The sequence below is a fragment of the Vanessa cardui genome, chromosome 26 (assembly GCF_905220365.1).
Source record: "Vanessa cardui chromosome 26, ilVanCard2.1, whole genome shotgun sequence".
Classification (NCBI taxonomy): Eukaryota; Metazoa; Arthropoda; class Insecta; order Lepidoptera; family Nymphalidae; genus Vanessa; species Vanessa cardui.
In genome coordinates, this window is record NC_061148.1 from 4,889,721 (window position 1) to 5,033,899 (window position 144,179).

At 32.4% G+C, this 144,179-nt stretch overlaps 1 protein-coding gene across 6 annotated transcripts; it reads left to right on the plus strand.

The window, feature by feature from the left end:
* The first annotated feature begins 15,816 nt into the window (after nucleotides 1-15,816).
* Nucleotides 15,817-103,251, plus strand: LOC124540737 (irregular chiasm C-roughest protein-like). 6 transcript variants are annotated; one of them, XM_047118426.1, is made up of 21 exons: nucleotides 15,817-15,945; nucleotides 59,577-59,844; nucleotides 67,340-67,490; nucleotides 75,689-75,769; nucleotides 76,167-76,318; nucleotides 78,103-78,194; nucleotides 78,676-78,784; nucleotides 80,785-80,958; nucleotides 89,131-89,233; nucleotides 90,223-90,356; nucleotides 90,806-90,932; nucleotides 91,387-91,532; nucleotides 92,428-92,581; nucleotides 92,893-93,125; nucleotides 96,533-96,691; nucleotides 97,313-97,407; nucleotides 98,088-98,239; nucleotides 98,945-99,052; nucleotides 99,672-99,761; nucleotides 100,157-100,207; nucleotides 101,770-103,251. In XM_047118426.1, the coding sequence occupies exons 2-21, from the start codon at nucleotides 59,650-59,652 to the stop codon at nucleotides 101,802-101,804; spliced, it is 2,541 nt and encodes an 846-aa protein (XP_046974382.1). In that variant the 5' UTR covers nucleotides 15,817-15,945; nucleotides 59,577-59,649; the 3' UTR covers nucleotides 101,805-103,251. The 6 variants fall into 6 exon arrangements, with proteins under 6 accessions (XP_046974382.1, XP_046974381.1, XP_046974383.1 ...); XM_047118425.1 differs by lacking the exon at nucleotides 15,817-15,945 and adding an exon at nucleotides 49,072-49,167; XM_047118427.1 differs by lacking the exon at nucleotides 15,817-15,945 and adding an exon at nucleotides 49,072-49,167 and having other exon boundaries at nucleotides 90,809-90,932.
* Nucleotides 103,252-144,179: the final 40,928 nt, after the last annotated feature.

Genomic DNA, 144,179 nt, shown 5'->3' on the forward strand with positions numbered 1-144,179 from the left:
AAGGTTAGGAACATATTCCACCACGCTGTTCCAATGCGGGTTGGTGGAATACACAATTTCTATGAAATTTGTCACATGCAGGTTTCCACACGATGTTTTCCTTCATCGCTGAGCACGAGATGAATTATAAAGACAAATTAAGCACATGAATCAGCGGTGCTTGCCTGGGTTTGAACCTGCGATCATTGGTTAAGATGCACGCGTTCTAACCACTGGGCCATCTCGACTCACATATATAACAGTCATTCGCAATTACCTACTTATCAACGTCGAAATAATGATCGTGTCAAGTCTGAATAGTCATTTTGACAGATCGATATATTACCTTTTTTTTTGGTGTGGGATTTTATTTGAGAGGTCACAGATTATTTCGCCCATGAGGAGCGATTTATATACATACGATAAAAACATTTTAAAAATGGAACTGTCAATCGATCTATAAATAGATGAAAAGTCTCAACCCACGCTATAACCTTAAAGATATTTATGTACAATTTTATCCTTATTTTAGATTTTCCCTTGAGCTATTTCAAGAGTCAGAGAAACGACTCGATCGTATTATGACTGAGAATATAGAACAGAAAAAACCTTTCCTTTTTTTTTACCGCGTGTGACAATGATAGTATTTAATAATTGATATATAACTTGTGTATTCTTTATTTACATTTATTACATAGTTTTAATAATAAACTTATATTATTTTATTTATTATTACAGCAACACACCGTTGGTTGTCTGGAAGAGATCGCTATGTAGCGATAAGGTCGCTAAAATTGTACGCCCATACGTTCCATTAAGGCTAAATCTATGTATAATTTATTTTTATTTTTCTGTCTGGTGTACGATAAGAATACAAATAAAAAAATAATAAATATATACTAGGTTGTTCTGCCTAAAATTGTACGAAATATTTATTATATATTTTTTTAAATACTTGATTGCAAAGCATTATTAATAGATCATATAAAGACATGAAACAATCAACAAATGGTGATCAAAGGCGAAAAGTAACAACTGGTTAATTCTACTAATAAAACGTCGAAACGTAGTCATTGCCATTTAGCTGTTGTCCTATTCCACTGGCACAAAGATTGACCTGGGGTATATGTTTATATGCTGTATGCATATATGTTTAAATGTTATATTGCCGAGTTGTCTGACTGCAAGTGACTCATCTATATTCGACTGCAAAACGATGTAAGCTTATTTCGATGAAATTTTTAATGTGAAATAGTGTTTTTTTTTATGTTATAGGTTGGCGGACGAGCATATGGGCCACCTGATGGTAAGTGGTCACCATCGCCCATAGACAATGACGCTGTAAGAAATATTAACTATTCCTTACATCGTCAATGTGCCACCAACCTTGGGAACTAAGATGTTATGTCCCATTGTGCCTGTAGTTACACTGGCTCACTCACCCTTCAAACCGGAACACAACAATACTGAGTACTGTTATTTGTCGGTAGAATAACTGATGAGTGGGTGGTACCTACCCAGACGGGCTTGCACAAAGTCCTACCACCAAGTAAAATTACATTAGTTCAGATAAGAGAGTTTGTCTATAGAGATTTGCTTTAATTTTGTTTACATTTTTTTTCTTATCCAGCCTTAGTACCGCTTTCTAACCGGCCAGCAACTATTTTCCGCTCTCTAAAATTAATTCTAGTTTAAGTAATTGCAATTAAGAATCGAACTCGCATTTTTTTTAAGTATAAAAATTCGTACAAAAATATAAACAATATATAAAACCAATCCTCACAGTTCAGCGATATATTCAAACAGATGTACATAAATAAATAATAAATAAATATGAGACAACATCACATATGTACATTACTCTGATCCCAATGTAAGTAGCTAAAGCACTTGTGTTATGGAAAATCAGAAGTAACGACTGTACCATAGACACAAGACAACATAGAAAGCTAATGATAATTTACATCGACTCCGCCGGGAATCGAACCCGGGACCTCGGAGTGGCGTACCAATAAAAACCGGTGTACACACCACTCGACCACGGAGGTCGACGATGAAATGTATATTATTATTGACAGAATTAATGAAGGTCGCCGACGAATACATGAATATTATGTAACTTGTATATATATTTGTCACAACTAGTAGTTATGACATCTGTTTATTGAATTAAACTTTATTACATAACACTTGACGCATTCGTGTGCGTTTAACGCACACATCGGTGACATTCTTTTTTTTTTAATTTAAAGTCAAAGTCCTCAGCTCGAACGGTACAAATTTGAAAGTAAATTTTAAGATTATTTTTCTTTAGTGCCTATAAGTCCTTTTGATTTTTATAAAATATCAGTGGAAACTTGATTTATTTATGTTGATTTTTTTTATATTACTTTTCTATTGTGCTGTTCGTATTCCGAAAATAAATTTGGCGGAAGAATATTTGATGAGTGGGTGGTACCTTCTTGATATCAGTTTTAATTTACTAAGTCAGTCGTAGGTTGTCGATATAAAAGTGGTTAATATTCCGTAAAAAGTCAATGTCTACGAGCGATCATGACCACTTACCATGAAGTAACTCATCGTGTTGTTGTGTGTTTATATCTTTACACACACACACACAAAGAAACACACAAGTGTTTCTTTTGTGAATAAATGATATAGACTTAAAGCCAATTTCACTAAACTTTTAATAACATAATGAATACCAGATGGAGTTTTCATTAAATTTGAACTGAATCTAATTCCGGCTATAGTCTATTTGTTCTAGTGTTAAAGTTACGGAGAAAATATTTGGGAAAATCACGAGTCACAAAAAACAAAACACTAACGAAAAATCTTAAGAGCCAATCGCAATTCAGCCATTAATCCTGACCATTAATAAAATAAGAAATCATTGTCAAACATTGACTTTTAAATGTTTCAATTCACCCAAACATTCATCTCTTTGACACATACATACGCTGTTTATAAAAAAATATAAATCACAGTTTCAAATAAAGAATTCGTTTTAAGAAATGTTTAAATTTATCGATTCCAATTTCAAACTTTAAGTAAAAATCCCGCCAATAATTTTAACATTACCGGCCAGTATCGAACGCGCAAAAACTTCGAATCTTCGACTTCAGAGAATCGATCATATAAAAACGCATCGAAATTCCATATTCAAAGTTGCCATCTGGCACCCAAACAGTATCGCCGGCGGCCATCTTTAAAAAAGAAAACTGGTCAAAGAATGTACCTCGGTCAGCCGAGTTTTGCACCTGTCACTTCTGCTCCCAACTAGTTCTTAGCGGATGTTTCGAGCATTCACCCAGATGAAACGAGACAGATATATAAGCGTGCCGAACGAGTGAGACGAAAATATAAATATTACTCATACTAGAAAGAGACATGTAGCGTCGCGTGGCGCTAGAGTGGTTCGGACGATAGGTAATCCTGCTTTGCTTGTTTTATTTAATAATCCAGTTATAATAAGAAAGCGTAGTTGAGAGGTTTCTGAAGGAGCTCGTCGTTATTGCCTTGTAATAAGGGTTGTTTTAATCGGTTTGTAAACAATGTAATGATAACCCTAATATGGAGTAAAGTTGAACTGTAAAGTAAACAAGCGTCGGTGCGAATGTTAGTACTTATAGTTAATTTCAATAATTGTGATTGGTGCTTTAGTTGTGATATTTTGATAGCTATTTTTGACGTCATTTGTCAAGATTTTTGGCAGTGATAATTCCATTTCAGATCTAAAACGTAAGGGCTTCTATTGGCGCATTAATTATCTTATATAAAACAATAATTGATTATTACTATTATTGTTGTTTTTAGTAACATTTATATGAAGTATTAAGATTTTCTTAATTTTATCTTAATATTTGAGTCAATATGGCCTACTGCTACATCTTAACCGAAAATTGCATGTTCAATGTACAAAGTATTTTCATATACATACATATAACTAGTAGTCGCCCGCGGCTTCCATCGCGTTTTAAGGGATTGCTTGTCATATGTCGGGAAAATGTGGCCTATGTCCTTCCCTGAAGTTTAAGTTTACTTCAAACCCAATTCGATGATTGGTTTGGTCGTGATAGTGCGACAGACAGACAGACAGAGTTACTTTCAGATTTATAATATTAATATAGTTATTCACTTACCGTATTTAATGGTGGACAAGTTTTATACACATACAGTATAACAAAAGTAAATACTGCATTCCCTACTACTAAATCTAAACGCTAAATCAGAAAGACCGAGGAGAGAATGAGCAGGTGCAATAGTCATACATACACAAAAACACACACACACACACACACACACACACACACACACACACACACACACACACCGGGCTGCTAACTTATCTGTATGGCAATTTTATTAACTGCACCCTGGATTTGACCCTAAGACCTTAGATGCTGTCTAGTTTGTAGATGAATATTCATAATGTTTTATATTATAACAGACTTATGGGTGTTTATAATATATGATATTTAAAAAAAGAACAAAGAACAGTTCTCGAAGATTCTAGAAAGTTCTCGAAGGAGCTGTCAAAGTGTTCGGAAGTCTGTATAAGTTTTCTTTTATGAAAGAATTAGCTTCGAATTTCAAAGATAAAGTGATGCTCGACTTTATAACGCGTGTTTACTGGTTATCTGTATTATAAAATAATAGATAAATAACATTATATTAATGCCTATTTTTTTTTAATTATTCTGGCTAGTAAGGGCTTTAAAATATCGATCATAATAATCATCGCTGGACAACATTAAAAACAGCCTGTAAATTCCCACTGCTGGGCTATAGGCCTCCTCTCCCTTTGAGGAGAAGGTTTGGAACATATTCCACCACACTGTTCCAATGCAGGTTGGTGGAATACACATGTGGCAGAATTTCAATGACATTTGTCACACGCAGGTTTCCTAACGATGTTTTCCTTCACCGCTGAGCACGAGATGAATTATAAAGACAAATTAAGCACATGAATCAGCGGTGCTTGTCTGGGTTTGAACCCGCAATAATCGGTTAAGATGCACGCGTTCTAACCACTGGGCCATCTCGACTCGAATTGTTATTAAAATATAATTGTTTAATCTAAACATTTTTCCCACGACATAAATATTGATTATCATTTTTGCATTCCATATAAAAAAAGCCAATACTTTGAATGTCAAAATTGTTTAATGATTGTATTTCGACTTACAGATCGTGATTGGTCTGAGCCTTATTATTAAAAAAAAAAACAAGCGGCCATTTTACAGTAGTTGTCAAAAAACATTAATTCATAACGTCATTCCCGTTTCAAGTCATGTGCGAAACGAGTGTCGTGTACGTGTTCTTTATGATTTAAAATTTTAAATTTGGAACGTATAAAAAATGATTGACATCTCATTAAGATTTATTATCTGTGGATAAAAGTTGATTGTTATTAAAGTTAAACGTAGCTGTGCTCGATTTTATACGTACATATATTTTATAAATTTAAATTTAGAATGTTATGCGGAACGATCACCAATATTTGGAATAATTTATTATGCGACTCAATTAAGAGTGTAATTATGTGAACGAGTAAGATATGTTTTAAGGTACTTTTGAATCGTGTCTGATTCTATGACATCACGTTCATAGAAGAATAACAATGTTTTGTTTTTATAAAGCAAGTCACAGCACACGCACATCAATTATTCTGTCACACACACACACACACACACACACACACACACACAAACACACACACACACACACACAAATACTGCACACAGATGCAGTTGCGCTCTTTTCTTCATCGTCAAATTGAATTCATTGTTAATTGTGTGTTCTTTATTAATATTAATTAAAAGTTGTTTATGATTTTGTTGATTTTATATACTAGCGACCCGTCCCAGCTTCGCACGGGTGCAGTACAGATGCTAAATATACTACAGAATTTGTTTATTTACGACATCACATTACAAACTTCTAAAATTATCAGTATTTCTGTACTATATTGTTCATGTATTATATACAAAAACCTTCCTCTCGAATCACTCTACCTACTAAAAACCGCATCAAAATCCGTTGCGTAGTTTTAAAGATTTAATCTTACAAGGGGACGTAGGGACAGATAGAGCGACTTTGTTTTATACTATGTAGTGATCATATATTATGGAAGAGCGGGCTCTATAAAACGAAAATGCATTTTTGTTGTGTTTTAAAGAGTCCTAACCAATGATGTTCTAGTAAACAGATATGTCATTAACGCACAAAAAGTGAAGACTAGAAAACGTCCTAATTGGGACCTTTGCCTTTAGTCGTTTTCATCATAATTATGCCAGTAATACGTTATAATACATCATAATTATGTAGTAGTACGTTTTGCGTAATTAAAACATCTAGTTATCACTTTTACTTATTGTTTTTATCAAGCTATCCTTTTTACTTGTAACGAAATGTAAAATAATCGATCCCCGGCGCGGCACCCTTTTTCTTTTGTTTAGTATGGGTATAACATATCTGTTTATTAGAATATAATTGGTCCTAACCTTTAATATGCTATGTATACTATGATGAAAATCAAAATTTTTTATGGGTAAAAAAAGGAAATAAGAATAAAGGCAAAATTCCACCATTTTTTATTAAATATTAATGCGTGATGGTATACATACACGTGTAGCGTACTGTCATTCGTCTTGTGCCGGTTTTCTCACGATGTTTTCATTCGCTACCGAGAACGAGTTGAATTATAAACACAGGCCTTGCCTGGGTTTGAACTCTGAATGTTTCATTCACTTGTTTTTTTTTTTATATTATAGGTTGAACGAGCATATGGGCCACCTGATAGTAAGTGATCACCATCAACCATAGACAATGACGCTGTTAGAAATATTAACTATTCCTTACATCGTCAATGTGCCACCAACCTTGGGAACTATGATGATTATGTCCCCTGTTGTAGTTACACTGGCTCGCTCACCCTTCAAACTGGAACACAACAATACTGAGTACTGTTAGAGTAGAATAACTGATTAGTGGGTTGTACCTACCCAGACGGGCTTGCACAAAGCCTTACCACCGAGTAAAAAGTACTAACAATTGGGCCATCTAGGCAAATTTTTGATGAACAATTATTTGTTTTGTATGATATTCGTATTAGTGATGTTATGTAATCATTTTTAAGAATTAAAATTTGAATAGCTTGAAGTTTGATTGAAATTGTAATTGCTAGTCCGTACGTCTAAGTAGGCACCGCTTTCTATTAATATTTGTTGTGTTCCAATTTAAAGGGAAGGGACAGTGTAACTACAGACACAAGGGACATAAAATCTACTCTCCAACTTGCTGGAGCATTGATAACATGAGTAACTATTGATATAGTCATAGTATAATAATATAATAATAATAATTGGACAACATCACATACATTACTCTGATCCCAATGTAAGTAGCTGAAGCACTTGTGTTATGGAAAATCAGAAGTAACGACGGTAACACAAACACCCAGACCCAAGACAACATAGAAAACTAATGGTAATCTACATTGACTCGGCCGGGAATCGAACCCGGGACCTCAGATTGGCGTACCCATGAAAATCGGTGTACACACCAATCGACCATGGAGATCGTCAAAGTATATAAGATCAGTGATGACCACTTACTAGGCTTATTTGCCAGATGTGTATGATAAATAAAAGCTAACTCGGGAATACAAATGGATACTCACTGTGAATATAATATTTGCGGTTACCTTGGTCTATGTCTCTATATAGAGTTAGCTAGTGTTGTGGAGTAATAGGGTAGATTCCATTGGTGTCTTGATTATTATCAACTGCTCATTCTAGGAAGGATAACTATCCTACATAATAAATTTACAACTAAATTTCAATTTTATCAATGGTGATTCTCTCGTATGCTGTGTTATCATAGAAGTTTTTATCAAAATCATAATAAATGTTCATCTAATGATTGTGCAACTCTGATTCACGTCTATTAGTTATAAGACGTGAATCAGAGTTCAATCCCGGATCAAGCATCGCTGAATTTATGTGCTTAAATGCACATCGTAAAAACATCGTGAGGAAACCTACATGTGGGTGAGAATTGGGCACGTTCAAAAAGGACTTCAAACAGGTTGTTACTATTTTATGACGGTATGTATAAGATCCAATATCTGTGGTATGTGGTGACGGTGACTTGCTTCCGGTCTATTCGTCTCCACCAATCAAAACACATACAAATAACAGACGTCTAGTTCTAACAACTCAATTAATTAGATTACGTCTATTCTTTGTGTCATGTAACGGGCGATGTTGCTATTATTTAATATTTCAAATGATATTGAATCTTATGATATGACAATAGAGTTGAATTTTGATTGATTAATTTTATGATAAGATGTAATACAAACATTATTTACGCATTTGCTTGAGAAGCTAAAGCTATGTTATTATGAAAGAAAGTAGGATGTGAATATAGTTGTGCACCAGAGGCTGCAAACCTTTGGACTTTCTTTTAATGAAAAATATTTCTTTGTTATGAATATTTATGATGATAAATGGATTTAATTGTATTAGATTTATTTATACCGGTAAATACTTATAAAAGCGAAGTAACAGTTCTTGAATGAACGCTGCAATGAGGCTCACTAAATACACTTTGATATTTTTTCCTATCCCTACACTGTTATCTAAAACTTATAAATACACATTATGTACATGAAAATTCAATGAATTACGCTTTTATAGCTTACCATATTAACTCGTTTTAATATATATTTAATTTATAATTCTTCTATACTTTAATTATAAATGTGAAAGTAACTTTTTCTGTCTATCTGTCGCTATCACGACCAAACCAATGGACCGAATTTGATGAAATTTGGCGCGAAGCGAATTTGTTCTCCTAATACGTGATCTCCAACCGCAAAAACGCGAGCGAAGCTGCGGACCACAACTAGTAAACTATAAGGGTAGGGTTTAAACTAAACATTCCAAGTAAACTTTTGTTTAAAAAGGTTTACAAACGCTGTTTTATAGTATTAAAGTTAGAAAAACGCCACCCATCTTCAATCATGTTTTCTTTTGATAGATAGACATGTACGGGAGCTACGATATGTCTAATTTTTTTCATATATCTGAATCTTTGTTTATAAAGAAGTAATGATAAATTGATATTGGACTAAATATATATATGAACACAAATGTCTGTCTGTCTTTTACGTTTTCTCAGATAAATACTGAACCTGATTTTTTTATACACAACAAAGTTTTATTAATCCCTAAAACTCAACGCTGCGGATGATAACTACTTTCATTGTATAAGTAAAATATAGTAAAGTTATATACGCTAAAATTATTACATTTAGTTGCATTGAAATACAGTTACCAATATCAAATATTTATGCCCTAGATTTGGTGACGAAGTGATAGATATTTGAAATAGTTATAAAAAATATTAAAGTTAAGTAACAGCCTGTAAATTTCCCACTGCTGGGATAAGGCCTCATCTTCCATTAAGGACAGGGTTTGGAACACATTCCACCACGCTGTTCTAATGCAGATTGGTGGAATACACACGTGGATGAATCTCTATGAAAATTAGATACATCCGAGCACGAAATGAATTATAAACGTAAATTGAGGGCATGAATATTCAGTGGTGCTTGCCTAGGTTTGAACCTGTAATCATCGGTTAAGATGCACGCGTTCTAACCACTTGGCTAGGTCTTTAAAACTGTATTATAATAGAAAGTATTCAAACCACTGAGCCATCTCAAGCGTCAAAATTAGAGGTGCTAAGTACACTACTAATTTATTTACAGGCGGTTATTTCACTTAGTCGTGACGTCAATTCCTCGTGGGAAGTTTTTAACTTTAAACGTAGAATTTTCATTTCACGTCAATTAGATTTTATTGCTCTGAAATTATAAAGGTCTATGTGGTCTTTAAACATACACTATTTCTTCCGCCAACTAGTAATTTAGTTGCTTGACGAGATCTAGTACTGTGACGAGTCTAAAGGAAAACATTCTAGAGATAAACGCATCGTCAGTAATTGTTTAAGGATTCACGGCTGTCAATAAACTAAAGAAAAAAGATATAAGACGTAATACATTAAGTATATGTGGTTGTATGATTGTATATCAAAAGTCTGAGTCATTATCTGTGTGGAAATTTGCGCTAATCTTGTAAAAAAAGTAAAAGTGAAGTAACAGCCTATAAATTTCTCTCTCCCATTAAACATAGGGTTTGGAACATATTCAACCACGCTGTTCCAATGCGGGTTGGTGGAATGCACATGTGGCAGAATTTTGATGAAATTAGACACATGCAGGTTTCCTCACGATGTTTTCATTCACCGCCGCGTACGAGATGAATTATAAACACAAATTAAGCACTTATATATAGTGGTGCTTGCCTGGGTTTTAACCCGAAATCATCGGTTAAAATGCACGCGTTCTAACCACTGAACTAAATTACTTTTGACGCATTCGTTTTGTTTGTAACAAATATTGATACATGTGATTCAGGTGTATATACTGATTGAACCTGCGGCTTTACATGCACGAAATCAAATCTTTGCACGAAATAACTCAAACTTTAGGTACCTGTATCACACAGACGGCATCCCCATTTCAACTCATCAATTAAAAAAAATATCTTTTCATGGATTCAAAATTAATTTAATCTAAATTATGTGAGCAATTTAAGCGTTTATATGAATTCCTATAGCGGTTTTTTGAAATTCGCTTATGAGCGTGAAATTCTAGACCAAGCGATCATTACATACATCAGTAGCCTATTTCAAACGAAGATTAAACAAATCTTCGTTTGAATCATATTCTATTCGATAATAGCCTTGTTATATTATAAATAAATATCGGACAATATCACATACATTACTCTGATCCCAATATAAGTAGCTGAAGCACTTGTGTGATTATGATATAACGATACATCAAGTATCCGTGCGAAGCCAGGGCGGGTTGCTAGTATATAAAATCGTAGTACAAAATAAAATCGCACAAGACTTCGTCCAGTCGTCCGGAAATATAAGTATTTGTAATGTGTGCATTGCATTGGAATTCAGCAAGGAGGCCCGCTGGGATCTGTTCTATTCAGACTTGGAAATCATGACTATGATTCAAATTTGTATTCTTAATTTGCACGAGGTTATTTTAATACATATACGTTTTTTTCATAGGTGTATGTGCAATTTTTCCACCTAGGTCATCTGATGATTGGTAACCAATGTACATATATATTGGCGCTGTTTGAGCCAATATCAACAAAACTGTTTAATAAGACGTTATGTCCCTTGATGCTCTAGTTACACTGACTCAATCGCTCTACGAACCGGTATAAAACAGTACCAACTATATAAGTAACGTCATACTAAGATTTCATAGTTAATTTATAACTTTTGGTAGTATCCCAAAATATTTTGGTAGTATATCAATCTTTTAATTTTTGCGTGAAAGTATAGGTATAGGTATGTATACATTTAGCTCTCGTTCGCATCTGACGTCATAGTACACAATTTTCACGACATTCTCAGTTTTCCATATACGTCAAAGTTAAAAAAAAAAACAAAATCAAAACATACTTTATTCAAGTAGGCTTTTACATTCACTTTTGAATCGTCTTTTAAAAACTACATTAAGTGAAGTTACCACCGGTTCGGATAGTAGATTCTACCGAGAAGAACCAGCAAGAAACTCAGATTTCCTCTGTTTCAACAGTTAAAAATACACTCATGTTAGTTAAATACATATGTATGTTATATATCCTGGCTGGATGCGCAACAAGTATAAAATATAAATATATATATAGAATAATATGCATTGTTTATCAATTTTTACAAATGAATTGAATTTGACGACCTCCGTGGTCGGCGACCTTCGTGGTCGAATGATGTGTACACCGGTTTTCATGGATACGCCACTCTGAGGTCCCGGGTTCGATTCCCGACAGAGTCGATATAGAAGGTTTATTAGTGTTCTATCTCGTCTTGGTTTTTTGGGTACCTTCTTTACTTCTGATTTTCCATAACATAAGTGCTTTAGTTACTTACATTGGGATCAGAGTAATGTATGTGATGTTGTCCATTATTTATTATTATTTTGAAACGGCAAAGTTATTTTTATTATTTCGAACGCGGTCAGAGTTTATAGCATGTTTAAAATAAAAGTCCTCTTTCGAAATTTCCTATCGAACAGTTCACATCGACTTCCTCGTACTTCATGAATAAAATAAATGAATGGAAAGGTTCCAAACTTCGATTGAGACCGACAAAGGCCGATCTGTTTGCGAGACATGTCGCCAGTTAGGATGCTCCCTCACAAGCTTAGCTATACTATACGAAGCTATATGTTGTATTGATTTAACCGTACTGTGTCTGTCAAACAGCCTCTGGCGTAGATTGTTTCGAATATTTATTCTGTATGTACATATTTAAAGAAGGATGACGAGCGGAAATGGATTGGGGCATTTACTTTGAACTTTAGAAGGGTAGCAAGTTTAAATCCTGACAATAAAATTTTTAGTCTTATTAAAAAGCAAAAAGCATGTTTGAAATAAATTGTGAAATAGTTGGAATAGTAAAGTGTTAATTAGTTTAATTTTAAGTACATTATTACGTCTCCCTCCCCTCTGAGTGACTCCTTGGTTTAATGGCTTTGGTTTGTCTGTCAGAAATTATCAATAACCGACCAAATTCTGGATGTTAGTGTTTATATTCCCATGCCTCGGAAAGCATGTAAAACCATTGGTTATGTGCCTGTACTCTTTAATTTTGCACTATAATATGTCTTGCGTAGTTGGTTGGTTCACCACGATATTGGACGCTGTGGCTAATATTCGTGAACGGGACGACGTCATCATCACAACCCCCTCGTAATTATCAATGTTGAGATCATCTTTACCACTGTAGAAAAGGAGACCCTAAAATATACACATACTAATTAATAATAAAAAATAAATTTAAGTTTGTTCGTATAATCTATATTGATATTATAAATGTAAAAGTGACTCTGTATGTCTGTTTGTCTGTCGCTCTTTCGTGACCAAACCGCTGAACCGAATTTGATGAAATTTGGTATGAAGCAAATTTGAACTCCAAAAAAGCATATAGACTACTTTTTGCCTGACACATGACAATTAACACCTTAAAAATGAGCGAAGCCGCGGCGACTAACAAAATATAAATTCAAGTTTGTCTATAAGAAGCTATATAGCGCTATATTTTGCATGGAACGTAACCTTATCCATCTCTGAGAAATACTTGAATTGCATTCCCATAGATACCGAAATTGCCATAACAATAATTTATTTAAACGCTAAGTTATGTACTCGTACTCTCAGATGCCTTGATAAGATATTTCGCACAACTTTATTGGCTTCTGAATTTGTTCAATCAAGTTTAAACGACAAAAACATTAAAATAGGTTTATTGGTGGTAGGACTTTGTGCTAGTCCGTCTGTATACCACCCACACATTAGATAATATACCGCCAAATAGTACTCAGTATTTTTGTGATCCGGTTTGAAGTGTGAGTGAGCCAGTGTATAACTACAGGCACAAGGAATATAATATCTTATTTCGCAAGATTAGTCGCAAATTGGTGATGTAGAGAATAGTTGATATTTCTTATAGTGCAGTTATGACATTATTTGTAGAGTACTTATAAAAAGTCAGAAATAAAATATTTTACTGCCTTTTTCTTCTTTGTTTGGCAAACGCTTTTCTTTTTTATTACGGTTGGTTCTATTAACGAGCTTTGCTGTTATCAATAAAAATAATTGTAATTTTTTGAAACACATAAATTCATACAATTTTATTCTTTGAATTAATCAATAATGTTTATCGTGAAATTTCAATTAATAAGTAAAAAGTAATTATTATTATTTTATTTGAAAAACATATCGAAATATAAATAAAGGAAATTTAAAAACAAAATAAACTTTATTCAAGTGGGCACATGCACTTTTGAATTGTCATTTAACAATTAAGTGAAGCTACCACCGGTCGGTGTCAGCCAAACCTATACTATACCTATCAAAAAACAATACGAGAATACTTTAAGAAATGTTTCTTACAAATTACCTTTTATACGGTATTATACTGGGCCAATCAAGAGGCTCGTATCGCTTCTTTCTTTTGATTGTTGAAGCGTGTGCCTGTGGCTGACACCGGCTCCAAATATAACAATAACTATAACTGCATTATATAATCGTAAATCGACTTTTAAGTAGTCTAATATTTTTCATTTCATTTTACCTAGGAGGACTCTCAAAAATATGTTAAATATGCAATTATTTTTATTACTTTTTAGTGCATTTTAATTTGTTTTAAAATACTGTTTTGTTTGAAGTCGGATTTTCTTTTTGTTAAAATTTTATTTATATAACTATTGAAGTCAATAGCGCGTATCTCATTCTGACTACTAGTATTTTGCGGTGAGTTTCGAGTTACAAAATACCTCCATAGAACTGTATTTACGAGAAACCTATTCCGATTTATAACCCGTTGCATTCCTAAAAGAAAAGAAAAGAATAACGTCATGTACGAGTATATGGATTGAATTTATTGGATTGAAATTTAAATTGAATTAAAGTATGTACAAAGCTATGTGCACGTGTGGAATTATTAAAAAATATATTATGATCAAAAAACCATTAGTAAAGTAATTAAAGTAACAGCCTGTAAATTTCCCACTGCTGGGATAAGGCCTCCTCTTCCATTAAGGAGAGGGTTTAGAACATATTCTACCATGCTGTTCCAATGCGGGTTGGTGGAATACAATTGTGGCAGAATTTCGATGAAATTAGACATTTGCAGGATGTTTCCCTTTACCGCCGAGTACGAGATGAATTATAAACACAAATTAAGCACACATATATATATATATATATATATATATATATATATATATATATATATATATATATATATGGTTAAGATGCACGCGTTCGGTGGGTTTGTTTACATTTATTCCTTCTTTAATTGAAAAAGCTATACCTATTACATTTTATTTATTTATTTTATAACATTTTACAAATATAATATTTGTAGTATATTAGAAACGACTCATCTTAGCTCTTTGTTGATTTGTTTTTAAGTCAATTCTTTCAAACTTTATCAGTGTTGAAATTTTGTAGAAATATAAACTAACTATTAAATATTAAATAATTACCCAAAAAAATGTATTTTTAGAAATCTTATAATAATTTTATATAAGAGTTTTATTTGTTTATATTTATCTATTACTTGTCCATTTTTATTTATATCATATAACTGAAAAGTGAATAAACTTAACTTTATTACCTTTAAATAATTAATCGTTACAAGATTATTGATGTTTAATATTTCTTGTAAAACAAAATTAATATCAAAATAATAATTTATTCAAGTAGGCTTTTACAGGAAATTTTTGAATTGGCATTTTACAAAACTATATTCAGTGAAGAAAATAAGAAACTCAGTAATTACTCTTTTCCAATATTTAATACAGAAAGGTATGTTAGTTAAATTAATTATGCTTATCCTGCCTGGAAGTCAATAAGTATTAGCTGCACGATTTCTATCAGCTATATTAAATTGTATTTAATAACTTGATTATAATGACAATATAGTTTTGGTTAATATATGTAGGTAGGTTAATAATCAGCATAGGCTTTTAAACAATAATAAAAACATTATATTTTTAAATATGGAAACACATTTGTAAAACATATTTGAAATCAAATTCGAAATTTAAATTTTATGAAAAGTCTTGTGATCATAACGCATTACAGTATGTTGTATTTTGTTATGCTAACTTTTCGCGCCATCACAGATCCAGGAGCTTATCATAGCTGCGTTCGTTGGAGGGTCGGAGCAAGTCATACGTCAGTACGGTATCAAAGAGCATCAACGCAAGTCGCGTCGTTAGTGCAGTGTGAGAACGTGACGTGTTTTGTGTACGGATTTTTATTTTCTCGGATGTGTTCGGATTACGTTTATTTGGTAAGCGTTTTGTTATTGCTTTGATTTTGTTTTTTTTTTTAGGAACGTATTCTATTTTTGAAAATGTTGTTTGTTATTGTTTGTTTTTTTTTTTCGCGAATCTTTGTTGTTCTTTGCTAATATTCTGGGATGTATAAATATAAAGATATTTATATAAATCTGTCACTGAAAATGTTATATATTAGTGTACAACGAATATTTGTTATAAAAGATTTTGAAAAAGAAATATTTATTGAATACTTCTATATACTTTATATATTAGGATTATTTATTAATATACAATATTAAAATATGTTTAATATTAAACATTTAAAATTTACTAAGTTATAATTACTATAGTAACATATTTTTTTATTTCAATAACTTAAAAGACGTATGTTTTTTTAGTGTCATTTACAAATAAAAGATGGCGCCAGTGTCTTTATTATACGTAAATTACAATTTTGATAACAACTCTTCATTTAGTTATGTTTTAGTTTTTAAGGATTTAAAATATTTGTATTAAATATAATACTTGAAACATATATGTAAAGATTCTTAAATGCAATAATATACAAGTATGTAATAATAAAACAAATAAAAATAAAAAGCATGGAAGCCTTATAAGACCACATAATTCCAAGGCTATATCAAACCTTAAACAAACCCATAAAAAAACTATATTAACAAGTAGTTGCAACAAAAAGTTGATTTACCTCGAGATGAGTGTGGGCACAAAACTTTGCAGTTATCTTATTTGAGGACATTGAAAAATCAACCTTATTGTCACACTAATAAAGTCGTCACATGAACTTTGTCAATATATATCAAATTTGTATTATACCAAGTCACTTGCGGTTGGCTTATAGAATGGTTATTCGAAATTGAACCTTATTTACTTGAGTTAAGAGTTATGTAGTGTATTATTTGTCGTTTGTTACCTGCGTATGAATTTCATGGTTTTTTGTATAACAGGTTACGTTTTCCTACGTAATTAGGGCAGGTGTTCGGTATCAAGAGTTTTTTTTTTTATTTATCTCGTTTCTTTTTGATCCCTTGACTTTTTGTCCGAGATTTTGTTTTTACTAAGTAACGTAGTCGAGTAACATTATGTGACAGATCTTAACACTTTCTATCTGAATTATATTTGAAACGATTGATGTGATAAACTTTGGAAGGCTTTTATAAAAGCAAATTATATGCTAAGAGCTAAGCCCAGTGGTTAGAACGCGTGCATCTTAACCGATGATTGCGGGTTCGAATTCAGGCAAGCGCCCTTGAATATTCATGTGCTTAATTTGTCTTTATAATTCATCTCGTGCTCAGCGGTGAAGGAAAACATCGTGAGGAAACCTGCAAGTGACAAATTTCATAGAAATTCTGCCACATGTGTATTCCACCCGCATTGGAACAGCGTGGTGGAATATGTTCCACACCTTTTCCTCAAAGGGAGAAGAGGCCTTTAGCCCAGCAGTGGGAATTTACAGGCTGTTGTTATATGCTATTATTTACTAATGAACACACATATATAGATGAGCCTCAGTTATGCTTAGGGCTGTTTTCGATATAGTATTTTTTTTAATTTGCACTTTCACACGTAAAACATAATATTCAGAAGCGATTTAAACCCTCTTCAATTCTTACGCAATTTTTTTTACAATGAAAAATTTTATAAGATGTTAACACACCTGTTAACAAAGAAGCGTGGGAATAATATTGGTTCAATTCAGGGATGGAATCAAGAAATATGATTGGGTATTTTTTACGATTATGAGTGTCATGGTAAAAAGTTTGGGAAACAGTGCATTCGGCCATTAAAGATTGGCATCATATTAAGGTTTATCTTATTAGCTTTAATTGTAGATATATCACAGTTGGTTTCCATATACATACTCTAAGCCATTACAACTCCCTAGTATACGAGAAATAGTATAGGTGTCGTGAGGCATCAGAGCTTAAGGGTTCAAACGCCGTCTAAGATGTTACAAATTTCTTCAACCCTGAAATAATTTAAATCATTTTAGATATCATAAAGACGTCACACATACACACACACACACACACATATAACGTATGTGTGTGTGCAATACGTCACACGTATATTGCAAGTATCTATGTGTGGTCGCAGTGAATAACAATTTTAAAAAGTCTAACAAATACGTCACACATATATTGTGTGTGTGTGTATGCAATACGTCATACGTATATTGCGTGTTTGTGTGTGTAAAGTCTCAATGTCAAACGTCACGACAAATAATGTTTGTGTCTATCTGCCTTTATTTAACCAGTTTACGAAACATAGAAAAAAGCGATGTTTTAAATAGAGAATCTTAATGAATGTAGTCTAGATCAGATCCGGTTTTATCCATTTTATAAAATACGATTTATGTTCGAAATTTTTTGATACTTTATACAAATTTCGAAATGATTTTCGTAAATTTTATACTAATCTCATTATACCATGACGGATTGAAAATTTGACGGTTGTAAAACGCCCACACGAATGCTAAGTCGCTATCCATTGTGGATGCGCAAAAAATACATACAATTAGACCAACATAGTTTGACCTCCGACTTTTTTATATTATTTGCAGAAAATTTGTTCTCCAAGGATCATTATTACTGGTAATTGATAGTTCTGTATTATTAAGTATTGAAAGCTTGAACATTCATTGATAAGGTTCTATAGCAGTTTTTTTTTTTTTATAATTAGAATGTTTTGATTTCGCTAAAACGCTATATTAAATACAAACTACCCGTTCTGGTTTTTCCATTAAATAAACAAACGCCCAAATTATATTGGATTATGCTAGTGCCATTCGCTGGCATTCGCATAGAATTCCTTACTAAAGTAGATATACAGGACAAATGTATGTGTGTACATTCAGATCTCACATGTTATGTTGTGAGAAGTGAATTACGGATGAAAGATGAAATGATATTTTAATGCGTGTCGTTTAAATATCATAACATTTTCTGAAATATTAATTTGAGGTGAGATTCGAGTTTCGTATAGGAGAACTAATGAGTATCGAATACTATTCGTACCTGTAAAGATCTTCGGTATGCTTCAGCTTCGAAGTGCATACATCGATTGTTTTCAACCAATCAGGGGAAGCTATTTTACACACACAAACGTAAAATTGTCGTCACACTTGTATAGTGAATATGGTTCCACCAATCAGATCGTAAATCATTACAGCATACATTTTATAGTACTGAAATAGTCAATAGTCCAACGATAAAACCAGAATTGTGATAATTATAACGTCATCATTAAAATTTTGCTTGCTCTCTTTCACTCCAACTAGTATACTCAATAGCTATCCCTTTCACGCTAACTGATATCGATTATGGCTATAAATCGAGTGCGGTTCATAATTCTTCATCATATATGACGTTCGATAATTCTGAATAATGATTCTGAGCTAGACATAATTAAATGTAATGTCTGCGGCTTCTGTAAATAGCGAATGCATAAGTCGGCATAAATTTAACTCCTGGTCTAGGAATTCCCTGTAATCTATTATATATTATACTGAAAGTAACTCTTTCTGTTGGTCTGTCTGTCGGTCTTTAACTACCAAAACACTGAACTGAATTTGATGAAATTTAGTGAGAAGCAAATTTCAAGTCTGAAAAAGAAGAAAGGCTATTTCTTTGCCTAACACATGACAACCAAAGCCCTAAAACTCGTACAAAGCAGCGCGCAACTAATAATAGTTAATAAAACATTATTTATAATCTGTTGTAAATTCCTCTTTAATAAAATTTTAACAAAAAGAAAAACCGACTTCAAACAAAACACTATTTTAAAACAAATGAATATGCACGGAAAATTAATAAAAATAATTGCGTATTCAACATATTTTTTAGAGTCTTCCTGAGTTAAATGAAATGAAAAATATTAGACTACTTAAAAGTCGATTAACGATTATATCATGTAGTTATAGTTATTGGTATATTTGGAGCCGGTGTCAGCCATGGTGCCCTTGCCCCAACAATCAAAAGAAAGAAGCGATACGAGCCCCTTAATTGATCCAGTATATTATTGTGTAAAAGGTAATTTGTAAAAAACATATTTGTTAAAGTATTCTCGTATTGTTTTTTGATAGATATACTGTAGGGTTTTATAGGCTGACACCGACTCCAAATATAACAATAATTATAACTACATGATATAATCGTTAATCGACTTTTAAGTAGTCTAATATTTTTCATTTCATTTAACTTAGGAAGACTCTAAAAAATATGTTGAATACGCAATTATTTTTATTACTTTTTCGTGCATATTCATTTGTTTTAAAATAGTGTTTTGTTTGAAGTCGGTTTTTCTTTTTGTTAAAATTTTATTTATTTTTTGATTTTAAGTGAAGCTGATGTTGACTATTTTTTTTAATATGGATAGATTAAGCGTTCCGTTTATATGAGTCAGAAACTACTTCGAGGACAATTTCAAAAGAAACTTGCGAATAAAGCAAAAATAGACTTTCGAAAATGCGGATTTAATACGTCACGCGGCGTAAACTACAAGGATCCCTCGAAAGAACTGTAATCGAACTCAGCAAAAAAACTTTGAAAAAGACCAACTATATTTCGTACATCATATGACATCACGTCACATACACAAAATTTGATTAGATAGTAAGAAATTCTGCCCCATATCGCACCCTAACTGCGAGCCGTATAGGAGTTCCATCACTACATAGTATAAAACAAAGTCGCTTTCTCTGTCCCTATATCTTTAAATGTACGCAACGGATTTTGATGCGTTTTTTTTTAAAAGATAGTGTGATTCAAGGGGAAGGTTTGTGTATATAATACATGAACAATATAGTAAAGAAACACTGATAATTTTAGAAGTTTGCGATGTGATGTCGTATATAAACAAATTCTGTAGTATATTTAGTATCAGTATTGCATCCGTGCGAAGCCGGGGTGGGTAGCTAGTTGATTATAATATTCGACTATGATAATTACATAAACATAACCACATTACGGAAGGTGACTCAAATATCCAAATAACCTATAAATAAAAGATTCGACCGAGTATCGCTAACGTGCTCCTCAGAATTGTTCCGTTCCCTTCCGTTCCGTTACTTTGTCATGGATCCTGTGCTCAGAACCTTACCAAACTTTCACCAAATTACCCTTGTAGTATATATTTTATAATAAAAAAAGAATTATCAAAATTGGTTAACGTGATTTTCAGTTATTCACCTATTTGTCGCGCATATACATAATGCAAATTTAAGACTTATGTCGTTTTCACATGGATACCATCATCGGAAAAAAAAAATAAAAAAATGGGACCCCACGGGAAGCACTACCTTTCAAACAAAAAAAAAATTATCAAAATCGGTCCACCCAGTGAAAAGTTATGAGGTAACAAACATAAAAAAAAAAAAAAAAAAAAAAAAAAAAAAAAAAAAAAAAAAAAAAAAAAATACAGACGAATTGATAACCTCCTCCTTTTGGAAGTCGGTTGAAAATTTTCAGTTATAGATTATATATTACTTTGCAACGGAGTTCTTTAACGCGGCTAAGATCTCGTCTCGTAAAGAAAAGAGTTAAGGCGACACCAGGCGATGTTTCTCTTATATTTTCTTAAATAATGTTATTTAATTCACGTGCGATTTTAACAATAAGTATATATCTTGTTGTTTATTTTATTTCATGGTTTCTGTTATATAATATGTATATACATAACGAAAGCGAATTGGTTCGAACATAGACATCTCTCGTTTTTTTTAATGTTGTTAAAATCCTCGACCTCCGTTGTCGAGTAGTATGTACACCGGTTCATGGGTACTGCGTTCGATTTCCGGCCGAGTCAATGTAAAAAAAGTTCATTACTTTTCTATGTTGTCTTGGGTCTGTGTATTTGTGGTACCGTCGTTATTTCTGATCTTCCATAACACAAATGCTTTAGCTACTTACATTGGGATCAGAGTAATGTATGTGATGTTGTCCTAATATTTATTTTATTTATTATTATATACGTTGTCAGGATTACTCTTGTGTACCTAACCATAAAAACATACGTGGGCGTTTAGTAGTGAAGAATATAAATTTCGAAGCGAATTCGAAAAGAATTTGACGAATATTTTAGAACATATATTCTGTATACCGGATGCAGTAGGATTTGAATAATATGTTAATGCTTTTTTTTTAAAACGGGAAATCCTTTTAGACTTTTTTTATTATCATTGTCAATAGAGTGCAACGACTTTTATCTCAACGAAAAAATTATACGATCAAGTTTTATTTCTGACCAGTCTTAGTATTATAGATGAAATACAAGTTTTTTATATGAAAACCACTTCGTATATATATAGCTGGATGTTTACAAGAAAAATCTATATTTAATCTATATTAATGTTATAAATGTGAAAGTAACTCTATCTGTCTGTCTGTTCCTCTTTCACGATCGAACCGCTAAACCGATTTTGATGAAATTTCGTATGAAGCAAACATGAACTCCAAGAACGGACATAGGCTACTTTTTCTGCCTGGTACATGACAACCAACACCCTAAAACCTGAGCAGAGTCAGGTGTGACTACTAGTATTTTATATGTGAAAGTAACTCTGTCTGTCTGTAGCTCTTTCACGGCTAAACCGCTGAACCGAATTTGATGAAATTTCATATGAAGCAAGTTTGAGCTCCAAGAAAGGTTATAGGCTACTTTTCTTGCCATCACTTATAAAATAACATCCTAAAAAACATCCGAAGTCGCGGACGAATACTACTTATTAATACATATTTGATACTGACACTGTCACTCGGACATGCCAACAATAAATTTATATACATATATGCATACCTGCAATAAATTTATATTATATATGGAATCTTTGATAATAATTTATCTGTGTAAAACAAATGTGTTAACTTTAATATCTAAGTGTGCGTAGCTAACGTCAACGCGTTTAGCTATACTTGTGTGTAATTTTTTTGGCATAATATATTGAGTTTTGTATCTGGTGGTTAAAATGGGATCCTATTATTAAGATTTCGCTGTCTGTCCGTACGTCAGAAATACAGTCTGTCAACAGGCTGTATGTATTTCATGAATTGTGATAGTTACACACGCGAATTTTTTACATATAATGTACTTCTTATGCTGCTGTTACAATACTAAAAACATAATAAAGTAAATATTTAAGTGCCGTTTTATATGAATAATGGTACGGAACCCTTCGTACGCAAATCTGATTCACAATTGGCCGGTTTTTAGTCTCAGCGATTTCAGCTTTTTCAGTCCTAACTAGACGTGTAAATACTCTGCACGGAACAATATAAAAGTTCTAAAACCTCACAATATTCATGGAAGTGAAATAACAGTTTTTATAGAATCCCCGGGGAATATCGCAATTTACTGGAAATATATTCTAGCAATTTTCACTAAATAGCATAAAATATCGATAAATATTACGTTAATTTTGTAATGTTGTTGTCGTAATGACGATATACGCAAGTCGGCAGGCAGGCTGGATGCCGGTGCACTTGGAGAGGCCTATGTCCAGCTGTGGACTGTCCGCTACCTAAAATTAATCATTTTTTTAAATCGTCTTAATTTATTAAATGGCATTCGAGGATCCTTTTTAATTTTTCGCACATTTAAGGCTGCAGCTTTTCAAAATGAGACAATTACCGATTTTTTTATGATCAGCTATCGCCTCTTATTATATTAAAAATTGGCTTTTAATAAAAATACATTTGGTGTAAGATTTTTGTTAGGATTGTATGCAAAATGTATCAGGTTCGAACCGGTTCCAAATCCAGTTGAAACTGGTTTAACCCCAGCGCAACATTCGTCACTTTCCGGATTATCGGAATTTGCAGAATATAATTCCTTATAATTACAAGATATTAATATCGAAGTCTTTTGTATGTTGTTTATTAAAATCTGAATTATATATGTGGTACAAGAATACAAGTGTGTACTGTCGGGGTAAGAATATTTTCGTCACCTTAAGATCTATTTTCGTGTGTTCAGTATGAGCGATAATGCTTTACCGATCGAGAATGACATATTGCGTCGCAATGACTTGATGTTTAGATCCAAAAGGTAGTAAGAGTTTAAAACTTGATAAAGGAATGAATTTGAAAACGGACGAAGGTTTTCTTACTCTGACTGTACAGCGCGTCGATGTTTTTAGCAATCGAGGACATTCTTGATCGTACTGTGTAGCCTGTCGCTAGTTTGCTTTTAATTTATAGGATAACTAGTTTCCGCGGCTTCGGCTACGCATGACGGAGGGGTGGGGGGTGGGGAGAAGTTGTTATTCCCTTTTCTGTACACATGACAACCTGATATGTTTTTTCCAGGAGTAAGAAACTCACATTCGCACAGATAATAATAAGATATGATAATAATGTTCTTTTAATCAAATTTCTTGGTAGTAGGTTTTTATGCTAATACATCTGGGTGGTTATTAATCCAATCCTACCTATCAACTCATTACATATTCTACCACTAAACAACAATATTAAGTATTGTTGGGTTCCAGGGGGGGGGGGGGGGTCTTAAAGGGGTATATATGTTTATATCATGGCAAAGGCTACTGTTTAATAGAGAATATTGTGGAGCAGATATTATACTAATCAAAAATGTGCCCAAATTACCATTTTTACACTTTTCCCTCTGTCCTAATCAGATGAAATTGCAGTTTGATATGATCAAAGAGATCAGATGCAGCATCAATTTACGTTTGAGACACGTGAGTTAAAACAATACAAGTTTTCAAACACCTAATAATATGTTACCAATATCGTATAACCACTGCACCTTTACAGCCTTAAATAATAATAAAGTACGTTTGCTACATAACAAAAGCCTAAACCGAATATGTATGAATAAAAATATATGCGGTACAAATCGTGACCGCGTGGAATGTTAGCTTAGTTAGAATTAAATAAGGTTAATTTATTTCGCTGTTTTTTAGAAGTTCTTTTTGTACTTCTTTATCAGTTTTGTATAAAGGTATTATTTATAATATACTTTCATTATACCTACAAATATTTTCTAAAATATAATTTCGTATTTTTTAAAACGTGTGTATTTGTTTGATTACATAAATCAGTGTTAAAATTTTTAGTGATTAAATTTATTTTTTGTAATTTTGTTTAAAATTACAAAAAATAAATTTAAAAAACTAAAACTTTAAGCCATCTGTATTACTAAAAATATTATTTGCATAAATAATAATAATAGTGAATTGTAAGTCTTCTAAAATCTAGAAATCGTTATATATTATATATTAAATCATATATTATTCGTCATATAGCTACTGATTGCCTCTCATACATACTAATTTGGAAGAAACTTTCGATACTTTGAGTTACATAACTTAAAAAAAATAAAACCTCGTACCTATTGCTATCATACATAGGACACTAATCTACTTAATAATAAGCGCATATGTCTCCTATCATAAGACACTAATATATACTTAATAGAAAAAGCAAGCAAAAAATAAATAAGCGAATGTTCCATAGAAAAGTAATCACATGCAGTTATGCTGCAAGATCGAATCTTAATGTGGGCAAGATACAGTTTGCGAGGATCTTAATGTTATGTCGTACTTTTTTATTAGATCGATTTTACTAGGTCGAATCTTGTGTGATAATGTGAGCAAGAATTTGCGAGGCCCTTGTTTTTTTTTCAAATTTCGGGCGCGAGGCCGCCACTGATCACATGTACACATTTTAACTGACAATTTCATTTGCTTTGTCTCTCACAAACATAAAAGCTTAAGCACCAAGTAATAACATAAGCTATATATACTTTTTAATTCCATTACCTGATGGTAGAACTCCTAAAAGTCGAGTAAAGCATCGGACCACTATTATAATAAATATATTATTATTATTTTATATTTTTATTTAATACGTATATGTTAATACACCCACAGCACACGCATGCACTGATCATTATAATAACATAGTATAAAACAAATTCGCTTACCACTGTCCCTATGTATGCTTAGATCTTTGAAATTACGCAACGGATTTGGATCTAGTTTTTTTTAATAGATAGAGTGATTCGAGAGGGAGGTATTTGTATATAATACATATAGTATATAGTAAACAAACAAGAGAAAATCTGTAGTACATTTAGTCGGTCGATAGTATTAGTATAACATACATGATTATCCTATTTATTTAATACGTTTACGTATATACACACACATACATACATACTCAGTTGAGTGATGCAACTTATAAACAAATTCATTGTCTGAGTCAAGCGTATGAAAACATTTTAATAAATTGTAATTAACAGTTTCCGTATACAACGTATGGTACGCCATTTGACAATAGAGTTAAGCGTTTGACAGGAGGCAGATGATTTATATTCAAATGTTACGGTACTCAAAACGTGACACTTTACGTTTAAAACGCGAAATGCTACCTATATTTATATAAAATTCTAACTAATATTTATTGTTCTTTATTTAAATCTACGACTGCGGATTGCATGATTTTTAAACAACTAATATTATAAACTACGCATAAGTTTGTATAGTACAACACAACTTAGATATAGATTTTACTTGGTGGTAGGGCTTTGTGCTAGCCCGTCTGGGCAGGTACCACCCACTCATCAGTTATTCTACCGTCAAATAACAGTTGGAAGGGTAAGTGAGCCAGTGTAACTACAGGCACAAGGGGCATAACATCTTAGTTCCCAAGGTTGGTGGCTTATTGACGATGTAAGGAATAGTTAATATTTCTTACAGCGTCATTGTCTATGGGTTATGGTGACCCCTTACCATCAGGTGGCCCATATGCTCGTCCGCCAACCTATGTTTATACTTTGATGTTATATAACTGCACCCGTGAGATACCGGGGCGGGTCGCTAGTAAATTTATAAAAGACATGAAGCTTTTACAGAAAACGACATAACATAGGGTACCTAACAATATACTTTGTTACTTAGCACAGTATTTTGTTACATTTTTTCTTTATGAAACCAAAGTTTTTATAAACTAAGTGTTATTAATATTATATAACGCTTGATTGATGGAAACTGGGTCAGTTCGTTTCACGAGCGTCCGTTAAAAATAATCAACTTAATTATCAGAGCTTCGCTAATAGGTATTTAATTACTAATCTTGCGTGAAACTATTTAAAACAATCGTTTAAGCCGTGACGGTTTGAGTTCCGTAGATGAGTTAACAAACACGATTCGAAGCGTTTTTTTATTATATGGCTATTCGTTCCAATAGCCCGTTAAGTGTTAAATTAATATTTATGTAATAAATATATTATTGTAGTAGTTTATTTTTTATACTAGTGGCCTGTCCCGGCTTCGAATGGATACAAGTTTATTTGAAATATTTTTACCTTTTATTTCTGTTGCTTTTTTCAACAGATTCTACAATTTTCGTTATATTTCGACTTATTTACACAAAAACCTTAATAAATGACATTCTTAAACCTTCCTTATGAACCCTTCTACCTATTAGTGAAAACCGTATGATAATCCGTTCAAAAGTTTTGAAGTTTCGCGAACATACAGACAGACAAACGCGCCAAAGGGAATTTGTTTATTAATATATAGTGGTAATTACCTAAATGAAACGGCAATAGCTCAAAGGACGCCGGTTAAAGATATGAAATACCAGGATCAATTCCATTTTAGTATTGTAACTACAAGTTTCGATAAAATCGCCGGACAAACTATTACAGTTTATTAAAATTTATCAAAGTTATATTGAAGGATCTATTAAAGATGGAACCCATTTATTTAGAGAGGGTACAAGGGGTGGGGAAATGTAGTGTTATGAATGAGGTAACAGAACAAATTTGTATCCTTTCAAAAATTGTAAATATAAACTAACTTCTAAAAATAGAGTAACTACTGAGTTTCTCGCCGGTTCTTCTCGGCAGAATCTACTTTCCGAACCGGTGGTAGCTTCACTTAATTGTAAAATGACGATTCGAAAGTGCTTGTAAAAGCCTACTTGAATAAAGTTTATTTTGATTTTTGAAACAGGACCCAGGCAACAAGCCAGGGTTAAACCAAGTTTAATAATTTGAGTTTCATCTCTTGTGTTGCCTCACCAAAGATGCTTGAGTTTCGGATCAGCCAAGAAAGATGCACCGCAGTCTATAGTTTGAAATATTTTTTGGTGCTACACCTCACTAGTTGTACCGGGGGCTTGTTGTGCTTAAAACGGGGCTGATTAGTTACATTAGACGTAGTTTTTCTAATTTAATCATGAATAATGAAATTCGATCTCACGTATGATATGTTATAATGGTGTGGTTTACATTTCTTACGGCGTCAGGGCAAAGGACAGAGGTGATCATTTAACCTCAAGATACATTCAATGCTGTTTGCATATACAATGAACATGTTAATTATATAAGTGGGATTAGAATTATTATGATACTAGCGACCCGCCCCGGCGTCGCACGGGTACTTGATATGTAACGTTATATTACGAACAAATTACAAAACGACATTATTTAAATAAAAGCCTGTGTGTTAATCTGATGTATAACCTATATTTGTGTAAGAAAGACTAACAAACATACATACACCCATCCTCAAAAATTGATTGGTGGCAGGTTTTTGTGCCAGCCAAACGCCAAACAGCAATACGTATTGTTGTGTTCCGTATTGAAGGATCGGTGAGCCAGTGTTACAGGCACCAGAGGCATAACATCTTAACGCATTGGCTATATAATCCCAAGGTCGGTGGCGCATTGAAAAAGTAAGGATATTCCCTACTATACTTTACTTGGTGGTAGGGCTTTGTGCAAGCCCGCCTGCGTAGGTACCATCCACTCATCGGATATTCTACCGCTAAACAACAGTACGCAGTATTGTTGTGTTCCGGTTTGAAGGGTGAGTGAGCTAGTGTAACAAGGGACATAGCATCTTAGTTCCCACGGTTGGTGGCGCATTAACGATGTAAGGAATAGTTAATATTTCTTACAGCGTCAATGTCTGTGGGTGATGGTGACCACTTACCATGAGGTGAAAAAAAACAGTAACTATAATTATGGACGACGGTAACTATTTATGGAAAAGCGAGTCCTCATTGATGTATATTCTCACTTACTAGAAGTGTGTTGACCTAAAAGTTTTTTATTTACAATTTTAAAAGGAAAAAAAAGTATACATAAAAATCGCTATAAAGAAATGTATAAAAGAAATGTTTCTATTGCATAATACATTCTCCTTGACTCGCGCGCTAATAGACGTAATTGCCTTATCATGTTCAGACGCATGCTGTACGGCGATTACACAGACTTAGGGTATGTTCACACTGATCATAATTTAGCTGTGATTTTTGTAGAAATATTACATATGTACAGAATATATTTACATATTTAAATAAATGTTTTTATATATAATATTTAGTGAAAAATTAATAAGTACTTGATTTTTAGGGATTTTTTTATGTGCTGGATGAAGTTTCGAATAAAATTATTTGAAATTAACACAATCGTTTATCCTGGATATTTTGTACTTTTGTACGTCATTGACGATCTTCGTGTTCGAGTAGTGTGTACACCGGTCTTCATGGGTTCGATTCCCGACCGATTCGATTTATAAAAAGTTCATTACTTTTCTATGTTGTCTTGGGTCTTGGTGTTAGTGGTACTGTCGTTACTTCTGATTTCCATAACACAAGTTCTTTAGCTACTTACATTGGGATATGGGAGATAGGAGAGTAATGTGATGTTGTCCAATATTTATCTATTTATGTTACATAAGAAGGTTGCATTAAAATTTGACCTTGAGATTTTACTACTATCAATAAATTCACAAGTGAAAATTTTGAAGTATCAAATTACATCCTCAAAAAATAATGATGGAATAACGAGAGCTTCCTTATATCTTTATACGAGTTCATTGACCTTGGCATCAATCTTGCCAGAACTCGTATTATAATTGATGTTAATAAATTGTCTTTAAATATTCCTAATTTTATAATTTATGTTTTTATCCTGTTTCGTGCGACACTTTTAGAAACATATCTTATCTTAATTTAATGCCTCGTTTTCAATATCACATGAATTTTTATATACGTATATGATTATGATTTAGGTCTTTGGAATGTGGTCATATTAAAATGTCATATCGTGATTATATCGCCCAGATAAAAATATACTATGTTGATCAAGATACACTCAAATATTAGAACTATTTGAGGGGTTAGGTAAGTAAAAAAAGTAAAGTAACAGCCTGTAAATTACCCACTGCTGGGCTAAGGCCTCCTCTCCCATTAAGGAGAGGGTTTGAAACATATTCCACGATGCTGTTCCAACGAAATCATCGGTTAAGATGCACGCGTTCTAACCACTGGGTCATCTCGGCTCCTTTGAGGGATTAGGTAGGTAGCTTGATGTGTTTAATTTCTCTAATTTCATCGAAATTTTAATGCATGTGTCTAATTTCATCGAAATTTTGGCATATGTGCACTCCACCAACCCGCATTGGAACAGCGTGGTGGAATATGTTCCAAAACCTTCTCCTTTATGGGAAAGGAGGCCTTAGCCCAGCAGTTGGAAATTTACAGGCTGTTGTTGTCGTTGTTGAAACTTCGTGGCAAAATTCACCTGGTAGGTTTGGGATAGTCGAATATATTTTTGAAGAAGACCTCTGAATATTTAGAAGTGACAATAAAATTTCCTGTGGCACATGGTCAAATATTAATATAGATAAAGGTAATGGAAATTGCTTTGACTCGATTTAAATGCTCAAAGCTGCATAAAAATTGATAAAGGTATTAAAATTGATATATTTACTTCTGACGACCTTGGTCGTGGTTGACCGTGGTCGAGTGTTGTATATACCGGTTTTCATGGGTACGCCACTCCGAGGTCCCGGGTTGGATTCCCGGCCGAGTTGATGTAGTTTATCATTAGTATTCTATGTTGTCTTGGGTCTCGGTGTTCTGCTACCGTTGTTACTTCTGATTTTCCATAACACAAGTGCTTTAGCTACATTGGGATCAGAGTAATGTACATATATGATGTCTTAACAAAAAAAAAAAACAGCATTTGACGCGTTATTATTGGTTGAGAGTTTGAATTTTCTATCACGTTTACTGTCGAGTGGAGTTGTCGGAACTTTTGAAGTAAAATTGAACTGGATATAAGTATTTAATTGGAATAGTGTTTTATTATAAATAAAGATATATCGATCAATAAATTTTAGTAGTTTACAATATGCTGGACTATTAGAATTGAATGAGGAAATCTAGGGATTTTTTGTATTTTTTCTATGATTGGAATAGGCCTATATTCTATATTAACAACAAGCTTTACTTGATGGTAGGGCTTTGTGCAAGCCTGCCTGGTCCTTTCTTGGAGTTCATATTTGCTTCATAATAAATTTCATGAAATTTGATTCAGCAGTTTGGTTGTGAAAGAGCGACAGACAGAGTTACATTGACATATATTATTAATATAGAAATAAAGATAGTAATAGATAATTGTCAGAAATATCTGTTCCTTATTTTGTAGATATTAAAACAGTATAATTACATTGATTTATTAAGCAAAGAATATCTCAATTTGTTTTGGCAAAAATCTTTCCGCGTGCTTTCCTAAGCTTTTGGGATGAATTATATGACGCGCAGTGTGACGCCGCCCTCATCCGGTATTGTTTCCCACGGACGGACAAATCGATTACTCGTTTAACAGTTGTCTTACTCGCTTCACGGTCAACATTTTTAATTATGTAAAAGTATTTTACATAAAATTCCCGGTATTCATCGCGAATTTAATATCTCTGTAATATGTTTGGATTCAATTACTTGTGAGCTTGTTTATGAGAATTTGAATTATTTAAATTAAGAAGATTGTTCGACGATATATACAAAGTTTTTGATGTGAGACGTCCAGCCTTTTCCATAATAAAATTCCACAGATATTTTTAACTTTGCCGTTTCATAAATTTAAATTATTTGTAAAAAAAGTTATGATGCATGCGTTCTAACCACTGGGCCATCTCGGCTCCTTTGAGGGGTTAGGTAGGTAGCTTGAACTCTCACTGAGCGGCTGATTGAAGAGGCCTATGTCCAGCAGTGGACGAACATGGCTCAAGCTGGTTTTGCAAGACCTGTGCACTTTATATTTTACAAAATGTGTTTTTTTATTGCATGAACATAACTATTAAATAAATTAATCTAATCACTTTAAATAGGAAAGGTAGGAGAACTTGGGAGCTATTTCAAAATAAACGTAAAATTAATCATTACATTTACTTGGTGAAAGAGCTGTTGGTACCCATCTGGGTAGGTACCATCCACTCATCAGCTATTATACCGCCAAACCGTATTACTATTCTTATGATAAATAAAGGCACATGGGATAACATCATAGTTTCTGAGGATAATGACACATTGGTCATAAAAGGAATGGTGACCACTATTTTCCCGTAAACCGACCAATATAAAAAAATTGAACACCAACTTTGTTGAAGTCGGTTAATAAAAATTTATGACTAAGTACATTATATTGTGACATAAATATCTTCGAAGAAATTTATCTGATAGCCCCATAGAAGCCTTTTTATTAAAATCTTATTAGTTCGAAAGAAGTACAGCGAAGCCGTACCAATGTTACTTTTTTCGCTGAGACGGGTAATTTTATTCCTTGCAAGAATTAATTGTTTGAAACAAATCCAATTTGTTTTGGTATTTGCAACGATAATCTATTTAAACGACTTTGAGAGTGACCAGTCATCATTTGTGACTGGCCAACCGATTACATAATCATTAATTATTAAAAGAGTGACCCAGTGGATTTTCGCGAAAAAAATATTTAACATACCTCTAAGTGCCTTGTCCATTTTTCTTTCTTTTCTCTCATGATATGTTCTGACTAATTACTCTCAAATGGATGAGCTTGCAGGCATTCTTAACAATCGTTAAATCTTAAGGTAACGCAATTCGTAAATGTAAAATTTGTATCGTAAATCATTCCTAAAACAAGATAAAAAAAAAAAAAAATTAAACAAGAACAACAGCCTGTAAATTTCCCACAGCTGGGCTAAGGCTCCTCTCCCTTTGAGGAGATTTGGAAGATATTCCACCACACTGTTCCAATGCGGGTGGAATACATATGTGGCAGAATTTATATGAAATTAGAAACATGCAGGTTTCTTCACGATGTTTTCGTTCCAAAAGAATAAAGATCTGAGTAAATTCGTTTATGACTCCGAAGATTCCGTATAATGGATTTTCAGGTCAAACCTTTCAATTGTACAAATAAACAAAGCTTTGACGTATACGAGTGTTATAATAAAACATGACGAGTACACTTTAGTACCGCGTTGAATTGTTGGAAGTTATTGACAGACAGACGAAGATATTGGATACAATCATGCTCAATATATATATGCATATGTATCAGTAATTACGAACGGTCATAACGCGTTATTCTCATATTTCACTACATAGTATAAAACGAAGCCGCATTTTCTGTCCCTATATCCCTATGTATGCTTATATCTTTTAAACTATGCAACGGATTTTGATGCAGTTTTATTAAGAGATAGAGTGATTCAAGATAAAAGTTTTTATTCATAATACATGGACAATTCAGTAAAGTAACACTGATAATTTTAGAAGTTTCTACTGTGATGTCATATAATTTATATATAATTCGAACATGAGTAAGGTAAAAAGGAAAAATTTGGTAAGTGTTTTTATGCAAATTCTTTTAAAGACCTAATGGTAAGTGGTTTCCGTTGCCCATACACATTGGCATTGCAAGAAATTTTGATCTCTACATGGTCAATGCACCAATCATGGGAACTAAGATATTTTGCTTATCCTGACTCATCCTTCAAACGATGAGTACCTAGCTTTTAAAGTTAATTTTAAAATTAATTGTTTAGATTCATTGCATAGCACTACTAATACAAACAATATTACACAATAAACATATTTTATTCAAAGCAACACACTTTCATTTGTATTATATTTACCAAAATATGTTGACCAGGTTACAGTCTTTAAAAATCGAGATGGCCCAATTGTCAAAACACGTGAATATAAACTTGTGAAGAAGCCTATTTGTAATTCATCAAGTAACAAAAAGCACTTCAAAAGTTTCAAGTTAGGCTTTCCTTTGCAATAATCGATAAGGATTGCGCAAAATTCAACCGTCTGAAAACATGACGAAACCAAAACCGTTTATTCGTAATAAGGGCAATAAAAAGGGCCTTTTATTTATTATTTATTTGTAAAAGCGAATTTAACCGTAACGACGAAAACATATAACGCCCGAAAGCCTATCAAAGATATTTCAATCAAATATTTTCCTTGAGGCATTTAAGAATGAAATATCAAAGTAAATATAATAAGTGTTGCTTAATTTTTTTTTCTAGCTCGCTTTTTAGTCGCAGACTTTTTGTGGTGTAAAAACAAAATGGAGCGACGACGGTCTTTGTAATATAATTTGCATAGATACGTACCGTCGGGCTTGAAGAAAAACATTATTTGACACACGGAAATTTAATTCGCTGAGCGTGCTCTAATTTTTATCATCGCTTTTTTGGTAAACTTATTACGGTATTTTTGGTACCTAATTAAACAACAACAGCCTGTAAATTTCCCACTTCTGGGCTAAGGCCTCCTCTCTCCTTAAAGAGAAGTTTAGTTTTTTAAGTTATTGGAACATATCCCACGCTGTTTCAATGTGGTTTGGTGGAATACACATATGGCAGAATTTCTATGAAATTAGACACATGTCGGTTTCTTCACGATGTTTTCCTTCACCGGATACCTAATTACTGATAGGGAAAACTTTGTATAAGTATTATCATTTATCTTCATTTTCTTAATACAAATCCACCACACGATTGAGTCAGCCTCATGAAACACTGCAAACCTTCTCCACAGGAGGTGGACTTTGTCTAATAGTGAGATATTGGCTATTTATAAAGTCATTATAGTTGTTGATTTGACTTAGATGTATTAGATATTTTGAGTCAAAATAATTTACTGCCTATATTTAGCCATTGACAATTTTTGTATAGCCAATACTGGTCAGGTTCTTCCCACACAAAGGGGTAAGGGCTTAACGCAGCTTACATACTTTCAAATTAACAATTTTAATACTCTAAATTGCTCGACGCAATTTCGTCTCGTATATCTCACTCACGACATACTATTTGCTTTCCTCATTCTCATATAACGTGTAAAGTGCTACACACGTACACAATTTACGTTTTCGTAATATGTTTGAGCAATATTGAGGGAAACGTGTCTTGACGACTCTTAAAGAATCGTAATGTTTGCTCCAATTATTTATTTATTGAAATATGTATGTTTGACATTCGGTGAAAATAAGTGATATGTTTTTTTCATTTTTATTTTATGAATTTCAAAGGACATTCTATTTGGTAGTATTATACTGTTTTTATTTACTGAGTAATCGTGTACGTGTACTTAGTTTGGGTTTATATTGATGTGTGTGTATATAAGCGTGCGTTAGTGTGCGTGTGTTCGTTTGTCCGTGTGTAGTAAATGTCGTCCTATCAAATAAGCATTAATTACTTGTTTTCGCCGGCTCCACTCGGGTTTTAGGGAATACTTATCATGTGTAAAGCAAAACAGTAGCCTACGTCCTTCCATGGAGCTAAAATTTGCTACATACCAAATTTGATCAAATTCGTATAAGCCGTTTGGTAGTGAAAGAGCAACAGACAGATAGTTACTTTCACATTTATAATATTAGTATAGATTTAGCATGGTTTAATTATGGAGAAATATGCAAAATTAAAAAAAATAGTTAATATTATTAGTTAATTTCTGGAACAGCCTGTATAAAGACAGCGTATTACGCATGCGTGGAGGGTGCCACTATAAACACTTTTTTCACACGTTTATTAATATTAACAAGTCTGGCTGCTTTGCTAATTTTTACTACAAGACATATTAAATTTTGCTACATATGAATATTCATACATAGCTGAGATGACCCAGTGGTTAGAACGCGTGCATCTTAACGGATGATTGTGGGTTCAAACCCAGGCAAGCACTACAATATACATATATGTGCCTAATTTGTGTTTATAATTCATGTGCATTTCACCAAACCGCATTGAAACAGCGTGATGGAATATGTTCCAAACCCTCTCCTTAATGGAAGAGGATACCTTATCCCAGCAGTGGGAAATTTACAGGCTGTTACTTTATTTTTTTACTTTACTGTATATAGAGAGGGTATTACGCATGCGTGGAAGGTGCCACTATAAACACTTTTTTCACACGTTTATTAACTCTGGCTGCTTTGCTTATTTTTACTACAAGACATATTAAATTTTACTACACATGAATATTCATGATTTATTAATTTTTATCTTCATTTAATTATGCGTAAATAAACGTTACTAATTAAGGTTGTTCTATGTAATTAATATATGTAAAGCATGTTTAAGGAAATCGATGTGGAGATCATGTAAGCACCAAATTTTAGACGATATATTATTTAGTGGTACTTACTAATCATATATTTTACCGTCAAACAGTAATACTCGGTGTTGAATTCTGCTTTGAAGGGTGACTTAGGCGGTAAAATTACTGTTAGAAGGCATTTAAATTTTCCTTAGTGGTAGGGCTTTGTGCAAGCCCGCCTGGGTAGGTACCACCTACTCATCAGATATTATACCGCTACCGGTTCTAAACAATAGTATGCAGTATTGTTGTGTTCCGGTTTGAAGGGTGAGTGAGCCAGTGTAACTACAGGCACAAGGGACATAGCATCTTAGTTCCCAAGGTTGGTGGCGCATTGACGATGTAAGGAATAGTTAATATTTCTTACAGCGTCATTGTCTATGGGTGATGGTGACCATTAACCATCAGGAGGCCCATAAGCTCGTCCGCAAACCTTTTCCATAAAAAAAACTTTCCCAGACAAGTAAAAGGACCTACCACCAAGTAAATAAATTTGTAAAGAGTGTTATATATGATACATTTTAGTATATATGATGATGATGATAAAATTCCCCCACTCGAAGGGTCCATAGGAAAGGAGTCTAAATACTTTTCTGGGACCCAGACTATCTCCATACTAAATTTCATCTGAATCAATTTAGTGGTTTAACAGACATAGTTAATTTCGCATTTTTTAAATTTTAATAATGTTTTAAGCCCACATCTTATGGAAGGAATAAATCATCAATGATCTACACTATATATCATTTTGTGAGAATATATTATAATTTGAACTATTTTAGAAATGTAAGTTTAACTAATTTCGGTTAAGATTAAATCTAATTAAGATTATTCCGGTTTCGTTGTATATATTATAATCACAACCCGAAAAGTCCAAAAATAATCATCATTTTTCTCTCATGATTAACTAACGATAACTTATCATAAACAGCACTGGTATTAAGGACTCATATTTCTATTGAGTTAAAAACCATACGTTGATACGCTATTTTGATACATATATCATTTAAATTTCATAACTATTAGAGTCAATTTAGCATATCAATTATTGATATATCACAATCATATACGTTACAAGTTTGCTATGAAATTGCTCTCAGACTAGTTTTAAAAAAAAAAGTCGATCGAATTCCTTAAACTTGTTTTACAATTAGCTACAAGCCTTAACGTATCATATTTTATTTATCATTTATAATCAAATGTGAGTTCGATCGAAGATTGATTTTACATCTACTCTAGAATTTTATAATTTGCAATAAAAATAACGACCAATAATATAATTATAACTGGTTAGCCGTGATCTAAAATTAACTAATTTATTATAATGTATATACTGTTGAGCTGAGATGGCTCAGTGGTTAGAATTAGTGCATGTTAATCGATGATTTCGAATCCAGGCAACACCATTGAATTTTCATGTGCTTTAGTGTTTATTTATATCGTACAGCGGTGACGAAAATTTTCATGAGAAATGAATGTATCCACAAATCCGCATAGGAATAGCGTGTTGGAATAAGCTCCAATCCTTGTCCTCAAAGAAGAGGTCTTAGCCTAGTTGTGAGATATTTACAGACTGTTATTTTATATATATTAACTGCCGTTATGGTTAAAACCAAGACAATGTCAGTTGCATATCTCTAAAGTCGAAAGTACCAAAAATCTTTTCTTAGGGAATGTCATCGCCATCAAAGGAGTATGTATGCTTAATTTCAAGTCACAGCCTCTAGTTTCAGAATCACCAATGATTTTTTTGTCAGATTACGACGACAAGACTTTCAATATTTGTTGTGTACAAGGTAAATCGAGAGAAATATCTGAAAATCACATCAGATATTTTTTAGCATTGTCACGGTTTAACAATTTTCAATTACATTTGAAAGCGCCTTAAGCGATCATTTATTTTCGAGTCTAATTCAATTATCGTTATACCCAGTCCTTATGAGCAAAGCTTATATAACCTTATCTAATATAAAAATTTAATACAAACACTAAAGTAAACGTTTTTACACGAAGACGCCAAAAAAGCTAACATAATCTGAATGATATTTGACACAGATATAATAGCTCGGAAAAACAAAGAAGTATTCGACCCCAGAAATATGTAAATAAAATCTGGAGCTAAAAGTTTTAGTGTCATAAAACATAAGTGATGAGTAGGTACTTACTTAAAACATTAAACATAATAAATTTGAAATTTTAATTTAAATTGTCCGGCAAACTCCTGCCTGTATATATTATTTGTCCTGACGATTAGTTAAAAGGTATAAGTTGACGTTATGCACTGCTATCGAGCCGTGAATTACGATAACGTAAATAGTTCATAAAAAAAGAGAAATTTTAATCATAAAAAATATGTACCCATTTTCAAATTGATTGGTCAAACATAGCTGATTAATTTAAACAGACATCATATATACTATGAAACAAAGTGTCTCAATGTTGTCTGCATAGATATGCTTAGACCTTTAAAATTACGAAACGGATTTTTAATAGATTAAGTGATTCGAGAGGAAGGTTTTTGTATATAATACATGGACAATATAGTAAAAAAAACAAGAAAAAACTCTTGTATACTTAGTATCAGCATTGCACCCGTGCGAAGCTAAGTATACGAAATACAACCAAGTATGGTAATAAACATTTTATTAGTATTGCTCCTTGTCAGTATGGTCGTTATTGGGAACTGTATTTAATGATGGTTAAAAAAACAAAAGCTAAAGAACGCCAGTCTACAGTTGCGAATACCAATTTAGATGGTACATTCTTCAGATCTAAAAGGATATCAAGTTCATTGCCCTCCCAGATGTAGCACCGATTTAATCTAGACATAAATTCCTAAGGAACTCATCGATATATATTAAAGACTTATATTCAAGCCGTTAGAAATATTGGTGCAGACGATCGAATGCTAGTATTTATCCAATCCCGTCTAGGTAGGTACTAAACACGCGTTGTATATATCTACATCCAACTAGCAACACTTTGTTCCGGTTTTAAGTCTACAGGCACAAGGGTCATAACTAATTATATGGAAGGTTGATGGCGCATTGGTGATGTAAGGAAAGGTAAATGTTTCTTTGCTATCCTCTATAGGCTATGGTTCGACTTAACAACAGATGACCCTTTTATCCATTGACTAATTTCATTAAAAAAATACCACTAAGACATAAATGTTTTTCAGACGCATCGGAATACTCAAAATGAAATACCGTGTCTATTTTTTGTTGCGTCGAATACCTGTTTCGTCTATGATACTGACAAAACCAAAACTTGTATACATCATAATATTCTATCCAAATGGCTAGTCTTTTAAAATGCATACCGTTACAGTAATAAGTATTTATGAAAGCTCTAACAAAGTTGCTATCTCTTTCTTATGTAATAGGTTAAAAAGGACAGCATATATTTTTAATCCAATCACAATTGAGATTGGTTTACATGGACCATCATTGTATTCCATAGAAGTTAATTTTACAAGTAATATATAAAATCCAGATAAATTTATCCCAAGTAATTATGGTCAGTCAATCTTTAAAATATTTATTTACGGAAGATTTTTTTTTGGCGGATCTTCAGCAAATTTTTGTTATGGAAAGTTATTACTTTTAAATTCTAGATAGAAAGATCAATGACCTTGAATAAAAACTGTTATCTGACGCAGAGATAGACATGTCACTTTATTATTAGCGAAGCTAACAGGTTTACGAAGTTCGCTCAGCAAGGTAGAACTTCTTATTTATTACTGCTAATAGTCGATAATCAGCCTTATAATTATTCTAAGGGCGTACAGCTACCAAGTTGGGTAATTCATCGGTCGGGTACGTTGTTACGGATTCTTGTTGTTTTTATTACAACACTATATCTGTATTGTTGTTTATTACAGTTTTAATAAAACTTGTTATAACTATTTACAGTTTTGATGTGTTTTAAATATATTTAGGTATGTTAAACGACAAAAAACCATCGCGATGAAAATTTAGCTGATGAATATTTTCACATATTTTTGGACACAATCCATAATAGAGCAGTATTGTCATTATGGTAAAATTCTCTTCAACAAAGAAAGGAGTTCATTGTTATTTAAGACATTACTCAGTTACTTAAATTTTACTTCAACTAAATCGAAAATTAAAAAAAAAAACATGTTATTCTAAAGGATAAGACATTTAAAATCCTGAGACCGGAGTTGTACCGTTTCAGGCAAACCTATGTCCAATAAAGTTGGAACTTTAATAATAGATACACAAAAACAGCCTGTAAATTTCCTCTGCTGGGCTAAGGCCTCCTCTCTCTTTAAGGAGAAGGTTTGAAACATATTCTACCACGCCGTTAAAATGCAGGTTGGTGGAATACACACGTGGCAGAATTTCAATGAAATTTGACAAATGCCATTTCCTCACGATGTATTTATTCACCGCCGAGCACAAGATGAATTATAAACACAAATAATAATTGATCTTCAATACAAATATTTAAAAGTCCTTATTAAAAATATTTTCAATACCAATGAAATGATTAAGTAAACGACAGCTAATTCTAAAAGATATATCAACAACGACGTTACGTGTCTTCCTTATTCCGAAATTCTGTCTCGTAAACTTCAATGTCTTATAAGTTCTTTATTATCTTCTCATTATAGATGATAAGTGAGATTCGCAAAGACAGCGTGTCTCCGAAGTGGTTTTGTTCATTATATTCGAGTGTCTTGTGGGGCTTACGAATTCGTATACACGCTCTCGAGTGACCATTGAAACCTTTTAAATAAATTGGAGAAAGTTTGTTCATTGAAATCTGTTTCGTGAATTTTGATTCTTGACATAGACAAACAAGCAGGAGCTGGATGCGAGTAGCCGGAGGAAGACCACAGTTGAGAGACAGAAGACACTTGGAGAGGCCTATGTCCAGCAGTGGAAAAAAACGGGCTGATGATGATGATGATGATGGCATGACAAATCATTTTATATGTTGAACGATACATGTACCATTTGGTTGCAAATGTAAATAACCAAAGCAAATAAAATGGTTGGTACAAATCAAATCAACTTCCTTTATTCAAAATAGAAGCATTATACTTAATTATTGAATGTCAAAAATACTTACCGATTCGCAAAATAAGAGACCCCGATCTTGAAAGAACTGGCAAAAAAACTCAACGATTATTCGTTTATGATTTGTATTTATGTATAATTATATTAATTATCTAAAAGTAATAATCTAGATACGAACGTTTCCTTTCCGAAGTGTATAAGGCATGAACTCATCATTCATATAAATAACCTTTTGCATACAAGTGTTCTTAAACAATTATTTGTTTTGGCAACACAGGCATTTCGGATGCTTCCTGGGATCCTTTTGTAACTGATGACTTTAATGTTTAGAATAAGCTCCAAGGACAATCGGCCTAGTATACAAAGAAATATATGCGTTAGTCTCATTTAAGACATCATAAGTCGAGTTCTCTCTAAATATTTATTGTAGTTGATCAAAACTAAAGCAAGACAATGCCATTGATAGACTAAGGATTGCTCTCCTTTTTAAGCCTATTCCAGCAACCTGGAGGCACGAGATGAATTACAAACAGGTATAAAGAAAGAGATTTCGGTAGTTAAGAACCGCAAATCTCCATTCTGCGAAATCATTTACAATAATATATTTACGTTTTACCGTTTTCAAATTAAAACATATATTTAAATCAAGAACGACAAAAGTTAGTCATAATTATTTAAAATTACATGATTATGATCGAAAATACTGTTAATTCTCACTCATATCCTGACATGTGAGTTATATTTTCCTCTTTGCGTGTTCGAAGTGGACCAACCACTCGCGAACCACTTAAAAACCCAATGATTAACTTCACGAAACGATAATAACACTTCGTATGGAAAAAAAATATTTGCTACTTTAAACATTTCGACAGTATGTAATTGTACGGATTCGTTTACTTGATTTTTTAAATTATTTTTTTTTCATAATTGTAATTTTAATGTGAAGTGTTAACTGGTAGGTTTGACTCGTCAGTGTAATGGGTCTTAATATTACATATTGTATAGCTACGACCTCGTTTGTCTTTAGGCAAAATGGTGGTCAAACATCATTATTTTATTAAACATATCATAAAACAAAGCCGCTTACCGCTGTCTGTCCGTATGTATGGTTAGATGTTTAAAATTACTCAGCGGATTTTGATATGCTTTTTTTTTAATGTACAATGATTCGAGAGGAAGGTTTTTGTATATACATAAAACGTGGACAATATAGTAAAGAAACAATGATTATTTTAGAAGTATCTAATGTGATGTCAATGGTACGGAACCTTCGTGTGCGAGTCCGACTCACACTTGGCCAGTTTTCATTTTAAATAGTTTCATCAATTAAGTCTATGTAGTATTTATATTAAATGGCATGTTATAAAAAAAAATATATGTTTCAATTTTGACTCTCAGTTTTAATAGCGCAGTCGAAGGACTTATGCTGACTTCTAAGGCTATTGTATACTCCATCCCTACGCTAGCTTATAGCATAAATAGGAATGTTAATAATGGTGTAACTACTAATCTTATAAAAAAAATTGTGCTCAAAGTTTTATGACAAAATCAACTAGCTTTGATGGCTGAGAAAATAGTTTCTATGGCTGCCCGAGATCCCGGGTTGGATTTCCGGAGCGGGCCAGTAAAAATATTAAGTTACGTAGCAACCCGCCGCCTCTGTCAGGACACCGTCTCATTTTACTTTTACTCTTTGGTAATAGATCGAGAAACTAGAATTCCAGATCTTATTTAGATCATAGACAACCTCATTACTTGTTTTTTCTTCAAAAAATATTTTTGATTTGGATAAAACAGCTATCAGGTTACCTGTCAAAATTTTATAACGAGGATTCGCAAAGTTAGCCCTTGTTAAGCACGTAAGTGTGTTTTAATTTTGGTCATGTAGAATTATGTGGAGGAATAGATAAGTCTACTTTTTTTTGCACACACAGTTGTGTAAGTTAAGTCCTGTGCAATTCACTAATATGAAGGGGTCATCAGCAGTATCTCACTTAATTACTTCTCTCGAAGTTCGTACAATTTTTTGTCGATCGTAATCCAGTCGGTTTCCTGTAAAACGAGTTTTACGAGTTGTATTGTTTTGAAGATGATTTTCGATTGTGTCGACTTGGCAAAGTAGGTAGATCGCGTGCATCTTAACCGACGATTGCGGATTCAAATCCATATTAGCTAAATTTTCATATGCTTAATTTGTGTTTATAATTCATCTCGCGGTGAAGGAAAGCATCGCAAGGAAACCTGTAAGAAAATTCTGCCACAAGTATATTCCACCAACCCGCATTGGCTTTGGCCCAGCAGTGGGAAATTTACAGGCTGTTGTTGTTGTTGTTAAAGATGATTTTAAAGAATCAATTCCATGTACAGTCAGCAATATGTTAATTTCACACCTAATTGACGACTAATTCGTGCTGTGGTCACAATTAGTAACACCATTGTATGGGATTTGATTTCCGGTTAGGACGTATGTATATATGTTAGATCAGTATTGTGATGTGTTTCGAGTCTGCCAATAGTGAGTGTTATTTTAGGCTTAGTTTAAAATTATTGCCCTAATATATACTTTTCATTTATTCATATAATCATTTTTGACCAAATATCCAAAACGACTTACACAGTCAGCCAGTGTAACTACAGGCACAAGGGACATAACATCTTAGTTCCCAAGGTTGTTGGCATATTGACGATGTAAGGAATAGTTAATATTTCTTACAGCATCATTGTCTATGGGCGATGGTGTCCACTTACCATCAGGTGGCCCATATGCTCGTCCGCTAACCTGTACCATAAAAAATAGATACTTAGAAAACGTAGGATTTTCGGTTATATACTCAGTAGTAAATTTAGTATAAGCATTGCTCCCATGCGAAGCCGGGGCGCCTAGTCCTTGATATTACAGAAAAGCTCGGGCAATTAATAATCTTTTAGGCATCTATTTATTTTATTTTTATCAGGAAATTGTAAAATTGCTCAAGTGTATACCCGGGTATAATATGTCACTTACTTACTTTTGATTAATATATATGCTTCCGATACATTGAGCAACCTTAATCTTAACGCTACTGCGAGTTATAATAATATATAAATCAGTTATTTAATCTGGACCCATTAAAAACCCAATGATTAATTTTAATTAACCATATAAAGAACCCGATTCAGTTATAAAATATAATTGTAAATTATACCTTAATATCATAATAAATCTAAATTAGATTTTGATAACGTTTACGTATAATATAAATTATACGAAAATGTCATCTAACTTTTGTTCATAGTGCATATGTAGTACATGATAAATTAATCTTTTGTTCAGTGAAAATAAAGGTTATATTTGCTTGACAGTATTGTGTTATACGATGAAGATTTTTTTATAACTGTAATAGATTGTTTGTCAACGTTGTAGTTTTGATAATTAATGCTTAACTGTGATTTTTATCTCGTTTCTTATGTCAAAAGCATGGCCTCGCGCTATTGAATATCTCTTATGAATAAATTATTTAAATTACTGAGTTTGAATATAATTGTTTTAAGTTTCATCAAAATCAGTTTAAAAATGTTTGGGTCAAAGAATTTTCCAAAAATTTAATATAATTTTTGTCGGTAGGTGATATAGATTATTTTATCTACAAAATTTCAATTTAATTGTAAAAAAAACAACTCAGGCAAGCACCACTGACCATTTCAGTTCAAATGCTTTTTTATGTTATAAGTTGGCGGACGACCATATTATTATGGACCACCTTATGGTGTTATAAGTGGTCACCCACCCATGAAACATAAAATACTATTTAGCAAGTCAGGACATGAGAAATGCAACATTAAAATTAATACAAGTTTCAATACTTCCAAGTTATTTCTTCTTACTTGTGTTGCGTCTATTTCTGGTCCCCTCTCGGAGCCTGAAGCAGCTGTTCAAATACATATCTTTGAAATAATTAGTGCTTGCTATAAATATGTGGCGGGGTTTAGTTAGATTATGTTAAATGTTGGATTTAAAAAATCATAAAACTCTTTATTCAATTAAACTCATGAAGGAACTTTACCTCAACAACAACAACAACAGCCTGTAAATTCCCACTGCTGGGCTAAAGGCCTCCTCTCCTTTTGAGGAGAAGGTTTTTGGAACTTATTCCATCACGCTGTTCCAATGCGGGTTGGTGGAATACACATGTGGCAGAATTTCTATGAAATTTGTCACATGCAGGTTTCCACACGATGTTTTCCTTCACCGCTGAGCACGAGATGAATTATAAAGACAAATTAAGTACGTGAATCAGCGGTGCTTGCCTGGGTTTGAACCCGTAATCATCGGTTAGGATGCACGCGTTCTAACCACTGGGCCATCTCGATTCACTTTACTTACTCACTTTACCACAGTAAGTACTAAATCCTTTTTCGATTAGCATCATCGTATTATTATTTTTACTTTTGTCTTACCTAATGAATAAACATCTTTACTATTAACTAGTTGTCACCTGCGGCTTTGCTCGCGTTTGAGGAGTTTGGTTGTCACGTGTTAGGTAAAAAAGTAACCTAAGCCCTTCCTTGGAGTTCAAATTTGCTTCATACCAAACTTCATCAAAATCGGTTCAGCGGTTGGGTAATGAAAGAGCGACAAAAGGACAGAGTTATTTTCACATTTATAATATTAGTATAGATTGTCGCAAAAAACTTTCACACCAATCTCAAAGGAGGCTAGTTCACTGTGCAGTGTTATAGAGGTGCACTCTATATTCGCCTGCTCTCATAATCCAAGGGCATGATTATTTGTCACGACCGGTGATCGTTCAGCGTATTGCCAACGGTGATTATCGGAAAACAATAATCAAACATCAGTAAAAATTACTCAAGCGCATTCCTGAAATATTTAGAGCTGAAACGGCCCGTTTAGAACATGGGTTTTCCAAGGCGCATGAGTTTTAGCCAACTCGATATTTTAAAATAATAATATAAATAGCCTTTATTGCAGCTTCTCTTTACAATACTTGGTACATGCCTACTTCTATTTACACCATACACATAACTAAATGTATATTGTTATTCTAATTTATATTAAAGTGATCGGCAACGTGTTGCTTGTCTGTCGACAAAAGCCTTCTCTAAAGATTTCCCTTTATTCCTCTCTCTTTTTATTGTTATTGTCTCTACCGCAGATATTTTTAACTTTGTCGTTTCGTAAATTCAAATCGTTTGTAAAATACAAGATTTTATAGATCATAAAAAATCGTGGAGTTAATACCTGTTGACTTCCAGGCAGAATACATTACATACATATATAATTGTATTTCACTAATATGACTGTATTTTTTAAATGTTGAAAAAGAGTAACTACTGAGTTCCTTGCCCGTTCTTCTCGGTACAATCCACTTTCCGAACCAGTGGTAGCTTTTGTTGAATGACTATTCAAAAGTGCTTGTAAAAGTCTACTTGAATAAAGTTTATTTTGATTTTGATTTTCTTGCTAATCGGCTCCATATTTGGCCAGCTATTTTTTTATAGCCAAATAAGCCACTAGACTATGTGGCAGTATATGCCCAATATAAGTCTAATTGAATAACTAAAGCAAATCTAAAACAAATAGACTTGAGATATATTTAGACTCTAAATCAAACCAGACATAGAATTAAATGCATCACAGACTTACATCTAAAGGGATAAAGAACTTTATTTAGATATATTACGGAGGCATCAAATGAAAAATAAACCTTATCATCAAGAACATAAAGTTTAATTTCCATCAAACACATTCAAGGAAATTAATTTTGCGCCGTATTGTCAGTTTATAAAGTCAGCTTTTCAGTAAAACCTCAGCGCGAAATAAAAAAAATATATACAGTATAGCAGTGCGGGCAAATTTAGCGACAGACGAAAGCATGCAAAAAGTAAGGGCAGAAATAATGCGCTGGTATTTTAAGAGAACCGTACATTGTAGATTTAAATGCTACGTATTTTTATTTTTAAATATTCATCAGGATAATTTTTTAAAAGTACTTTCGTTTCTTTTATAATCTAAAACAAAATTCATTAACATAAGAAATAATAACATTAAATGCTTAAATATTTACAAATATGAATTAAAACAACTGTGAAAAATCTTGACCGCGTGGAATGGTGGCAAGAATGCTAGCAGCATTTCCCCGTTGAATCGCAATTTCTATTCTCTGGGCAATTTTTTTGTTCGGCTAATTGTTGGAACAACTAGACCGATTTTGACGGGAACTTCACTGGTAGATAGCTGATGTAATACGGAGTAATTTAGGCTATATCAATATTTCTTTTGTTTAATTCAAAAGTGCAAGAATTGACGGGCACTAGCTGGCAAGTAGATATCTATAATTATGTTATAAAGTATCTAATGTACGGCAATGTTTACATTTTTTAGTGTATTAAGAATTTAAATAGAATGTATTTAGCACTGTGATACATATTTCTATGAGACTTCATAACTAAAATAGTTATGTTGTAATCTTTACGTTTTGAAAGCTTCAATTTACATGTTTCTACGTTCGTCGTAAAGGAAAACTTATAAAATTATTAATGTTTGGGCTGATATGGCCCAGTGGTTAGAACGCGTGCATCTTAACCGATGATTACGGGTTCAAACGATGAAGGAAAACATCGTGAGGAAACCTGTATGTGTCTAATTTCATCAAAATTAATTCGCTTTGGAACCCGCAGTGCTTGCCTGGGTTTGAACACACAATCATCTGCTTAGATGCACGCGTTCTAACCACTGGGCCAATCGTCTCTAATAAAGCATATTATGTTTCAATTAAATTAAACATTACATAATAATTTAATTGCGTTTCAACGGTGAAATGCGCATTCTTTTCATTCCGTGTAGCCATGATTTGTAAAATAATTACATTGCATTTTGATATCTGTGTGTTTAATTAAGTATTTAATATAAATAATTTAATGTTGCGTCATATTACAAAAGCCTGAAACGAATAAAAAACTGATTCATATGAATAATTAGTTGAAATATTTCAATAATGAGTCATTGTCTATGGGAGAGCGCGTTTAAACTAATTACTGTATCCCGTTTACATTGTGTTGTAATTTTTTCTGGACATTTCGGCGGTTGTCATGACATGTGTTAGTTATAATAGTTGTGTTACGAAGTTCGTGTAATATATAATGTATATATCGGTTTGATTGGTAAACTTCAAAACTATATCTACATATATATTTAAAAAATATATGACGTAAATTAAAAAAGGAAATACTTTTTCTAACTGTATTCATAGAATGACTTTAAAAATATATATTTTTTTATTTTGTTGCAACTACACGTGGCTGAATATGAAGCAACAAAGGCAGGTTTCCTCACGATATATTGCCTAAATTTGAACACGAGATCGCATGAAAAATTAAGATAATGAATTCTTAAGATTCTTTCTTTGATTCGTAATTGCAATTTCTGGTGACGATACGCGTGACGTAATATGTCGTAGATGTTCCTTACGGTTTGGTGGAAACAATAACGTCAGGAAGGCTTGCCTATCAATAACTATTGGCGCTAATACTATTTATGATTTACCCTTAACGGAAACCACGTGGTTAACCCTCAATTCTAATGAACTTTACGTGCAGGGGGCGTATTCTAAAAATACACGATACAGAATTTATCTGAATGTACGTCCAGTCGAGTCAGGAACGTCGCGACGCCGGCCCGCGCCTAAATCCTTTTGTTATCTTAAATATTCATTGGAAATTATTTGTGCGTTTTATTAACGTGTGCTGACAGAATAAGGTGAGTTTCGAAATTCAAAATACAGCGTCCTAATTTCTTTATTGTTTTTTTTTTATAGACTTGGACTCGGATGAATTGGGTCGACATTATTTTTTTATTATTTTAGTCAAATATTTTTTGTATCTGTGATTCATTGCTTACGTCATAGAATTTGTGTGGTAGCCGCTCTTAATCCATAAAACGTGGCGTTTAGAAACATCGCTGACTCAAAAATCTAAAATAACACAAATAACCACGTTTGTTTGTTTTTCTGTTCCAAACTTTCGTATTTCTTACTTAAAATAAAAAATATGTTCGGAAATAATTCCATAAGTAATATTAAGAAAATAGGGTACTTTAACAAATGCTAAAATCTAGTATTGTTATCATTCATTACTATATATGAGTTGTATATTTAGGTTAGCAAACCCAGATTCTATATTCAAATTTAGTTTTTACTATGTTGTCGGAAAAATTTCGCTAATTAGATATAAATACGCCCATCGTACTACATATATAATTATATTTTAAACCTACGCACTTTTTTGTACTGTATGTTATACACAATACAGTATATAATCGTATATAAGCTCTTGTATACATGATCAGTAATATAATCTCAAAAGCAATAATATGTATATCCGATTACATAATATATACTAATTAGCTATATCTCGCGCTAAAGCATATTGTATTATATACCTAAAGTTTATTTGTTTTCTCTTATCCTATATATAGGAGCTGAGTACGCAATTTTAACTGCTTAAGAATACATGTATATAAAATGCTGAAGACTCAGTTTTGCATCTTAAAGCTACATCAGATTTTGAATTTAATTATTTAAGGGAATGACCAGTGAATTTCCCATAGACTCCGTTTTGAATTGCATTGCTTACAACAGTGATCATGTTGGTACTAATTAAGAAAATCTTTATGAATTGAGCTAAGATGGCCCAGTGGTTAGAACGCGTGCATCTTAATTCTTAACCGATGATTGCGGATTCTAACCCAGGCAAGCACCACTAAGTATTCATGTCCTTAATTTGTGTTAATTATCCATCTCGTGCTCGTTGGTGAAGGAAAACATCTTGAGGAAACCTACGTGTGTCTAATTTTATCGAAATTCTGCCATATGTGTATTCAAATTAATAATTTGATTATTTAAAGGAATAGGCAGTGAATGTTGCACTGTTGGGCAATTTCTACCACGCTCCATAAGGATACGAAAGTGGCAGAATTTCATACTATTGAAAACTCAATGCTTTTCTGTGTTCGAACTCATAAACTCCGGTTAAGATCTTCTAGATATTTGGGTCCTATTGTCTCATTCAAGGACTATCGTTTCTCACACAACAGACACACAAAAACACACAAATCTACATACCAAATCATAACAAATAATAATCTAAATCAAAATTGAATTCACAAATAAATACTCATCTAACATTTGTTTCCTTTTAAGAAAAGCAACATCGAGCATACAAACATACAAACACACACTTACCAAAACAAATACATCGATCTGTTACCAACTAAGTTTATTTCACTTGGATTAGAATAAGCATCCTGAACTTAGAATCAATATTATCAGCTTGATACGTTTGGTTTGATTTAACGAATTATCTCCTAAAAGCACTGTCTGGTTGTATCTAATTATGGCTGAAGCCTAGGTTAATTTATTTGGTCTTGCAACATTGAAATACCCTTTTACTGATTAATCTTCTACAATTCTCTGGTCTCCTGGTATAAATAGTCTAGATCGGAATCTATACATATAATAAAATAACCGAGTCTGTTTGTAATAATAAAATAACTGATTTTTTACTAAATGCATAAGTATGTGTACACGGTAATTATTACCTTTTACCAAATTATTTTTCAATTTTTTGTATGACTGTTCCGACTGTTAAATCTCTGGAATTGCTGGACCATAACTTTATGGGTTTTAACTTCACGTGCGATGCAATATTAAAAATAAATTAATATTTTTCTTTAAGAAATCAAATAAAATCTTTGATAAAATTTACTGGGTTAAAGAGCTTTCTGCAGTTCAAATGGTAGTTACCAACCAGTCGTCACAAATGCTGCCATGTTGCGGTTCTGATTGAAGGACGAGTGAGCCAGTGTAACTACAGGCACAAGGGACGTAACATCTCAGTTGCTAACGTTGCCAAGGTTTTGTTAAAACGGTCAATCGTGACCACTTTCTACAAGGTGACCTATTTGCCCTTTTCGAAAATTTCCATTGCAATGTAAAATCATAATGCAACAAAAATAATCTGGTTTGCAACGAAATTGTGAATGTGATACACTTCGATCATAACTAGAACGAGCAAACACTGGAGCCACCATGTCTTTCCGCGATAAAAGAAGGAACTCAAATATCGTAAGGAATCTGCATGTGTCAGATGGTATTCTGCCACGAGTGTATCGCATATTGGAACTCCTTGGTGAAAATAAGCTTGAACTGATAGCTGTCTGCTTAATAAATGAACGGATGGCTTAAACATTCTTGAACAAAAATGTTCAAGCTCGTGAACTTAACAAATTATACACTGAATTTTGAATTGATCATCAAAAAATTCTTTAAAAATATTCCTCCTATATCTTATCTCCTACATACTTAAAAAAAATGAACTTCGGTAAAATGATTCAGAAATATAAATTAATTAATGATTCCAACAAAGATAATGAAACTGGATGCGATGAAACCGATTGATCGTTTACAAAAATTTCCAATAGTTAAACATTATGAAAAAATTTCAAGAACGCATGTGGTCCGTTTCAAATACAAGATAGCTTTGGGTTCAACGATCTTACAAATATAGAAGAGAATGGAAAACAAAATTAAAACGAAACAGGAATACCGTCGTCCATTCTCTAAGTCGTATTCTAATGTCTTCAAAGTATTTAAGAAAAGGCATTCACGAAAGAAACTCATTGAATAAATGAAGTTGAAAATCAATTAATAATTAATACTCTATTTGTATTTCGAAATTTGATTTTGTCCGTTTCTATAATAAAATTCCGCAGACATTTTTAACTTTGCCGTTTCGTAAATTCAAATCGTTTATAAAAAATACATTGGTAAAAAAGGCATATTATTCGATACAATATTTTGTAGATGATAAAAAAGCGTGGAATTAATACCTGTTGACTTCCAAGTATATATTACTTTAAATAATTGTGACATAAGATGACTTTGTATTTTTTAAATGTTGAACAAGAGTAACTACTGAGTTTCTTTTCGGTAGAATCTACTTTCCGAACCGGTGGTAGCTTCACTTAATTGTTATTATACGATTCAAAACAGCTTGTAAAAACCCACTTGAATAAAGTTTATTTTGATTTATATGTTATTAGTAGTCGCCAGCGGCTTTGCTAACATTTTAGGGTGTAGAAAAAAATAACCTATGTTGGAGCCTTTCTTGGAGTTCAAGTTTGCTTCATACCATATTTCATTAGGCATTATAATCCAGCGGTTTGGTCATGAAGTAGCGACAGACACAGACAGAATTACTTTCACATTTAATATTTAATATAGATTACAAGCAATATATTTACTTTAAGGAATTACTAATATTTCCATTAAATGTAAGGCTTGTGTCAGAAGTGGATATGACAATAGTCCAAGGAATCAGGATTGAATACACGACTTTACATTGCTAGGCGCCAAATCATTGCGCGATGGACGTAACGTATTAAAAGATGTTTTTTTTAATGTCGCCATAGCACTGCACCTGGTTTACTTGTTGTTCTAAAGACGGAGCTTCTCACTACACGTAAATTTGTAGATTAAAATCAAAGATGTCCATTCAAAGTTAATAAAAAAACAGTATACAGCCCTTAAATTTCGAGTATAAACTTAAAACTCATAGTTGAAACAAGATTAGCAAATTGGCAACTTAAGAAATGCTATCCGCAGATGTAAACACTTACAGCCAAGTGGATCACTTTTTTCATATATCCTAGCACCCAAAAACAACCTATAAATATAAAACGCCATTAAGTTTTATAACAATATTCAAATTTTTTTATAATTTCAACAAATTAGATATATTTAATTCGTCATCTTGTTCCTCAGTCGCTTTAGCCTCAGCATCCGGCTAATTTCGTAAATATTATCTCTTGATAACTTCCGATTCGATCTCTCAAAGATAATTTCAAATAAAATCACTCTAGGTGGTTGTCTGTCTCAATACTATTTAAAAGATATATATACTACATACAGTTGTATAGCGTGCTTGTATATGATTGTATATTAGTGGTACTATAGTTTGATGAGTAGGAAATATCCTTGATTTACGTGCTATCCATAGCTTGAGAATATCACTAACTTCCAACAAAAAAAAAAATTCATTATAATAAAAACCCAGAACTATATGTTTTATAAATATATTATGAACAATTCAGCAGATTCCTTTCAATCTGTTGCAACAGTATTTTTTTGTTCATTAGTTTCTCACTAAATATTTTTTACTGGGTCACATGTTTATCGTATTGGTACAAATGGGTCGCAGTTACTCGATACTTTTTTGTGATAGGACCACACAGATCAATATTCCGAAATTTGTGGGCGTCGTGCGATAAATTTGCGAGTGATGATGAAATAGTAGCACTTGAGATTACTTAACATTTTTGAATTTCGAATATCAAAAAAAAGAATACTTAAACGCAAAGAGTGTGAGATTTCAATTGGATTTTTCGAACCTTATTTTGTTAAGTTTGAAAATTGTTTATTTATATACATAAATAAAAAAAATCAGTAATAAAAATAACAATATGTTTTCAAAAAACAAATAATACTTGCTAAGTAATAAAGGTATTAAAAAATCGTTATTTTGGCAACTTTTTTTCTATGAACCGTTAAAAGGTTAACATACCTATTATATGGTATGGCAAAACATCAATAAACATCCTGACTTCACAGAATTATAAAACCATAAGGTCATGGGAAACCAACGCCATCTTGTGCGCAGACCGCGATAATTAACTAAAGTACACAATTACAAAAAAATAAATAAAATGTAGGCGTTAAAATAATATTTGTGGTGCCACATGGATTGGTAGGTTAGAGACACTGGATGTGACTTGTGCGTAGTTATGACAAAATCAATATAACGACTTACTGAGAATTATTACAACTGTGTAATCTTCTAATTAGTTATTGTAACTTTATTGAATTAAGTATATTTTAAAATGTTATAATAATTGGGCTATCTGGAAAAGATGGCTAATTAGCTATAAGTCTGCCAGTTGTACAACACTTTTAATCTACATTTTTTTTTATATTCTATTTTACGTTTTTGTATGTTATTAATTTTGTGTTAATTTCTTTTGGTTTGTTGTTTGTGGTGTGCAATAAAGTATAATTCATCCATTCATTCATTCATTATCACTTCAATTTTTATCAAATAAACAAACCATAAGGATGCTAACTCCAAAGCAGATATATACTTGAAACAATGTTGTTCTCCAAGACATAAAAAAACAAATAATTCAAAATTTTAAAAGGTGATGACAAAGTGCTTTTTACAGTTAAAAATATTTAAAAAAATCGTAGAAAGCTATTAAAAATATTATCACGAATTTTTTCTACACATTGTTGTATATCATCTGCATCTATGTCGTCAAATGTTAAATGTATTATCACAACCAATTGTAGTATAGACATACATTACATCCATCATTCTAAAATCCAAATACATCTAATTTTATAAACATACATAAATTTAATATAGATACATAAAACTATAATAGTGATCTTCAGAAGAAACGTCATCGTAAAATGAGAGGAAACGAAATTATTTTTATTGTTTTATAGTCACATCTAGTTGATACACTTCCGGCACTTAAACCACATGGCTTAGGCATGTGCGAGACACATTACCGAACGATATGTGAAGTGATAATGAACTTAGATAATCTAAATTAAACAAATATTAACACTTTCAAACAAAAATGGATATCCACCAATTCGTAGTATTGGACGAGGATTGCTTGTTGGGCAATTGGATGGTAATTGGTAACGAAACAAACATTGGCGCTGTGATCATTCCTTACATCGCCAATACGCCAAGCTTAGGAACTAAGATATGCTTGTAGTAGTTACATTGGCTTACTTGCTCTTCAAATTGGAACACAATACTTGTAGCAATACGTTCTTTCTTGGAGTTCAAGTTTGCTTCATACCAAATTTCATCAAATTCGGTTCAGCAGTTTGGTCGTGAAAGAGCGACAGACAGACAGAGTTTCTTTCATATTTATAATATTAATATAGATTTATATACATAGTAGAAAAATATGTGTTGAGTGGTGCACAAAAGGATATTTTAAATACTACCACTAAGTAAATAATGTTTATTATGTACAACATTTATATAATAGAAACCCATATTTATTTTATTTTATTTTATTTATTTATTTTCGGGAAACAAACAGTACAATAGAACAGTAATATGAAAACATAAAAAATTAATACATAAACCAATCAAGTTTCCACTGATATCTATTACAAATTAGAAGCAGTAAGTAATAAAAACTAGGATCATTATATGAAGAATTAAAAATAAAAATTAAAAAATAAACATTAAAAATTAATAACATAACACAAAATTAATATTCATTGATTAAGCAATTCATTGATGTTCTTTTTAAAACTTAAAAGGGAACATGAAAATATATCTATAGTACTAAATTTTTTATTATACATGTTACACGAGCGATAGATAAAGTCATTTTGGGCATACTTAGTTTTAGTACAGGGCAAATCAAAAAGAGCATATTTTCGCTTATAGAATTTAGGGACTCTTAAATTTAAACAACCTAATAAATAGGGGCTGTCAATACGATTATTTAGCAGTTTAAAAAGAAATATTTGATCTCTGAGCATACGTCGAACTTCTAATGAACTGAATTTGGGCTGACTATGAGAGTTATAAAACTTATGTTGGACATTATTCATAAATTTTATTTGTATCTTTTCAAGGGATTCTATATAGGTTTTGTATTGAGGGTTCCAGATTGACGAACCGAATTCCAAAAGAGAACGCACTAAGCTGTTGTACAAAAGAGTGACGGTATAATCATTTTTGAATTCCTTGCCAACTCTCAGTACGAAGCCAAGCATTCGATAGGCCTTAGCAACGATATAGTCTATGTGGAATTTAAATGTTAATTTGCTATCTAAGTAAATACCCAGGTCTCTCACCTCAGTAACGCGGTTAACAATTTCGTCTCTTAAACGATACTCATGTGTGATCGGTGCTTTCTTACGTGTGAAAGAAATTATGCTACATTTTTTAACATTAAGAGAGAGAAGATTGTCACTACAATACTTGCATAAACTATTGAGGTCTTCCTGTAACAAGAAACAATCCGAAAGTCCAGAAACCTTTCTAAAGATTTTCATGTCATCTGCAAACAATAAAACCGAAGAGTGCTCAAAAATCTTACAAATATCATTAATAAAAATATTAAATAGCAAGGGACCGAGGTGAGACCCCTGAGGTACACCAGATGTAACAGGTACGAATGACGAACAAAAGCCCTTTACAATCACCGCCTGGCTTCTATTGCGAAGATAAGATGATAACCACCGAAGTAGATCACCGTGTATACCAACTTGCTCCAATTTATTTAGTAGAATATTATGAGATATTTTGTCAAATGCTTTAGAGAAGTCGGTATACACGACGTCAACCTGATCACCAGAGTCCATGGCCTTTATTACATGATGAACCAGTTCACACACATTAGTTTCAACGGATCTTTTACTGATAAAACCGTGTTGTTCGTTAATCAGAATAGCCCTTATAAATGGAAAAATTGAGTCATAAATATTTTTTTCGAACATTTTAGCAATTGTACATAACTTGGATATTGGCCTGTAGTTTTGAACATTATGCTTGTCACCTGACTTGAAAATAGGCACCACGAACGAGCGCTTCCAAACAACAGGCATGATGCCTGAACTCAGCGATTTATTAAAAAGAAGAGAGATAGGATAACTTAAAGTGTTAAAACATTTTCTTAAAAATATTGGTGGTATATCATCAGGACCGTATCCCTTATTAACATCTAACGATTTCATGTATTTTTTAACAGTTGATATTGATAAATTTATAAGGCTGATATCCAAACCACAGTTGCTGTTATTTAGGCTTTTAAGTGTTTGGCTTGAGGTGTCCGTAGCGTAAACTGATTTAAAATATTCATTAAAAATTGAACACATCTCCTCTCCACCACTAGCAGTGCGATCAAATAAAAATACGCTGTCAGGTATGCCGCCGGACGATTTTTTACTTTTCATAAATGACCAAAAGTATTTACTATTTTTGCGTATTTTGGCTTCCGCGTCGTAAATGTATTGATCATAGCACTGACCTTGTACTAATTTTTGTCGGTCACGTAAAAGAACAAATGTGTGGTAGTCAGATATTCTATTATAAATTTTCCATTTAGTGTGAAACTTTAATTTTTCTGCAATAATTTTTATTAAAGCATGGGAATACCAACACGGATAATTATTTAAAAACTTTATATTCTTAGTAGGAACCAGATCAGAAATTATAGAATTTATAATTTGATAGAAGTTGTCGACTGCACGCGTAGTATCACAGTCGTTTAGTACATCATACCAATCTACACTCGCCAGAGCCTCATTAATCGCATCATAATCAGCTTGACGGAACAAACGTATTCTACGTGAATTAGATGTAACACGTCTAGATGTAGACATCAAGAGTTGTATTTGTAAAGCAGGGTGGTGAGCATCTTCCCTCACCAGAGGAACACTACATTTATTAACTGCACAGACACAACCAGTAATAACAAGGTCTAACAATCGACCATTCTCATTTGAAATTGAATTATATTGTTTAAAATCATTGAACTGTAAAAAATTATATAAACACTCAATTAATGCGTTTCCACAACTGAAGTTATTAATAATCATATATTTACTCTCTCTTGTCCATGTAGCCCCAGAAATATTAAAATCACCTACTATTAAGAAGCTATCATTAGTCCGACAGATATACTCTTGAGAAACTATTTCGAATAATTCAGTTAATACTTCAAATTGAGATCTGCAGTGTGGAAAGTAGCAACAATATACATGCAATAGTATAGAAGAGGGACCAGGTTTAGTTACTATAGAGACTTTTATTATTTCCGCCGCATGATTCGTTAATATAATAGGGCAGGAGGAATACACAGAAAGATTAGAGTCAACGGCGATTAGAACCCCACCTCCCATTTTATCACCTCGTGAATTGTAACACCTGTCACTTCTATACACGGAATAACGGGAATCAAATATTTCAGAATCAAATATACCTTCGTGTAACCAAGTCTCAGTCAAACAAACTATATCGTTATCTTGTTGCATTAAATTTCTAAAGACTACATTTGTTTTAGTACGCAGCCCACGTACATTTTGGTAAAGTATATTAAGCTTTTTACTCATAATCGAGAAGATATACAATAGTTAAACATACACTCTTCCCATTTGCCCGCAAGTAACAGAAAATATAATGTCCCAAAATACGTAACATAATAAAAAAAATATATAAGCCTTCCATTTATCTATATATCCTACGTGACATATCGCATAACTAAAAACCATTAAACATATAGTGATATACACTAATTACGTAAAAACATGTTTTCTACTACGCGAGATTGGACTATACTAATTATAAGTAATGTAAAATTAAAACATTGAAAATAATAATCATATAATAATTGATTTACTATAAAAACAGTGATGAAAATTATCATAATTATATTTATTTAATGTTTGAGCAAAAAACTTGTAATCTTACTTCTAATGGTACCACCTGTGGGGACAGTTTATTTAAAAGCAATTTAATGTAATTAATATGTTGTATATTTAGTTAATTACACTTAATGTGTGTAATCTTAAAAGCCAAGTTCACGCTCAAGTGCTGTTTCGCGCTTACTCGATTAAACCTGTTTGCGCAGTAAGGCGCAAAAACGCAAACGGTACTACAGTATCACGCACAAATCCAATCCAATAGTGTGTGCCATTTGTTTGTATATACATAATAAATATTTTTTATTCAGTGACTTATTTTGCGACTTGGTTAGTTAATCCTATAGATTTTATTGTGCATTTATTCGTGCAGAGTTTGCTCACGTAAACGCATATGTGTTCAATTCAATATTGAAGTATGTGTTATATTTGCTTTGCTAAACCGCGTTGCAAATAGATATTGTATTATTAAGCTGCGCTAAAATCTATTCTAGATTAACATATGTATGATGTATGTGAACTAGAAATTGTGTAAGTGGTTGTGTGTATGTACATATGTATGTGTGTAAATATAATAACAATTTATTTGATAATACATCGCATAAATAGATTTCAATCAAGATTATTGATAAAATATTTTCTCTCTTTACAGATTATATATGCTAGATGAGAAATCGAAGCAAATGTATAAAACTGTCGACCATGCAACGAACATATGAGCCGAAATGGCGGCGGAATTTAAACGAACGTTAAAGCTGCGCGGGCGCAGGGATGATTCGGAATTCGAAAATAGAATAACGCGCAGGAAGCTGGGATGGGCCGGGCCGGATGTGTGCATTTGGATCCTGCTGTCTGCGACCTTTTTTGTCGGTTGTCATGGTTACCAGGAGCAGAGATTTGCAATGGAGCCACAGGATCAGGTTCGTTTATTTTTGTATAGTATTTATATTTAAAATTTACAGACGTCTATAAATTTCATTTTATATTAGAATCTTATGAAGGCCGCGTCTATAAATATACTCAATACTATGTTACCAAAATATCGAATGATTAAAAAAGTACCTTTTTGTTAATCGATTTTAGATTTTTTTTCTGTTTCTCGTTCATCGATAAAGTGCTATCTCGAGTAAAATTATTTTAGAACGCAAAAAGTCGTATAGTTTCCGAGAACATTATATATTTTTTGTGTCTTTTGAACATTAGAGATCGTTGATCTTATGATAAAAACAAGCGCCTTAGTAATCATTTAGGATACATTTTAAAGATTAAGAACATATGTTTGATGTACATAAACTTTTTTTATATAAAAATTATAACTAGCCCCGGCTTCGCACGGATGCAATACTGATACTAAATATACTACAGAATTTAATAATCTCTATCTAAGAATTTAAATCTAATAAATTTTTATTTACGACATCACATTACAAAATTCTAAAATTATCAGTGTTTTTTCACTATATTGTCCATGTATTATACAAAAAACTTCCTCTCCAATCACCCTATCATTTAAAAAAACCGCATCAAAATCCGCTGCGTAGTTTTAAAGATTTAAATATACAAAGGAACAAAGGGACAGAGAAAGCGACTTTGTTTTATACTGTGTAGTGATAATTATAAAGTAAATATAAATTCACATTAAGTATGCGTCTCCTACTTTTTTTTGTGGTTCCGAATTGCTACTAAAATATTCGTTCAAGCCGTGTTTAAATTTAGAACACAATTATTAAAATTAGAAGAGCAGAATTCTTTATAAGTCACCAATGACATCAAAATTCAATAGCTTTTATAATAATATATACAATTCGCTAGATTGTAGATTAGAAAATATTTAAATAAACTCATAATTCTTTTAACACATTAACAAAATCGTTCGAAATTCAAACGATACGGCTTTTGTTTTTTTTTTTTTTAAATTGTTTTATACTATATTCTCGCTGACTTGCTAATAAACATTTAATTATAACAGTAAATTAAAAGTCGTTGTAAACTTAAGTTTTACGATGTTTTAACGAGCTTTATCAATTTCTGTATATTTATAAGTTCATTGACCTTATTTAATATTTTTGGTATTTCTTTGTGTGTGTAATTAAAAATGAATCGTAAATTTATAATTTGTTTATGCGTTGTTTTAGTTTAAATTGATACATATCTTAATTTAATTCATGATACTTGTGTTATATGACTGAGGTTAAGAAAGTATTCTATACTAGGTACAATATCATTCATTCCACAATATGATGGCAGTCGGTAATAATAAATATAGCTTATACCAATCAAAGGATTAAAATCAAACAAACCTTACCTCGTAAAGCATGCGATAATTTTGAAATAAACTAGTTTTAACGGATTTATTTCAATGTGTAATAATCGCGAAAATCTAAGACAACATTATGTGAATCAGTACGGACTGGAAACATCAGTCTACCCGTGACCACGAACGCTGTAAAGTGCTCGAAACGTCGGGATGATAAAAAAAAAACATAATATACGCGATTTAAATCCGTTAAAACTAGTTTATTTCAATATATCATATAATAATCGCGAAAATCAAAGACAACATTAAACGATAATTTGTTTTTTTGTTACATCGCTATTGGGAAACGTCAAATACATCACTCTGATCCATATGTAAGCTAAAGCACTTGTATTACGGAAAATCAGAAGTAACGACGGCAATACCAAACCATACATAGGACAACATAGACATACTAATAAACTGTTTTGAACCCAGGACCTCGGAGTGGCGTACCCATGAAAACCGGTGTACACACTACTCGACCACTGAGGTTGTCATAATAGCTTAGCTATATAAAGCACTATTGACGGTTCTTGATTAAATACTTGTATATTTTAGTATATAGCTTCGTTTAAGTTAAAAACACAGACAAATCAATAATTAATATAATTGATTATTCAGCTCTCAACCAATAATAACACGTCAATTCATTGTAAAATTTTGTCTCTTGCTTTCCGCCTCTTCTGGTAATAATAGAATATAGAATTTTGCAGGAAGTTTATAAGCATATATTTAACAATTTTATAGATACCTAAATCTATTGCCAATATTTCGTATTCTTTTATATGAAAATTTAATGAAGGTTATTAAAATAACGATATATATGCCTATATATTTATTAAGCCTGTTATCAAAATATCAGCAAATCGAACGGAATTTGTTTTACAAATTCCTATTCTAATATATAAACATAAAATAGAATTAAAAAAATAAATATATTTGTAATTCTTGAGTTTATATATAACTAGCAGTGCCCGCAACGTCGTGCGTGTTTGAATTTAAAATAAAATTGATTATTGCAGCCTATGTTACTTTTTATATAAGTATAGCTGCCGTCGAAACCGGTCTAGCCATTCCAGCCGAAACAAAAAATTGGTACCACGTATACATACATATGCATTTAGTAATAATTAATTATTTTAATACATAAAAATCAATTAAAATCATACACTCTAATTTCATTATACATATCTATAGACTAGTTGAATCTGCTTTTACCTGGCAATAATATACAAAACTTATATAATAGCACATACATTGTTACCCCCATTTTGATCTCTCGAAGAGTGAACTAAAGAAATATGGCCTATATGGCAAATTGCATTTGAATCGGTTTAACGTGAAAAGGTTATAGACAAACTTACTTTCACATTTATAATATTAGTATATATATTTAATTATGTATTCAGGCATATTATGCTTTAAGATAATTAAAATAAGTCTGAGTAGAGATTATGTAAGAATTTCAAAATTCGACGGAGAAAATAATTGTTAAACGTCTGGAATAGATACGTATCTACACTATCTAATGAAATTAATTAGCATTTAAAATAAACTTTACAATAAAACATTTATGAATCGTTAATAAGCAAAGTCTAGTCTTGTTCATAATATGAGCTGAAATCAATTCATGAGATCCTATATGCCGGTCGGTGTGACGCGGCGACAACAAAAGATCTGCCTATAATCGAAGTTAACTGGGCATAAATCTTAAATTGAAAGTTTATCAATTTCTTCATCACCTATAGATCTATCACCTTAAAACATTGGTGCTTTAAGAGTTTCTAACCATATCTTATTTTGCCAACGCAACAATAACCTCAAAAAATAAGAAGTTATGTAATTTGTATTTGTAGATATGTATCTACAAAATCTGTGTATGTACACAAAGCTACCACTAAGTATTAAAAAATAATTTAATAAAAACAAAAATATCCAAAATCGCGTCAACCTCTAATGGTTGACAATTTGAAGAAATAACTTAAAAAATGTATAATTCAAATAATATAGGTCACTTGACCTTGTAACGGATACAAAATAAACCAAAGATGATGATGTCCTCCTAACCGATTTTAGCCATTCTCAATGGAGACTAGCCAACTGCCATAGATAAATTAAACGCTCAATTTTCTGAGTTAACACAACCATACCATACCTAGCTATTGCAATACATGTTTTTAAGGTTTTGAGAGGTGTAGTCTCTGATGCTTTTCTTAGCCAGTTGAGTCCGTGCGCCCCAGATAGATATATGTGGCGGAGACATCGACCGTCGTTGCTAGCGCTGCCCACCGGGCGAACCAAGTTGCTCCAGGAAGCACCACTGACGCGCACGTTACGTACTCTCAACGTGATAGCAGACAGAGTGGATTTGTTTTGTCGCAGCCTGAATGAACTTACAATAATTGCTACTTCGAATATATCATATACAATTTAGTACTATATTATAACATGGATAGATATTTTAAATTAGTTTTTTTTTAAAGTGCTGTAATATCGAATTGGGACACAATCCTGTAATGATATGTACACAGTGTGGCATTATAAATAAATAAATACCTTCAAAACTTTAAATTCTTTAAAACTACGCAACGGATTTTGATGGTTTTTTTTAAATAGATAGCGGGAATCGAGAGAAATTTTTTTGTGTATAATGCTTGAACAGTATAGTAAATATAAGTTTCTAATGTGATGTACTAAATAAATGAAATTCTATAGAAAATATAATATCAGTACTGCACCCGTGCGAAGCCGGGGCGGGGCGCTTGTTAAATATAATCTTAAGATTGGTGGTTCATTGCTTACAAGGATTACATAAGTTGATCACGAGGTGTCAATCTATATTAATATTATAAACGTGAAAGTAATCCTGTCTGTCTGTCTGTCTCCTTTTCACGACCAAACCGCTGAACCGAATTTGATGAAATTTGGTATGAAGCAAACTTGAACTCCAAGAACACACACAGGCTATTTCTTTGCTTAGCACATGACTCTTAGTGTGCATATATTTAGTAAAGAATAATGCGATACAAATGCGATCACACAAAACAGATCAGAAGCTAATTCGTCTACACAAAAAGCCTAATTAATCCAATCGAAGACACTAAAAAAATAACAACAAAATCACCCGTATTATAAAAGTAAAAGTAAAAGTAACAGCCTGTAAATACCCCACTGCTGGGATAAGGCCTCCTCTTCCATTAAGGAGAGGGTTTGGAGTATATTCCACCACGTTGTTCCAATGCGGGTTGGTGGAATGCACATGTGGCAGAATTTCGATAAAATTAGACACAAGCAGGTTTCCTCGCGATGTCTGCCTTCAGTGCCGAGCACGAGATGAATTATAAACACAAATTAAGCACATGTATATAGTGGTGCTTGCCTGGGTTTGAACCCACAATCATCGGTTAAAATGCACGTGTTCTAACCACTGGGCCATTTCACCTCACCCGTATTATAACTGTCGAATCAACAATGAATAAAAATATCGTATTAATAACATTTGAAAAGAATTCGAAATATTCTTATGTATGAGAAAGTTTTATCATAAATTAACATATATCAGATCGTGATAATTATATTATGAATATGTATATGTTACTCGGATCTAGATTGAATATATTATTGAACTTTTACTACAATAAAGAGACCCCGTGTTTTACTTTGTTAACATATAAATTTATTGTGTAGTCCAAGTTATTAGCTGATAACTGATAGCAGGTATACTCTATCTCTTTCTATTACTATCTCTTTCTAATTAGATGCATATATACTCAACATCAGAAATAGTAAGAGATCGCTTTCTTAGCGACCGCACTTTGAAATCTTTTTTTTTTGTAATAGTTAGGAGTATGCATGGCCATAATGTTAAGTGGTCACCACCACCAGAAATATTGACCATTCCGAACTCGTGTGTTCCTTGTGCCTGTTAGTGGCTCACTCATCCTTCAAACTGGAACACAACAATACCAAGTACTTCTGCTTGGCGGTAGAATATCTGATGAGTGGACCTACTCATTATATATTTTTAATAATAATACAAATATATTTTTGTGGTTTGAAAGTTCAAGTTTCATACCAAACTTCATAAAATTGCGTTCAGTGATCGCTATAAAAGAGCAAAATACAGACAAAGTTATTTTCACATTTAAAATATTAGTATAGATTGTTATCTAAGCATTTTGAATATTTATAATATAACATTATTCACAAGTCTTTATTATTAAAAGAGTGTCTAATATTTTGCATTTATAACACATTATATTAATTTCAAAAATTCCTATCCATTATCTTATTTATATCCTTGAATTTTAATTCTAATAAAAGAAACCATATTATATAAATGTATAATCGTTTTGAATATAATTAATTTATTAACTTTCAATTTTAAATATAAGTTTCTCATTTTAAATATTAATCGAAATACATTATTAATATTTTATTATCGAATTAACACACAAAATACATCCTTATTACTTATAATTATAAAGCTTATATCTAATAGAAAATTGAAGCCTGTAATGTCTTTTTTCTTTTGAAGAGAAGGATTGGACCTCCAACATAATTCTTTTGCTTGACAATGAAGGCAAAATCTATATTAATATTATATATGTGAAAGTAACTCTTTCTGTCTGTCGCTCAATCACGATCACACCGCTGAACCGATTTTGATGAAATTTCGTTTGAAGCTAACTTGAACTCCAGGAAAGGACATGGATTTTTTTTGCCTAACATGACAACCAACACACTAAAACGAGCGAGGCCGCCGTCGCCTACTATTCTTGAATCTCTGTTCAAATTTTGACAATTTTTTTCAACGCCTTCGAGCAACATGGTCGCATAAAACACTCAACCTTCAAGATCTATGCCCAGCAGTGGTGTCAGTCAGTTAGACATAATCCTCCTGACCTCATCCTAACATTATTTGGGGTCGGCGCAGCATGTCTTTTCCTTCCACAATTCTCTGTCAGACGTCATCTCACAAGTAACATTCTTTCTAACCATATCATCTTTCACACAATCCATCCATGGTCGTCCTCTACCTCTATATCCGTCCACATCCATGCTCAAGGCTTTTCTCACAATATGTTCCTCATTCCTCCGCGTTACATGCCCATACCATGATCTTCCACATAACTTTTCGGCTATCGGCTATCAGTCAGTTAGACATATCCTAATATAATGGGCAAGAATCAAAGTCCTTCCAAGAATTAAATATTGGAATGAATTATTCTCTAATATCTGTAAACCGCTTTCTGTCTTTGAATTAGTATATAGATGGTAGCGTTTTAATTTGAATGAATTAATTATTTTCATTAACATAGTTATTTGTTCACCTGAAATGTATCGTTACAATATTTTTGCATATTATGTAATATGTATTTGATTATTCTATTTAACTTACATCTATTTAACGGGTTATGTTTAAGTTTTTAAGAGAAATGAGATGCTTTCTGTCATACATACATTAACAGCCTGTAAATTTCCCACTTCTATACTAAGGCCTCTTCTCCCTTCGAGAAGATGATTTTAGAGTATATTCCACAACGCTACTACAGTGGTTAGGTCCTTCGGCTATAGGTGTTCTCAACTTAAAAACCTGTGAGGATACCTACATGTGTCTAATTTCGACGAAATTCTTCTATATTTCTTACTTGGTGGTAGGGCTTTGTGCAAGCCCGTCTGTGTAGGTACCACCCACTCATCAGTTATTCTGCCGCCAAACAATAGTACTCAGTATTGATGTGTTCCGGTTTGAAGGGCGAGTGAGCCAGAGTAACTACAGGCACAAGGGACATAACATCTTAGTTTCCAAGGTTGGTGGCGCATTGACGATGTAAGGAATAGTTAATATTTCTTACACCGTCATTGTCTTTGGGTAATGGTGACAACTTACCATCAGGTGGCCCATATGCTCGTCTGCTAACCTATACCATAAAAAAAAGAAAAAAACATGTGAATCCACCAACCTGCACCAGAGCAGTGTGGTGGAATATCTCCTAACCCTCTCTACAAAAGGAGAGCAGCAGTGGGAATTTTACAGGCTGTTACTATACTATACTACTATAAAGGTTAATAACAGTGGAGGTAATAAGATTTATTATTGTTTTGTTTCACAGAGTGCAGTCGTGGGTTCCCGCGTGACATTACCGTGTCGAGTAGAACACAAAGTCGGCAGCCTGCAGTGGACCAAAGACGATTTCGGTCTTGGCACACATCGAAACCTCAGTGGCTACGAGCGATACTCCATGATCGGGAGCGACGAGGAAGGTAAGGTTCCATAAAACTCAAACTCAAACTCAAATTCCTTTATTCAATATAGAAGCATTACACTTACTTATTGATTGTTAAATAAACACTACCACCGGTTCGGAAAAAGGAACACCCTGACCTGAGAAGAACCGGCGAAAGAAACTCAGCGGGTCTTGTTTTTTTGTTATTTTTTTTTTGTCAAATTAATAAGATACATAGCAGTATATGATTAGAATATACAAAATCAAATCGAAACTATTCTATTGAAGTACGACGTCGACCTCCGTGGTTGAGTAGTGTGTTCACCGATTTTCATGGGTACGCCACTCCGAGGTCCAGGGTTCGAGTCCCAGCCGAGTAGATGTAAAATGTGGTACCGTCGTTACTTCTGATTTTCCATAACACAAGTGCTTTAGCTTCTTACATTGGGATCAGAGTAATGAATGTTGTCTAATTTAAAAATATAAAAAAAGTAAACTTTGCAATAAATCATTTTTGAATCAACATTTGGGATTCTACCGTGTTTGGGAAAGTAGAGTCTAGCGAGAAGAAATTGCTAGAATCACGCATTATTGTTTCTTTCGAATAAACTGATTTATAATTATTACTTTCATAATTATTGTTTAATCGGGTGTCTGATTGCACATGAGCCCAAATCCAATTAATTCAGAGATTGGCCAAAAGTTGGACACTATTTTTTCGATGTGTTCTCAGCTTTGACAGCTTAAAACTATAGAGAACAGAAAACAGTGAGAAAGTAAAGAGATATCGACAGTGTGCGAGCGAGAAGGGGATAGTGGTTACGCCATTTTGATTCCTATTCTTTATCTGTACTCTATTTAAACATACATTAAAAATATTTTCTTTAAAAAGAAACGGTATGACTCGACAGTTAGAAATCGTCGTATAGTTGTGATATTTTTCTTTTAAATGCAATCTTATGTTTTTTTATTATATTTATAAGTTGTAAGAAGTTATTGACAAAAGACTTAGGTACGTGTCGCGTAATTTCAATAGATTTTTTGTCTGTGCCCCGTTTAAGGCGTAGATTGTTTTCTTTGCCGTGAAATAAATTAAAAAAAAAAATAATGACTGTTACTAATATACGTTCTAAATTTAAAATATAACCGATTTCGTTTTACGATAGTTTATGATTTGGCATTCGTCATATTATTCATCAACGAATGCAATAGTAATCCACCGTTAAATAAGACCTACTATTTCATGGTACGTCAAAACTCCAAAACATATTATAATCTGAGCTAAGTATTTATTTATTTTTTTTATTTTTATTTTATGGTATAGCTTGGCGTACGAGCATATGAGCCACCTGATGGTAAGTGGTCACCATCACCCATAGACAATGACGCTGTAAGACATATTAACTATTCCTTACATCGTTAATGCGCCAACAACCTTGGGAACTAAGATGTTATGTTCCTTGTGCCTGTAGTTACACTGGCTCACTCACCCTTCAAACCGGAAAACAACAATACTGAGTACTGTTATTTGTCGGTAGAATAACTGATGAGTGGTGGTATTACCACCAAGAAAACAGCTTAAAACACATTCAACATTAGACATAAACAGAACTTATGTAATGGTATTTAAATATCAAAATTAATTAAAACTTCTTGTGTACATTGATATGTGTAGTTTTAAAAGCGCTTGCAGTAAATCCAAGCGTTTTCTTTATACGCTGTATACACAAGATCTTTCACGTTACGTAAATTCCCCCCTGCACGTCTAGCAAACAGTTTTTACATCCATAGCCTTCATTACGCCATGTTTATCAAGGTGGTGAAAGATAAAAACAGAACGAAACCGTAATGTAGGATGAAAATAAAATACGCATTCTCAAACGCTATTTACCTAAATATTTCTGTACTACGAATATATCGTCTCGAGTTAACGCGCATGTATTCTTTTTTTAAATTATTTTCGTTTAATTGATTTGTCAAATCGATTTGACCTATAAATTTTAAAGAGTGATTGTTTAATCGATGACGTCTTCTTCTAACGAATGTGAATCATTGTTGAAAGAAAGAGATAGATGTTTATAAATAAAAGTGTTTGTATTGACAATAACTCATAGTAACATAAATATTTTGTCGAAATCAATAGCACACTTATTCAAGCAATCTCACTTGTAATTAAACTAAAATTGTATTATTAATTATTTATGAATTTATGAAAATGTATCCTGTACTTCTTTTAAATTTGATTATATTTAAAACCAATGAATCCACCATATTTGCAGGCATGAATTTTAAGTTCAAAAGAGTATCTACTGAGTTTGTTTCGTATAATTTCGGTGTGATTCGAAATTCAAAAACAGTAGCTTCTTAAAATGTAATAATTTTTATATCGGACTATTAAGTACTAGATTATTATTAATACTGGTAATTTGTGAGGATATTTCATGATGTTCTTCTTACTGGGTTATATAACATTATTTCATCTAAATAATCCGTTATTTTAAAATTTCTTTTCAATAGCAACAAGTATTAAAATGTAACTTGACATTTAACATTTTTATGAATTTTCAAAATTAAATAGAATGAACCCAATTCGATCGAGATAGCCTTGTGGTTAGAACACTATATTCTTTTTCAAGTACTATATACGGGTTCAAATCCAGCACCACTGAATTTTCATGTGCTTAATTTTTCCTTATAATTCATCTCGTACTCGTCACTGAAGGAAAACATCGCAAGAAAACCTGCATGTTTCAACGAAATCGTACCACGTGTGAATCCGCAAATCCGCAAAGGAGGGGTGTGGTGGAATATACTCCGAACCTTCTCCTCAAATATGGGAGAGGAGGCGTTAGCCCAGAAGTGGGAAATTTACAGGCTGTACATGCATGTATTAACTAAGAATTTAAGATATTCAATATACATATAATATAAGTACATACAATCGTAACTTCAATGCATTAACATGATTTTAAATAATTTCCATGCGAGCATTATTCAGTTGTCATTTGAAATTAAAAAAGTAGAGTTGCACTAAACAGATCTGCCAAACACCCCATATCTTCGTTCGACAGTATTGAGTTCTTTAGAAATGTTTTTTTCTCATTGTATTTGTCTAGACATTTCTATATCTATATTTTTTTGCCTATTCTATTCTTTCACAACTCCCCCTTTTACCTGTTCAACAAATGACAACACGTTTCGATGCTGAAAGTTTTCCCGTACACAAAAGTATCAAGACTACATGAGAGGTTACATTTTTTTTAAAATACAGCTGTAGTAATTTGTAATAGAAACAGTGATTTTATTAATTTTCAACCTTACGAATATGCAAATAAGTTTCATAATGCATAATTTTCTTTTAAATTATATGAAGAGTTTTATATTTTGATTACGTACGTATGAACAGGGATGTATTATTAGAATATTCGCAATGGGTCATTGCCCTTAGGATTTGGCTTGTGAAGCTGTAATGATTGTTTGACGCATCCAGTATTTCAAATGTTCGCTCAAGGTTAAATTATTTTTGGCAGATAAACAATTTAACTAAACCACTGTTAGGAAGGTAATGATCAATATATGTATAGAAATTTTCCTCTCTACGTTTTTAATCAGTCCGTGGAAGTTCTACTGTAAATTGTCTTGGAGCTTTTCCTGCCACGCTACTCCAATGTGGGATGGTTAGCTAGTACAAAAGAAAATTTTGGTGGCGGGTTTTAAGCACGTGGCGTTTAAATATTTTCAAGTAATATGTCATCTCCTCACTGAGCTTTTATAATTGTTTCTGTATTATATTATGATTATTATTAAATATTCTTTACTTTATGGTAGTCAATAAAAGAATGCAATTTTTATTCCAGACGACTCGAGATTTAATCCAAATAAAAGTTTTATTAAAGTTGTAATATCGTCATTTTATGGTAAAAGTAAAGTCGAGGTAAGAAAAGGTTCGTCACCTTAAGATCTATTTTCGTGTGCTCAGTATGAGCCATAATCGACTTCACTGATCGAGAATATATGACACTGACAGACATTGTCAAACAATTCAGTAGGAGATATCATATCTAATTTAAATTACGTCCTTAAAATATTTCATCATAAATAGTGTAACTATTTGTCCAAAGATGTTACACTATTTTGAACCAAGTTATCATACAATATAAGTTTAATTTTATACGCCGTTGTCGGTCTAAGAGTTTAAGACTTGATTAAGGAATGAATTTGTAAACTGACGAAGGTTTTCTTACTCTGACTGTACATCCGCATCGCTAAGATTACTTGTCAAAGGCTTCTCTCATCCTCTCAAAGGTTGCAGTATTTTCTCACTTCTCAAATTCAAACGATAAAGCAACTAGGCCGATTTTCAACCGATAAAAATATGATCACATTTCCGTCTGTCAATGAAATATAAACATTTTATTACCTTTGAAGAGTTAAGAGGTTAGATCATCATGCTATTTCAATACACGGCGTACATTTTCATCCAATACGTGTATGTACATGTTTGTACATGTCTTCGATGCTTCCCCCAGCATGAATTTTTAACATTATATATTTTTTTTTAATATGAGACAACATCACATACATTACTCTGATCCCAATGTAAGTAGCTGAAGCATTTGTGTTATGGAAATCAGAAGTAACGACGGTACCACAAACACCCAGACCCAAGACAACATAGAAAACTAATGGTAATCTACATCGACTCGGCCGGGAATCGAACTCAGGATCTCAGAGTGGTGTACACACCACTCGACCATGGAGGTCATCAAATGAATTATAAACACAAATTAATCACAAGATTGAATCCTCGATATAAGATTACATTAACGCATCCAACTAGGCCGTCTCGCCTCTATTTATTTGTATGAATATAATACATGTATACAATACTTTATTACACGTTAAACCACAAGTATGGAATGTTGACACAACTGTACTTAACTGACGTAAAACTACGACTTTTTAATTTACACGCGTAATACGTAATGACTCAATTCTTATTTCGTCGAATTTGTCATTTAAATATTAAGTTTATATTGTACTAGTTTTCGCCCGCGGTTTCGCTCGCGTTTGGTTGTGACGTGTTAGGCAAAAGGTAGCCTATGTCCTTTCATGGAGTTCAAGTTTTTATTTTCATCAAATTTCATCAAATTTGGTTCATTTGTTTGGTCATGAAAGGGCGACAGATAGACAAGAGTTACTTTCACATTTATATTATTACTATAGATGTCATAGGCAGTCTATCTCGTCAGTTATCTATTTTTAGTATTTGTTGTTTAGCGGCAACAGAAATATATCATACATATACATCTGTGTCAATTTTAATTGTCTAACCATCAAAGTTCTCGAGATACAGCCTGGTGAGAAACGGGTTCGTTTTACCCTTTGAGTATCTAACTCTACGCTATCTGCTTTAAACTTACACCAGAAGCAATGAAGCAAAGCACACATCTAGTACTAGTTCTTTGTCGCTTTTAATTTCGACTATTGAGGCGAGCTTTAATTTGGTGATCTTGTATCAAAACTGCAAAACAAAATGAAAAGATACATTAATGAGCATCAAAAACAGTATATCGCTGTAAGTCGGCCAATATCGTATAAGTGAGAAACGAAGTGAATAATAATGCCCTAAAAATATAATGTGTAAACCGTGAAAAGTTTGCATTAGTGGCTTCGATGGCAGATCGTATTTGTTCATTTGCATGCGAATATTAAAAACATTTACGTTGACCTACATATCAATAAGTGAATGGTATTGTTTACGTCGTGTGTGTGATTTATAATTGACTATTAGTCGCAAAAGACTATTAAGACAAACTAGCTTTATACCAAAATAGAAAAGAAAACAGAAAGACAAACTTTTGTATTTATTATACTAGTGTAGACTGTTTGAAAATTTGAAGTTAAAAAATTCTTTGTTACAATAGACTATTTCTCCAATCGTCATAAACACGTTTTGATATTATAGACTCATGTGACCTTAATAATCCTGTCCGTTTTATACGGTAGCTGAGGTCAGACAGTCTGTGTCAAAATTAGCCTCCATCTATGATTTATAGCGTATTCTAGTATACTATTCGAAATAGAATTTGAGTTTTGTTTCGTACCGATATAAAATACATTAGCTATTGTATATAACGATGTAGAGACGTTTTGAAATATGAATTACTACTACTACTACTACTATTTAATGAATATTGAAAGTTTAATCGTATATAATAATAATACTTTATAGTAAGACAGCGACAATAACATACTGTAATTTTCCCACTGCTAGGCTCTCTATCTTTGAGAAGGTTTGAAACATACTCCACCACGCTGTTTCAATGCGGTTTGGTACAATACACATGTGGCCAAATTTCTATGAAATAAGTCAGGTATCCTCACGATGTTTTCCGTTATCGCCGAGCACCTGATGATTAGTTTTTTTTTTATTATTTTATACAATAGAAATCAATCAATTAAAAATGAAAACAGAAATATTTATATGATAAATTATTTTTAAAAGCAGAAAATATATAGAAATACCTTTTTAAAACATATATTTTGTGAGTATAATCGAAAAGATATACCTAATTAGGTGATTGCTCTTACATCTCAATAAAAGGAAAGATCCAGTCAAAAGGATCAGGTTTCTTCAATGGAGTAATTATATAAGTTCTTAGAGATTTTGTTCAGCTTCATTTGATTAAAATGTTTTTTTTTTTCTTTATACTTATCCGACTTCGGACTAAAAAGGTTTTATTTTCGATATTTAATTTAATCGACTTATATAACAAAAAATGCTTTGAGTATTTATTTATGAATTTAATGAAACTTAACGATTTTTTTTATTTTAGCAATCTTTGGAAGAATTCTAAGCTCTATTTTTATTCAATGTTATTTGTACTTAATTATGATTTTGATCTTAATAAATTAAATATAACTTTTTATATATAAATAACAGTATATTGATACATATAGTTATTTTATTATTGAAGAAGATTTAAACATATTTTGATATTCTTTTTTCAAAAATCATGTAAGTGCTTACCGATTCAAATATATTTTATTGTGTATATTAATTAATTTATTGCACTTATATATCTTATAAATAGCATTTTAAGTTAAGATAAAATTTTATCTTAAGAAACGACTGCTGACAAATCGTTCATTCACAAAGTTTTATCTTTGGACTTTCGAAAATTTCAGACGCCTTATTATGTTATAATTAATTAACCGAAATGTTTTATAGATTGTTATGTAGTGAAGATAAATTTCTTTAAATTATCAGTTACAACAAAATCAAAATATACTTTATTTGAGTAGGCTTTTACAAGATCTTTTGAATCGTCATTTAACAACTATTTTAAGTGAAGCTACCACCGGTTCGGAAAGTAGGTTCTACCGAGAAGAACCGGCAAGAAACTCAGTAGTTACTCTTTTAAAAACATTAAGTTTGCCTTGTCACTTACTTGTATTGACTACAAGTTGTTAGTTTCGGATTTAATTTACACTAAAGTAATTGACGTATATACGATTTATCAAGAAACTTAATACAAGTTAACTAAACTAAATATCATCAGAGAATTAATTAAAATTATTGCTAACTATATCAACTAAGACATCTATACATAAACGCAACGTCAGAGTTACCGAGGCTGTACTCTCTCTGATCGAGTAAGGATGGGGGGATATACGCTAGATTGTAGTTAACAGAATGAAAAAAAAATTGTTCTTATTATATGTTATTGATTATGTATACATGAAAAAAAAAGAGTGTGAGCCACGTCTTCTAAGACAAGCTTGAAGTCCAACGAAGATCTGCTGATGATTAGTAAAAATATAAAACCCCAAAATGTATAAAAGTAGAATGTAAATGGCAGAGGTAACTGTGAGCCCATAGAGGTTGTAAATTGAACTTAAAAAAACCTATATAAATTGAGTAGAATTCTTGCAAAAATTCCAGTAATATTTTTAATTAATTATCTCAGCAAAGAGTGAACTTATTCCGGTATCAACTAGAGGCAATGAAATACGCAATTTTATTGAAGTTAATTAAACCATTTATAGATTCACTCACGTGTTCACGTTAAATGAATTAATTTTTAATAAAATAAACTTAATAAATAAAATCTAATTTGTATTTTTTTGTTGACTCTCCTCTCGTTAGTCTACGCACACTAAGATATGTATTTTAGCGTCACACACGCGTTAAATTGATTTTGATTTTTATATTATTAATTTTTGTTGCAGGCGATTACTCATTAGATATAAAAGACGTTACGCTGGAAGATGATGGCATGTACCAATGTCAAGTTAGTTCCGGTCTCAACGGTGAGTTTAATGTCTAATATTTAACAAAAAAACACATAAGCTATATAAATAAAAAAAGCAAGAGTCACACATCTACATTTTTTATTTGTTATATATATAATGTTATATATAATGTTAATTATTGACGTTTACAAAACAGTATCCTTTCACACTACAGAAAAAATTCGAGCGGAATTTTTTTAGTTTACATCGAATATAAAAACGCAGTCACACAGTCGTAAAATGATAATTTGATCAATTAATACAAAACATTGATTATCAAAACAACCGTTAATATTTATAACTTCGATTGTAATCTCGATATATTAGATACGATTCTATTAATGCATCATATTTTTTATTACCTCGATCTAATTATGGTTATTGGAATTTATGATTAAATTTTGTTTTTAATTAGGCGAGCCGGCCATACGATCGAGATACGCTAAAGTTACAGTTTTGGTCGCACCGGAGCCTCCTCGTATATTACAAGGAGCTTTTATCGATGCGATAGAAGATCAGCCTGTTGATATTGAATGTGTATCCGAAGGCGGGAAGCCAGCATCCGAAGTGAGTATACCATCGTTCTTTTCTTAAATTACTTGCGGGTTATTCCACCAACCCGCATTGGAATAGCATGGTGGAATATCTACCAAAACTCTCTCCTTAATGGAAGAGGAGGCCTTAGCCCAGCAGTGGGAAATTTACGGGCCGTAAAAAACTCAGTGTACTAGAGGCATTATGTAGACTTGCAGTTCCACATAATGTTATTTACAGCATGTAAACATCTTATTAATAGTCTATTCCACCACGCTGCTCCAATGTAGATTGGTGGATACACGTGGAAAAAAATTTTTAAATTACTTACAATGTCTTCCTTCATCGCTGAGCACGAGATTAATTAAAAACACTAATTAAGCACATGTACATTAAGTGATGGGTTTGAACAAGCAAACGTTGCTTAAGATTCACGCGTTCTAACCACTGTGCTAACTCTGGTCCATAATATAATCAACATATAATTCATAAAAAAATAAACTAGTTTATTTAATTACAAATATTTCTATATATAATAAAACTTTAAATGATTAAATAAAGCAACATCCGTTTCATAAATAAAACGAACGCATATGTTTTAATAGATGTCGAGATAAAACAATGAAACTAGGTTCGTATGGCGCCTAAAGTCGATTAAAATGTAAGCGTTTCTAAATAATGAGTCTAAAGATTTAAATAGATAGGAAAACAAAACAATCTTGTACATTCGCCACATCTATAACTCATGTTTTCTAGATTTTGAAGAAATTAATTCAACACATAATCTTGATATATTATCTTCGAGTGGGCGGTATCGATTTTTACATCGGGAATCGATACAAATAAATATGTATTAAGTTTCTAGATCATGATATCTTTTTAGAATATTTATTTAATCTAAATATACTCGATGTGTAAGCGAGTGTATTCGTGTGATTAAAAATTGATTCTGAATATATTTTAAACTATATTGTAAACGTGATCAGTGTTATATCTTCCGTGTTGACGCATGTCTGAATCGCTGTCCATCGTTCTCAATAGATATTGTAGGGAAAAAATGCGGGTTGGTGGAATACACACGTAGCAGAATTTCTATGACATTTGTAACATGCAGGATTCCTCACGATGTATTCCTTCAACGCTGAGCACGAGATGAATTATAAATACAAATTAACCACATGAATCAGCGGTGCTTGCCTGGGTTTGAACTCGCAATCATCGGTTAAGATGCACGCGTTCTAACCACTGGGCCATCTCGACTCCTACACGATTCGGGCACAGTTAGTTAATATACATATTGACTTTTATGAAATTGTTGATTATTTCGATATTCGTGAGATACGTTAATGACTAATAAATTACAAAAATTTAATACAGTTACCAAATAATGTTCTACATTGTAATCACGAAATTATTTGCAATGATTTGATTTATTAATCAAATTAATGATTAAAATTATAGCACTGATTGTTATATAACTCATCCGTTTTAAAGCAACACGGCTATTTGATGTGATTTTAAAATGAATCGTGTAATACTTTATTTAATATAGATTAGTCTTAAGATTTACGATTCATTCTTTGCACTATTATATGTTGTGTATGTAAAAATGTTGGTATTTACGTTGGAGCTTTATTCAAAAGAGAATAACTTGGTAGGGCTTTGTCCAAGTTTGGGTCCAACAACCAACCAACCAATCAACCAATATTCTTGAAAATTAATTTTGATTTATTCTTTTGGATCTTCTGAAATTAAATTTGAATTTCGAATGCATTCCATTAATACTCAAACGATGCTAACATAAAACCTTTTTACAGATAACTTGGGTAGATGGAAGTCAGAACGTTATCAAGAATAACGTTGAAAGCAGAGTTGAAATGTTACCAGACGAACAAAGATACGTTACTAGGTATGTATGGTTACGGCTGTATTGAAGTGTTTTATAAATTCCTGAGAGATTTTGACCACAATGAGCTTCCTCATGCTTGACTAGACGAATGTAGAATTGAGGATATATTGAGAACACAAGAATTTGCGTAATAGGTGTTCTTTAATCCAATTCGCTAATCAAATTAGTTGGGTGGAGAAGAATACCTTAGCAGGTTGCTAGCTGCAAATTAGCTGATGATGATGATATTCAAATATACATTGATAAAGACTTATCAAGTCTTCTATAGTTCCCAAGGTTGGTGGCGCATTGACGATGTAAGGAATAGTTAATATTTCTTACAGCGTCATTGTCTATGGGTGATGGTGGCCACTTACCATAAAGTGGCCCATATGCTCTTCCACCAAACTATCTATCTATCTATCTATCAACTATCAGTGAAACAAATAGTAAGTCCAACGATTTTGGTAATATCATTAATTACACAGATACATTATTACAGATCGGTTTTGCGGTTGATACCTAACAAGATACACCACAATCAGACAATGACGTGTCAAGCGCAGAACACAGCGGACAGGGCGTACAGGATGGCCACAGTGCATATTGAGGTATATATTGGTATTTTATCTTTACATAGTACATCTTCAACGACCTTATAATTCTTAAGCACTACATTAGAAAGAAGATCCCAGGAGAACAAGCGAAAGACGCAGTTGTTACTCTTTTCAAATTAAATTCTATAAAGTGCAAAACTATTGCTCTGCCTTCAAATCAACCAATAGAATATAAAAGTAAAATTCTTGTGTTGTTATAACTAATTTAATTGTCACAAAAGGGTAACTGAAGAGGTTCCCAGTTTGGTTCTAATTAAAACTACATTAGTTTAAAAAATGACCCTTGCGAGATTTAGTAGATGATTTTTAATAATTAGATAATCTTCCAAACTTTTTTATTTATTTCTTAAAATTTATAACAACTCGTTCTGTTTATCCTAGACTAATCCAGATTACTTATAATTAAGTTGTTAATTGATATAGTAATGGAAGTCACTGCTGTAGAACCGCTACGAACCAGTTTTAAGTAAAACTGGCTAAAGCTAGTTTACAAGCCTTAGTTAGCTTCACCCCTTTGTATGTGTGTACCCACATATTCAAAGGGGTGAAGCTAAGCTTGAACATCTTAAACCAGCTACATTATTGGTCCTGAAATTTTGCACACGTTAGTGCTTCTGACGTTACAGTATAATATATTTTTTTGAATATTGAAAAAGCAAAGATATTTTTTTATTAATATGATTATTTTATTTATCATGAGAGGTATTTCTAAATCTAAGATAATCTTTTCCATTGGATAATAATCTGATATTTACCGAGCTTCAATCTTTAAAGAAAAATCGTTCTCAAAGTTTCTAAGGGATTACCGATACCTTACAGATTTTATTTAGTCATTATTCATTGGTTTATAACCAGATTTAAAATATTAAGGACTCTGTGTCCTTGTATATTTCATATTAACTTTGCGTATCAATTTTGTTCCTTCTTTTTTTGGTTGAGTTCATTGACCTTATTATCCGAAGTGTCCCCATCACAATTTCAAATCTCATGCTTCTAGTTTTTGTCGTATTATACGCAACGTAATTTTTTTAATTAATTTGGTAGGGCTTTATGCAAGCCGTTCTTGGGGATACTCCCCCCACCCACTCTATATATTCTACCGCTAAACAACAATACTTTGTATTGTTGTGTTCTGGCTTATAAATGAGCCAGTGTCATGCCATCTACAAGCAAGTCATTTCGTAAATTCAAATTTGTAAAAAATACACTGGCAAAAAGGCATACATATTATTCGATACAAGATTTTGTAGATGATCAAAATGCTTGGAATTAATACCTGTTGACTTCCAAGCAGGATATTAATTTAAATAATTGTATTTAACTAATTTGACTTTGATTTTTTTTTAAATGTTGAAAAAGAGTAACTACTGAGTTTCTTGGCGGTTCTTCTCGTTAGAATCTACTTTCCGAAACGGTGGTAGCTTCACTTAATTGTAAAATGACGATTCAAAAGTGCTTGTAAAAGTCTACTTGAATAAAGTTTATTTTGATTTAATTTGATTTGATTAAACGACTGACCATTTACCGTCAGGTGATTTGCTCATCCTCTTATTTCGTGAGATTAAAAAATAAATTATCAACTAAAGTCTGCGCTTAACTAAGTACTTTAAGTTAATCTAGTTCGATGTCTACAAACAATTTTCGTAGCTATAATGCTAATGTAATTATACTTTGTGCATCGCGCTATCATTAGCTAATTTTGTTTGCTTCAGATTTTTATAAAATTATGAATTTATTCATTAAGACACTTTTTCACACTTTCAAATTTTGTTTGCATATAATTTTGTTAATGAATCAAAGGTATTTTAATTATGCTTTAAAATATAATTAACTTGAAATTGAAGCTTAATGCTCATTTGCGTAGATACATTACAAAGTCTAGGGCGGCACAAAAATAGCTTAATATCTTGGTTGCCAAGGTTGGTGACATTGGTCATGGATGACGTTGGCTCGCGTACCAGTTGGCCATACTTTACCAATATTGTTCTTTTTAGGTAAAATACGCTCCAAAAATAAATGTTTCGATTGTATCCGGTGCTGTGAATAAGAGAATACCGGAAGGCAGTGAAGCGAGGTTCCTATGTTCGGTTGACGCAAATCCTCCCGCACAAATGTACCGGTGGTATCTGAACAACAACCCAATTGTTGGTGACTACGAGGAAGAGTTGGTAAGTTGGTAACAAATATACTTAATGTTCTTTTAGGTTTCTGTTATTGGAGATAGGCTTTTATATCATCCTATGTACCGTCAGGGTAAGAAAAGGTTTGTCACCTTAAGATCTATTTTCGTGTGCTCAGTATGAGCAATAATCTGCTTTACCGATCGAGATTGACATATTGCGTCGCAATGATTTGATGTTTAGATTCAAAAGGTACTAAGAGTGTAAGACTTGATACAGAAATGAATTGGAAAACTGACGAAGTTTTTCTTACTCTCACTGTACATATTCCTCGTTATACGTAATATTCAAAAATAAATATGTTTTACTAAATACATATGCAATGATTATTGATTTTAAAATATGATCATAGAAGTTATGACGTTGTATTATCAGGTGACTTTGGTTACATGGAAAAAGTTACCAAAATTTTATTAACGATTGACTATAAAGTATGTCAAAATCCAGTATCGATTTTTTAAATCCTTTAACTAAAATATTTATCTCCGTGTAATAAAAATATACTTAAATGTAATTGAGTAAAAGTTTCCTTAGTTAATTCACGGATACTTTTCAGTAAACCCTTAATTAATACCTACTAGTTTTCAAACTGATAGTACTTTTCAATTTGACATTCAATGAATAAGTTTTTTGTATATTAAAGTGCGTTTCTCTGCTAAATATTAAAAAACTAATCACTCGAAGCTTTGAAATAACGAAAATATATTTATTGTTAATGAAAATAACAATTTCAAAACATGAAATATAAAAAAAAAATAGCTACTGAGTATATTTCGCCAGAGTTGCACTTTTGTATTGAATAAAAAAAATTGAATTGGACTATATTATGTGATGTATTAAATTCTAAACGGGATACCGGATTTTATAGAGTTTATTTGCTTCAAAGCGCTGATACTTGCGGTAGCCTATCTGTTGAGGAGTAAAACCTATGTAACATGATGCTATAACACCCGAGGGCGGCAGTATCGTTTAACGCTGGGGAATTCGCGCGGAGCACCTAATCTTTTATACTGAATAACTAATTAATACGCCTACTGGTACTAAATCTTATACAGAATTTGTTTATTTATTTCACATTGGGCACATCTAAAATTTTATCAGTGTTTCTTTACTATATTGTCCATGTATTATATACAAAAATCTACCTATATTATCATTCGTATCTATTAAAAAAACAGCATCAAAATCCGTTGCGTAATTTTGAAGATCTAAGCATACATAGGCACAGACAGCGGTAAGCGAATTTGTTTTATACCATGTAAATATTATACTATCTGTAAGTGACAGTGAAGTACATAAAAGTTTAGTTCGTAACACTTGTAATACGCAATGTATTGGTTCACGAACGCGTCAACAAGTATTGTCTTATGTGAGCCAATCTCAATAGAACCTTATGAACTACGCTTAAGACTTCCTCATGAATCGGTACCGACTTTTCGGAAAGACTGTATGAAAATCCGTTTGCTAGTTATTGAGTATTTCGCGTTCAGAGATATGGACAGACAGACGAGGCAAGAAATATTGATTTAAGAGTAAATATCTTTATATCTTATCTACATGATGAGTTAGCCTGTAAGAGTGATGTACATGGTAATACTTTTTAAGAAAGGATGTATCTTGTAGAATTAGACACCTTGTATACCACGTTGGCTTCCCAAATAAATAAATAAATAAATTATAAGACAAATCTGTCATTTGAAAAATTATAAACAACAAACGTGCCATTAAGTACATTTCGACGATTTGCAGTCAGTTACGTTACTCGTTAATACAACTAAAATTTCATTTTAAAATTTATCGTTACGTTTGTATAAGATTAACGTTATAAAAAACGTTATTTTTAAATGAAATACTTAATAATATTACTTCACGGCGTTAATAACTGTAATACAAAGTATAGCGTACTTGAAACTAACTACTGCATGAGGCGAGATAAAACTCGTTAAAATAATTACCGACTTAACATTAATTTCACTTAGTTTATTATTTACGTAATAATATGGCGAATTATTTGGGTCATGGCCAGTTTCAGTTTAAATTTAAAGAAAAGTATTAAATTTCGAATTAAGAACACTGTTTTAAATATTATTATTTATTTTGATATTACTTCTGGTTGAACTTTTATTTGATTGCATTAACTATCAATGCTTTCTTAGTGTGTGTTTGTTTGTTTGTGTGTGTGTGTGTGTGTGTGTGTGTGTGTGTACGGAATGCCAGCTTTGAGCCGCTATTATTTTCGACGCGTTCTCTTTAACAGTCTAATTATACATATAAATAACTAGTAGTCGCTCGCGGATTCGGTCGCGTTTTAGGGTATTGGTTGTCATATGTTAGGCAAATGTCAAATCAAATCTGGTTCAACGGTTTGGTCGTCATTCATGTGCTTAATTTGTGTTTATAATTCATCTCGTACGTATGTGTCTATTTTCATAGAAATTCTGTCACATGTGTATTTCACTAACCTGCATTGGAACAGCGTGGTGGAATATGTCCCAAACATTTTCCTCAAAGGGTGAGGTGGTTAGCCCAGCAGAGGAAAATTTACAGGCTGTTGTTGTTGTTGTTGTTGTTGGTATGATCGTGAAAGAGTGTCAGACAGACAGTATAACTCTCACATTTGTAATATGAATATAGGTTAAAGGATTTATTGTTGCGAAATCGACGTGGGTTGGCCAGTTGAGAATAGGGCACACCTACACGTTTGCGCAAGTGAGGCGTACATTATGCTTTTGGAGTAACACTACATTAAAAAGTCAATGTAACACATTCTCAGATGCTTTTGATATACCACATATTCTTACGTATAGTATATATGACCAAAAATAACTTTTATTGATTAATCAAAAAAATCACAGAAACTGTAACACCTATAAACTTTAAAATTGTCTTCTTGTATAATTATTGCTGTATTCGGAGTCGGTGTCAGCCACGGGCATGCGCCTCAATAAAGCCAAGAAAACTCCATAGTATATCTATCAAATAAAATTTTAACAAAAAGAAAAACCGACTTCAAACAAAACACTATTTTAAAACAAATGAATATGCACGAAAAAGTAATAAAAATAATTGCGTATTCAACATATTTTTTAGAGTCTTCCTAAGTTAAATGAAATGAAAAATATTAGACTACTTAAAAGTCGATTAACGATTATATCATGTAGTTATAATTATTGGTATATTTGGAGCCGGTGTCAGCCATGGTGCCCTTGCCCCAACAATCAAAAGAAAGAAGCGATACGAGCCCCTTGATTGATCCAGTATATTATTGTGTAAAAGGTAATTTGTAAAAAAAATATTTGTTAAAGTATTCTCGTATTGTTTTTTGATAGATATACTGTAGGGTTTTATTGGCTGACACCGACTCCAAATATAACAATAATTATAACTACATGATATAATCGTTAATCGACTTTTAAGTAGTCTAATAGTTTTCATTTCATTTAACTTAGGAAGACTCTAAAAAATATGTTGAATACGCAATTATTTTTATTACTTTTTCGTGCATATTCATTTGTTTTAAAATAGTGTTTTGTTTGAAGTCGGTTTTTCTTTTTGTTAAAATTTTATTTATTTTTTGATTTTAAGTGAAGCTGATGTTGACTAACTAATTTTTTTTTAATATGGATAGATTAAGCGTTCCATTTATATGAGTCAGAAACTACTTCGAGGACAATTTCAAAGGAAACTTGCGAATAAAGCAAAAATAGACTTTCGAAAATGCGGATTTAATACGTCACGCGGCGTAAACTACAAGGATCCCTCGAAAGAGCTGTAATCGAACTCAGCAAAAAAACTTTGAAAAAGACCAACTATATTTCGTACATCATATGACATCACATCACATACACAAAATTTGATTAGATAGTAAGAAATTCTGCCCCATATCGCACCCTAACTGCGAGCCGTATAGGAGTTCCATCACTACATAGTATAAAACAAAGTCGCTTTCTCTGTCCCTATATCTTTAAATCTACGCAACGGATTTTGATGCGGTTTTTTTTAAAAGATAGTGTGATTCAAGGGGAAGGTTTGTGTATATAATACATGAACAATATAGTAAAGAAACACTGATAATTTTAGAAGTTTGCGATGTGATGTCATATATAAACAAATTCTGTAGTATATTTAGTATCAGTATTGCACCCGTGCGAAGCCGGGTCGGGTAGCTAGTTGATTATAATATTCGACTATGATAATTACATAAACATAACCACATTACGGAAGGTGACTCAAATATCCAAATAACCTATAAATAAAAGATTCGACCGAGTATCGCTAACGTGCTCCTCAGAATTGTTCCGTTCCCTTCCGTTCCGTTACTTTGTCATGGATCCTGTGCTCAGAACCTTACCAAACTTTCACCAAATTACCCTTGTAGTATATATTTTATAATAAAAAAAGAATTATCAAAATTGGTTAACGTGATTTTCAGTTATTCACCTATTTGTCGCGCATATACATAATGCAAATTTAAGACTTATGTCGTTTTCACATGGATACCATCATCGGAAAAAAAAATAAAAAAAATGGGACCCCACGGGAAGCACTACCTTTCAAACAAAAAAAAATTATCAAAATCGGTCCACCCAGTGAAAAGTTATGAGGTAACAAACATAAAAAAAAAAAAAAAAAAAAACATACAGACGACTTGATAACCTCCTCCTTTTTGAAGTCGGTTGAAAAACAATACGATATACTTTAAGATATGTGTTTAGTTACAAATTACCATTTATAGGATAATATACTGGGGCTCAATCGAGGGGCTCGTATAGCTTCTTTCTTTTGATTGTTGAGGCGCATGCCCATGGCTGACACCTACTCCAAATATAGCAATAATTAAAAATACATTATATTATCGTTAATCGACTTTTAAGTAGTCTAATATTTTTCATTCCAATTTACTTAGGGGGACTCTAAAAAATATGTGGAATACGCAATTATATTTATTACTTTTTAGTGCATATTCATTTGTTTTAAAATAGTGTTTTGTTTGAAGTCGGTTTTTCTTTTTGTTAAATTTTTTATTTATCTATGTTGTCTTGGGTCTGAGTGTTTGTGGTGCCATCTTTACTTCTGATTATCCATAACACAAGTGCTTTAGCTACTTACATTGGTATCAGAATAATGTATGTGATGTTGTCCAATACTTAATTAAAAAAAAAGCTTTTTGAATTAAGAACACTTCAAAATATCACGTAGCTTCCTTGAATGATTTTAATATGTACAGTGCAAGCTACGAGTATATAGTGTATGCATGAAGCGAGTTGAAACTCATAATAATAATTGCTAACTTTACGTTTATTGTACCGTGTCGGAAAATTAAACGTGTTAATATTTCGTCGGAACTCGGCCCCTGTGTTCTCGAAAAGAGCAAAATTATATTTTATGTATTAACAAACTGGGGTGATGTTTGTAATTGTACCGTGTCGTTTTAATAGCTTCTGATTGGTTAAAATTATTTAAGAAAATAAGTTTTCCACTTCCAAATAAACAACGATTGGAAAGAAATCTATATATATGTAGTAGTTTATTAAAACTATAACACCTCGCCTTGCCACCAATGGTGACTGGGATTACGATTCAACGGGGAAATGCTGCTAGCATTCTTACCACCACGCATTCTAGATGTAAAGTAAAGTAAAAAGTAAAGTAACAGCATGTAAATTTTCCACTGTTAGGCTAAGACCTCTCCCATTAAATAGAGGGTTTGGAACACATTCCAATGAGTGTTGGTGGAATGCACATGTGGCAGAATTGCAATTAAATTAGACACATGCAGGCTTCATCACGACGTATTCCCTCAGTGTGATAAAGTAAAAAAAATCTGTAATATATTTACTATCGGGGTGGGTCGGTCATTTTTTTAAATTTATGTAAAGAAGTGATGAGCAAAAAATATATGTAATACTATGATCTAATACTATAAAATGTGTCATGTATAGTGTTGTCTTAAATTTTCACGATTATTACACATTTAAATAGACCGTAGTCTACCCGTGACCACGAACACTGCAAAGTGCTCGAAACGTCGGGATGTTTAAAAAATAATTAATATACGTGATTCAAAATCCGTTATAATTAGTTTTATTTTAATGTGTCATGTATAGTTTTGACATAGGCTAGTTTTTCAACCGTCTGTATTTTTTTTATGTTTGTTACCTCATAACCTTTCACTGGGTCCGGGTGACCGATTTAGATATTTTTTTTTTGTTTGAAAGATAGTGCTTCCCGTGGGGTCCCATTTTAATTTTATTATTTTGCGATGATGGTATCCGTATGAAAACGACATAAGTCTCAAATTTGTATTATTATACGCGCGACAAATTGGTGAATAACTGAAAATCACGTCAAACAATTTTTTGCCTTATACTAATGTATAACCTACACTCAAAAACGCAAGCAAAGCCGCGGGCGACTACTAGTAGGTTACATGGAAGTACCCGTGATACAACTAGTAATAGACTAGGAAATTCTAAGACGTATGCGACATCATTGAGCGTTTCATATTTAACGGGGGTTTACCGTACTAAGGCTTCGAAACCACTGATTGAAAGATATATAATAATATAAATTATTAATCGCTTGATGCTGTCATGTCGTTCTTCCAATGGTTTGAAAGCCTTTTAATACACACGATATATTTCGATCGTTTATTAAACCACCTTCAAAAATAGAAGACGTTCTTAATTCAGATGTTTTTTTAATGTGTGTTACCTCTTTCAAAAATTACTTTTGACTGGATGAACCGATTTTGATGATTCCACATTTCATAATTATACAGTTACTAGTGAACGTGCAATATTGATGTTAAATATACTACAGAAATTGTTTATTAACGACATCACATTAGATACTTCTAATCTAATCAGTGTTTCCTTACTATATTGTCCATGTATCAAATACAAAAACCTTCCTCTCGAATCACAATATCTATTATAAAATACCGCATCAAAATCCGTAGCGTGATTTTAAAGATCTAAGCATAGATAGAGACGGACAGTGGTAAGCGACTTTGTTTTATACTATGTAATCATTATCATCAGCATATTAAATTTAATATATTATAGTATTATATGTAAAATATATATGCAGTTACTGTGTAACATACGTTAAGGAAATAGAACAGTTGAAAAGCGTCAATGTTAATACGAAATGTGGGATTCTTGTTTGAATGAGAGCCGGCATACTATGAGTCGCGTTTGATTACCGCGCTGACGTTTTATAGATATATGAAAGAAATACTAAAGTTTCATATGGGAATTATTATTTTTTGTATATTACGTTTGAGTATGACTGTGTACTTACGTAGTGTAAAACAAAGTCGTTTACGGCTGTCTGTGTCTATGTATGCTTAGATCTTTAAAATTACGCAACGGATTTTGATTCGGTTTTTGATATATAGTAAAGAAACACTGATAATTTTAGAAATTCCTAATGTGATGTAAATCAATACATTTTTACCTTACATTGCAAACTATGTATTGTCTAATGATTGAAAAACTGTGAACGTTATAAAATATTCTGTAGTATATTTAGTATAAAGTTTAAGACCTCGTATGAAAACTATATATATTTCTTGGTGGTACCACACTCTCATCAGATATTCTACCGCTAAACAACATTACGCAGTATTGTTGTGTTCCGGTTTGAAGAGTGAGTGAGCCAGTATAACTACAGCCACAAGGGACGCAATATCTTAATCGTTCCCAAGGTTGGTGGCGCATTGACGATGAAAGTCATTATCTATAGGTGATGGTGACCACTTACAGGTGGGCCATATGCTCTTCCGCCAATCTATTCCATAAAAAAACTCTCATAATACCGGTATGGGGCTCATTAGACCCCGCAACGTTTAAGTAACTAAAACTCGATGTGATGTGATGTTGTGATGAATAAAATTCGATCAAGAATTTTATTTCTTCAGTGGGGTACATTGTCAAAGATAGCCCATACAGTATTAAGTAGGTACCATAGGCATTGTATAAATATATTTATCACTCTCCTACATTATACCAAATAGACGCTACGGCCTCCGCACGACAGAGAAATACGAGGCCTATTAGACCTCGTTCCGCATTAAACGGGTTAAGCGTATAGTTTTGAACCTTTGGTAACGATTTATTTATGTTACATGCATTGACAGACACCGTTTTGTTTCAGATTATATTTAATGTAACCCGCAAACACAATAAGGCTGTACTGAAGTGCGAAGTTAGTAATACAGCTGGAAAGAGCGAGTCTACTCTTGCTTTGAACGTAACTTGTAAGTTTTAGTGCCTAATAAATTTACGAAGTTTTCAAAACGTTGAATATATTGAATGGAAGAACGACGAAACTCGTTTCACCGAGTTACCTTAAAACTTACCTGGTCCTTATCTTCAGTATTGTCAGGAAGTTACTCGTGAATGTTGTTCATTGTTGCGTTCCTATTTTAACTTGTCAGTTTATTTTTATTAAAAAGATTTTATTGATAATAATAAAAAATGAGATCTAACACATAAAACAAAAATGTTTTTTTAAGACAGTAACAATTATTTTACTTGGTGGTAGGGCTTTGTGCAAGCTCGTCTGGGTAGGTACCACCCACTCATCAGTTATTCTACCGCCAAATTACCGTACTCAGTATTGTTGTGTTCCGGTTCGAAGGGTGAGTGAGCCAGTGTAACTACAGGTACAAGGGATATAACACCTTAGTTCCCAAGGTTGGTGGCGCATTGACGATGTAAGGAATATTTAATATTTCTTATAGCGTCATTGCCTATGGGTGATGGTGACCACTTACCATCAGGTGGCCCATATGCTCATCCGCCTACCTATAAAAAAAATTATAATTATTAATACTTTTCATCTCTCTCATTTCTCTCATCATTTCTCTCATTTTCGGGTATAGACTATGTTAAATAATACACTGCTAATATCCGTGCTATTGGACACATGTTATATGTATTTCAAGAGTTATATTAGTTTTGCACAGTATTTTCTTTAACCATATTCACGAAATTGATATAATGAACACTTGAAATATTATTGGTCCTTACTATAAACCTCCATCTTCTTTTAAGAAGAAGAATTACTATTATTTCAAAAAGGTCAATTTTCTTCTATTAAATTTAGTAATAAATGTTGCTCATATAACAAGACTGATAAATAATTGTAATTGAGACTGTCGTTAATATTTAGTTAAAATTAGTTTTAAGTGTAATAATGATAAAGTTACTCACAGTATATAAACAGAGACCAATAATTCACTAGATCCGCCGTCATTCCGAACTCATCCACAAAACGTGGAGGCAGCGGTCGGAGCGAGTGTTACTTTGAGTTGTGACGTAGACGGACAACCGCAGCCTGAAATACGTTGGCTGTTCCACGAGCCGGGAAGAATAGGGGTAAGTGACTACCATGATAGATAAAATACATGAAAATTTTACTTAGTATGAAACAACTTTGGTAATCATTACTTAATCTTTATTTTTACTAATAAATAACGATTTAAAAGTTGAAAGGTAAGTTTCATTTTCAGGTAACAATTAACTATATAACAACTATGAATAGGTTTCTAAGAGTATTTGAATGATTTAGATTGAATTTTCTTAAATATATGTTAGTAATTTTATTATTTTAAAAGTTAATAGTATATATATAAATTATATTTCTAAATCCGTCAACACATAAAATGCCATTGTATACCTAAAATAGTTAGTAGTCTTTAAATCAAGTAGCATTCGAGTCTAGGATAATCGATAAATAACTCAGTGTAGATATAAATAAATGGTAAAGGTAAGGTAATATAGGTGACCCTGCGTGACATTTTTACGTGAACGTTAAATACTTCCAGCAGGTCAAAGGGAAGGCACCGAACCTTAAGGTGTACGTGGACGAGCGTACAGCAGGACGATACATCTGTAAGGCAACCGTCAGTGGATACCCGGAGATTGAAAGTGAAGCCACTATATTTATTAAAGGTAATAAGACTTACCAATAGATTAAACTTACCTGATATGTATAATATGAATAATATTTAATTACTATTTGTATGTTGTGGGTGTACTATGAAATATTAAAAATTCTTAATATAACGCATATCATGATTACTGATGATGTGAAAATTAATTAAATTACACAATTATGCAAAATGCTTATCATTTTTAAGAAGAAATATTAATATTTTTGATACAAATTAGCGTAATAGCGTGGGTGGGTTCCTTTGTATAATTATAATCGCAATATTTTCCTTTACTGTTTAGTACTTCATAAATCATAAGTAATGATCACATACAATTTTTCATTCAATTTTGAACCCTCGTACATGGTATTAGACTCCCTTTTTCTATTAACAAAGTCACCCGTACCTCAAAATTAAAATAATTCCAGGAAATACACATCTGATAAACAATTTCTTTGATTCTGTTCACTCAGGTGTACCCAAGATTATTTCAAACAGAACCCAAACTGGTTCTGAAGGCGATAAGGTGACAGTTGAATGTGAAGCCCTCTCAGTACCAAGACCTGACGATATCAGATGGTACTTTGAAGGGAAAGAGATCAGCGTTATACAGGATCCAGTGAGTTTTTATTAACTGTTTAGTAATATTTAACTTGATAGTTCGTTGACCCCTTTACATATAACGTATGGCATTAGATTATGAGTGTTTAAATTTGTACGTTAATTTTAATATTTTTATGAATAAATTAAAAATTGAATTTAATATTTCATGAAGTTTTGAAGTGTTCAATTTTGAAAACCATACCGATGATTGGGACGCAGTGCAACTTCAACTTCTACAAGGGCGCTTTGCCAATTAATGTATGCATCCAGCTAACTGCAGCGTGGAAACGTTTAATACGCAGTCTGTTCCAACTAGAGATGACACGTTTTAAATATTAATCTAAATATAATTAAAGCGTACAGTAATAACACAATGAATTTAAATCGATTTTTTTTCGAGGAGAAATTTATACTGTGATTTTCGAAAACAAATATAATTTTTTGAACTGTTTTCTTTAGCATTTTTTATTAATGATAATCATTGATTCAACAAAGAATATTTTTATTTATTGTGTAATTGACATATTATGTCTAAATTACGAGCTAAGATGGCCCAGTGGCTAGAACGCGTGCATCTTAACCGATGATTTCGTGTTCAAACGCAAGCAAGCACAGCTGAATATTCATTGCTTAATTTTTGTTCGTAATTCGTCTCGTCCTTAGCGGTAAGGAAAACATCCTGAGGAAATTTGCATGTGTCTAAATTCAAAGAAATTCTGCCACATGTGAATTCCACCAACCCGCATTTGAACAGCGTGGTGGAATATGTTACAAACCTTCTCCTCAAAGGGGCCAGTAGTGAGAAATTTATAGGCTGTTGTTGTTGTTGTGTAAATTACAAATAAATTAAAAGATTTTAATTTAATGTATTTATATCATAAATACACCGTTAAATAAATATTCATTTTCAGGATTATGCGACATTGGAAGAAACATTACCAAACGGTATTGTGAAGTCGAGTCTCGTGATCCGAGATAGTCAATCTAAGCACTACGGCGTATACAATTGTAGTGTTACAAATGAGTACGGAAACGCTAATGCCGCTATTACACTGAAACCGCTAAGTAAGTTTTATTTATATTGACGCCCGCGGCTTCACTCGCGATTTTTGACGTCACGTGTAGACAAAAGTAGCCTTTATCTTTTCTTAATGAATTAATATTATAAATGTGAAAGTAATTCTGTCTGTTGGTCGTCTCTCTGAACCTAACCGCTGAACCGAATTTGATGAAATTTGGAATGAAGTAAACTTGAACTCCAAGAAAGGACATGGGTTAACACATGACAACCAAAACCCTAAAACGCGAGAGAAACCGCAAAGGGCTATTAGGTAATAATAAAATGAAAACATTACTAAATAACACTTAATTTTCAGAAACACTACCGCTGTTCATAATTCTGATAGGCGTGACATCTGGGATTATAATATTCTCGTCATTCGTGATACTTGTAATAGTGTGTCATAGGAAACGAAGGAAAAATCAGAAGATAAACGAGAAACCTGATGTGACTGTCACGACCGGTGACATGTATAAAGAGAGTGACAGGAGTTCGAACATAAGTGACTTGAAGTTACAGTTACCTCAAACCGATGAAAGTTACGACTTGGTAAGTTTCAATTATAACCATTTTTTTCAAATAATTTGTGTCAACTATGAGCTAAAACAAGTGGGCTATACAGTCTATTTATGAACCTCAGGATCGTTAATATTTATGGTTATAGCCCGAATCGACATGCTATATACATTTTATCACGAAAAATAAAATATCCTTATGGGTTATGTTACTAAATGTTACCTACCTGTTGCGTTTTTTTTTTTACTATTATTTCATTTTCATATTTTCGAATAGCCTTATAAATATTTAAAATAAAAATATACGATGTAATAATCACTAGAGTTACAAACTGTATAGTCTAGTTAACATATACTAAGTAAGCAGGTGATTTAACCTGAGGAGGTCTGAACAAGTGCCACTATATTTTAAGGGCCAATTTGCTTATAAGTATGTTGAAAAATGTTCTTGGATAATATTACAGCTTTAAGACCTACTTATGTGCTTATTATGTTAACGAAAACTATCGTACAAAAATCTGATACATGTTCGGAAATCTAAGAATAGTACAAGTCGTAATCATCGAAATGTTTCATTGATTTTTGATTTTGATAAGGTTTACACAATGAGAATGAGTGATTAATAGGAAAAAATCGTTATAAATTGTAAATATTTTGAAAACGAAATTTATCTTAGATATTTACATTATTCAAATTAGTATCAAATAAATAAAATTTTAACAAAAAGAAAAACCGACTTCAAACAAAACACTATTTTAAAACAAATGAATATGCACGAAAAAGTAATAAAAATAATTGCGTATTCAACATATTTTTTAGAGTTTTCCTAAGTTAAATGAAATGAAAAATATTAGACTACTTAAAAGTCGATTAACGATTATATCATGTAGTTATAGTTATTGGTATATTTGGAGCCGGTGTCAGCCACGATGCCCTTGCCCCAACAATCAAAAGAAAGAAGCGATACGAGCCCCTTGATTGATTCAGTATATTATTGAGTAAAAGGTAATTTGTAAAAAACATATTTGTTAAAGTATTCTCGTATTGTTTTTTGATAGATATACTGTAGGGTTTTATTGGCTGACACCGACTCCAAATATAACAATAATTATAACTACATGATATAATCGTTAATCGACTTTTAAGTAGTCTAATATTTTTCATTTCATTTAACTTAGGAAAACTCTAAAAAATATGTTGAATACGCAATTATTTTTATTACTTTTTCGTGCATATTCATTTGTTTTAAAATAGTGTTTTGTTTGAAGTCGGTTTTTCTTTTTGTTAAAATTTTATTTATTTTTTGATTTTATGTGAAGCTGATGTTGACTAACTAATTTTTTTTAATATGGATAGATTAAGCGTTCCGTTTATATGAGTCAGAAACTACTTCGAGGACAATTTCAAAGGAAACTTGCGAATAAAGCAAAAATAGACTTTCGAAAATGCGGATTTACTACGTCACGCGGCGTAAACTACAAGGATCCCTCGAAAGAGCTGTAATCGAACTCAGCAAAAAAACTTTGAAAAAGACCAACTATATTTCGTACATCATATGACATCACATCACATACACAAAATTTGATTAAAGATAGTAAGAAATTCTGCCACATATCGCACCCTAACTGCGAGCCGTATAGGAGTTCCATCACTACATAGTATAAAACAAAGTCGCTTTCTCTGTCCCTATATCTTTAAATCTACGCAACGGATTTTGATGCGGTTTTTTTTTAAAAGATAGTGTGATTCAAGGGGAAGGTTTGTGTATATAATACATGAACAATATAGTAAAGAAACACTGATAATTTTAGAAGTTTGCGATGTGATGTCGTAAATAAACAAATTCTGTAGTATATTCAGTATCAGTATTGCACCCGTGCGAAGCCGGGGTGCGTAGCTAGTTGATTATAATATTCGACTATGATAATTACATAAACATAACCACCTTACGGAAGGTGACTCAAATATCCAAATAACCTATAAATAAAAGATTCGACCGAGTATCGCTAACGTGCTCCTCAGAATTGTTCCGTTCCCTTCCGTTCCGTTACTTTGTCATGGATCCTGTGCTCAGAACCTTACCAAACTTTCACCAAATTACCCTTGAAGTATATTTTTTATAATAAAAAAAGAATTATCAAAATTGGTTAACGTCATTTTCAGTTATTCACCTATTTGTCGCGCATATACGTAATGCAAATTTAAGACTTATGTCGTTTTCACATGGATACCATCATCGGAAAAAAATTAAAAAAAAATGGGACCCCACGGGAAGCACTACCTTTCAAACAAAAAAAAATTATCAAAATCGGTCCACCCAGTGAAAAGTTATTAGGTAACAAACATAAAAAAAAAAAAAAAAAATACAGACGAATTGATAACCTCCTCCTTTTGGAAGTCGGTTGAAAAGCGTTATATATTGAATACATAAATATACCTACTTTATATTTACACGGTAACCATACTTTTTATTTTTTAATAATAGGTTTCAAATTGAAAATAGAATTGTGTGAGATGTGATGTGTGATTGTGTGAATTGTGAAATAGAAGTTAGGTAACAATCATTAAAACAGTATTTACAAAATGATTTCATAATTTAATTCACTAAATTTATAACTATAAACGAAACCACCAAATACACGTTACAATAGAGTATTGAATTACACAACAAAATTAATACTGTTATCATGTCAAGTTGTTTATAGAACATTGATTAAACGTTCTGTCTAATTTCTGTTAATGAATGACACGTGTTCGAAACAAATTTCACACATACGAACATTCAGTATTATTATAAATTTATTTAATTATTAATAATAGATGAAAACCCGGCTTAAATCGGGTAATACCAATAAAACTAAACAAATACTATTATTTTTTGCATTCCATTTAAGAATGCTATCAAAAGTAGTAAGTATTTGGAAAGTTAAATATAAACCTGTTGAACTGTCATGTCATTCAATTTTATGGATTTAATAATAAAATATACTGTTGACTAAAATTCATTTTTTTTAAACAATAAACAGTGGATCCGTTTAGATCGGGTCTATCGTAGCAATGCAAAACATTATTAATGTAGATTGAAATCTCAAATCTTAAATTAAATATTTAAAAAAGTATATATAGATAATTAAAAGTGATATTGGTAATCGTTTAAACCAATAATAATATAATAAATTATATCAATATACTAATAACAGATACCTACATTCCGAACCGCTGGTGAGATTATTTTATTCATGCTGTAACAAAATGAAGTATTATGATGCACTTGTTAGCAAAAACCTATTTAAAAATAACCTATAGTTATTCCATTAAATTGGTCAAGACACTGTATTCCTACGTATATAAACATAGAAACACAAAAGATCTGATAAATGTGAATACATAGCTTAATAACAGCCTTGTCATAATATAAATGTGTTAATTGTCATTTACCAGGAGTACACAAGTTCCGATCGTTCGGATACAAAGAACCCAGCTGGTCTCCCTCTCGCGGGACCGGTCCCGCTGCCAAACATACGCCACGACGATCCGATGCTGCAATTTAGATACAGCAATGATTATTCAGATCCAACATACGCGGATACTTATTTTAAGGTAAGTTTCAATTACTTTTAAAACTGGATTTTGTCCTAGCTTACCTTTGCTTACCTTTGCTTGGTTAGTTACGTCTGTAATATTTTGTGTCTGGTTGAAGAGTGATTAAGTCAGTGTTGTTATATTACATAGTATGATTTTATCAATGCATCAACTATGTTATATGTTAGTGTTAATATGTCTGTTTAAAATGTATATTGAGAGCAGCAATGTTAATGCTCATGATTACAAAAAAGACATATATCTCATCTGTAAATTTATTGTATGTTGCGCTAATATATTCTATTTGGTACATTACGTAACGCATAATAACATTATATTTAGTCCTTTTCGTTCAGAGTTTCAGTGTATGAAACAATATTTATCAATATATTTTATGATTTTTTAAGTCAATGATAATATTATAGATGCTTAATTTGTATTTTTCTTAATATTATTACTGAGTCGCCCTCAGTTGTAAATAAATGTATATCTTTGCTTATCTACATTGATATATTAAAATGGTCTTCGTAATATTATCTATGGATGATAGACAAAAGCTAAAAGTTAAGGACTCTCGATATTTTTTTTTATTTTCATGAAAGGTAAATTACCATTATCGATCCTCTTACTTTTATTTAGAACCCGGCCGCTTACGTGTACGACTACCCACAAGGGTACGTGCCTCCCCCACACTTGAGGGTTCAATCTCCGACTCTTGAAGTACCAACTAGCAGGTAAAGAAATATTTTTCGTTAAATATTCAAACGAGGTTTTATATCTTAACAATTTATTTATTTTATTTAATTGATTACATAACCAAATAATATTTACGATTGATACGCTAACAATTTATTTTGCTTTCTTATACAACATTCTTGATATAAATAATATAATAAATATGAGACAACATCACATACATTACTCTGATCCCAATGTAAGTAGCTAAAGCACTTGTGTTATGGAAAATCAGAAGTAACAAAGGTACCACAAACACCCAGACCCAAGATAACATAGAAAACTAATGATGATATATATCGACTCGGCTGGGAATCGAACCCGGGACCTCGGAGTGGCGTACCCTTGAAAACCGGTGTACACACCACTCGACCACGGAGGTCGTCAAAAATGTCACAATGGACTTATAATTAATAAATATTGGACAACATCACATACATTACTCTGATCTCAATTACTTACATTGGTACAAGTACTTATGTTATGGAAAATCAGAAGTAACGAGGGTACCACAAACATCTAGACCTAAGACGACATAGAAATGTAATGAACTCTTTCTATATGGACTCGGCTGCGAATCGAACCCTGGAACTCAAATGAATATGAATCACATTATTTTTCTACCACCTAATTTTTTAAAATAATTTATATTTATATAAAATGATTATCTTCCCAATAGGTCCCTTCAAGGTTCATTGACGCGTAGTATTGACACGTCGTCAACGCTTCCGTTGTCAGCTGGTAATGGATCGCAGAACAATTCGTTGCAACGAACGAAAACCGACGAAAATGACGCAATTAATAATTTGGGCTTACCTGTTGGTGGCGAAGGTGAGCTCATTTATATTTTATACCATACTAGATTAAATGGTTTAGGGTTTTTTCATTAGTCCTTAGGGATAAAATAGCTGTTACTGCTTACCTGAGATTCACCCATTCTTCGGGTTAGCCGTGAAAGACTAAAATATAGTATTACTTTTGCGTTATTAGTATATATATATATATATATATATCAGATCATATGTTATATGTGTATATGTGTACGTTTTAAAAATGCATTGTTTAGACAGTCAATATAGTCAATATATCTTTACTCTGTTTAATATAAAAAAATATATTAAAACAGTAAAGTCATTTCAATGTGTTATTATACCAAGTATTTATAGTGTTATATTCCATGAGGTGGTTCATTGAATATTATACTAGCTGTGCCCGCGACATTGTACGTCTTTGGATATACCAAAAAGTACATATGGTAGCCTAAGTTACTCCCTATTATATCAGTTATCTGCCAGTAAAAGTCCCGTCAAAATCGGTCCAGCCATTCCAGAGATTAGCCGGAACAAACAAACAGATAGACCGACGGACGACAAAAGTTTTATAAATGTTATTTTGGTACATTTACCGTGTATATACATAAACATTGAGTAAAAAAGGGCTATTTTAGTATTACAAACAGACACTCCAATTTTATTAAATGTAGATTGTAGCTGAGACTTTTACACGAAATTATATAATTTTTATGTCTGCCATTAGCACCACAAGTGCCTGTTTACACCCAGTCTGGGGGTAAAAATCAGAGCGGAGTCGACTTAAGATACGCAGCGACGTACGGAAACCCCTACCTTAGAAATGGTACTATGGGTAAGTTACATTTAAAATAAATAAAAGAAACTTACTAATTTAGTTTTGTATAAACTTCGTTATAAATTTTGAGCGGGTTCATTTTTTTCTAGATTTATTACGAAAAAATAAAACGTACATACTATACTGTATTCATAACAGATTAATTTTTTACAAAGTTTAAGACAAGTAAAAGCAGGAAATGTCCGTATTTGAGGTCGGAATCAATTAAGATTCACGTCTTCTAATCACTAGCCCATCTTTGCATAATTATACTTTTATTTGTAATCATTAAAAAACACCTGCAAAATTTGTTAATTTACTATGATTAGCAGAGATTTGATAGGAGTATTTATCAGATAATAATAACTCGCAAGAAAGTCTGGAACAATTTCCAAGTAGAAGTATTTACATCGAAATATTATACTCGCTATCAAATTATTTATGAACAACAATAAGTTTGAAAATGCTTACCAATATATTCCGCTAAATTTGTACAGAGATCATGAATAGGACTTCATCTCATGAAATTAATATCATTTATGTACAAACCATATCACTTCCAAGGTTGTAAATACACAGAGCTGATTATCACTAATAGCTTGGGTAAGTTAATCTATATTTACCTAACTTACCTCAGGTTATTCAAACCAAGTACATACCGCGAAGCCGGCTTCTACGCCCGCTCCGCCGCCATACTCCGCAGTGCGAAGCTCAGTACATCACCCAGGTTAGCACCGACTGCTTAGGTAAATTACCCTTTTTAGATAGCACGGCTTGGGGTTATGTGTTATTACGGTTCTGTTGCATGTGTAATTAGGTAAGTTTTTTTGAAAATTGCATGAATTGCATTAAAAAAAACATATTTTATTATTTATTATATAATATTCAACAGTCATTTTCATAATTTAACATTATTCTATAATAGATTAAAAATATATAACCATAGTATATATTTCAATTAACTTCAGATAATTTACTCACAGGTAATATATTAGTATAACTTACCTTACTCACAATCTCTCAAGCATTTTGCTGCTTTACGTCGTTCGTCAGTATCTACACCTGCTTTAGCGCTTATGTTTACCTAATCTATCTTTAATTTATAATCTTACCTTTCCGCAGCTTCAAACTTACCTTTTAGGATTTCAACTCTGATAATACTTAAAAAAAACTGTAAGTTTTTACCCTACAGTGCTTTTACATTAGTTTTATAGCAAAAGGTAGTTTGTTGTAGTATCGTTATGTAATTGCTTGTAACATGTTGATGTCGCTTCTTTTCTTTAAAGTATAATTTTATTGCAAATAATTGGACATAAATGGGAAGATGATCAAATTATATCATAGAGTTAATCGAAATAGTATATTGAAAACAATTGTGTAGTTTTATGTACTGTTTCATTTCAAGTACTATGATAAACTCATACATACATACCATTCTTTAGATTTGTATATCTAATCGTAAATTAATTTGTGTTTATAATTCATCTCGTGCTCGGCGGTGATGGAAAACATCGTGTGGAAACCTGCATGTGTCTAATTTCATTGAAATTCTGCCACATGTGCATTCCACCAACCCGCATTGGAACAGCGTGGTGGAATATGTTCGAAGCCCTCTCCTTAATGGGAGAGGAGGCCATTAGCCCAGCAGTGGGAAGTTTACAGGCTGTTACTTACTTTATTGTAAACAAAAAATACATAAATGTTATTTAGATATCTCTAAGTAATTATTTATCGTACTCATGTCTCGTTTAATTTGCTCGCTACAAACTTTTTCGGTTAAAAAATGATTTCACATACAAAAAAATGTCAGACATTTTTATTAAGCTAGCTTTAGTTTGAATTAATTTGTTTGGTTGGAACGAATGTGAACATTTTATTAAAACATATAACATGCAAAAACAACTCTTATTACTTTGAAATATGATTTAGATTTATGTATTGTTAAAATTCGACTTAAGTCCTTATTATAAAATAAAAACTTAAATTTGATTGTTGTTCAAAATTGAAATATTATGAAAGGCGTACCCGAGTTCTTTATATGACAAAAAAGGTAATGCAGTAAATTACCAATAAATTAACAATAACCTTTTTTGTAGATTTAATATAACAAATTGATTACTCTGTGGTTTAACAATGAACACACTAGTCTGTGACCTGTAGGAATGACGATTCATTTTAATAATCTCACTGGAAATAATTACGTAACGTCAAAATTTCGAATGTCACATAATTAACGCCAACTAGTAATTCCATTCGTCGAATAAAATGACATTTCGACGCCATGATATATTTTTGTCGTGCTACAGATATTATCGTAACCTAGTATAAAACAAAGTCGCTTTCTCTGTCCCTATATCCCTATGTATGCTTAAATCTTTAAAACTACGCAACGGATATCGGACGAACGCTACCGGTGGTAGCTTCACTTAATTGTTGAATGACGATTCAACTTGTAAAAGGCCACTTGAAAAAGTTTATTTTGATTTTGATTTTTGATTTTGATGTGGTTGTTTTAAATGATAGAGTAATTCGAGAAGAAGGTTTTATAATACATGGACAATATAATAAAGAAACACAGATAATTTTAGAAGTTTCAACTATGATGTCATATCATTGCATCCGTGCGAAGCTGTGGCGGGTTGCTAGTTAATACATAAGATTTACCAAACCGCTCCGCTAGATATAAAAATAAACGTCATATATTTATGTATCTTAATAATTATTATCTTTTACAGGTAACACACCGACGACGCTAGCCACGCATGTGTAGTATAAGCGAAGTGTAAAAATAATACAATGAGAATTGTATAAAAAAAATGGACTATTTTCTATAACCGTGTTATTTAAAACACTTGTAATATAATGTATGTATAATGTTCCTAAATAAATATTACGACTGAGATGTAAATAGAACACTAGGTTAGATGTATAAAGAGAAATAAGGTCAGTTACACGCGAGCAACATTAATTATTTTTTAAATTTAAAATGTTTAACCAAAAAAAAAAAGTTTTTGTAATAGCTTTCGTCGAGTTCGTATTAATATCGATGTTATGCTTATGCATGAATCATTTACCACCGTTTTTTTTTTATCGTACAGTAAAACCTCTTTTGTAAAACGTTTTATTATTTTACTATATAGTATTGCTCAAATGTTGCAATAGGTTATTTATAAGACGCTAGTGGAACAATTTAAATATAGAATTGCCAGATTAATTAATTGTCGTTATTTTACTAGCGGATTGTTAGCTTTACCATATTAAATATATAAATATGTGTTGCTAGAAACAAATTTGTACAAACAGTAAATATAATTATAGCCAAATATAAACATACTATGTACATGTTTACAAATAATAAAGCATAAGCCAGACTTGCTTATTGATTGTCAATACAACCATTAGTTTGAAAGACTTTGATCTACAGAGAAATTTTGTAAGAACGTCGTAACTCACTCGTGTTAACTGACGTAACGCATTTTTACGTTACATTTTTTTTATTTAATTATAATTGTCAATGTCATCTTCAGGCATTGCACAGTCGTATTCATCAGTGTTTCTGTAAGAAATCACTTCGTATCTTACCCATGTTATGTCGACGATCGACTTACCATTTCAATATGTGTATCCATAAAGTTGTTAAGTTCTGCGGTGAGTATCGAGTTTCTTCTTACAGAATACGTCTACCGTGAGTTACGTATCGTGAGTTACGAGTTTTCACAGAATAGCTCTACTTAGAACAAAATCTTCTAGATTTATTTAAAATAATCTTTTTTTTATATCTGTTAACACTGTACAGAATTGTATTAGATCATTTTTAATGACAAAATTTAATGTATTTGACTGAAATTAAAATGAATTTAATATTGTCTATACATACACATTTGTGAAAATGTAAGGGATTTTTTAGAAAAAAAAATATTATAAAATTTTAGATAGATAAATAATTAGCAAATGGTCACTTTGATGAAAGAAAAGAACCTGTGATAATAAATAGTGACGATTTAGAAAAGCATTATATTGTCTTCAAGAAAACTTTTTTTATTAAAATTGATTTCGAGTTTTTTTTTTCTTTACATCGAATGATTTATAATCTGTATAAGCCGCCATTTTTTAATTTAAAATGTATAGAAATATTTGCATGATAGTGTTTTCGTTTGCATGCGAATATTATTTGCCATTTTTTTATTGTTCTCAAAATAAATACGTAATAAAATAATTATTACATGTTTTATTGAAATAAAATCCCTGTTATTATTACTAAATGCACATACATGCATTAATTATTAACGACTAGCATCATCCCGTCGCACGGGTCTATATAAATCTTTTATATTTATACAATAGAAAAATTACAATAAAATATTCTTTATGAAATGAAATGAAATTATAATTAATCTATACTTATAATAAATCTGTAGGGAAGTCAATTCTGTACATGAAATATCTTTACAAAATAACTATCAGGGGGTGATCAGGGGTCGATACTGATGGCAAAAATGCAATCATTAAAATTTTTGTCTGTCTGTCTGTCTGTCCATATAACCGTTAAAGAAACAAAAACTACTCGACAGATTTTAACGAAACTTGGTAAAATTATTTTTCATACGCCTGAGCTGGTAATAGTATATACTTTTTATCACGCTAAAGTCCATAGGAGCGGAGCACTGAACGGAAATGTCTGAAAAACGGAAAAGTTACCCCATATTTTGAGCTTCCGTCGCGTGTTTAGCCTTAATGGTTAAAGCTACACAGAAATCATGTATTAACGAAATGTTCTCCTTAAAATTATACAAAAAATATCCCATGACAGCCTATGTCTATCTTTTATGGTTGACTCACAATAACACGTGTCCCTCCCAATAGCTTAGTAGTTCGAAGCTTTCTGATTATATTTGCCTATTCCTACGTTTATAACACTCTCAATCATCCCAAATTACAAAAGCTAACAGTTTTAACTATTCCATAAAAAAAATCATAGAAATCGGTATAGAAACACCAAAGTTATACTTAAATTACGCTAATAATAAAGCTATCCCACGTGAGTACTAAATCTATACTATTATATAAATCTCTAGAGTCTGTCTGTACACTTATTTTTGTCGTAATTCGTCATGTGTTCTTTGACTGACTTAATGTTTACCATTTTAGAAAATGTTGTGTGTCTGTATCATTATAAAAATTTATTTCACGGACAACGTAGAAAAAGATTGATCTTCGATGCATGTTCAGTACCACAACTAATCGAGAAATCATTGCTTAATTTAGGATTATGTCTAAAACTGCTCTAGATAGTGAAACAACAAATGATTCAAAGTAATTATCAATGCAGATAGAACGCAGAGCATAAAAGGCGTATTGAAGCTTCCATAGCTCCTGAAGTCACAGCTGTAATTGTCGGTACAGAAAATACAAAACGAGGTATTGTTATCACTAAGCGACCCAAAAACAATCAAGGTATCGCTGAAAAATATCAAACGTATAACAATTATTACGATTATCCAATTATGATTATGCGAGCAGAAGATGGATATCATCTCGGACTGTATCAAAATAATGTCACGACTGGCTCTGTGACATCGAAGAGTTTGATTTTTATGCGTATCGTATAATTAGAGATAATCAATCTAACCATATTCTGAAGTATCGTCAACTGTTTTAACAATTCATTGTTGACATGTACGCTATGGTCGAGAACGAAGGATTAAACTACATTCGATGCAACCAATCAAAACTTCGAGCCAAAGGGTACATTTATTTACTACTGATATAGGTACTTACAGATGACAAGGTTGTAAATGTTATAACATCGATATTTGATAGAACCGGATAATGAAGGACGTTTTTGGTGTGATACAAACTTTTCTAGACTATAGAAATTTAATTAAAATTTTCATCGTACCAACAAAAACATTCTCATAAATCATATCTGTTTCCGGATTCAAAAAAAAGAAGATATGATCTTGATAAATAAGTTTATGGGTGTCATGACCAATCTGCAGCCTATCGAGAACATCATTGACGAATATTAAAAGAAATAATTTTAAGTATTTGATTAGATCTCGCATATTTCTTGATTATTTGTACATTGTATCAGTAATTAATTACAAAATGAAAAATTAAAAAAAATATTTTTCTACGACTAATGCCCAGCGAAGCGGGCGGGTATAGCTAGTAATTAATAAAAAAAATTAAAAACAGACAATATTCTCAATTTAAAAAGAACTCGTAATTTTGTAATTTGGAAGTCCGATTGATAAAACTGAATAAGAAGCGAATAAATTATGTTTAAATCCTTTAAGGTATCAACACTTACTTAAGTATTAAAAAAATCTTTCATCACTTCGTATAATATGTGACAATACTAACAAATTACATACAGTTGCTTTAATCTGATACCACACAGAGACGGTAAAGCTAGATTTCTTCTATATTAGGGTTTTAGAATATTCTTGTAGATCATGGGTCAAAAACGCAAGAAATACAGTTATCAATTTTTTATGCAAATACTAGGTAACCGCTTGAAGGTTTTTGATATTTCTAACAGCGGTATTTTCGGGTGGCAATTCTTCAAGAACAAAATATAATATAAAAACTTTTTGGTCCGATCGTAGATATTAACATAGAATCTCTAACTTGGAACCCACTAGATCAATCTAAGTGCTTCACGTATTACATGCAGATGATGAGTGATAAGACATAGATACACTTAGTTATATACTAAGTGGATATCTTGACTAAATATCGCTACAGAGTGCTTGATTAGTTGAAGTTTGTAGTTTCTGATATGCTCCTTACCGTTTACCGTTTGCAGAGATAATATCTTGCTATTCAATAATATTTTAACCCCATTTTTTTGAAATAGAGTTCTCGAGATCAAAATGAAAATATTCATTGACGTCATTGTAATAAGGTTTCTTTTTAAACAAATGTCAAGTTACTACCAAGATTAACAGTCAAAAAAGCCAGTACTAATAAATGTTAGAAGTATATTCTACCACGATGCTCCAATGCGACTTGGCATTGGAGCATCGTGGTAGAATTTCATTTCATTCATATGTGGCATATCGTTAAAAATTAGACGTATGCAGGTTTTCTTACGATGTTTTTCTTCACTGCCGAGCACGAGATGGATTATAAACACAAATTAGCACATGACCATTCAGTGGTGGGTCTGATTTTGAATTTGCAATCATCCCTTAAGTACAGTCGGGGTAAGAAAAGGTTCGTTTTTTAAGATCTATTTTCGTGTGCTCATTATGGACGATAATCTGCTTTACCGATCGAGAATGACATATTACGTCGCAATGATTTGATGTTTAGATTCAAAAGGTATTAAAAGTTTAAGACTTGAAAAAGGAATGAATTTGAAAACTGACGATGGTTTTCTTACTCTGACTGTAAATGTATCAACTGTCTCGATGCTTGATCAAACCGCTGGCGTTTTATTGCAGTGCGTGGCAAACCTATACAATGATTGTGTATGTTTCTTGCATACAGATAAAATAAAAATACACCATTCACAGCTCAGACAGCATAATGATTAAGACATCAACTTATAATATTGTTTTTGCGATTGCAATATAAATGACGTCTATGTAATAGCGTAATGATTGTTGAAATGACAATTTTTACATTTAGTTTTCATTTGTTCGGAATGAATTCGTTAAAAAAATTAATCAGAAACCTACATCGCAGATTGATATAAAATTGTTACGTGTGTTTTATTTTATTCTTATAACTAGCTATACCCGCCCGCTTCGCTGGGCATTAGTCGTAGAAAAATATTTTTTTTAATTTTTCATTTTGTAATTAATTACTGATACAATGTACAAATAATCAAGAAATATGCGAGATCTAATCAAATACTTAAAATTATTTCTTTTAATATTCGTCAATGATGTTCTCGATAGGCTGCAGATTGGTCATGACACCCATAAACTTATTTATCAAGATCATATCTTCTTTTTTTTGAATCCGGAAACAGATATGATTTATGAGAATGTTTTTGTTGGTGTAATCTCGATGTAAAGTTGGCACGATGAAAATTTTAATTAAATTTCTATAGTCTAGAAAAGTTTGTATCACACCAAAAACGTCCTACATTATCCGGTTCTATCAAATATCGATGTTATAACATTTACAACCTTGTCATCTGTAAGTATCTCGTAAATAAATGTACCCTTTGGCTCGAAGTTTTGATTGGTTGCATCGAATGTAGTTTAATCCTTCGTTCTCGACCATAGCGTACATGTCAACAATGAATTGTTAAAACAGTTGACGATACTTCAGAATATGGTTAGATTGATTATCTCTAATTATACGATACGCATAAAAATCAAACTCTTCGATGTCACAGAGCCAGTCGTGACATTATTTTGATACAGTCCGAGATGATATCCATCTTCTGCTCGCATAATCATAATTGGATAATCGTAATAATTGTCATACGATTGATATTTTTCAGCGATACCTTGATTGTTTTTGGGTCGCTTAGTGATAACAATACCTCGTTTTGTAATTTCTGTACCGACAATTACCAATTACAGCTGTGACTTCAGGAGCTATGGAAGCTTCAATACGCCTTTTATGCTCTGCGTTCTATCTGCATTGATAATTACTTTGAATCATTTGTTGTTTCACTATCTAGAGCAGTTTTAGACATAATCCTAAATTTAGCAATGATTTCTCGATTAGTCAGTAATCTTAATGATCGATCAAATAGTTTCTGAGTTTATCGATGACACACATACAAACATATCCACACGTCATTTGCCAAGCACATATTTTTGCAGAACATACAGACAGACAAAAATGTCTAAAATGGCGTGAGTCAATCATAAAAAGAATACTTATGATGAATTACGAAATAAATTAGTGTACAGACAGACTCTAGAGATTTTTATAGTAGTATAGATTTAGTATTCACGTGCGATAGCTTTATTATTAGCGCATTTCATGTATAACTTTGGTGTTTCTATACCGATTTCTATGCTTCTTTTTTATAGAATAGTTAATACTGTTAACTTTTTTAATTTGGGATGATTGAGAGTATTATAAACTCAAGAATAGACAAATATAATCAGAAAGCTTCGAACTACTAAGCTATTGGGAGTGACACGTGTTATTGTGAGTCAACCATAAAAGATAGCCAAAGGCTGTCATAGGATATTTTTTACATAATTTTAAGGAGAACATTTCCTTAATACACAATTTCTATGTAGCTTTAACCATTAAGGTTGTACACGCGACGGAAGCTTAAAATATGGAGTAACTTCTCCCGTTTTCTGACATTTCCCTTCACTGCTCTGTTCCTATTGACTGTAGCGTGATGAAAAGTATACTATAACCAGCTCAGGAGTATGAAAAATAATTGTACCAAGTGTCGTTAAAATCTGTTGAGTAGTTTTTGTTTCTATAACGGTTATACGGACAGACAGACAGACAGACAAAAATTTTACTGATTGCATTTTTGCCATCAGTATCGACCCGTGATCACCCCCTGATAGTTATTTTGGAAAAATATTTCATGTACAGAATTGACCTCCCTACAGATTTATTATAAGTATAGATAGATAATTGTGCTGAAGAAAATACACGTCATAATATCTGTCATTAATTATATAATAAAAAATTGTTTATTCAAATATTTGTATTTTTTTTTTGGAAAAACCACCACCAACTCGCATTGGAACAGCGTGGTGGAATATGTTCCAAACCCTCTCTTTAATGAAAGAGGAGGCCTTATCCCAATAGTGGCAGATTTACAGGCTGTTACTTTGCTTTACTTTATGGAAAAACTAATTTTAGATATTACCTTATACATATTAAGTTATGATGAATGAAAATAAGTAACGATTCTTCTTCAACGATCTTTACATTTTATTGGGATCCTCAAAATACCCATAATTTTTAAGTAATTAAGATAAAATACTGTCTGAGAATCGAGATTCTTTTTTCACTAAGGGTAACTTCAAACACTGACGTGGATCTGGTGTCTGGACCAGTTACAATAGTTGGTTGTTATTGGTTGGTTGGTTGGTGGTTATTGAGAACATTGTTACTCTTCTTTCCTGAGGATTTCGTATAGTTTCAAGACTTCCCCTACTTTATAAGAAAGTAATCGAATCAATTAAAATATACTTTATTCAAGTGGGCTTTTACAAGGACTTTTGAATCGTCATTTAACAGTTAAAGTGAAGCTACCACCGGTTCGGAAAGTAGATTCTACCGAGAAGAACCGGCAAGAAACTCAGTGGTTACTCTTTTTCAACATTTAAAAAATACAATCATATTAGTTAAATACAATTATATATGTGTGTAAAGTATCCTGCCTGGGAGTCAACAGGTATTAATTCCAAGCTTTTTTTTATAATCTACAAAATCTTGTATCGAATAATATGCCTTTTATACCAATGTATTTTTTAGTTTTTAGTAAAATGATGATGATGATGAGTAAAATGATGATGATGATGATGTTTTTAGTGAAATGGTAGAATGATGATCCGCAAAGACTTTTGCACGACCAAATTTGATAAACATTTGGTCGAATAAAATGTCAAAACGTTCCATAGATATTGTGGTCGTAGCTCCAGTATTAAAGAGTGTACTTTAAGGAATCTTCACATATTCTTAACACCAGCAACAAGCCACCTTGGGAACTAAGATACGATTTCCCTCTTGCCTGAAGTGATTCGCCACCCTTTAAACTGAACTAGAACAATACTAAGTTTTGCTGTTTTAAAGTAGAATGTCTGATGAGTAGGTGGTAACTAAAATCAAGGAAAAATTATGAGAATTTATAAACATATGTTTATATATTGATGTATTAAATAGATATATATGTCTAAATAAATAGCCAATCGATAAATAATATTAAAGATTTTATTTTAGAAACAATTATAATTCTAAGCTATAACAACAAATCTAATTTCAATCTAATAGCCTTGAAAATAGGAACTAATCCTGATTGCATTTATCCAGGTAATATGAGGACTATTTCCAATTGGCATTGTTAAGCGAAATTGAACTTTAACATCTGAGGTATAAGGATTTTTAGTGTTTGATTTTTTTAATAGACAATGGGAAACCAGTCAATCAACATTGCTGAGTACGAACAGATAACCGCAATAGAGTCCTGTGGTCATGGACCGCCATTTTTAAAACAGTGAAATGCTCGAGGTTAGTATCGAATATGCTGATAGAATGCAATATTATGAAACAGCCGTTTAACTTCCGTTTATCATGAATAGCAATTAATATTGATGGTAAGAATATGTTATTGGTGGTAGGGCTTTGTGCAAGACCTTGGAGAGGAACCACCTAGTCATCAGATATACTCCGTGTTGTTTTGTTCCAGTTTGCAGGGTGAGTGAGCCAGTATTACTAGAGGCACAAGGGAGATGACATCTTAATTCCCAAGGTACATCGGGTACAAGAGGTATCGGCGATCAAAGGAGTGGTCATTATTTCTACGCAATTATCTATGGGCGATGTTGACCACTTACCATCAGGTTTAAATTATTTGATATCGCCTCATTGATCTTGGTCTTTAATTGCTAGTTCGTATTTTTATATCTGCCAAGTAGCAACACACTGCCAGATACCAAGTAACAACCAAATTTACTTAATTCAGCAATCATTAGTAAATTTGTCCGATGAGTCTGAACTGTTTATCATCAAAATGCAAATAAGTCGCTTAATTTTAATTATGTTTCTGATAAGTGCTGGTAAGTTTATTTATAATACCTACATCTATTCGTTTTTATTTATTTTTACTACTCTATTATATTTGTATTATAGTATACCTCCACCCAAAATTTATTTGTTATAATGTTCTATGCCAACCGGTTGCCTGGAAGAGATCGCTCTTCTAGCGATAAGGCCGCCGATTGTATACTCTATAACATTGTGTTTTTTTCTGTTTTAAAATTTTATGTACTTTCCTTGGTGTACAATAAAGTATATTTCATTCATTCATTCATTCATTCATTCATTCATTCTATTCGATTATAAGAGTGAGATTAGCATGGCTTATGACAATCGTATCCACTGTTTGATAAAGGCCCTACTTCAGATGAGCCAGAGCTCCCTGCTCACCTTATGCATCCACTTGGTTCCCTCCAGCTGCTTCATGTTAGCAGTCCATCTAAAAGTCACCATACGCTGAGTTTGCTAACCACCGGAACTTGTCTTGACTTGTGTTCTGTCTATTAATCATGCAAGTTAAGTCGCTAGCTTTGTTCGTCTCCATAACAACAACAACAGCCTATAAATTCCCACTGCTGGGCTAAAGGCCTCCTCTCCCTTAGAGGAGAAGGTTTGGAACATATTCCACCACGCTGTTCCAATGCGGGTTGGTGGAATACACATGTGGCAGAATTTCTATGAAATTTGTCACATGCAGGTTTCCTCACGATGTTTTCCTTCACCGCCGAGTACGAGATGAATTATAAAGACAAATTAAGCACATGAATCAGCGGTGCTTGCCTGGGTTTGAACCCGCAATCATCGGTTAAGATGCACGCGTTTTAACCACTGGGCCATCTCGACTCTTCGTCTCCATATAACCCTTCAAAGACAGTCGAAGCTGTTCTCAATAGCAAGATGCATGATCTTGAGATTGTAAACTAGATATAGAATACATACATATATTTACCGTATAATAATTATCAACTCGTCAAATACAATTTTTATCAGACAAACAATCCTTAAGATAACATTTATAAAATCATAATCCATTCACTATTAATAATATCACGTTCCTTATATTTAAGCGAGAGAACGAACGATGTTTGATATTTAATAATGGAATTCTAAACAAGAGACGATTTTCCGTTGAATTATTTATATACAATTAAAAAGTCAGTACGATATTGTACATATGCCTAGCTTGATTTTATTTATTTATTTATGTTTAGATAGAAAACAGATGAATACATTTAATAGAAGAAAGTCTAATGTCATATTGTACCATGCGACAATTACTGCAATTATTATAAAACCACTCCACACTACACTACACTACAAATCACACGTTCTAACCACTGGGCCATCTCGACTCCGTGAATCGTGAAAGAACGACAGACAGATAAACTGAGTTTCTTGCACATTTATAATATTAATATAGATTATTATCTACTTTGCACTTTTGAATCAAAGTTTTGTAATGTTAATTTGGATTTAAAATAATCTTTAAAAATTTAAACTACTTGTTTCAATGTAATAAGAATTTTTTTTTTAATATAAATATGAGACAACATCACATACATTAACTGATATAATATAATGATAATCTACATTGACTCGGCCGGGAATCAAACCCCGGAGTGGCGTACCACGGAGGTTGTCAATTTATACGATACATGTCCCAAAATGGCGTATCATCGAATTTGGTGGTCAAAATTTCACGTGTGACATATGAGTCAAATTCTCACAGAATCACACTGCTGTCGAGGTATTCTTTAAGAAGAAACTCGGTACTCACTGCAGAAATCGAGCGTTGAAAACATGATATACGAAATAGTCTATAATAATTTTAAAAAATTATACGCTACTGTAAGCCAGTTATCGAAATTTTACAAGTGAGATGCGAAGTGAGTTCTTATCGCACGGTTGTGAAGTGGGTTTAGTTTTTGTTGTTGTTATATATAATAGGTCTAGAGGAATTCGAATATTAAGTATATTAAAATATATCTCATATGGTTGCTTCCAAAATTCCTTTGACTCGCTCTAAAATTTTAAACGAAAGGAGTTTTTTTATTTATAAATTTGTTTCCTAAATAAAATCAAGGAATATCTCGTTGAAGAAATATTCATATACTTTATAATACAAGATGGCCGGAGCATCAACAAATATTTGTATGAGAAGGCTCTTTTATGACTATAATTCGGTATTATTTTACTAACCTACAAATATACTCAGAACAGCGAGTAATTTCGAATATATATACAGCATATACATATATATACATATGTATGTCTGCTCATGTTGTATACTAATATTGTAAATTCGAAAGTAATCTTGTTACCTCTTCATCATTAAATCGCTGAAGTGTGTTATATGAAATTTGTAATGAAGATAGTTTGAATACCTGACAAGAAAGGCTACTTTTAATTCATCCCTCGGGGAACTAAACTGGGGGGAAACGGTTTTTAAAAGTAAATATGAGACAACATCACATACATTACTCTGAACCCAATATAAGTAGCTAAAGCACTTGTGTTATGGAAAATTAGAACGACGGTACCACAAACATCCAGACCCAAGACAACATACAAAACTAATGATAATCTACATCGACTCGGCCGGGAATCGAACCCGGGATAACGGAGTGGCGTACCCATGAAAACCGGTGTACACAACACTCGACCACGGAGGTCGTCGCCTATAAGTAAAGTTTTATAAATTACGTTCGGATATAATATATATATACGAAAAACCGGCAATGCTGTCCGTCTGTGTATATTTTATCGCCAACTCGCATTCGAGCAGCGTGGTAGAATATACTCCTAACCTCTCCCAAAAGGGAGAGGAAGATTTAGCCCAGCTGTGGAAATTTACAGACTGTTGTTGCAATGCATACCATTTCTGTATGTTATTTATCTATGAATGAGTTTTGTGGGACATCAAACGTACACGCAGTGCGTCATAAAGTGAGGAAAAATATTGACGTGTCGTAAACGTAACGTCGGTGTAAAAGTAAGTACGATACACCGTTATTAATGCTAAAGTGCTTTCGAAATGAGACCAGAGTTTTTAATTTCGTTAATTAATCGAATTAGATGTTCCAAATTTAGAGGGAATTCGCGGAAATTCTATTGATATCATAGATGTTTTTGAAAGTCGGACATTGATAAGATATCAGTTCTAAATTTAAGATGAATTCGTTATTCTAATAATATTCTTTATACAACAACTTACTCTCACTCTGTTCCAATGCGGGTTGGTGGAATACACATGTGGCAGAATTTCTATGAAATTTGTCACATGCAGGTTTCCTCACGGTGTTTTCCTTCACCGCTGAGCACGAGATAAATTATTATAAAGACAAATTAAGCACATGAATCCGCGCTGCTTGCCTGGGTTTGAACCCTCAATCATCGGTTAAGATGCACGCGTTCTAACCACTGCGCCATCTCGACTCATATTCTTTACATATTTTTTTTATTTATTAATAAGATTAATTATATTCTTTATAATTAATCTTATTTATATAATAAAATAAAATTGGAGTCTTTGTGTGTAATAATAAAATAACCGCCTTTTACTAAATTTACATGCATACCTATACATATATCACATTTTACAAGTTATGTGTGTCTGTTGGTTTGTTCTAGAACGACTGCACCAATTTTGACGGGCCTTCCACTGACAGATAGCTAATGTTATTACATTTCATAATTTTTCTTTAATTGTAGGTACCACCTCATCAGACATTCTACTTCAAAACAGCAAAACTTTGTATGGTTCTAGTTCGGTTTAAAGGGTGGCGAATCACTTCAGGCAAGAGACATCGTATCTTAGTTCCCAAGGTGGCTTGTTGCTGGTTTTAAGGAGTAACTTAGGCTACTTTTGACACTAACGCACGATGCCACTTCAGCATCACGTCAAGTGAATCCTATCAACGAATAACATCACAGAATACACTCACACTACCTAATACGCAATAAATAGGTTATAGTTAAATCTGCGAACCGAACCGAAATAACTTTTCAGTTAAATACAAATGCGGCCGAAGTAAAAGATTTATTTTAATTTTAAACATTTATTTATTTAAAATACTTTATTGCACAACACATTACACAACAGTTAATGGGTAATAAAGAAACAAAAAAAAAAACAACTAATGGTGCGCAAAGGCGGTCTTATCGCTTCTATCTATTGTATTTTCTAGGTTTATCCGAACATTGACGCCAACCTAGTAGTTTACCAGTGGTTCAACTATTCGAGCCAAGAGAAATCTGTCAAGAGAAAGCTGTTAAGGAAAGTACTTATTTAAGTTATACAATAATCACCATCATTATCAACAGCCCGTAAATTTCCCACTGATGTGCTAAGGCCTCCTCTCCGTTTGTTAGAGTAGGTTTGGAGTATACATCGAAACCGTGATAATGATGCTTCGTGGAAGCCCGTCTAAGTAGGTACTACCCACTCATCATATATTCTACCGCTAAAAATCAGTACGCAGTATTATTGTGTTCCGGTTTGAAGGGTGAGTGAGCCAGTGTAACTACAGGCACAAGGGACATATCATCTTAGTTCCCAAGGTTAGTGGCGCATTTACGATGTAAGGAATAGTTAATATTACTTATAGCGTCATTGTCTATGGGTGATGGTGACCTCTTATAGGTGGCCCATATGCTCGTCCGCCAATCTATTCCATAATAAAAATCGATTAAGATGCACGCGTTCTAACCACTAGGCCATTTCGGCTTTCAAATACAATAATGCTAAGTATAAAACAACATACAAACACTATGTACATGTAAAGGATTAAAACATAAGTGCTGGATTTCTGATATTCAATACCCATAAGGCGAAGATAAATACTGAAACTTTGAAACGACATCGCCCGAACCACAAATGCTTGAATCTTGTATAACTTCCCAAAATACATAATAATGGTACAGTCAGAGTAAGAAAACCTAGTCAGTTTTCAAATTAATTCATTTATCAAGTCTTAAGCTCTTAGTACCTTTTGAATCTAAACATCAAATCATTGCGACGCAATATGTCATTCTCGATCGGTAAAGCAGATTATCGCTTACACTGAGCACACGAAAATAGATGTTAAAGTGACGAACCTTATCTTACCACGACTGTACAAGAATATAATATAACTATTTATTAAATAGAGTTATGAAGTCTTCGATACTATTAGTTATGTATGCCTCTACGGAGCTTTGATCAGAAGGCCAAGGTGATCTTACCGTAGTTTTCTTAATTTTCTCTAGATATCGCTAGGCCATCGCACTTATCGTCCAACTGAAGGCTATCTGTAAGATTCACATAATATAGTTGTCAAATGACGATTCAAAGCTGTTTGTAAAAGCCTACTTGAATAAAGTAAATTTTGATTTTTTTAATTGAAAAACTGATACGACTTAATGTTGTCTTAAATTTTCGCGATTATTACACATTTAAATAAAACTAGTTATAACGGATTGTAATCGCGTATATTAATTATTTTGGACATCCCGACGTTTCGAGCACTTTACAGCGTTCGTGGTCACGGATAGACTAAGGTGGCATTTGTGTATTTGAAGAACAAAGAAATATTATTTAGCGGTAGTTGCTAATTTATTTAACTGATACGACTTCCAAAGTAACCCTTCAAGAAAAGAGCGTTCTTTTTTTTTAAAGGCTGGCAACGCATCTGCAAGCCCCCTGGTGCTGCAGATGTCCATGGGCAGTGGTAGTCACTTTCCATCAGGTTAGCCTCCTGCTCTTTTGTCACCTATCACTAAAAACAGATTCTATTCTCACACACCACGTGATACCTATATTATGAACAAAAATTAACCAAATGAAAATTTGAACACAGGTTTGAACCTGTAGCCTTTGCTTTAGTATAACGAGTATGTTATATATACTACAATACCATAAATTAACCTTAAAGTTTACAAAATACTATATGTATACCGTTGTCGCCACTTCGATTAACCACAAGTATTCCTTTATATCTATTAAGGAGTGACGCACGAGCTTACTAATAGAACCCACCACTTCTCAGCAGTAGGGCATTATAGGGTTATTTTACTATGGTGCCTTCAATTGATACAAAGTTCATATCATCTATATAGGTAATAAATTGTAATGTCTATACAATTGTTCTAGAAGATTAGTCCTATGGGAAATTATATTCGCTAGTATTGGTCATGCCAATGTACTTCTATAATGATGCATATAAGTTCGTAAAAATTAAATAAGAAATTACGAAAAAAGTTTATGTATTTTTCATTAAAAAAGGTTTATAGGATTGATTTTATTATGTTTCTTTTTTTTTGGTTGTTTCCTCAGAACTGCGAAATTTATGAATCGAATTGGATTTTTCGTGTGAGTATATAACTGCTAAGTTTCTTGTCGGTTCTCCTCGGTAGTATCTACATTTCGAACCGAAGCTTCATTTAATGTAGTTTATTAAGGGGTATTTCAAAAGGGCTTGCAAAAACCTACCTGAATAAAGTTTATTTTGATTTGTTATATTGAAATATTATTAGGGTAAGATGAGTAAAATTATAGGTGTTTTTCGAAGGCGATATTCTTTGTTAAAATTTTATAATATTGTGCATGTGTAAGAAGCATTATTTATCACGTTGAAACAATACGATTTTGTACTTTTCAAGAAAAGTAATCTTTGCCCGGCAATGGGCATTACGCGCTTTATTTTGCATTACCGTTCTTTCTATCACTTCGACCTATGAAACACACAAATATTTTTTAACAACTTTAAAAAATATTTGTGTTTTGTTGAAGAATAAATGTTACTAAGACGGAATCGGATCGATGCAGTGGAAGATAAATAAAGCATTTGTTTCTGGGCATATGTAAAAAAAAAAAACATTAAAAAAATGGTGAGAATTTTCTAATTTCACATAAATAATCAAACGATCTGATGAGCGTCACAGGAAGCTGATTGTTTCGAGTAGTGTATGTAAGTTGGTTTTTTTATGGTATACGTTGGTGGACGAACATAAGGGCCACCTGATGGTAAGTGGTCACCATCACCGATAGACAATGAAGCTGTAAGGAATATTGACTATTCCCTGCATCGTCAATGTGCCACCAACGTTGGGAACTAAGATGTTATGTCCTTTGTACCTGTAGTTACACTGGCTCACTCACCCTTCAAACTGGAACACAACAATACTGAGTACTGCTTTTTGGCGGTAAAATAACTGATGAGTGGGTGGCACCTACCCAGACGGGCTTGCACAAAGCCCTACCGCCAAGTAACCACTTTTTGTTTTTGTTATGAACATTTGATGTCTTAATGAGGTGATGAAGATATGGTAATTACACAATAATAATAATCTACTTAATAATAATACAAATATTAACAAAATAAATTTTGTAATTTAAGGCTTGTGAAGAATTTTAAACGACTTGGCACTTCATGTGTTTTTATGTGAACCAAGTGTTTTTATGTGAAGAGTCACATATAATAGGATCTTAGCTTATCTCAAATTAAAGTAGATTATTTTGTCATTGAAATATTTTATTACTCACAATTATATTCAACCAAAAATATGTCAAGTAGTTAGTTGGGTCGTTAGTTCTTTATTTTTCCGTTGCCATAGTTACAAAATTAAGTAAGTATGTGACTATGGCCAGTTATAACTTATGCATTTAAAACTTATTAGCATATATATATATTATATAGTATTAAATAAATACATCATAATATAATATCTTGGCCTATTAACCTTACACATAATATAAAGAATTATTTTATACCTATATACCTATTGTTCAATATTTTTTTTAATTAGACAAGGTTCCATTTTAAACGTCTATTATAACAATTTGCGGACGATGTCACAGGCACGGCTAGTTTAGCTGACATAATAAGACTGACCACGCAATCTACGGCTTGCCTTGGTCATTATTTGACGCAATACAGCGTGTATGGTGTTATGGGAGGACACGCCCTAGAACACAACAATGGACATATTAATTTGTCACACCGTAGTTAATTGTGATGGTATTGTGTTGGAAGGAACCAAAAATATTCAGGAAATTTGGCTTTTGGAATATTGTTTGAAGACGTTGACAATTTTTGTTGTAGATTTTTAAGTCCATATTAATATATTTGAATGATAATATAATCTCTGAATTTCAAAAGTGTTATTAACACAAGACCTTTAAATTTAAATTATGCTCTTTTATCTCTATCTATTTATTTTTTGTTATTGTTTTAATAATAATGTTTTTGTTGTCAATTTATTTCATTGGGTTTAGTAATTAATAATATATTACGTTTACAGAATGGTGCAACTATGTACTAACCAGGTTTTATACATATATACCATATGTTTTTATTTATTACAAATAGGTATTTCACTGCAAACAGTTGATCTGAGATTTAGCAGTAATCACAAAATATTTGTGCCTTAAGAAATGTTAACCATATGCGTCTATGTACATATAGTCAAATAGCATTATTTAGGTTATATATGCATATATATGTATGTAATGTAATATTTTGTATTATATTATTATATTGTAATATATGTATTATTTGCTGGTGCATCTACCGGCATTAGGACCATTTGAGATTATGACTAAGAAAGAGTGTAAGGCCTTGGATCCGATTCATACAAATCTATGCTACATGTTCATACTTATAAATTGATTTAGTTATAAATACTTACAGTAGTTACCTTGGACTTTAAATGCAGATCGCGAATTCTTACCTAAAAAACACCAGACACTTATCACCAGTAATAACTTGCAACTGGAGGAGGTTGGTTGCAACTTGGGGGCATGTAATAGTGTCCTCGTTGACCCAACATCAGAACCAGCGCAAGTTTTGTACATATTAGTGGATGGTTAAGAATAGATGTAATTAATCAATTTGTTAAGTTGAATTTTTTTAAGAACTCGGAGGGTAGTGCATTCTCTTACAGAAAAACCTTCTTAAAATAAATGATTAAAAAAAACAACTTGCAACTGACATTACACAATCTATAATAATATTATAAATGTGAAAGTAACTTCGTCTGTCTGTCTGTTGCTCTTTCACGACCAAACTAATAAACCTAATTTACTTGGTGGTAGGACTTTGTGCTAGCCCGTCTAGGTAGGTATCACCCACTCATCAGTTATTCTTCCGCCAAATAATAATACTCAGTATTGTTGTGTTCCGGTTTGAAGGATGAGTGAGCCAGTGTAACTACAGGCACAAGGGACGTGACACAATAGTTGCCAAGGTTGGTGGCACATTGACAATGTAAGGAATAGTCAATATTTCTTACAGCGTCATTGTCTATGGGTAATGGTGACCACTTACCATCAGGTGACTTTTATGCTCGTCCGCCAACCTATACCATAAAAAAACCTAATTTAATGAAATTTGGTGTGAAGCAATCTTGAAATTCAAGGAAGCAAATAGGCTACATTTTGTCAATCAACCTTAAAACGTGAACGAAACCGCGGGCAATATATAGTTAAACCATAAAAACGAACCAAACAATGGATGCCTTACAAATTTATTAAAAAATATAAATTTCAATAAATCTCTCCGATTCTAGAATGATACAGAAAAATATATTTTTAATAATTTCCATAACAGCATCGTTGCATGAAACGCTCCCTGTCGGTATGTTAATTGGAGTGACGCACGGACTCCATTTCCTTGTAAATTATTTATATTATGTATTTTATCCGAGAGTAAATTCATTATTTATGAAAATTTAATTTTTCAATACGATTTTATAAGTCAATTAAAAACGAATGCAAGAGGAAACATCGGATGTGTTGATGTGTGTGTTATTGCTTTTTTTTCTTAATTCAAATCAAATTTCGCGGTGGTGATCGCTTTTCATTAGGTGAGCCTCCAGGGCGTTTGCCCCCTATAACATAAAAAAAAATCAAGCATGAAACACAATATAGTACGAGTACCTGTTAAAACAATATCAAAAACCACAACAACCTGTAAATTTCCCATTACTGGTTTAAGGCCTCCATTCCTTTTTGAGGAGAAGGTTTGGAACATATTCAACCACGCTGTTCCAATGTGGGTTGATAAAAAACACATGCAGCCGAATTTCTATAAAATAAGACACATGCAGGTTTGCTTACGTTGTTTTCCTTCATCGCCGAGAACGAGATCTATAAATACAAATTAAACAGATGAATATTCAGTTGTGCCCTGAGTTTGAACATGCAATCATCGATTAAGATACACGCATTCTAACCACTGGGCCCTCTCGGCTCACAATGCCAATCACGAGCGAAGAATGCATTACGAGAATTTCTTGTGTTAACTATGTTACAATGATTTTTGGAATCAACTTTTGAATTTGATACATTAAAAAATACGTTCTTTTTTTAAAAAATAGAATAAATTGAAGTCGGGCTCCATTTCACGCATTTTACTCAAATATTTATAAATAAATGATGAAAATCGCTTGGCTGAAGCATGTATTGATATAATATATGGAAATCACATTTGGCACGCCAATATTAAATATAAAATTTAAAGCTGGTGAAATTACGAAGGGCAACTACTTGTATAATGATATAATATGCTTAAATCCTCTCTGATACTCTGTGTATCCGGATTTAAGTTTTATGAGTATTGGTTTAATTTATTAATGTATTTAAATACTTTATTTATCACCACAGTTAATGGAATACATGGATTTTATATCTGTAGCTATTTTCTGCTCGTCAACCTTTAGGTCTTCGTAAAATATATATATATTCTTATGTATAAGTATAGAATAAGGAAACGTTTATATACGTAAAGTATTTACTAGGTGGTAGGGCTTTGTGCAAGGGTGGGTAGGTACCACCCATTCATCAGATGATGAATGGGTGGTACCTACCCAAGCGGGCTAGAATATCTATTCTACCGGTACCGGTTCTAAACAATAGTACGCAGTATTGTTGTGTTCCGGTTTGAAGAGTGAGTGAGCCAGTGTAACTACAGACACAAGGGACATATCATCTTAGTTCCCAAGGTTGGTGGCGCATTGACGATGTAAGGAATAGTTAATATTTCTTACAGCGTCATTGTCTATGGGTGATGATAACCACTTACCATCAGGTGGCTCATATGCTCGTCCACCAACCTATTCCATAAAAAATATATATATACAAAATAAATATCGATCTATACTATATTTAGGTAAAACATATTATTTCTATGTTGTATGTATGTTTTTTAACTTTGCCGTTTCGTAAATTCAAATAGTTTGAAAAAAAATACATTGGTAAAACAAGCACATTATTCGATACAAGATTTTATGGATAATAAAAAAGCGTGGAGTTAATGCCTGTTGACTTCCAAGCAGGATATATTAATTTAAATAATTGTATTAACTAACTTGACTTTGTATTTTTTAAATGTTGAAAAAGAGTAAGTACTGAGTTACAGTTAGTCTATATATTTGGATGTAATTAAATTTTTTAATTATAAATTACATCCTTTATTTTAATATGATTTTGTAAATAATATTATGTGATTGTGGTTAAGTAGATTAACATATAGGAATATAGACATTTAGATATATAACGATATGAACTTATACAGGCTGATGAGAATATTACTGAACAAACATATATATTTTGTATATTCCGATTACACAGAATTTCACCGTATTTCTTTCGTAATTAACGCTTTGAAAATGTTTTACGAAACATATTAGTATTTATTTTTAGAAAATATTTATTTAAAACATATAATATGACATATTTGTATACAGAGCAAATATCTTTATTACATAGTATAAAACAAAGTTGCTTACTGTCAGTCTCTATGTATGCTCAGATTGATAGAGTGATTAGAGAGGAAGGTTTTTGTGTATCACGCATCGACAATATAATATAGTAAAGAAACACTGATATTTTAGTTGTTTCTAATGCGATGTCGTAAATAAATAAATTCTGTAGAATATTTAGTAGCAGCGTTGCACCCGTGCGAAGCCAGGGCGGGTTGCTGTGATACAACAAATCTCTACACCCAAGTTAATTTCAATATCAATTACATTAGACATGATATAACTATATAGTATTCACGCAATACGGTACAATATATAAAAAGGTTTCAATTAAATCATTTACTAATTAAAGAAATACATAGAGCTCAGATGGTCCAGGTGTAAGAGCTCGTGCATCTCAACGGATGACTTCGGATTCAAAAGCACCACTACATATATGTGCTCAATTGTGTTTATAATTCGATTTGATTCGAAGGAAAATATCGTGAGGAAACCTGTGTGTGTCTAATTTCATTGAAATTCAGCCACACCTGCTTTCTATCAATCCGCATTAGAACAGTGTGGTGGAATATGTTCTAAACCCTCTCCTAAATGGGAGTGGAGGCCGTAACCAAGCAATGGGAAATTTATAGGATGTAATTTTACTTTACTACTTTATACAAAAAAAAAAAAACATAATAATTTAGCCTCGGATAATTTCAATAGTTGGGAAGTGATATATTTAACTTTGGTTTATAACAAAGTAATTGAAACAGAGCAGCCTGTATAAAAGTTGTCGGCAGGTAATCTTAATTTGAGGATTTGAACCTGGACCCTGTCCAACTGCCGCTGGCCGAGATTAATTAATAACCGTCCTAGGTTTAGTGTAGCTTTGTTATGTGAACTAAAGGGGGTCCCACACCGAACACATGTATAACTTCGCCTGATTTTTAATACTGTAGATACGAGAAATAAATAACCAAGTAAATAAAGCTTTATCGTGCAATAGTTTATGGAACCATAGAGATCGTCTGACCCACGCTTAACATAAGTAATAAGCTGAAAAGGAGGCGTCAATATCAATATTAGTAATGTCTTAGTTTGAGGCCTCGCTGTTATACGTAAAAAAATCAAAATATTCTATATTCAATTAGGCTTATAAAATCAATTCTGATTTTTATGTTACAGTGTTAAATTAAATATAAGTGTATATAGTAATATAAGATAAAATACAAAATGTTATTTTATACATCCTACCTAGAAATCAGTAAAAACAAAGTCTTCGCTTTTTTATCTGCCTTTTCATCAGGAACATACATTGTCTATCAATGTTCTTTTGATATAACCTTAATATTTTTAATTGGCTAAGTTAAAAATGAATGTAAAATATTATTAAAGAAATGAATGTCGGGACAATTTCTGGGACAAGAAAGGTCAGAAAAATTTCTGGGATGAGAATACTTACTAACTTTACCTATTAAGAGAGCCGAGATTTCCCAGTGATTATAACGCGTGCATCTTAACCGATGATTGCGGGATCAATCACAGACAAGCACTAAATTTCATGTGCTCAATTTGTGTTTATAATTCATCTCGTGCTTGGCGGTGGAAAACATTGTGAGGAACCCTGCATGTGCTTAATTTCAAAGAAATTCTGCCACATTTATTCCACTAACCCGTATTGGAACAGCGTGGTGGAATATGTTCCAAACATTCTCCTCCAAAGGAGAAGAGGCCTTAGTCCCAGTAGTGGGAAATTTACAGGCTTTTATTGTTGTTGTTGAGTATCACTGGTTACAGAAAGTTAGCTGTAATGATGCAATTTGTAATATTACATTAGTAATTGAAAGAGTAACGCTGCTGTAGGAATATCATAGGTTATTACAAGTGTGTGCTGTATATGTGAGACGATGGTAGTGTGCGTGAGGAGAGACGCGAGTCGCAAACATAATAGAATTGTTTGTGTGTGCACCCGCCCTCCGAACAGGTTCATACATTTCGAGCATTACGTGAAAGGCGGACACACTGAGTGTATAGTGTGAACACATACATTTTTATAACTTATTTATAAAAGCATATCTGTATCAATTTTTAAATATATATGTAGATATGTTTAAGTCAAATAATGTTTTCTATGTAAGTGTGTTTTCTTTGACCTGGAAAAGCGTGGAATTAATACTGTTGACTTCCAGGCAGGATATATTAATTTAAATAATTGTATTAGCTAACATGTATTTTTTAAATGTTGAAAAAGAGTAACTACGGAGTTCTTGCCGGTTCTTCTCGATAGCTTCACGTGGTAGCTTCACTTAATTGTTAAATAACGATTCAAAAGTGCTTGTAAAAGCCCACTTGAATAAAGTTTATTTTTATTTTGATTTTTGATTTTTTGGTAATCAATGATATCGAAATATACGAATGTGTAACATTGATTCTGTTATATAATATATTGTAATTAGTATTCAACAACAAGAACGCCTTTTTGTTTTAATTATAAAAACAAATGTGGATTTTTTTAGCTGGATTTTTTTTGATTATAGTGTTTTATATTTAAACAATAATCGAAAATTTTAATTAAAATACACGCCTTGCATAATCTGTTTCTTTTCTTTGTGAAATATACGTGAGCTTAGAAAACAATACACTCCTTTTCGAGTGGCCTTTTTGTTTGTAAATGGTCTATCGTCAACACATTGGTGCAGTCAAAAATATTAACGATTCCTCACATCACCAATACGCCACCAACCTAACATTTATCTTCGTGTAGTAACACTGGCTCCCCCTTTAAACAGAAACATAACATCACTGTGTATACCTTACGAATTACGAACCTCGGCAAGCCCTACCATGAAGTATAGTTAAGTCGTATAATCGCGTAAAAAGTTGCCATAAATTCGTAGATACGGTTTGATAAAGCTTCATACTGACGTCATGTCATACAAATTTTACGGTCGAGGTATGCCAATAGATATTCAAATTCCGAAAAAACTTAAACTAAGTATGTCTTATTTTTATTTTTTATTTATTCTTTTATTGTGCACCACACTGAGAAATAAAAATAAATATAACATAGATTTGGCCTTGATAGAAGTAGGCGTATAATTTTGGCGACATTATCGCTACATAGCGATTTCTTCCAGGCAACCAACGGTGTAGGTTAGGTCATAGAATATAAGGTGGGTGGTGCTGTACTGATAAATATACATTATGTGTTATGAGGTTTCCAATGCCTTTTATCTTGAAAAAGGTTTTAAACGTTAGATTTTAATTAGTCGCTAAATTGAAACACAATTTTCTTTTGTTGCGGTCTACCAAGAATTTCTTGTCAAGACAGTTTTGATATTAAATAATTATAACTAGTAATTACGTGGCTTAATAGCGACCATCATTCTCTATCCTTGTTGTGATAGCTTAGTTAATTAAAAGGAATTGATTATTTTATAAGTATAAAATAAAACTTATATTTTTTAGGTTACTTATATAAATAAGAACGGGCAACGTAAAATTTCAGCTGTAGACTAATGTATAAGAAAAAAAAACAATGTTAATTTTAAAACAATGTCCAAAAACAACTATCATATTACAAATTATATTAATTTTTTTTTAAATACAAAAACTTTTCGAAGTATCAAAACGTAGAACTCACGTCGAATCTCACTTGTGGCGATGATACGTTATTTTTTGTATTTGATATTAAAATTATTAAAATCAATGTCAAAAATCATTTTATGCATTTCCACGATAGTACCTTGGTCTTATACGCATAGAGAATTAGGTATGTGTTCTTAACTTAAAATGTAACAAACGTTCAAAATAAGCTTAAATGTCGATATTTATATTTCTGACTTTCAAATTTTATAAATTTTCATCCTAAGTATTACATCCGTAGGTGATGAATTTATAAAAAAAATAGGATTTTAACTCAGAACATAAGGTTGACTGACTTACATATTTGTAATGTGACAAATGACTTTTTAACTTTTCATCAAGTAACAGAAGATAAAACTCAGAAGATTTTTCGAAATACCATACCAACAATAAGGATTTGACGTGTAAAATTTCATCCTGTTAGACCAAACGCTTTAACTATATTTAGCATTTTATAAAGCTGAGATGGCCTCGTGGTTAGAATACGTGCATCTAACCGATGATTGTGGGTTCAAACCCTGCAGACAAGCATCACTATATATATGTGCTTAATTTGTGTTTCTAATTCATCTCGTGCTCGGCGCTGAAGGAAAATATCGTGAGAAAACCTGCATGTGTCTTATTTCATCGAAATTCTTCCACATGTGCATTCCACCAACTCGTATTGGAATAGCGTGGTAGAACATGTTCCAATGCCTCTCCTAAATGGAAGAGGAGGCCTTATCCCAGCAGTGGGAAATTTACAGGCTGTTACTTTACTTTACTTATACTTTACTATAAAGTAGTTTAGTTAAAATGAAGTTATAAGTTTTCATTTGTATGGTTACAAATACTTTATAAAACAACTTTTATACGTAACTATACAAATTCAAACAGACGTAAACTCAATAGCATTCTTAAAACTCACACAAGCAACATACAATACAGTCACAATAAAACTTAAACGCACACAGGCGAAGTTTAACAGTGCACAGATAATATAAAATCTAGAATAAACATAAAGCCGCTTCCACAAAGCGCAACTGAAAACATACAATGCATCAATCGTTCATAATCCACACAAAGGGGACAAACAAGTATTAGTTCCACTGCAGAGAGTTGGACGTGAAAAATCGCTGGCAAGTGCTACATTTTTCACCTTTCATACTGAGACTTCGCGAAACGGAACCTTGATGTACAAACACTGGATATGTCATCAATATAAAGTATTTATTTTTATTTTATTTGTGCTTTACAAGATCAAACTTATATATTTCGTGAGTAACGTTAGTTAATTTAACAGTAATGAAAGAATAATTATTTCTAATCTGTATTTGAAAATGACTTACAATCGGTTAACTAAATTGGTTAATTTAGTATAAGACTATAATAGGTTTATTATAGTCTTATACAAATTATGAAAAACAAATACGTAGTTGTAATTAGTATACCTATATATTGTTATTGTGATACTTTATTATATATGACATTTAGTATCACTGCATATAATAAAATAAAGTCTCCAAAACTACTGAACGGATTTTCATGCGGTTTTCTCTAGTAGACGAACACTAATATAGAATAGGATTCATAAAGAAGGTTCAGGTATGCAATTTATTAAGGAATTTGTATAAATAAGTTTAAATAGAACGACAATTGTTTAAACATGTCGGAAAAATGCAGCAAAAAATATAAATAGAACTCATGGTACAGGAACATATATTAAAAAGTTTACCATCCGTGTAAAGTAAGGACGGGACGCTAGTGTCACATATAATAAAGTGATGTGTAGATTGAGTTAGTCTAAAGTTACTCTGTACACTAGTAACACTGCACAAAACACCACACTAGTAACGTCAGCTATTAGATTTTCTCACATAAAAACCATGACCGTTTTTTTTTTTTTTTATGGTATAGGTTGGCGGACGAGCATATGGGCCACCTGATGGTAGGTCACCATCACCCATAGACAATGACGCTATAAGAAATATTAACTTTTCCTTACATCATCAATGTGCCACCAACCTTGGGAACTAAGATGTTATGTTACAATGTGTGTAATTGCCACATAGCTCTTCCAAGCTCTTTATATCCGTTGCGTATCGTGATTTATGAAACTAACGCCCGAAACATTTCAATTAGAAAGCCGACGAGTGACTCAATATTGTATTGATTTATTTCGCTTTCGATTATCGGCTAATAACTCCGATTATTCATGGATCTTGAAACTCCATTAGGTTATTTTAGCTCTAAGAAATGTTTCCATCGACGGAAGAAATATGAAAGAAAACTGAAATAGTGAGCATATCGGAATGAATTCGTGATTAATGTTGTTTGTAGATTTTCTCGGCGTGAATACGTGAGGATTTTATGGCAGAGACGTTTATTTTGACATGAAATGGTTTTACGCTTTAAGTAATCCACAACGGCGCGATTTTTAAAACATTTGCACAAACACTCTGTGGAACCAGGTTTCGCCTGAACCGATACGACTTGGGAACTTTCAAGAAAAGAGCTTACACTTGTCTTAAAGGCCGACAACGCACCTCCAAGCCCCTTGATGTTGCAGATGTCCATTGGCGGTGGTAGGCACTCCATCAGGTGAGCCGGCAGCAGCAAGCAGGAGCTTGTATGCCACTTATCATAAGCCAAAAAGTTTGATTCATATTGAAAATGATGATGCCTCCAGAGCGATTTCAGAATTGTTGCCAATCTTAATGAAAAGCCGGGATATATTACAGTTCACAAGTGTCTGGGCAAACATAGGTACATACTCTATTTCAACATACTTGCCAGCAGACACTTCTTTATAAATAAAATTAAAAAAAAAATTAATTTATTATAAAAAAGGTATACTTATTGTAATTATTAGCTCTCGTCAAACTGTTATGCTTAACGGTGAGAACTAATACAAAAATTCTTTATATTTTTACTTTTTTGTAGACATTTGTGAAAGCATGTGCATCTGGGTAGGTATCATCAATATACTATTCTACCGCGAGAGAGAAATATTTAATATTTGTTTATTTCCGTTTATTTATTCATATTTGTTTATTTCCGTTTGGAGGTGTGAGTGACCTACCTACAAGTAAAACACAACAAGCACAAGGGTGTAACATCAAGGTTGGTGGTCAATTGGCTATAGTACCAGTCTGTATGGACAGTGGTAATTCCTTAGTGGTGAGACAATAATTAATCCACCTACCAAAGAAATAAACTTATATTTCAAAGACGCTGTCAATGCCTATAAATATTAAGTTACGTTATTTGGAAGTTATGACTTACTTTTATAAATAATTCAATAATCCTATGACGTCTATGTGAAAGGTTAAATCGTACCCTTTATAGGAAACCGTATCACGTTTTCAAATACGAAAGGTTTCTTTGACGTAAATAATGTATAAATAGACCAATTATGTAGTTGTTACCTAATAATCTTTCGATTTGCTTTTTATATGAGCACAATTCAATTAGAATCTACGTATATGCGAAATAGTTCCTTTTTCGTTATATATGTACATAGGTCTGGTCCTGGGCCACTTAATGGTATGTGGTCACCAGCATAATATATACTAGCACTGTAAGGAATATCTACGAGAATGGTAGACACTCTCTCCTTGGCATTTATTATTGGCGACTGATGGTAGCTTTTCTGCTCTGATCAATGTAAGTAGCACTTGTGTTTTGGAAAATCAGAAGTAACGACGGTACCACAAACACTCAGACCCAAGACAACATAGAAAAATAATGAACTTATTCTATGTAGACTCGACCATTCTCATCTGTCTTTTCGTAAAAGTCATATTTGACAACTATGTAAGCATGGGTGTCGAACCCGGGGCCTTGTAGTGCCTACCCATGAAAACCTGTGTACACACTACACGACCATGTAGGTCGTCAATATTTTACCGGAAACAATAATACTTAGCATTTCTTGCTTGCTTGTGTTCCGATTTAAAAGGTGAGTGAGCCAGAATCACTATAGGTACAGCGGATACCTTAGCTCTTAAAGTTAATAGTGTATTGGTGTGATATAAGGAATGGTTACTTCATCTCAGAGCGTCAATATCTATGGGTGGTGATGGCTACTTATAATCAGCCTGGTAGGGTAGGTAACGTAGCCCGATAGCTCGTCAATGAATTACAAAAAAAAGTAAAGTAAAGTAAAGCCTGTAAATTTCCCATTGCTGGGATAAGGCCTCCTTTTCCATTAAGGAGAGGATTTGGAACATGTTCCACCACACTGTTCCAATGCGGGTTGGTGGAATGCACATGTGGAAGAATTTCGATGAAATTAGACACATGCAGATTTCCTCACGATGCTCACGAGCACGAGATGAATTATAAATATAAATTAAGCACATATATGTATATGTGGTGCTTACCTGGGATTGAACCCACCATCATCGGTTAAGATGCACACGTAGTAACCAATGGGCCATCTTGAAAACCGGATATTATGTCCCTTGTGCCTGTAGTTACGCTGACTCATTCACCCTTAAATCTGGAAAACAACCTTAAGTAATTATCATTGATAGTAGTATTCTACCTGCGTAAAGCCGTACCAATTTTTTTTTTCTTATGTCTGTGTAAAAAGTTTTAACTTATATTATTGAAAATATTATGAGAGTTATAACGTAGAAGATATTTTCGTAACAAGAGACAAAAACAAAATTTTCACATCAAAGAGAGGTTCTTGTTAGCGAGCTTAAATTTCAGACGAGGCAGAAGTTTTCTGACAATTTCGACAGCTACGTACGTGTGTATCATTGTTTGTTCTGGTTTAACTGCTTAACCAATCAAGGGATTTGGAAGTCATGTCGGAAATATTTCATGGTATTTTTTACAGAATCAATAAATCATTGTTAATTGTTTTTATTGTTGGTTATATATACACATGCATGGACAATATTGATGTGAAAGTAACTCTGTCTGTAACCAACGAATCGAATTTGATGAAATTTTGTATGAAGCAAACTTGAACTTCATGAAAGGACATAAGGTACTTTTGCCTACCACATGATAACCAACTGCTAAAGCGCGAGCGACGCCGCGGGCGATAACTAGTATAGAATACATAGTAGGCCTCCTTCACTGAGGAGGGTTAGAGAAAATCCTACTATATTACTTCATTACATGCACAAGGACACTTGCACGGATTCGACTCCACAATTTCCAGCTAATGTCGACATGCCCTAACCACTGGGCTATATGAACTCTATATTTTATATAATTACGTTTAAACCAGAAACCACCCTTAATTTACTCCACTATACGTACCGAAATGTCTATGAATTTTTAATGGGATTTCGTAATGGGAACATCACGAAAATCGGAGACTGTTGCCATCGCGTTTAAACGAAAATTTCACAATTACACGCGACCAAAACTAATTTTCCGAAAACTCCTCTGTGATATTATGTACTGAAGTAAATAATATATCATTATACACTCATATACATATACTTATCGTAGGTAATTGTAAATACCTATCCTAGGTCATTGTTTACCAAGCAGCACTACTTAGTATTGTTGTATTCCGGCTTAAATAGTGTTAGTAATCAGCTTAAATGGTTGGGTGGTGTTTGGTAATCAGCCATTGTAAATACGTTTGTAGTACGCAAGGAGCATATCATCTAAGTCCCCAATGTTGGTGGCACCATGATCATGTAAGGGAAAGTTAATATGGCTTACAGTTTAATGTTTATAAGCCGTGTTTATAAATAGCATACAAAATATATGTCCAATCACCATTCTATTTGAACATTGTTTCATAGTATTCAATTTTTTTTTGAAGCCTTGTTACGACGTTTTTCCTCATTCAAGTCAAAGCAATGCAATCTTTAGACTACATAGTTCATTTACCAAAACACCAGCAAGGCATAATATGATATTTACATCGTTTCAGATAAAGCCATCTGAATACAATTAGCATTGATAAAGAATATTCTTAACTATTTAATAAACAGAAAGTAATTAATTAATCATCACATTCCGAATGTGAAATATTTCATAAACGTAAAATTATCTGGTACTCGAATTAAAAAGCAAAAATCATCGCAAACACATATATATGTATTTTTTAATTCTAAAAAAAATCGCCGGCGTGATTAAGCACACACGTTCCTGAAAGATCGTTACTTGAAACCGGGGATATTCGACCATTTCAACATTTTTTACAAATCCATCCGCCGGCGAGTTTATTTTTTATTTGCTTTTAGGGTACCGTAATTTCCCCTGGTATATATATTGCGGGTTTTTTTTGTATTGAAATTATATGTCTTTATCTGCGTCGTCATGGAAAATATGTAGTTATATTCTATGGCACTTAATGATAAAATCAAAATTATTCTGAATAAATCATGTAAAAGAAGTATAACTTCTAATATATGCTTTTTTAGTTTCAAATCAAATGAAACTTCACTATCCAAAAATATTGTTTTGTTTAAATCAAATTGTCATTAATGTAAATGAAGAATTAAAATGGTCCTAGAATTGCTCTTAGTGGGACTCCCACATTGAGTTTGACTTAAGATATCACTTCTGTGACGTCTTTACTTATAGAAACATTGTAACTCACTTAAATATATTTTTAAAAAATAGCAAGTGTAGTGATATTACGAATAACAATTTACAACGTGTTATTATTATTACTATAATTGATGCAAATAATTGTCAATCTTGATTGAAAAACCACAATGTTTTATAGTAATAGACTACATTATTCTGACCCTCAGGATCTGCAGTTTTATTAGTCACTAGACAAACAGTATGTATAGTTAGAGGCAAGTTTGAGGGCAGTTTGAGGCAAATTTGTACTAAAATATGTAGGTACTATAATAGCCCAAAAGTTCAAGGTCAAGCCTGCAACTTTCATAGTTTAATTAATACCAAAAACATCGGGTAAGCTGTAACAAGTGCGGAGCCGCATTCGAGTGTATAATTCGTACTAATATTTGTATTGAGAATTAAATTTAAATAAAAATTGTACACATACAAGGAGCTGAGATGGCCCAGTGGTTAAAACGCGTGCATCTTAACCGATGAAAGCGGATTCTAATCCAGGAAGCAAGCATCACCGAATTATCGTGTACTTAATTTGTGTTTATAAATTCATCTCGTACTCAACGATGAAGGAAAACATCGTGAGGAAGTCTAATTCTAATTGCATCGAAATTCTGCCACATGTGCATTCCACAAACCCGCATTGGAACAGCGTGGAATATATTCCAAACCCTCTCCTTAATGGGAGAGGCCTTAACCCAGCAGTGGGAAATTTACAGGCTGTTACTTTTACTTTTTTTACACACAAACCTTTCTGACACACATGCATAGCAGTCAAAATACAATATACTTTTTTAATTGTATACAGAACCAAAACATTATAATTATTACGAACATGGCGGATATTTCGAAAACATGTGGCCTTACATCGGATAGACCAATCGGCCTGAATTAGCATTTAAAACGAACTAATGAATAAACGAATGAAAAAATATCCATAGAGAAAGATGAATAAAATTCGTAAACTTTTAACGAAGCAAAAGCTTATTTAAGCTTCTTTAAAATAATTAGACCAGATCTGATAAAAAAAGTCTCACCAGAAACAATTTCCAGTCTACTGAATGAATCAGGCATATCTTGTAAAGATACAGTATAGGTAAACGATCCCATGACAGCTAAAGGAGGAGAAAGTTAGCTTGACTCTTAGTGCTAATTTTGGCATAGAGAGCCAGTGTTTCTCGCATTAAGTGACTATTCTTATAATAAAAAAATAGAATTTAAATATATAATAATATAATTCAAACAACATATTACTTGGACAGTAAGCCGCTATCAAGATTTTACAAGTGAGTTGCGAAGTGAGTAATTACTGAATAGCAATCAAAGATTCTTGAGCCAAAAAAAAAAGATGTGTTGATGTCAATGATAGCCTAACACATATGTGGCGTTGAATGCTTGAAGAATATTATGAATTACGCATACATTCAAAAACTTGGTAAAGAGCCACTGTATCAACCCTGGATACCACAGAGGCAGCTTTTGCCCACGCTTTAGAAAGAACATATCAAATCAAAATAAACTTTATTCAAGTAGGCAAGTGGCCTTTTACAAGCACTTTTGAATCGTAATTTTACAATTAAGTGAAGCTACCACCGGTTTGGAAAGTAGATTCTACCGAGAAGAACCGGCAAGAAACTCAGTAGTTACTCCATAGATCCAAGTCATTCATTACGGAATAGAGACTGCAACTTGCACACAAACTTTCATTTCGCCATTAACTCAATATAAAAATCGATTCATAGTACGAAACTATCAAGTAATAAACCAAAAAAAGGGATTGATTTAAGAGTTTTAATTTTGAAGTTAACTTAAAAATGTATTCAGTTAATATAATGGAATTTTAAATAGGAGATAAAAAAGTTATGCACGTAAAAATTTAATTCGCGTAAAAATTCACAATTCCTTTTTACAGTCAAGAAGAAATAAAACTTTGTAACACTTTAAAATGGAAGAAAATTCACTTTTTTAAACAAAGGTCTAGAGGCTGTAAGGCTGTCTCACTCTGCCCTTGAAATTAGGTCACGCGCAATTTCGGGGAATCATATCGAGATGAATTTACCTCACCCTTTTACCAAGCCATTTTACCAAATACATAATCACAAGGAAATTTAATTATGTTCTGTATTTTAAAACCTTATTATAACTATTCTTAAGGCTTTCGATTTTCGAGGAATTATTTGATTGTTTCAAATATTGTTATGACATAATTATTTTTTTATATTTAAAACAGATTTAATGTCGCAAATTAAATTAATTTTATTTATTAAATATAGAAGAGTTATGCGTGTTCATTAAAACCAATCGTACGAACAAGGAAATACTCGACCTGGAACTGAAGGAAAGGTTGCGGATTATTTTATTATTATTATGATTATATGACAACAGTTATTAATAATATTATTCATATTGAATTATTTTGTATGTTAAAAAATATTGTATAAATGATTATAAAACAAAAATAGTTTAGTAATATAATTTCCAATTCATTATCTGTCAAAACGTAATACATAATTAATTGTGATATAATATTATAAATAATATAATTATTCAAATTACTTAATTTTTATCGTCATTATTATTATATTTCATTATCACAAGACACAATCATTGCGTGTTACAGACCATATTCATAGCGTTGTATCAACTCTGTATAAATATTTCGAATAAAATCAAAAATTCGCCTCTCTCAATTACGAATTTCTGTAAAAGTGCGCAGATGGGCAAAGAAACAGAATAATTTAATTCCCAGCCTCTGACCCGAGGGCTCGCTCGTTCAATGATTTATTAACAGGTGAAAATTAAATATAAAACTCTTTGCGAGCTGAAACCAAGGCCAAGTCAGCTGTAGTAACCTTGGTGAGTGATCTGTTGACATCGAGATTTTATTTTATTTTCATTAGGACAACCAACAGTAGATACAATATCACATACCAAAAAATAAATGACATTTCTAAATTATCAAGGCAAAAGTTCTACTACTTACAGGTATTACCATTACCAGTCTTACCATGCATATTATCTTACTTAATGTAATTATTGAAAATATAATAGGTTACAAGTTAAAGAAAAAAAATTACAGTACCTCAGGCTTGGAATTTGGATAACGTTTTCGTATAAAATATTCTATTATTAAACAGCTTTTGGTTAACAAGATAATTTCAGGCATGCGCTGTGATGCATCTTTAAATTTCTTTACAAGCAGCTAGATATCCGTGCTGATTTTTAACGGGTTAACTCCATACAAAGTCACACCTCGCTTTCACTCCCTAAAGTCTTTAAAGTTTAAATTAAAAAAAAACAATGTTGCAAATTTCTAGACCCAATCTTTTTGGCCGTGCGTTGATAATCAGGTAAGTTAAAACTATGGATGTCTGTACGATACAATAAGAGAAGCTCGAAAAATCTTTAGAGCCCAAATGTATAGACCATCTCTTATGAGTTATAGGTATTATATACAAATAAAGAAATTGACATGCTTCCCTACCTGGTGGTTTCTTTTCATGATATTTCGTTTAATGGTCTGCCACGTGGGCCATCCTATAGTAGCCATCATCAGTGTGCATAGTCTTCAATTAAGAAACGTTAATAGTCGGGACGGGACGGCCCAGCTGTTGGAACATTTACACCTTAACCGATGATGGTTCAAAGCCAGGCAAGCACCACTAAATTTCTTTATTTCTTGACCTTCTCCTCAAAGGGAGATGCGACATTTACCCAGCAGTGAGAAATTTACAGGCTGTTATTATTATTATTATTTATAATATGAGCATACAAACTTGGGAACTAAGATGTTATGTCCCTTGTGCCTGTAGTTACACTGAGTCACACTTACAAACCAGAACACAGTAATACTATATATTGATGTTTGGCGTTTTTTGAAGCTACTTAGATGGTACTGCAAATAGTCCTACCAACATAAATTAAATCAGACAGCACCTACCAGTCCTATTTCAAATTATCATATTTTTGTGGTGATAGCCAATTTATTGAAAAAGCTTTTATTCTTATTTATCATGATACAAGGACTCGCAACGATGGACTTACAGCAGTAAATTTTAACGCAGGTGAAACAGCGCAGATTTGTTAGTACATATAAAAATGTCACACTTTATATTTATAAAAATGTGTCGTGTCCTTGTTTCTCACGTCGTAATTACTAATGGGGTGTATCTTTTGTCTTTTTCTATCACTGTCCACCTCGTAAACTGGGCTCAGTCATTACTCATAATTACCGCTAAATGGTAGACATTCTACTCACCTTTGTTCAACTGGTATAGTTCAAGTACCGCGCGGAAGCGATAAGCGATAAAATCACTGTACTCAAATCGCTTATTATGTGTTTTTTTTTAGTCTGTGGTTAACATTGTAATAAAATATTGTGTATAGACTGATCTTTCAGCTTGAAATGTTATATAGATTTAGATTAAAATTTATTTTAGATGGTAATGCTGCTCAGCAATAAAATAAAAGGATTTTTTGTCGTATTCGATTTTCAAAATTTAATCCAATTATACTTTAACTTATGATGAAAGCACTTATTAATTTAAATAATTAAAAAAAATGAATAAGCGATATCATACACATACGCTTATATTAGATATACAAAAATAATCTTGAAATTTAGGGGCAACTATCTTTGCATAGAAGTGTAGTGTTACATTGTGCACAGACTTAGTGAAAATTTGAGGAGGGGGTTCCGACTCTATCTTTTCATAACGTTTTTGCACCCTAACACATTTAAATATGTTTTAGTAATTAGAACAAAATATTATTTTGAAAAACTACTAAATTCTTTAATTTTGCCTCTGTCTTTTATCCTATAGTACAAACCAAAAATAATTTAATAAATAAAAACTTTTACAAACAAAAACACACACGCCTACCCCTACGCACACACATGAAAACCTATGAATGTGTTTTTATTATGATCTTATTAAAAAAAGACTTGGAATATGTTCCAAACCCTCTCCTTAATGGAAGAGGAGGCCTTATTCCAGCAGTGGGAAATTTACAGGCTGTTACTTTACTTTAATTACTTTTTAATAAAAAAAGGTTTTATCAATATATGTAAGTGTGGTTAGTCCATTCTGTTTGTAATTTTAGACAAGTTCAAGTGAGTCAGTACAGACGCTAGAGTTCCGTAGTTATGCAATTTATGAAACAAAGTTATATTTGAAATCACTTTGTATGTTTTTTGTTCGGACGTAACTCGAAAACTCGGTGCACCATAACTGCTTTACGAATCTAAGTTCCGTTACTAAGATATTTAATTAAATTAATATCTCGTTCTCATATATTTTTATGGTATAGTTTGGCGAACGAGCATATAGGCCACCTGATGGTAAATGGTCACCATCACCCATAGACAATGACGCTGTAAGAAATATTAACTATTCCTTATATCGTCAATGTGCCACCAACCTTGGGAACTAAGATGTTATGTTCCTTGTGCCTTTAGTTACATTGGCTCACTCACCCTTCAAACCGGAACACAACAATACTGAGTACCGTTATTTGGCGGTAGAATAACTGATGTGTGGGTGGTACCTACCTAGACGGGCTTGCACAAAGTTCTACCACCAAGCAAAGAAATTAGTTTCATTTTTAACGTTTCATATTTATTAAAATTAAATGTATGGAAATTTAAAGATGAACAAAATCCATCAGAAAGGAAAATATGTTGAAAATATTATACCGAGTAGTTTTTTTTATAAAGATATTAATTCCGATATTAAATAAAAACAAATCATAATTATATACCAAAAAGGTTTTATTTTGGATATAGGTACTCTGAATCCATTAATTATCACAGATACAGCCTTCTCAGAATCATGCTTGTATATTTTAAAACGACTGTTGACGCAACCCAACGTCAATATATATATTTTTTGTCTCAGAATCAAAGTATAAATACGTCATATATTGAAAAAATAACTAATTAGTATAATAAAGACATATACGCCAATTATTTTATTTCTACGAAAACCAATCAGATAGCTTGCGAAAAATTGTTTGTATATTTTTTTTTTTTCCGCTTATGAATGTGTCCGAAGTCGAATGATTCAGTATTATTAAAACGGTACGTTTTGATTCCAACAGTGATTTGCTTTTAAAAATGTACCGTGATATTTTCTTTTGACATTTTTTTTGGGGATTCAATGAATTTTAAAAGCATATTCTGATTAAATGGCTACAAATATCGGTGATATTTCCAAATTATATATATTAGTATTTGGTTATAGTAATTACTACAAAATATCCTCCTAGTGTAAATACGTACGTAAAATATGCTCCAATTTTTATAATATTTTTTCTATATGGCAATAATTATTAGCTCAAGCACAAGGAAAGTAACCAAAACTGAAGAGCATCATGCTACTGTCAATCTCTATGTATAGATGATTCGAATTCGAATTTCAAAATTTAATCGACTTTCAACTTACACCTGAACTTATGTTGAAAGTATTAAAACACTTTCAGTTAACGACTGACAATTTATTTCACTGACATTTTATTCAAAACATTATATATAATATAATATATAATAAATTAAAGGCGCTACTTGTCTTACAGAAATCTTTTAGTATTTTATAATATTAGAAAGCACTATTTATATCATTTAAGCTTTAAATACTCGAGGAGAAAACTTATTCTCAATATTCAATGTTCAAGTATATTCGCCATTACTATTTCCAGACTATATCTTTGGAGCCACTAGCGACTAATTTTTGACCAGCCAATCAGATCATTGGAACTAAAAGTATCAGATATTTCCGAAAATGTTTCTATTTCTAATATATCAGATGTAATATGATGTCTTACTTTTATTGAAATATTTTTGTATTCAATAGATATTTGATTTTATTTGATTATAGTGTCAGAGCTAAATCTAATGTCTACGTAGTTAATATGTTAAAATTGCATATTTTGAGATATAAGTTAGTATGTGAACGTATCCGGACAGTAAAATGATGTGTGCTTTCAAAATGATTGCCGACAAAACAATATCAGATGTAAAACCATTTAGACATACATTTTATAAATATAAAGATATTAAATACAGCAAAAAAACAAAAGAGTTAAAATATTGTTAAGATAAGATTAATTTACATGGAAGACGAAGGAAATGAAGTGAAACACCTTGAGGTTTTTGTACCACGGATTTTCGAATAATGTACGCCATATTATTTTGGGTAAAAATCTTCATCTTATAAGTGATTCTCTGGATACTAGTACACAGGCTTAGAATTTGATTATGCCATAAATAGTAATATAGGATGCTTACTTTTTATTTTTAATTGATAAATATTATTATTTCATGTAAAGCAAAAAACTACCGGTAATACCGATGATGATTTCCGATTTCGATATGGCCAATCTCAAGAGCACTAGCCTACTCAGGATATGTTATAGCTCATAAATGTGTGGGCAAATAATGGGGGCGGCATATCCAACGGGAGAGGAAAATCCAGGCTCGGAACTCACGTGCTTTCCGAGGCAAGAGAGTGTATCAATTTCCAATTAGCAAACCCGTGTTGTCATGACATTTTTGGCTTGATTTTGGGTTTGAACCCAGGACAAGTTCTACGGATAAATTTGCCACTAGACCAACAACGCAGGTGACACGGCTAGTAAGTTATCTATGAATAAATATGTGTCCCGTACATATATCTTCATAGTCGATGTCTAGTAAAAGCTGTTCACAGAATCCATTACCGCGGTAATCGAAGTTTACACTCTCTAAAATAGCTGCTACACTTATACATTAACCCGACTCCGTTCCTTCAGAATTCAATTTGTAAGCCATCATCCTTATACAGCTTTGAATTTCTCCACATTTGCATATTAAAATGAGTTCCTCATTCTTAGCACGGGTTATTTGAGTAAGACGTGCTAAATTTGAATTTTATATTATGTACTATATTTAAGATTGTGTTTTTGATTTTGCTTTCATATCGAATATATGAACTTTGAGTGATTGGCTCTGTGGTTATGTTGACCCCTGTTAGTTATGTACTTACTTATATAACATATTTAAAGATACTATAAGATATGGGAGTGGATGGACAGTTTTATTACCTCTGTTTTAGTAAAATAAATGCCATGAAATTCTTCTTATTAAACTTAAGAGTGCCAAAATTTCTTACAAAATTGGTAATGTTTTCAGGTGCATTATGGAATAGCCTAGGACAAAACTTGACAGTTTTAAGTTCAAACCCATGCAACCACCAGGAATAAATAATTTAAATTTGGAATCTCGTTATCTTCTTCTCAAATATAGAGAAGGCTACAGTCCAACATTGGACCAATTTCATGTTTCTTTACTTTTTGTATTTGGAATAAACATATATTATCATTATTTTTATTTCTTAGATTGTATTATTAAGCAAAACATTACGCTAGTAAGCATAAGTCGTCATTACTTTAAAGTATTATGCACTATATTAACTGTGAAGGTAAGGAACTAAAAATACCAAGCGTGCAGCAATATCAGTAAATAATCTTTTTTAACCGCAAATGATGCTGAGCTGAGTCTACTCGCTAATCCATTTATTCTGCCAAGAAATTTATTAGATTCTACTGGATTTATTACCGCCCAATGGATAAGTATAGCTAATATATTTTCAGTTTTAACATATGTAAACTATATAAAATGAATTTATTAACACGACTATGCATATTGCATGGATTATTTAAGCTGAACTACGTAGTAATAAACTATCCAATATTTGCTGGTTAGTTAAAATTACTATCGATCTTTTCTTAAAATAACAAGAAAGCCATTTATAAAAACGAGGAAAAAAAATGGTCCAAAAATATATCCTCATGAGACACTTTTATTTACTATTTCTCCTTTAATCGAGTATTTGTAAATAATCACAAATTGACAAAAAATACGTAAATAATGGGGTGGGCGTGCAAATATGATACATACTAATATTGAAATTGAAAATAAAAATATAAAAGCCTTCTTAATACCAATTATAATAACAAAACAACAAACAAAATATTGACATTATATAATACGAGAATAAACCAAATTTATTTACTGCGCTGTACCAAAAATACACCCGAGAAGGCTCTGTTTGTTCATTAAATAATATATCCAATGAATTAATTAGCCTCACTTAGATTTTACTACAGACGTTAAACTATTAAAGTATTTATTACCGTCGGAATAAGCCAAATTCACCCTCTACGATACATTAAACAGAGCTAATTTCCTGTACCATTAAAGTTGTTGGATTACAAGGGAAACTATTTATTACAATGTAAGAAGTTAGAAAAAGTTATGGCCGTATCTAATTGGCTGTTATTTTTCGTATAAGGAGTTTTTTTTTTTATATTATTTGATTCCATTTTTGTGGTTGTTATTTCTCGTGTTCGAATATCAAATTGCGGATTTCGGAAGGGATTTCTTTATATTCGAGATTTTGAATTAATTCGAAGTTCGTACAATAACGGACGAATTAAATTCAATATTTTTATGTTTGTATTCTGTCATGTTTAAATGTAGGATTCTTTTTTTTCAGCTTGAAGGGTGAGTGAGTCAGTGTTGCTTCAGTCACAAGTTCACTTCATCATAGGGCTTTATGCAAGCCCATTTAAGCAGATGTTACTTACTTATAATCTATTAGAAAATTACACTTTCTTTGATAGTCCTGTTAAATTTCAGTTTAAAAGCCTACAGAAATTGGTGCCGTTGAAAACATCAACTGTTATATTTATAAAAAGGAGACGAGATGCAAAAAGGAGGCGAGATGGAAAAAAGGAGGCTAGATGGAAAAAGGAGGCGAAATGGCCTAGCGAATAGAACGCATGCATCATAACCAATGATTACGGATTCAAACCCCGGCAAGCACCACTGAATATTCATGTGCTTAATTTGTGTTTATAATTCATGTATTCATATATTCATTCATCATTCTCGGCGGTTAAGAAAAACATCGTGAGGAAACCTGCATGTGTCAAATTTTATAGAAATTCTGCCACTCGTGTATTCCACCGACCCGTATTGGAACAGCGGGGTGGAATATGTTCCAAACCCTTTCCATAATGGAAGAGGAGGCCTTAGCCGAGCAGTGGGAAATTTACAGGCTGTTACTTTACTTTATTTATTAAAAATAAACTAATTTCAAATTCAAATCGTTTTTATTTTCGTATCTCTTCTCATCGGTTCAAAATAACTTTTTAAAGTCACGTGAAAATGTCCTGACGCCATTGTTGCCGCCAAAATCACTTATGCCTGTTGCGATGTCATTTATTTTCTTTCTATTACCCTTTTCAGTGTTTGGCGAGCTAAAATATACTATTCAGGAATATTTTTGAAATTGTCAATATTCATTTTTTTGTTATAATTGTAAGTGTCGTTTATGTCGCAAAGGATATTTATAAGATTTAATACCACGTTATGCATATGAGTCGTTGGAGTCTTAATGGATTAAAAATATTCTTTGGTATTAAAACTATATTTATTTATGGATATATAATTATATCAACGTAAGTATCTAAGTAGAAGTAGAAAGTATTGTTACATGCCTTCTACTTATACCATATAACATATACCTATTGCAAAAAGATTGTACATTCATTAAACAAAGAAGATTCTTATTTCCTATGGTATTATATTTTAAAAAATCTATCAGCTTACAACAAAAAAAAAAACAGCCTATAAATTTCCCACTGCTAGGCCAAGGCTCTCCTCTTGAGGAGAAAGTTTGGAACATATTCCACCATGCTGTTCCAATGCGGTTTGGTGGAACTATAGTAACTATAAGTTTACATCTAAATGTGAATCTGTTCACTCATGATTTGTATATTAGTATGAGTGACACGCGTGTTTACAATATATTATGTTAGCATGTGTGACTCATACAAATAAATATTGTATCATATTTATTAATGCACGCTGAAAACATTAAATGTATTATGTGTTTCATTGATAAATAATTCGTTTTGATATAAAAAACAGTGATATTTCTAAACACATCACAATTATAATTTCGAGAAAAAAGAAAACATTATTTTTTATATCATTTAAAAATGGAACTTTTTTTTTATAGTATAAGTTGGTGAACTAGCATATGGGCCACCTGATGGTAAGTGGATCACCCATAGACAATGAGGCTGTAAGAAATATTAACTATTCCTTACATAGTCAATGCTCCACCAATTGGGAACTTAGATGTTACGTCCCTTGTGCCTGTACTTACACTAGCTCACTCACCCTTCAAACTGGAACACAACAATACTGAGTACTGTTATTTGGCGGTAGAATAACTGATGAGTGGGTGGTACCTACCCAGACGGGCTTGCACAAAGCCCTACCACCAAGTAAACGTGTTCTTAATATACATTCAAATATTTATAATCGTATGTTAAGAATATTATAGAAATAGATGATCCCTGAGTTTAACATTAAAGATTTTTATGGTTATAGATTACCACTGCAATTTACAATTTGCAATAAATTTTGTAGTGAATTCGAATAAAACCAGGACGAAAACGGGTATACGTTCACTGCATCGCA

Bases quoted from the DNA above. Each gene is read 5' to 3' on its own strand.
- LOC124540737 (XM_047118426.1), top strand. From the start codon at position 59,650: ATGGCGGCGGAATTTAAACGAACGTTAAAGCTGCGCGGGCGCAGGGAT. The intron at 59,845-67,339 runs GTTCGTTTATTT...TTTGTTTCACAG, and splicing joins CAATGGAGCCACAGGATCAG to AGTGCAGTCGTGGGTTCCCG. The intron at 96,692-97,312 runs GTAAGTTTCAAT...ACTTTTATTTAG, and splicing joins ACGCGGATACTTATTTTAAG to AACCCGGCCGCTTACGTGTA.